At 43.5% G+C, this 144,179-nt stretch overlaps 1 protein-coding gene across 1 annotated transcript; it reads left to right on the top strand.

Moving 5' to 3' along the window:
• Window positions 1-61,928: 61,928 nt before the first annotated feature.
• On the top strand, window positions 61,929-136,320 carry LOC135508050 (sprouty-related, EVH1 domain-containing protein 1-like). The gene is made up of 6 exons (XM_064927961.1): window positions 61,929-62,604; window positions 110,854-111,067; window positions 124,178-124,346; window positions 127,829-127,872; window positions 134,938-135,102; window positions 135,229-136,320. The coding sequence occupies exons 1-6, from the start codon at window positions 62,573-62,575 to the stop codon at window positions 135,922-135,924; spliced, it is 1,320 nt and encodes a 439-aa protein (XP_064784033.1). The 5' UTR covers window positions 61,929-62,572; the 3' UTR covers window positions 135,925-136,320.
• Window positions 136,321-144,179: the final 7,859 nt, after the last annotated feature.

Below are 144,179 nucleotides of genomic sequence, written 5' to 3'. Positions count from 1 at the left end.
CGTTAATGTACCGGTACCCCTGTATATAGCCTCATTAATGTACCGGTACCCCTGTATATAGCCTCGTTAATGTACCGGTACCCCTGTATATAGCCTCGTTAATGTACCTGTACCCTCTGTATATAGCCTCGTTAATGTACCGGTACCCTCTGTATATAGCCTCGTTAATGTACCGGTACCCCTGTATATAGCCTCGTTAATGTACCGGTACCCTCTGTATATAGCCTCGTTAATGTACCGGTACCCTCTGTATATAGCCTCGTTAATGTACCGGTACCCCTGTATATAGCCTCGTTAATGTACCGGTACCCCTGTATATAGCCTCATTAATGTACCGGTACCCTCTGTATATAGCCTCATTAATGTACCGGTACCCTCTGTATATAGCCTCCTTTATTGTTGCTCTTGAATTATTTGTTATTTTTCCATTTTCTTATTTTTTCCATTTGTATTTATTTATTGTTTCCTTCAGTTTATTTAGTAAATACTTAACACATATTTTTCCTAAAACTCCATTATTGGATAAGGGATTGCAAATTAGCATTTCACTGTAAGGTGAATGAATAACTGTTGTATTCCGTGCATGTGACAAATACAATTTGATTTGATTGTGTATATATGTGTGCCATCAAGAGGCTGAATGGGAAAGACTAAACGTGACTCATGATTCAGTCTTATGTAGTAAAATTTGAAATTGTGTTTTTTACATTGGATAAAAGTAGAGACTAAGAGCTACAAAATGTTGTATCATAAACTGCAGTTGAGGAACAATGTGAAAGTAATTCTGAAAAGTTGATTTGAAAGTTGATAAACTTGTAACCCCGCTTGAAATGGTCCTTGAATGTTTTGGTACACCTACTAGAAAGCTCTTCTTTTTCTACAACCATTCAGCATCGTTCACACTCTCTTAAGCCTTAGCCCCACCCATCTCTTTAAGGATTCACATGTGAGGCCATGTGCTAAAGAGTGAGTAGTTTAGTAAACAACCAAATATGCAATACTAAAAGTAGTAAAAGTAGTAGCCTACAACAAGGAAAAACTCCAGGTAAAAATACGCTTTATCTAGTCCTTGGCCTATATCCTAATCTGACTTTGGTGCAGGTCATGTTGCTCTTCACATTATCGTCTGTCACGCCCTGACCTTAGTTATCTTTGTTTCCTTTATGATTTTGTTTAGGTCAGGGTGTGATGAGGGTGGTATGTGTGTTTGTCTTGTCTAGGGTTTTTGTAATTCTATGGGGTTTTGGTATGTCTAGGTATATGTAGGTCTATGGTGGCCTTAATTGGTTCCCAATCAGAGACAGCCGTTTATCGTTGTCTCTGATTGGGGATCCTATTTAGGTTTGCCATTATCCATTTTGGTTTTGTGGGTTATTGTCTATGTGTAGTTGCATGTCAGCACTAGTTGTTTATAGCTTCACGTTCGTTTGGTTAGTTTGTTTAAGTGTTCTTCATTTTAATAAAAGAAGAATGTATTCCAATCATTCTGCGCCTTGGTCTCCTCGTTAAGACGAACGTGACATCGTCTCTGGTTAATAATCACTATATAAAAGTAAATTAAGTTTATTTGTCACATGCATAGGATAAACAAGGTGTAAACGTTACCCTGAAATGGTTACTTACATATTTGCAAAGTAGCAATATCAAAAACAGAAAGTATCCAGGTAAAAAATATATTATAGATATTAGATGACGCTTGCCCAGACACACTTGTCTAAATTGATGGGTCATGTGAAAGAAATGATAACTCCCAGCCACATTTTGCTAAGTGCATGGGTCTTTACAAAAGGTCTAAACGGTACAGTGAAATGGTTAATTACATATAATATAGAAAGTGTCAATACAGAAAAAAGAACAAAAAGTGTCAATGCCAGTAGAGAAAGAACTAAATAATATACCGTATTTACAACATAAATAATGATATTAGAGGTCGACCGATTAATCGGAATGGCCGATTAATTAGGGCCGATTTCAAGTTTTCATAACAATCGGAAATCTGATTTTTTTTATACCTTTAAGTCAGTTAAGAACACATTCTTATTTTCAATGACGGCCTAGGAACGTGGGTTAACTGCCTCGTTCAGGGGCAGAACGACAGATTTTCACCTTGTCAGCTCTGGGATCCAATCTTGCAACCTTATAGTTAACTCATCCAATGCAATAATGACCTGCCTCTCTCTCATTGCACTCCACAAGGAGACTGCCTGTTACGTGAATGCAGTAAGCCAAGGTAAGTTGCTCGCTAGCATTAATCTTATAAAAAACAATCATAATCACTAGTTAACGACACATGGTTGATGATATTACAAGATATTATCTAGCGTGTCCTGCGTTGCATATAATCTGACTGAGCATACAAGTATCTAAGTATCTGACTGAGCGGTGGTAGGCAGAAGCAGGCGCGTAAACATTCATTCAAACAGCACTTTCGTGCATTTTGCCAGCAGCTCTTCGTTGTGCGTCAAGCATTGCCCTGTTTATGACTTGAAAGCCTATCAACTCCCGAGATGAGGCTGGTGTAACCAAAGTAAAATGGCTAGCTAGTTAGCGCGCGCTAATAGCGTTTCAAACGTCACTCGCTCTGAGCCTTGGAGTGGTTGTTCCCCTTGCTCTGCATGGCCAACGTTGCTTCGATGGTGGCTGTTGTCGTTGTGTTGCTGGTTCAAGCCCATGGAGGAGCGAGGAGAGGGAAGGAAGCTGTACTGTTACACTGGCAATACTAAAGTGCCTATAAGAACATCTAATAGTCAAAGGTTAATGAAATACAAATGGTATAGAGGGAAATAGTCCTATAAGTCCTACAATAACTACAACTTAAAACTTCTTACCTGGGAATATTGAAGACTCATGTTAAAAGGAACCACCAGCTTTCATATGTTATTATGTACTGAGCAAGGAACTGAAGCTTTCTTACATAGCACATATTGCACTTTTACTTTCTTCTCCAACACTTTGTTTTTGCATTATTTAAACCAAATTGAACATGTTTCATTATTTGCTTGAGGCTAAATTGATTTTATTAATGTATTATATTAAGTTAAACTAAGTGTTCATTCAGTATTGTTGTAATTGTCATTATTACAACAACAAAAAATATAAAAAAAATCGGCCGATTAATCGGTATCTGCTTTTCTGGTCCTCCAATAATTGGTATCGGTATCGGCGTTGAAAAATCGTAACCGGTCGACCTCTAAATGTTATCAGTGATACTGGTGATAGATGAGGTAGTTATTGTATATGCATACAATAAGGGGTAAAGTGGCAGAGCAGCAGGATAAAAAAAAATTGTAGCAGAAATGTATGGTGTGTGCGTGCGTGTGATAGGAGAGAGTTATGTGAATGACTGGGAACTCACCCCAGTGAAGAACCCGTCTGTCCTCACTACGCATGAACAAGGCGATCTATATTCGGAGAGCCTGTTTGTGTCCTGCCCTTGACTTTGGTGCAGGGCATGTGCTGTCCATGGTCTCTTCGTCGCAAAACTCCCTGTTCTTCTCAAAAATATATGTTTGTCTAGTTGTGTTCAGTCCAGGTGGTGCTTGTAGAAGCAGACCACCTTTGGGAGGAAGGACGTCAGCGCTGCACGGCAGCTCAAACCTGTTCCCGACTGAGTCCGAACGCTTCTTGACGACAACAACACAGCATCGAAACTGTAAAACAGGAAAATAGACAAAAAAACTGAGAAGACATTAGAACCTTGCACAATGTCAATTGACCTCCCAAGTTTAGATAATAAGAATAATCTCATACAATGCAATGAAAATTATATTCACCTGAAGTGCTGGTATGGCTTGATCTGTGGCGGCTGCCTGAAGTACAGAGTCAGGTGTTGTTGCCAGTCATAGCTTTCCACCAGCACCATACCATCCTCCAGTCCAACCAGCTGTGGGATGTTGAGCCTTGTTACACTGCTATCCATCACCACACCAGCAATCTCTTACAAAGAGAAACACCAGTCGGGGTCAAACTTGGTGTGGCCTGTGATCAAGGTCCAGACTGTGGTGGAGCTTTTCCATGATCCGCCAGGCACAATACCAGAGCATAAACTTGTTCTTGTTTAGGCCCCTGCATTTGTCACAATTCAGGTTCACACGTGTTTCCCCAATTCCGTAGTTGGTGAAGAAATTATGCATATAGTTGATGACGGCGCTGCTGCCTTTGCAGGATGACATGCCTTTACCAATCAAGTAGTTGACTTGTGTTATTCCTTCACATCAGACACCAAACAAGCCACACTTGTGAGGAGTTAAAAGGTAGATGGGACTTGGCTGCATAGGATCAGAAGTATAGTGCATAGAGTTCCTCTGTCCAGTGTCTGTGTTTTTTGCCCATTTGAATCTTTTATTTTTATTGGCCAGTCTGAGATATGGCTTTTTCTTTGCAACAAAGCCTAGAAGTCCACCATCCCAGAGTCGCCTCTTCACTGTTGACGTTGAGACTGGTGTTTTGCGGGTACTATTTAATAAAGCTGCCAGTTGAGGACTTGTGAGGTGTCTGTTTCTCTTGCTCAGTTGTGCACCGGGGCCTCCCACTCCTCTTTATATTCTGGTTAGAGCCAGTTTGCTCAGTTCTGAGAAGGGAGTAGTACACAGCGTTGTATGATATATTCAGTTTCTTGGCAATTTCTCGCATGGAATAGGCTTAATTTCTCAGAATAAGAATAGACTGACAAGTTTCAGAAGAAAGTTATTTGTTTCTAGCCATTTTAAGCCTATAATCGAACCCACAAATACTGATGCTCCAGATACTCAACTAGTCGAAAGAAGGCTGGTTTTATTGCTTCTTTAATCAGAACAATAGTTTTCAGCTGTGCTAACATCATTGTAAAAGGGTTTTCTAATGATCAGTTAACCTTTAAAAATGATAAACTTGGATTAGCTAACACACAGTGCCATTGGAAGACAGGAGTCATTTTTGCTGATAATGGGCCTGTACGCTGTACGCTGACATGACGTTGGCCTCTTTGGGTATAGCAAGCCCCATCCCCCTCTCCCTGCCTCCCCTTGCCTCCTTCAACTAGGTTGCTGTGGTCAGAGAGGTTCGTAAATTCCTGAGAAGACCATGCCACATGGCCACACAGTATAGAGAGAGTAGATTTTCATGGAGAACAAAGGAAATCCTTCCACCTCACAGAACTTGAGGTACGAACAAAGTTAATGTTCCGGAGAAGATATAAAAGATCGGTGAAGAATCCAGCTACGAACTCGTCCGTTTGTCACAACTTGGGGAAGCTCATGGGAGACGGTGTGGCCACATTACCATAATGCTGTTTATATAATAGCCTCAGATATGAGGTTTACATCTAATTGTTATATATGATGAATGAGTGAGTATGATACTGTTTGTATAATTGTGTGATATGATTTTGGACTATTTAATGAAGAAAAATACAATTCCCTTTTGGTTTGAACTAAATCAGAGGACCGCCCCTGAGCCCAGTTAGGGTCAGACATCCTGAGACAGCCCTTTTCGGCCCTTCCGAATAAAACCCCCACTCGGGTTTTCGTTCAGCAGACCGAGCTTACCTCAATTACGAGATGGCTAAAGGTTGCAGACCATGTTTTCCTCCATTAGAGGAGGAGACAAAGGTTGTAGACCATTGCTGAATATTTTAACCACCACGTGGTTAAACCTTAGACTATGGATACCGACAGAATAAGAACAAGTCTTTGATATGAATTACTAGTCTGCAGCTAGGAATTCGGTATCATTGAACGCGAAGAACGACAACCTCCGAAACATTCATTCTATAACGAATGTCACTCTGAACTATCCCCTCTACTATCCCCTCACAACTGAGAGAGGGAGAGAGACGGACAATTCTACAAAAGAAACAAACTTTTCACCTGCGATCAAGATGACACACTGAGCGTAAATATATATATTGATTGCAATTGTTCCCGAATGAGTGAGCGTTCATGTGTAAAGGATTAGCATTTCAATTGTTTGAATTATCACTCTGTAGTGACTTCTTAGTCGACCCTCCCTCCACCCTCGACGTTTGGAATGAGACTAACGTGAGGTAAAGTAAATAATTCTTTAATTCGAAGACTGATTGATCAGATAAAATATCTGAAAAGTTATTTTAGGAAATGATAACTTTGTAATCTGAATATTTTTCCTTGGTGCCCCGACTTCCTAGTAATTACGGTTGCATGATTAATCAGTAATCACTAATGATAGTAAAGACAAGACAACGCCTATGTAGATATTCCTTAAAAAAAAAATTTTTAACCTTTATTTTATCAGGGAGTCATACTGAGACCGCTATCTCTTTTACAGATGAGCCCTAAATGACAGAAATTACAGAAAATACACACATCAATATAAATACAAAATGCTGAAAGACAAATTCCAGATACAAATATTTTGGCATTATTATACAATAGATGCCCCTTAATCGCCAGACCAACCTGGCTAACTTGATGGGTCATGTAATCATCTGGCAAAGTTTGTGTAGACATGTAGCTAGCTAGGATGCCATGGTTGCACTTAGTTTGAAGACAGGTGTTATACATAACAGCCTTCTGTGTTCACTTTTCGACTCCCTCTGTATTTGCAATCAAACACCACAATTGTATGAATCTCCTTATCATACTCTGTATTCCACTTTCAAAAAATAGTTTATCACAACCTTTTCCCACTGAACTTTGAAAAATTCAGAGCAGCAATGTTATTGAGAACAGTAGCAACACTTTTGCAGTACTCCATGTTATCGTTCAAACAAGCTGCAGTAGAAAGGATTATCTACACATACCAAGCAGATCATGTTATAGACAGAAGATACATTGCACACCAATCCTAACTCCTCTCTCGGGATGTCCAGCCCATTCATTATTTCAGCCAATCATGGCTGGTGGGAAGGTTCCTGGCTTTTTCCGTGGCTTAACCAACTAGGCTCGTAATTTAACAATTTGATTTGTATTAACAGATGCCATACAAGTTTGCTATTAAGGCACATGAAAGTTCACAGGAATTTCTGCAATTTCTTCTTTTGTTTTATTTACAACAACAAAAATGTTCAAATGCCTTCGAATGCCTCTCCTGTGAAGCCGTGACATGCAACATACTGTATGCAGAGTTTCCTGAAATAAGTCACAAATATTTAAGTGTCTTTGAACGGGGTATATTAATAGGTGTCAGATGCTCTGGTTTGTGTCAAGAACTGCAACACTGCTGGGTTTTTCATGCTCAACAGTTTCCCGTGTGTATCAAGAATGGTCCACCACCCAAAGGACATCCAGCCACCTGACACAACTGTGGGAAGCATTGGAGTTAACATGGGCCAGCATCCCTGTGGAATGCTTTGGACACCTTGTAGAGTCCTCCCCCCGATGAATTGAGGCTGTTCTGATGATTAACCTGCCTAAATCTCTTCTGCAACAGCAGTGAACACTTCATCACTAGGTGCCCAAAAATCAAGGGAGAATCCAAGAACAAGATATAAGAGTGGATAAAAAATGGTAAACGTTGCTGGAGGTGTGGCCATGCCCACTTGCCTGAAGAGTGTACCCTGAAGAAGCCATGTTATGATTGTGGTGGGATACATCTACAGGTACTTCATCAGGTAGCCCAGCAAGAACCTTCAGCTTGCACCAATCAAACTCTCTAAAGTGTACTTCGCTCACTCCAACCAAGTTGGTCAAGTTCTCCTGAAGGAGGTTCCAGTGCTCTTGAGGAATGGATCCAAGTCCCTCAATGCTTATGCCATTCTGAACGATGGAGCAGAGAGAACAATGTTACTGCCTGACAACTGCAACTTTTAGGAGAGCAGGAGGCCCTCATCCTCCATACTGTCAGCACTGAGGGCGCAACAGTCAGCTTTGAGACAACCCCTTTCTCCAAACCTAAGGAAAAGTATGTGATCCATGGTGCCTTCACTGCCACAGGTTTAGATCTCACTGAACAGACCGATCCAATAAAATCACTGCAGCAACATCACGCTCACATAAGCAATCTTCCTCTGCAGCCCTTCAGCAATGTACACCCTATCCTGTTGCTCAAATTAGGTAATGCCACCTGATCAGCACCCACAAAGCAAATACACCTAGGCACCAGAGGAGGACCAGCAGCAGTCCATACAAGAGTTGGCTGGACCCTACAAGGCTATGAAGGCCTCCTTACCAGTTACACTCCAGTGCAACAGTACCGTCTGACTTCCCTGGTTATGCCCTCTGACACGCTGTCCACCATTGTTCCTGTACCCAAGAAAGCAAAGGTAACTGAACTAAATGACTATCTCCTCGCAGCACTCACTTTTGTCGACATGAAGTGCTTTGAGAGGCTGGTTATCACCTCTACCTGACCTGACACCCTAGACCCACCTCAATTTCCTTACCACCCCAATAGATCCACAGTCGATGCAATCGTCATCGCACTGCACACCGCCTTATCCCATCTGGACAAGAGGAATACCTATGTAAGAATGCTGTTCATTGACTATAGCTCTGTCTTCAACACCATAGTACCCTACAACCTCATCATTAAGCTCAGGGCCCTGGGTCTGAACCCCGCCATGTGCAACTGGGTCCTGGAATTCCTGATGGGCCGCCCACAGGTGATAAAGTTAGGAAACGACACCTCCACTTCGCTGATCCTCAACACAGGCCCCACGAGGGTGCATGCTCTGCCCCCTCCTGTGTTCCCTGTTCACCCATGACTGCATGACTACACACACCTCCAACCCAATCATAAAGTTTACATACGACAGAACAGTAGTGGACCTGATTACCAACAATTACGAGACAGCTTACAGGGACGAGGTGAGGGCCTTGGGAAAGTGGTGCCAGGAAAATAACCTCTCACTCAACGTCAACAAAACAAGGAGCTGATCATGGACTTTAGGAAACAGCAGAGGGAGCACACCCCTATCCACATCAATGGGACCGCAATGGAGAAGGGGAAAAGCTTCAAGTTCCTCTGCGTACACATCCCTGAAGATCTGAAATGGTCCACCCACACAGACAATGTGGTGAATAAGGTACAACAGCGCATCTTCAACCTCAGGAGGCTGAAGAAATGTGGCTTGGTCCCTAAAACCCTCAAACTTTTACAGATGCACAATTGAGAGCATCCTGCCGGGCTGTACAGCAACTGCACAACCCGCAACTGCAGGGCTCTCCAGAGAGTGGTACGATCTGCCCAACGCTTCACCGGGGGCAAACTACCTGTCCTACAGAACCCGATGTCACAGGAAGGCCAAAAAGATCAGCAAGGATATCAACCACCCGAGCCACAGTCTGTTCACCCTGCTATCACCCAGAAGGCAAGGTCAGTACAGGTGCATCAAAGCTGGGACAGAGAGACTGAAAACAGCTTTCATCTCAAGGCCATCAGACTGTTAAATAGCCATCACTAGCCGGCTTCCACCCGGTTACACAACCCTGAACCTTAGAGGCTGCTGCCCTATATACAATAGAAGTCGGAAGTTTACATACACCTTAGCCAAATACATTTAAAAACTCAGCTTTTCACAATTCCTGACATTTAATCCTAATAAAAATTCCCTGTCTTAGGTCAGTTAGGATCACCACTTTGTTTAACGAATGTGAAATGTCAGAATAATAGTAGAGAGAATGATTTATTTCAGCTTTTAGCTGGTGTAACTGAGTCAGGTTTGTAGGCCTCCTTGCTCGTACACGCTTTTTCAGTTCTGTCCACAAATGTTCTATAGGACTGTGGTCAGGGCTTTGTGTTGGCCACTCCAATACCTTGACTCTGTTGTCCTAAAGCCATTTTGACACAACTTTGGAAGTATGCTTGGGGTCATTGTCCATTTGGAAGACCCATTTGCGACCAAGCTTTAACTTCCTGATTGATGTCTTGAGATGTTGTTTCAATACATCCACATGATTTTCCATCCTCATCTATTTTGTGAAGTGCACCAGTCCTTCCTGCAGCAAAGCACACCCACAACATGATGCGGCCACCCCCTGTGCTTCATGGTTGGGATGGTGTTCTTCTGCTTGCAAGCCTCCCCATTTTTCCTCCAAATATAACGATGGTCATTATGGCCAAACAGTTCTATTTTTGTTTCATCAGACCAGAAGACATTTCTCTAAAAATTACGATCTTTGTTCCCATGTGCAGTTGCAAACCATAGTCTGGCTTTTTTTATGGCGGTTTTGGAGCAGTGGCTTCTTCCTTGCTGAGCGGGCTTTCAGGTTATGTCGATATAGGACTTGTTTTACTGTGGAGAAAGATATCTTTGTACCTGTTTCCTCCAGCATCTTCACAAGGTCCTTTGCTGTTGTTCTGGGATTGATTTGAACTTTTCGCACCAAAGTACATTCATCTCGAGGAGAAAGAATGTGTCTCCTTCCTGAGCGGTGTGACGGCTGTGTGGTGCCATGGTGTTAATACTTGCATACTATTGTTTTTATAGATGAAAGTGGTACCTTCAGGCATTTGGAAATTGCTCCCAAGGATGAACCAGACTTGTGAATGTCTACAATTTTTTATCTGATGTATTGGCTGATTTCTTTTGATTTTCCCATGATGTCAAGCAAAGAGGCACTGAGCTTGAAGGTAGGCCTTGAAATTCATCCACAGGTACACCTCCAATTGACTCAAATGATGCCAATTAGCCTATCAGAAGCTTTTAAAGCCATTACATCATTTTCGGGAATTTTTTGAGCTGTTTAAAGGCACAGTCAACTTAGTGTATGTATACTTCTGACCCACTGGAATTGTGATACAGTGAATTATAAGTGAAATAATGTGTCTGTAAACAATTGTTAGAAAAATGACTTGTGTCATGCACAAAGTAGATGCCCTAACCAACTTGCAAAAACTACGGTCTGTTATTAACAAGACATTTGTGAAGTGGTTGAAAAATGAGTTTTAATAACTCCAATCTAAGTGTATGTAAACTTCCGACTTCAACTGTACATAGACTTTGAATCACTGGCCACTGCGTTATTTTACTTTTAGATCTGTGTGTATTGCTGTAAATTGTTAGATACTACTGCACTGTTGGAGTTAGGAACACAAGCATTTCACTACAGCCGCAATAACATCTGATAAATATGTGTATGTGACCAAACAAATTTGATTTGATTTGCACCATCAAGTGGAGAAGTCAAGTTCACAGGTCCTTGATGACTGGGCAGAACTGAAGGACCTCTGTAGTTTCACTTTCACAGATGTAAAGAACTATATCCCAGATGCTACTAAGGGGGCAGCTCTGCAGAATACCACTCTTCCCAAGCCTTCTCACAGAGATGCTGAAATGACCCTCCTCACCTCAGACACTACCAGGCTACTATCTTCTCCGAAGAGATTATTGCACAACAAACTGTCCCTCAGATCAGCTTGCTCCGGAGCTGGACCACGCAATCTCTGACATTGCCAACCCCGACCCAGTAACCCCTAATCTGCTCTTGATGGGGCGGCGGAATGCATCCCTGCCTCAAGTTGCCTATACCCCTGGCTCCATGGGGTGGCGGAGATGGTGCCACAGTCAAATGCTGGCAGATAGATTTGGACTTTATTCATCCATCAGTACCAACCCACACTGCACAGGACCACCCACTTGGGAGCCATGCCCACCCACTGGGGATCCAGGCCCAACCAATCTGAATAAGTTTTTCCCCACAAAAGGGCTTTATTACAGACAGAAATACTCCTCAGATTCATCAGCTGTCCAGATGGCTGGTCTCAGACAATCCCACAGGTGAAGGAGATGGATGTGGAGGTCCTGGGCTGGCGTTGTTACACGTGGTCTGCGGTTGTGAGGCCGGTTGGACATACTGCCAAATTCTCTAAATTGACGTTTGAGGCAGAGGTAGATAAATTAACGTTAAATTCTCTGGCAACACCTCTGATGGACATTCCTGCAGTCAGCATGCCAAATGCACACTCACTCAAAATTTGAGACATTTGTGGCATTGTGTTGTGTGAAAAAACAGCGCCGACAGAGATGGCCGCCTCGCTTCGCGTTCCTAGGAAACTATGCAGTTTTTTGTTTTTTTACGTGTTATTTCTTACATTAGTACCACAGGTCATCTTAGGTTTCATTACATACAGTCGAGAAGAACTACTGTATATAAGATCAGCGTCAACTCACCATCAGTACGACCGAGAATATGTTTTTCGCGACGCGGATCCTGTGTTCTGCCTTACAAACAGGACAACGGAATGGATCGCATGCAGCGACCCAAAAAAACGACTCCGAAAAAGAGGGAAACGAGGCGGTCTTCTGGTCAGACTACGGAGACGGGCACATCGTGCCCCACTTCCTAGCATTCTTCTTGCCAATGTCCAGTCTCTTGACAACAAGGTTGATGAAACCCGAGCAAGGGTAGCATTCCAGAGGGACATCAGAGACTGTAACGTTCTGTGCTTCACGGAAACATGGCTCACTGGAGAGACGCTATCCGAAGCGGTGCAGCCAACGGGTTTCTCCACGCATCGCGCCGACAGAAACAAACACTTTTCTGGTAAGAAGAGGGGTGGGGGTGTATGCCTTATGGCCAACGAGGCATGGTGCGATGAAAGAAACATACAGGAACTCAAATCCTTCTGTTCACCTGATTTAGAATTCCTCACAATCAAATGTAGACCGCATTATCTACCAAGAGAATTCTCTTCGATTATAATCACAGCCGTATATATCCCCCCCCAAGCAGACACATCGATGGCTCTGAACAAACTTTATTTAACTCTTTGCAAACTGGAAACCATTTATCCGGAGGCTGCATTCATTGTTGCTGGGGATTTTAACAAGGCTAATCTGAAAACAAGACTCCCTAATTTTTATCAGCATATCGATTGCGCAACCAGGGGTGGAAAAACCTTGGATCACTGTTACTCTAACTTCCGCGACGCATATAAGGCCCTGCCCCGCCCCCCTTTCGGGAAAGCTGACCACGACTCCATTTTGCTGATACCTGCCTACAGACAAAAACTTAAAAAAGAAGCTCCCACGCTGAGGTCTGTCCAACGCTTGTCCGACCAAGCTGACTCCACACTCCAAGACTGCTTCCATCACGTGGACTGGGACATGTTTCGTATTGCGTCAGATAACAACATTGACGAATACGCTGATTCGGTGTGCGAGTTCATTAGAACGTTCGTTGAAGATGTCGTTCCCATAGCAACGATTAAAACATTCCCTAACCAGAAACCGTGGATTGATGGCAGCATTCGCGTGAAACTGAAAGCGCGAACCACTGCTTTCAATCAGGGCAAGGTGTCTGGTAACATGACTGAATACAAACAGTGCAGCTATTCCCTCCGTAAGGCTATCAAACAAGCTAAGCGTCAGTACAGAGACAAAGTAGAATCTCAATTCAACGGCTCAGACACAAGAGGCATGTGGCAGGGTCTACAGTCAATCACGGACTACAGGAAGAAATCCAGCCCAGTCACGGACCAGGATGTCTTGCTCCCAGGCAGACTAAATACATTTTTTGCCCGCTTTGAGGACAGTACAGTGCCACTGATACGGCCTGCAACGGAAACATGCGGTCTCTCCTTCACTGCAGCCGAGGTGAGTAAAACATTTAAACGTGTTAACCCTCGCAAGGCTGCAGGCCCAGACGGCATCCCCAGCCGCGCCCTCAGAGCATGCGCAGACCAGCTGGCTGGTGTGTTTACGGACATATTCAATCAATCCCTATACCAGTCTGCTGTTCCCACATGCTTCAAGAGGGCCACCATTGTTCCTGTTCCCAAGAAAGCTAAGGTAACTGAGCTAAACAACTACCGCCCCGTAGCACTCACTTCCGTCATCATGAAGTGCTTTGAGAGACTAGTCAAGGACCATATCACCTCCACCCTACCTGACACCCTGGACCCACTCCAATTTGCTTACCGCCCAAATAGGTCCACAGACGATGCAATCTCAACCACACTGCACACTGCCCTAACCCATCTGGACAAGAGGAATACCTATGTGAGAATGCTGTTCATCGACTACAGCTCGGCATTCAACACCATAGTACCCTCCAAGCTCGTCATCAAGCTCGAGACCCTGGGTCTCGACCCCGCCCTGTGCAACTGGGTACTGGACTTCCTGATGGGCCGCCCCCAGGTGGTGAGGGTAGGTAACAACAACTCCTCCCCGCTGATCCTCAACACTGGGGCCCCACAAGGGTGCGTTCTGAGCCCTCTCCTGTACTCCCTGTTCACCCACGACTGCGTGGCCACGCACGCCTCCAACTCAATCATCAAGTTTGTGGACGACACAACAGTGGTAGGCTTGATTACCAACGAAGAGACGGCCTACAGGGAGGAGGTGAGGGCCCTCGGAGTGTGGTGTCAGGAAAATAACCTCACACTCAACGTCAACAAAACTAAGGAGATGATTGTGGACTTCAGGAAACAGCAGAGGGAACATCCCCTATCCACATCGATGGAACAGTAGTGGAGAGAGTAGCAAGTTTTAAGTTCCTCGGCATACACATTACAGACAAACTGAATTGGTCCACTCACACAGACAGCATCGTGAAGAAGGCGCAGCAGCGCCTCTTCAACCTCAGGAGGCTGAAGAAATTCGGGTTGTCACCAAAAGCACTCACAAACTTCTACAGATGCACAATCGAGAGCATCCTGGCAGGCTGTATCACCGCCTGGTACGGCAACTGCTCCGCCCTCAACCGTAAGGCTCTCCAGAGGGTAGTGAGGTCTGCACAACGTATCACCGGGGGCAAACTACCTGCCCTCCAGGACACCTACGCCACCCTATGTTACAGGAAGGCCATAAAGATCATCAAGGACATCAACCACCCGAGCCACTGCCTGTTCACCCCGCTATCATCCAGAAGGCGAGGTCAGTACAGGTGCATCAAAGCTGGGACCGAGAGACTGAAAAACAGCTTCTATCTCAAGGCAATTAGACTGTTAAACGGCCACCACTAACATTGAGTGGCTGCTGCCAACACACTGACACTGACTCAACTCCAGCCACTTTAATAATGGGAATTGATGGGAAATTATGTAAATATATCACTAGCCACTTTAAACAATGCTACCTAATATAATGTTACTTACCCTACATTATTCATCTCATATGCATACGTATATACTGTACTCTATATCATCGACTGCATCCTTATGTAATACATGTATCACTAGCCACTTTAACTATGCCACTTTGTTTACATACTCATCTCATATGTATATACTGTACTCGATACCATCTACTGTATCTTGCCTATGCTGCTCTGTACCATCACTCATTCATATATCCTTATGTACATATTCTTTATCCCCTTACACTGTGTATAAGACAGTAGTTTAGGAATTGTTAGCTAGATTACTTGTTGGTTATTACTGCATTGTCGGAACTAGAAGCACAAGCATTTCGCTACACTCGCATTAACATCTGCTAACCATGTGTATGTGACAAATAAAATTTGATTTGATTTGGCCATTTATTATCCCCAGCGCAAGGTGCACCTGTTTAATGATCATGCTATTAAAAAATCAACTTCTTGATATGCCACACTTTTCAGGTGGTTGGATTATCTTGCAAATGAGAAATGCTCACTAAAAGGGATGTAAACACATTTTTGCACCAAACTGGAAAGAAATAAGTTTTTTGTGCATATGGACAATTTCTGGGATATTTTATTTCGGCTCATGAAAAATGGGACCAACACTTTACATGTTGCGTTATTATTTTTGTGATGCCAGATGTAAAAAAAAAAAGAATCAATTTATTTATTTATTTGCTCTCCTCTATTTAAAACATGGCATCCTCTGTAGGTGTCAAATGCTGTATCTTCATTATCATACAATCGCATGTTTGATATTTCTAGAACTGATGACAAATGTATGCTCTATTTTGCTCCTCTAATCCTGTAAAACTGTCTAATCTTGTAAAACTATATTTTTTTTAGCAGTGGATGAGTCTCGAGTGAGCCGGTAATGTTTCCCAGTGTAATCTGTAGAGGAAACAGTAGTGTCTTAATGAGAAGCCATGGCCTACTCTCGCAGAAGCCCTCATCTGTAGCACACTACCACATAGCACAGCACAGCATGCTCCTCACATGTGGTCTGTCTATATGGGATTGCAGGGGCTTCTTTGAAGTATGTAGTCGCGGCTGCTTCCTTTGTGTGTAACAACCCCGAAAAATCTAAACCCCAACCAAAACACCCATAAGAATACCTGAAAGAGAACAATATCAAGTGCCATATGTATATGCTGCTTTACGCATCTTCCTCTCTTTTTCATGCCCCCTTTTTCTCCGATATTATGCATGTCTTCTGTGAAGCATGGTGGCTTTGCATCTGGAGAGCTGTTTTAATGAAAACTGTGGGAGTACAGAAACAGTCAAAAGAGGCGTGCTAAAAAAATCTTCTAACGCTCTCAAACGAACAACCTAGGGACAAAACACGAATTCCGCCCGGTGTCTCTCCTTGTAGTGCCGTGCAGACAAGTGCGCATTTAGCGGGGCTGCTGCTCTCAGACTAAGGGTCCGGTGGGATGTGTAGATATGTGTTTATCAGAAGAGGAAGCTCGTCTTTTCATGTGGCACTCTTTCTTTTCCCTCCTCCTCCTTCCTGCTGTTGAAGGTGAGATACAGAGTTCAGAGAGCAGCATGAGCAGGCTGTATCTCAGAGTCACAGAGAAAGAGCGTGTTCTGTTCTTTGTGGAAACTGGGGTTCATGTCCCTATGTAATTGCGGCACAGCTATTGAGGAAGGCTTAGGATATCAGTTATACATGTATCTGCTCTCTTGTTGATAACTGTCCTATATAGGTCTACATGTATACTCCTCTCTGCTGTGTCATTCACAGGATTATGGAATATGCAGCCCTCTGATTTCACCTGGGTTATATTTGATTCACTTTACCAGTGTCAGAGAGCAGAACGGATGTTTCATTTACAATCTTCCGTGAAGGTTAAACGTTATGAATTGGATACCGTTTGATGATGACAACCAATGTGACTGAATTTGTCTAGATCTCATGGATTCTGATACTTTTCAAATGTCCATCATCACAGATTAGTATTCATATTCATCACTTGAGAGAAGGGCTGTCCGAAAATGTTCTCCATATAACTTAATAGTGATGAATAGTATCAGCTTTATCTACAACCCAAATAAGCATTGTATCCCCCTGGCCTGTCCAATGGCAGCCTCTAGTGGAAATTTGGCATTACTGCTTTAACCTAAAAGTTTGTTGTTCTGGAGGCACTGTCAAACGAGACAAAGATACATTTTGGGATTTGTATAAATAATCACACATTAGCTAGTAAGACAGAATTGTACTGCATTATACGTTATGATGCAATATCTGCTAGTAAGAAAATATAAATACAGTCATTAGAACACAAGAGACGAGAGGATGAAAGAAGAGGTGAGAAGAGATGATGAGAGAAGAAAAACAGCGAGAGCTGCAACAAATGCCAAATGAAAAGAGATAATGGAGAGAGAGAGACCTTATCCTTATCACAGATGCAAAGAGGGGGAAGCCCAGATGGTATAATACACCACCAGTAGAAGACAGAGGAGTTGTGTTGTCCAAGAGAGCAACAACCTCAGTTATCATCTGCTCTCTGCGGCAAACAAAGAGAACTTTAATAGAGGACTGGGGCGTGGAAACAGAAGGACATTAGAACATTATGAGTCACACATCAAAGTCAAATCAGAAAAACACAACCAATACTTAACACTTCCAGCTGCACCTTCTCTATAAATAGGCCTTCTGTTTCAGGTTCTTCCTTTTTTTTTGTCTTCCTGCTGAATGGCAACAATTGTCTGCACCCTGCCTGCGAGTTGCTACAGGCCCTCCCAAATACAGAGAAATATCAACCAGGTTCTGTTTAGCATTAGTCAATCACCAAGGATAACGTGTTAACATACAGATATGTTATGCAGACGTTTAGTGTCATTATGGGTGACGCCTACAGGTGTGTGTGTGTGTGTGAGTGTGTGCGTGTGTGTCTTATAACATGTCTTAGAACAGCGAGCTCAGCTCTCATTAACACCCATATTATCAGGGGTGGTGTGTTAAATGACGATGACACATGTTCCTTCTATCTATCCTAACAGGATGAAAAGATCAGAATGATCAAAGAAGAGAGACGGTGACAAGGAAACCTTGAGGAGACGCATGAGAGTGAAGCAATAGCTTATGACTACTGTGAAGTTCATCACCATACTACCAACCGCATGTTAGCGCCAGATAACAATCAATGGTATCCTCCTCACGCATGAGGTTATATCTGTCTCTGGCTCAATCAGAAAGCTGTGCCAATCATGTGTCAACTGTCAAAATGTACAGTATCTAGACCTTTATGATGGAAAACATGGCTTTTGGAGCAGTCTAACTTAACGTTGAGGATAATGTTGGAATTTTAAAATCTCTCTCATTCCATTGCACCATGTCTAGCCTACCTGGTTGAACTCAACCAGAGTTTAAAGACGGGAGCTCAGTGCTCTAATATAATAAGTTCCAACTGTATTATGGTCTGAATATTCTAAACAAAATGTTTCCAAACCTCAATAGAAATTGAGAAAAAGCATAATCAAAGCACCACCAGAGTTTAAAGCACATGACAACTATCCTACACAAAGAGAAGGCTTCAGTCATGCTTATGAAACAAACTGACTTTAGCCTAGCTTCTGAGGCAGATTCTGCCACTTAGGGATGCTGAAGCGTAGAATTAGCCTACATATAGAATATTATCAGATATTTGAGTGACAGGCACAACATAACACAAATATGATAGAATGGCTGAATATACATATTTTTAGAAATTCAGTAACAATCATGCTTTTCTAAGGTCAGCAAATGAGTAGGCTAATTACTATTCAATAATACATTTAGCTACAGTCCATGTTTTTTGCATCTGTGGGTGATTTCTCACGAAACTAGAACAAAACGAGACCATGTTTGGTGGGATTTTCAAGAAATGTAATCCGTAGAAGGGTCCTTTGGGAGAAGGTTTGTTGAAATAAATGACATTTATATCTTAAAACCTAATTCAGAAATAATTAATTCAAGTTGGAATATTTGTGACATTTTGGTCTTACCCAGACCTCCTTTAAGACTCCATAATGTTTCATCTGCATGGCGCTACAAAGCAAAGTTAGCGTTATATAAAGCTTTACCGCTTTAAGTTTTTTCATTTAAATAACACATTTCTTACAAACATTTATGAATATTGAACATTATTGAATATAAATATTAATATAGAAAATATTTTTAGAGGATTTGTCACATTTTTCAATATATTGTTGAACATAATATACTCTACAGGTATATCAAAGTTCCAGATTGGGATGTCTGCTACTTTCAATTTGTAAGATTTACCAACAGAGTGAATGTGAAATTGTTTTAAAATGGTTGCCCTCTGATGGTGATTTGCAGGATGTGCAAAGTAAAAGGATGGCTGTGATTGGTTAAATTGTCTATTATGGCAATTTCTCTGTATAAAATGGGCCATATGCACTTAGAGTATATTATGTTCAACAATATATAGAAACACTTGCCAAATCTAAAATTGTACATTTTCAATATTCTTGTTAATATTTTTCAATATTCATAAATGTGTTACTAAAATCAAAATACTACTCATTTTACAAAGCATCAACACCAGCTCCGACGCTCCTCGGATGTGGCAGGGCTTGCAAACTATTACAGACTACAAAGGAAGCACAGCCACGAGCTGCCCAGTGACACAAACCCACCAGACGAGTTAAATTACTTCTATGCTCGCTTCGAGGCAAGTAACACTGAAACATGCATGAGAGCACCAGCTGTTCCGGACGACTGTGTGATCATGCTCTCCGTTGCCGATGTGAGTAAGACCTTTAAACAGGACAACATTCACAAGGCCACAGGGCCAGATGGATTACAAGGACGTGTACTCCGAGCATGTGCTGACCCACTGGCAAGTGTCTTCATTGACATTTTCAACCTGTCTTTGACTGAGTCTGTAATACCAACATGTTTCAAGCAGACCACCATAGTCCCTGTGCCCAAAAACATTATGGTAACCTGCCTAAATGACTACCGTCCCGTAGCACTCACGTCTGTAGCCATGAAGTGCTTTGAAAGGCTGATCATGGCTCACATCAACACCATTATCCCAGAAACCCCAGACCCACTCCAATTAGATCCACAGATTATGCAATCTTTATTGCACTCAACACTGCCCTTTCCCACCCTGACAAAAGGAACACCTATGTGAGAATGCTACTCATTAACTACAGCTCAGCGTTTAGCACCATAGTGCCCTCATAGTTCATCACTAAGCTATGGACTCTGGGACTAAATAACTCCCTCTGCAACTGGATCCTGGACTTCCTGATGGGCCGCCCCCAGGTGGTAAGGGTAGGGAACAACACATCCGCCATGCTGATCCTCAACATGGGGGCCCTTCAGGGGTGCATGCTCAGTCCCCTCCTGTACTCCCTGTTCACTCATGACTGCGTGACCAAGCACGACTCCAACACCATCATCAAGTTTGCCAATAACACAACAGTGGGAGGCCTGATCACTGACAATGAGACAGCCTAAAGGGAGGAGGTCAGAGACCTGGTCGTGTGGTGCTTGGACAACAATCTCTCCCTCAACGTGATCAAGACAAAGAAGATGATTGTGGACTACAGAAAAAAGAGGACGGAGCACACATCCATTCTCATTGACGGGGCTGTAATGGAACAGGTTGAGAGCTTCAAGTTCCTTGGTGTCCACATCACCAACAAACTAACATGGTCCAAACACACCAAGACAGTCGTGAAGAGGACATGACAAAACCTATTTCCCCTCAGGAGACTGAAAAGATTTGGTATGGGTCCTCAGATCCTCAAAAGGTTCCACAGCTGCACCATCGAGAGCATCCTGACTAGTTGCATCACTGCCTGGTATGGCAACTGCTCGGCCTCCGACCGCAAGGCACTACAGAGGGTAGTGTGAACTGCCCAGTACATCACTGGGGCCAAGCTTCCTGCCATCCAGGACCTCTATACCAGGCATGTCAGAGGAAGGCCCTAAGAATTGATCAAAGAGTCCAGCCACTCTAGTCATAGACTGTTCTCTCTGCTATCGCATGGCAAGCGGTACCGGAATGCCAAGTCTAGGTCCAAGAGGCTTCTAAACAGCTTCTACCTCCAATCCATAAGACTCCTGAACAGCTAATCAAATGCCCCCTCCCCTTTACACCACTGCTACTCTCTGTTATCATCTTTGCATAGTCACTTTAATAACTCTTCATACATGTACATATTACCTCAACTAACCAGTGCCCCTGCACATTGATTCTGTACCGGTACCCCCCTGTAAATAGTCTCCCTATTGTTATTTTGCTGCTGCTCTTTAATTACTTGTTACTTTTATTTCTTATTCTTATCTGTATTTTTTAATAAATATTGGTGGTTAGGGGCTCGTAAGTAAGCATTTAATTGTAAGGTCTACACCTGCTCTATTAGGCGCATGTGACTAATAGCATTTGATTTCATTTGAATATGCTTGTCAACAATGGACTTTTATTTTTTATTTTACTATCAATCTAATGCTTTCTAACAACAGCTAGCAATAGAGCTGTGACTGTGATCACAATTGATCCCTGACAATTTAATTAACTGAACCTTTCCATTAATAATTGCATAATAAATATGTAACCTTTATTTAACTAGGCAAGTCAGTTAAGAACAAATTCTTATTTACAACGACGGCCTACTCCAGCAAAACCCGGAAGTCACTGGGACAATTGTGCGCTGCCCTATGGGACTACGGCCGGCTGTGATACAGCCTGGATTTGAACCAGGGACTGTAGTGATGCCTCTTACACTGAGATGCAGTGCCTTAGACCGCTGTGCCACTCGGGAGCCCATAACACAAGGCTACAACAACAATAAACTGAAGTTATAGGCTATTTATTAAATACGTTTGCCAGCTCCAAGTAGGCTACACAACTGGAACAAATTGATTTGCAATGACTCCAGTGATATCATCATCTCAACATATTTATTGTATCAAATGGTGGGCTAAGGCTACAGTAGCCTACAATGGCATAGAGATTAATCGACTAATTGATAACCAACAGATGCAAATGTATCATTCACGTCATGTCAGTTTCATTGTGGACTTTCCCCATAATAGAAGCATGTGAGGGAGTTCCAATTTCCATTTCAAATTTCCACCTGCGCAGCACTCGAGACCCAAGTACAGAGCATGCGTAAAACCCATGTAAAACCCATCACTTGATACAATTTTCCATAAGAAAGTTGACATAACAATGCAGTTTAAACCAGCGAATATATCTAATGTGCTGCAGTGTACCTAAAGTTGTTTTCCAGTGCCTTGGCGAGTTTTTATGTTGTTTGGAAATAGGCAGGGTCAGTCCTGGTCGTCCCGGTAAGCAAAATGACTTGAAAAGACGTCGAAAATATGTTTTTTTCCCAGACATTATAAAAACCAATGTCCATGGACGTGGAAATCAAGGCCGGTCACCCAAAAGGCGTTGGTGTCGGACCGTGCTTACTGCAGTATGGCCTACAGTGGCACCTGAAATGGAATTTTAGGAAGGCCCACCTATGTGGCAGGCCTACCGTTGGTAAAACACAAAAAGAAGACAGCCGGTCGGTGCTTACTGGGGTGTAGCCTACCATGGTGGCCTGCAATGGAATTTGCCCACCATTTGTAAAACAGGCTGTTGCATTGTTTCTAAAATCCTGATTCCTGTAATTTGACTATTTAAGCTCTGAATATCAGCTACCCAACTTTATCAGGAGGAGTTATCACGAGCTTATTTGCAATGTGTTTACATAGCGGGAAATGCTATAATCAGCTCGTCAAAAATGTACGGATTCAAACTTGAAACCACAGATCATGACAATTTAGCCCACGGGATAAGTCTTCTGGGCAGCAGTTATGAGTAATCTGATTGTCCATTCCATATGGTTCATTTTACTTTGACCTGTACTGTTTTTAGGATATGTTGTTTTTAACCACGTCAGATCATTTTTTATTTGACTGGGAACCATTTAGGTCAGGCTATTTGATCAGAGAAACCTCCATGATGTAAAAAGTTTCTGTCTCATTACATTGTCATACATTTTATCTCCAGTCTGTAGGCTACAGAAAAGACCACGTTTTCTCTACCATTCTATATCTGCTACATTATTTATGTTAGATGATTTTGGAGGGAATGTTAGTGGAGCTCCGCAGCAATGAGTCTCTCCAACAGCACCCTGGAAAGGCATGCTGGGAATGGATAAGATACATATTTTGCTTCCCTGCCTTTGACAGAGTGGGCACTGCTTACCACAGGGCGGCATCAGCGCTCACGTAAAGAGCCCATATGCCACTGGTTGAGAGAAATTGTCATTGTTTTGGGGGAGAATTATATGTGGTTTTATGTGTTGCTGGAGGTGCATCTTGGTCAGTTTAGTTCAGAAAATGACGCCCTCGTCAATTTGTCATCACACCACCTAATCCTACCTAATGAGCGGGCCGGCCCTGGAAATAGGTGTCTCCATAAATGACTATTTAAATATCCTACCTACAACTGGTAAAAAGTTGTCATGAGGTGCACACATGCTTCTCTGTCTCCTCTCACTCACGTGACTCAGCTGCCTTCTGCAGTGCTCTCTCAACACTACACCCCTCCGGACCTCTCCGGTCATGGCGAGAAGGCTTCAGTCCTCCCCCTTCCCACCACTCACTCAGAAACAGCCTGCCTCACTGCCTGATCGTCAGCAGCAAAAGATCACATTGAAATAGATTTTCTTAAATGCCATGGTGGCGCAAATTAGAAGTAGTTCAAAAACCCACGACAGATACATTTTCACCCAGGAAAACCACAGACATGTCAACCCTGTGTGGCACAGGAGAACATTGCTGTGGTTGAGGACAATTTTGAAGTGAGTGACAATCAGGAGCCTATTGAGAAATGAAAAATGGCTGGAATTATTGGAAACACCAGACAGTTTGATGAAAGTGCTGAGCAGTGGAGCTCATATACAGAACGGGTATGAAAAAATGTTTTTGCAAATGAGGACAAATTGTGCCCACATTTTTTTGTGTAATAGGGCCAAATACATTTAATTTACTAATCAGCTTGCTACAGCCAGACAGGCCAGGTGATAAGAGAGATATTGTGGAAATACTGAAAATACACTTTCTGTCAAAACCACTAGTTCTCAGGAGAGAATCATTTACAATGTTTGTTGCTGCATTAAAGAGATTCTCCGGTAATTGTGTATACTTTTTAGCCAGTAGTTCTGAAAGTAGTACACACGAGCCAAAATGAGGTACTACGTCACATATGTATTTTACTTTATTGCTCCCTCTCTCTCCTGTGTGTTCATCTTGCTAGCCGTCACTCAAATGGCAAGGTGCTAAAGCACATTGGCTGGAATTTAAATTGCTAAGGGGTTGGCCCATGGGGAGAAAATGGCGCAGCATGGCTAATTGAGGGAAGACAGTAATTCTGCTCATAGATTATGCATGTATGAACTACACATTGATACATCCAGCCAAAAGCTGCAGGTTTAAAAAATACTTACTGGTCGCCAAAGTTCTGGAGCATGTCTTTAAAGAAATTATCAGAGCATTGTGTTTAATGATGTTCTAAATTACAACAGAGACAGACTAGTATGTGGGCTACAGAGTGAAGCTACACAGAAGAGACTGTAAATTGAAAGTAATCTGACCTTGGCAAAAGCTATTGAAATCAGTGTGGCTATGGAACTAACTGATAAAGAAGCTGAGCAGTTGAGTTTATCAGGAAGTGTGGAAACTGAAAATCAGAGACAGAGAAATCAAGGCAAATGCTTCTGCGTCTACATGCTGGATTAAGGACATGGATTGCAGAGACTTTGGTTAAAAGGGGCATATTTAACGGCCTGCAGAAACGAAAAGAGCTCAGAGAAAATATCACTGAGAACAAGAACGAGACATTCCATCAAAAGAAAAAGACACATGTTCACGCTGTTGAGCAAGCGAATACAGAGGTGAGTGACTCAGACAAAGTCACACGGAAAATACAAGTGACGAGAGTGTGAAGTAACACAAGCGTAGACCAAAATTGATCTTTCTCCAGGGAACCGACCCAGGACTTTTATTCAGGGAAAGAAACAACAGAATGCGCCCCAGTGCTGGATAACAATAAAACCAAACCAAAACCAAACTTGTCTTTGAGCCTTTCTACACAGGTCTTCCGGTCCCTCTCTGCTACCGGACAGCTACGCTGTTTAGCGGCGTATCCATCAAAAGAAAACATAAATCCAACAGGCTAGTCCTAAATGGGGTCAGGTCTACGGCCAAATAGCGTCCGGTAGGTTCCTGTCAAGTTTGGTTCGATATCCCAGCGTTGGAGGGCACTGCATGTCAGCTAATGCTGCTCCAGATCAGGCCAAAACAAGGCTACAACAGCCACCACCTAACCTCCAAGCTAATTATATTCAGGCGTGTTTAAGGCTCTTACCCTTCCGGGCCACCCTCTCTCCTGGCCAGCAGATGTAGCCAATGTGCAGTAATATACAGGCCTTCACACACACACCCTCTCACTCCATCACACACACCCCTCCTCAGCTCCGGGCAGGGCGGCCATCATCGACAGAGCGTTGTGGGGGAACAAGGCATCTGCATTTCCGTGTTTCGACCTGGACCTGTGGACAACAGAGAAACAATACTGTTGGAGTGAGAGAAACCACCGTCACTCTATTGTTGGTCTCCTTGTTCCTGGACATCCAGACTAGAGGAGCATGGTCCGTGACCAGAGTGAAGTGTTGTCCCAGGAGGTAGTACTTTAACGTCTTCAATGCCCACTGCCTAGGTACTCTTTCTCCACTGTTGAGTTTTTGATTTCTCGGTGCAACAGCTTCCGGCTGACATATAGGATGGGATGCCCCCCCCCTTGTATTTCTGTGGACAAGACCGCTCCCACCCTTGTGTCAGACGCATCAGTCTGGACCGCCATCTCTCTCCCAAAGTCCGGCATCACCAGGACCGGTCCAGAGCACAGGGCCTCCTTCAGATTCTGGAAAGCTTCTTCCACTTTGACCTTGTTTGGCTGGGTCTTTTTGGTCAGGTCTGTGAGAGGACAAGCTACATTTGCATAGTTAGGAATTAACCTCTTTACCTGAGACTTGGCTTGAACTTTCTTCTCTTGCAGTTTGACATTGCTCCTTCCAATGGTAAACCCAGGTACACTGCTTCCTCAAGTCTTAGTCTGCATTTTTTTTGCATTCGTGTTTAGACCTACTCTGCGAAGAGCCTCCAAGACATTGTTGAGCTGCTTCGGGTAAGATTCCCAGTTATGGTTGTACACAATCATGTCATACAAATATAATGCTGTATACTCACTGTGTAGTCCCAGAACCCTGTTCATTGGCCTCTGAAAAGTAGGCGGAGCTCCATGCAGGCCAAAGGGTAGAACCGTGTAATGGTACAGCCCTGTAGGCATGGCAAAGGCCAACTTCTCCCTCGCCTCTGGAGCCAGGGCAACCTGCCAGTACCCCTTAGTAAGATCTAGGGTGCTGATATACCGGGCATTACCCAGACGGTCAATCAGCTCATCTACACGGGGCAAAGGATAAGTGTCAAATGAATAATCCCCATCGTCAGCATCTGGTCCTCCTTCTTTTTGATGGGATCCTATAAGGCCGTAATGTTACCTTATTTCTGGGTTTTGTGTGGATATGGTGGTGCATTAAGGTTGTGCGACCTTGGATGGCTAGAGAAGATGTCCCTGCTCTGGTCCGCTAGTTCCCTCATCTCTTGCAGCTGTAGTTTTGTAAGTGGGGTGCTGATGGAAACCTCCTCTTGAGCCACTTCTGTGGGGACATGGGACAGAGCAACTCCAAGCAACGCCTCTCAGGTATGCCACTTTTTGAGAAAGTTATGTGGTATATTTGCACCGGTGCTCTGGCTGACAAACTTTGTAGTTCACTGGATTCACCTTCTCCAGGATCTTGTATGGCCCATTCCAAGTGACCAGGAGCATATTCTCTGTTGTGGGCACCTGTACCAGAACTATCTCCCCATTCTGGAATTCTCTGGGTTGAGCTCCCCAATTGTAGACCCTCCTCTGCTTTTCTTGTGCTTGGGCCATATGATCTCTTACCATTGGCCACAACTTCTGCATCCGATCACCCATTTCAGCCACATGGTCAATGAAGATGTGATGTAGGCTTGGCTCAGTCTCCCAGGTCTCCTTTGCAATGTCCAGGAGGCCCCGGGGTCGTCATCCATAAAGGAGCTTGAACGGGGAGAATCCAGTAGATGCCTAGGGTACCTCTCTTATGGAAAAAAGAAAATATGGAAACAACTGGTCCCAGTTCCTTCCATCCTGGTCTACTACCTTACAGAGCAGGCTCTTTAAGGTTTTATTAAATCTTTCAACGGGCCTTTCAATCTGTCTGAGGATTGTGGGGGAAAATGACAAAATTAGTCATGCTATCCTGTGTTTTACTGCTTAAAGAATTGTAAATTGTTATATGCTAGTGTTGTTTTCGAACCTGATACAAACTTGTCTTTGTGTGACTTAGTCATAAGACTGGGCTTATAGCTAAGATCTCTTTGGGTGCAGGAAGTCAGCGGTATGGAAACTTGCAGGAAGGAGCACATTATAGTGTGAACTGTGATAAATGCAGTTATGGGGTTGAGCCCTCGTGCTATCAACCTTGGACTATCTTTATCTGTACAGACAAACCAATCTCCTTTAACACACTATGTTCCGCCCCTGTTTCCACACATCTGCTAACTGCGACCTAGACAAAAAAGTTTGTACTTTTTATATAAAAGCTGAGACCCAACTATGTTCGTTGGGCTTTTAACCCTGCACTATTTGAGTGATTGTTGATTGCTCCATTTTTGCAAATCTTGTAAAAAAGTTGCTTTCTGAGGAATGTACAGTCTCTCTCTTCGTTTTGGTTAGAATTTCCACTACAGGGTGGAACACCAAGTTCTGCAGACTCTAGTTTTGTGTAATCTTGATTATTGTCCAGTACTGTGGTCCAGTGCTGCAAGAAAAGACCTGGTTAAGCTGCATCTGGCCCAGAACAGAGACACGTTTTGCTCTTAAATTGTAATCAGAGGGCTAATATTAATACTATGTATGCCAGTCTCTCTTGGCTAAGAGTTGAGGAGAGACTGACTGCATTACTTATTTTAATAAGAAACATTAATGTGTTGAAAATCCCAAATTGTTTGCATAGTCAACTTACACACAGCTCTGACACACGCACTTATCCCACCAGACATGCGACAAGGGGTCTTTTCATAGTCTCCAAATCCAGAACAAATTCAAGAAAATGTACAGCACTGTATAGAGCCCTTATTGCATGGAACTTCCTTCCATCTCATATTGCTCAAATAAACAGCAAACCTGGTTTCAAAAAACAGATAAAGCAACACCTCGCGGCACAACGCCTCTCCCTAATTTAACTAGATAGTTTGTGTGTATGCATTGATATGTAGGCTACGGGTGCCTTTTTTAAAAGTATGTTGTTCTGTTCTTGAGCTGTTCTTGTCTAATGATGTTCTGTATTATGTCATTCTGCATTATGTTTCATGTTTTGTGTGGACCACAGGAAGAGTAGCTGCTGCTTTTGCAACAGCTAATGGGGATCCATGTATCACAGTGCCATCAGTTTTGTAACCAAAGCCCCATATACTACCCACCACTGCGACATGTATGCTCTCGTTGGCTGGCTCTCACTTCATATTCGTCGCCAAACCCACTGGCTCCAGGCCATCTATAAGTCTCTGCTAGGTAATGCCCTGCCTTATCTCAGCTCACTGGTCACCATAGCAGCACCCACCATAGTAGCACGTGCTCCAGCAGGTATATTTCACTGGTCACCCCTAAAGCCAATTTCTCATTTGGCCGACTTTCCTTCCAGTTCTCAGCTGCCAATGACTGGAACGAATTGCAAAAATAACTTTAAGCACCAGCTGTCAGAGCAGCTCACAGATCCCTATACCTGTACATAGCCTATCTGTAAATTGCCCATCCAACTACCTCATCCCCATACTGTTCTTTTTTTTTGCTCCTTTGAACCCCAGTATCTCTACATCTTCTGCACATCTATCACTCCAGTGTTTAATTGCTAAATTGTAAATATTTCGCCACTATGGCCTATTTATTGACTTACCTACCTTATCTTACCTCATTTGCACACACTGTATATAGACTTTTTCTATTGTGTTAGAATTATTTTCTATTTTTCCATGTGTAACTCTGTGTTGTTTGTGTCACACTGCTTTGCTTTATCTTGGCCAGGTCACAGTTGTAAATGAGAACTTGTTCTCAACTAGCCCACCTGTTTAAATAAAGGTGAAATAAAATAAGAAAAATCCTAATAAAATACCAAATCCGAAGTGCAGATGTGTTTTACCTTCAGGCGCCCAGGTGGGCTCCAAGGACATGTGATTGGGCTAACTGCAATATGGTGGGGACATACCATTTTGGGACCAACAACAATTAGTTAACTTTAGAATTTACTTCCTTAGCGTAATACAACAGCTGCCTCATAATCACAAAGCAAGGACATCTCAATTCACGCCCCAGGGACCATCTTTCCATCTACTTCGGTGACCTGGCTCTTCGCTTGGGTGAGATTGGGGTCCTCCAGCTGGGCCGTTCTGAACTGGCCTTTGAGGTTGAGAACGAGGGGCACCTCCCCGAGATCTTCATCTGACAGTTCCCAGTCTGGGAATGGATCAAAAGGTCCTGCTAACTCTTCCTCTGATCCTGGCTCAGTGGAGGCCCCATCAGGGTTCCCCTGGGCAGTGCAAATATTGGGTTTTGTCTACTGTTGGAGGGGTTCTTATATGGCCTGTTAGGTTTTCCTCCGAGCCACAGTTGCACCAGACCTCCTTCTTCCCCGACAGTTTAGAAAAGAGAGGACAAACACGACCCACAAGAAGGGGTCCCGGGATGTTGGGGACTAGGCCTACTTGAAGTTGACAGTTCCCTTGAGGGGTTGTAAGCTTCACCACTGCTGTGGGATATTCCTTAGTGTCCCCGTGAATGCAGGACACTGCCACGGGATTCTCTGGGGTACGATTTGGCTGTATCAATGACACCATACTGCCGGAGTCCAACAGGGCTTCCGCATCTCTTCCATCTACTTTGGTTGGGATATTGGGGGCTGTTGTCTCCTTAATTGCCCAACAGGAGGTCATTAAGTGAAGGGCCTCCCCCCAACTGGATCCGTGGAGTGTGCAGTGGGCCTGGGTTCATCTCTACTGGGGAAGTTCCAGGCCATGTGTCCCACCTCACCACACTCATAACACCTTCTTCAGTCGGGGTCTAGTCCAAACCTATGTTGTTGGGGCGGTTCCACCTCAGGGAATTTGGTAGACCTCTCGGGTGGCAGGAGTCTCTCTGGTTGTTTCCTTAGCTTACTCTCCGTCTTGTCCTTCTTACCAGACTTCAGCAGATCCATTGTGGTCTGGTGGCTCTCCACTAAGAGGACTAGTTGGTCCACGGACTGTGGATTGCACTGGCTGGCCACCTTCTTGCCATTATAGGGAAGGGGCCGTAGGAAGTGGTACATTTACCACTCTCTCCACCACGATGGGCCATGCGGGATTACTCTGCAACCAGGTCTTCACCAGCCGAATAAGGTCGTGCATCTGGGCCGTAACTGACTGGCCGGGAACAAAGGTCCATTCCTGGAACTTCAATGCCCAGGTCATTAACGTGTAGCCATACTGGGCCAGAACCGCTGCCTTAACCAGCTTGTAGTCTTTAGCCTGGTCATCTGATAGGTCATAAACTCAGCAAAAAAAGAAATGTCCTTTCACTGTCAACTGCGTTTATTTTCAGCAAACTTAACATGTGTAAATATTTGTATAAACAAAACAAGATTCAACAACTGAGACATAAACTGAACAAGTTCCACAGACATGTGACTAACAGAAAATGAATAATGTGTCCCTGAACATAGGGGGGAGGTCAAAAGTAACAGTCAGCATCTGGTGTGGCCACCAGCTGCATTAAGTACTGCAGTGAATCTCTTCCTCGTGGACTGCACCAGATTTGCCAGGTCTTGCTGTGAGATGTTACCCCACTCTTCCCCCAAGGCACCGGCAAGTTCCCGGACATTTCTTGGGGGAATGGCCCTAGCCCTCACCCTCCGATCCAACAGGTCTCAGACGTGCTCAATGGGATTAAGATCCGGGATCTTCGCTGGCCATGGTAGAACACTGACGTTCCTGTCTTGTAGGAAATCACGCACAGAACGAGCAGTATGGCTGGTGGCAATGTCATGCTGGAGGGTCATGTCAGGATGAGCCTGCAGGAAGGGTATCACGAGGGAGGAGGATGTCTTCCCTGTAATGCACAGTGTTGAGATACAAGCTCAGTCCGATGATGCAGTGACACACCGCCCCAGACCATGACGGACCCTCCACCTACAAATCGATCCCGCTACAGAGTACAGGCCTCGGTGTAAAGCTCATTATTTCGATGATAAAAGCGAATCCGACCGTCGCCCCTGGTGAGACAAATCATTGACTCGTCAGTGAAGAGCACTTTTTGCCAGTCCTGTCTGGTCCAGCGATGGTGGGTTTGTGCCCATAGGCGATGTTGTTGCCAGTGATGTCTGGTGAGGACCTGCCTTGCAACAGGCCTACAAGCCCTCAGTCCAGCCTCTCTCAGCATATTGCGGACAGTCTGAGCACTGATGGAGGGATTGTGCATTCCTGGTGTAACTCAGGCAGTTGTTGTTGCCATCCTGTGCCTGTCCCACAGGTGTCCCACAGGTGTGATGTTCGGATGTACCGATCCTCTTTAGTGTCCCAAATTTTCATAACTGTGACCTTAATTGCCTACCGTCTGTAAGCTGTTAGTGTCTTAACAATCGTTCCACAGGTGCATGTTCATTAATTGTTCATGGTTCATTGAACAAGCATGGGAAACCATGTTTAAACCCTTTACAATGAAGATCTGTGAAGTTATTTGGATTTTTATGAATTATCCGTTGGGCTTCTAATGCCAAGAAGGGTACAGGCAGCCAAGCCCAGCCCAGGTGCTCTCGAGCCGACCCTCCAGTGTTGCGGTTCTCTCAAAGGTTAAGAGGTAGGCCTCCACGTCATCCGCCTCTGTCATTTTCAAAAGGAACCTTCCCAGGTTGGGTCCACTGGCTGATGTTGCCTGTGGAGCCCAAGCAGGGAGTGTCTGTAGGTTCGGCCAGCAACCTAGCATTTTGATTCCTTTGCTCTGTAATGAACTCCCTGTGCATGTCAAGGTGGACTGTCATCAGTCAGCTGCTTGGTGAGGTTCTCCATGTTCTGGTATTACAACAAGTGACGAGAGGTGTGAAGTATGCTCTGCAGTTGTGCATTTGGTTTGCTAATTTGGTAGCTAGTTGGTAATCAAGCTTCGCTTGGTAACAGCAGAGAATCTCCTCCTGCGCCAAGAGCCTTGCTGTCACTTTCTGACCTTAGTTCTTTTGTTATGTCTTTGTTTTAGTATGGTCAGGGCGTGAGTTGGGTGGGTTGTCTATGTTCCTTTTTCTATGTTTTGGGATTTCTGTGTTTGGCCTGGTATGGTTCTCAATCCGAGGCAGCTGTCAATCATTGTCCCTGATTGAGAACCATACTTAGATAGCCTGGTTTCACTTTTGAGTTGTGGGTGATTATTTTCCATGTCAGTGTTTGTTCCACACGGAACTGTTTCGGTTTTGTTATTTTACGTTGTCGTTTATTGTTTTGTTCAGTGTTCATTATTCTTATTAAACAATATGGACACGTACTATGCTGCGCATTGGTCCTCCAGTCCTTCCTACTACTCCTCAATCGTTACACTTGCTGTCTAATATTTGTTTTGTGCGTGCAGCAAACTGTGAATAGAGCATTGCTGAGTTACTTGCATAACTGTATGAGCTGGGATGTCTATCCTGCAAATAGTTGAGGTCAGAGACTAAATAAAATGTTTAATGCGCTCATTAGCATTTAGTTAGAATTCTCTATGGGATTTACATGTACTTGTTAGCATTGCTAACCTTCGGGTTAGGCTGTGGGGTGTGAACATAGAGCCCCTTGTTTTTAGTGCCGGTATTACTGAATATTCCAGTATGGCACATGGTCAGCATGAAGGTATGACAATTTAGATATCGTCCAAGCCTAAAAGGCTCAGGAGATGCCCCGGAACTCAAACCTTAACTTTTCGAGGAGAACTGGGCTGTCAGAACAGTCTGATTGTCTGCTGTGGGGGAAGAGAGCTATCATTCCGCCTTCACTGAGGGAACGAGTCTTGCACCAGCTATGCTCAAGATATTGTGGAATGATTTGCATGAAAGAAGTCGCACAAAGCTACTTCTGGCAGCCTGAATTCGATGGAAGCATTGAAGAGAAAGCAAAAACAGTCCTCATGCCAGAAGGTTCACAACGTAACAGAACTTGCACCTCTTCATCTGTGGGATTGGCCGGAGGAGACGTGGCAACACATACGCAACACATACACATCAACTTCACAGGTCCAGAGGTTGCCATGAGGTCTACTACTGCAGAGAAGACCATTGAGAAGCTTGGGGAAGTGTTTAATTGGTTCGGAATTGTCACTCCAACTCATTAGCAACAACAGACCGCAGCTAGTGTCCCAAGAAAGGACCACCTTCCTATAGGTGAATGGCGTACAGCACATTAGGTCCACCCCATATTATCCATCTACCAAAGGGCTGGTGGAGAGTACAGACCATGACACATGCCATAAAATTGTCTTAGGGTCAAGGGACACTGCACCAACGCTTGAACAACTTCCTGCTATCCTAAAGGAACACGGCACATGCAACCACCAAAGCTTCGCCTGCATTGCCACTCACGAAGAGGGAGCTATGCACATGCTTCGCCTATCAAACCTCCGAACGCAAAGGAGACAGTGCAATGTCAACAGGACAGCAAAGTCGAACGTTGTGAGCCGAGAGCAAAGGACAGAGTTTTCAAACCTGGAGTAACTGTCTTAGCAAGGAACTACCTCAAAGGACCAAAGTGGGTTCCTACTACAGTCATTGCTCAGACTGGTTCTACACTGTCCAGACTGCAGAGGACGTAATCTGGAACAGGCACACAGATCAGTTACTGTTGAGTAAAGCAATGCCTACAGAACCACCAATCGTAGGTTGTTCAGAAGTGTTACTGGCGCTCACCTAGGAGCTCACCTACTCAGGATACTGACTCAGCCGCACCCACTCAAGTGTGTGACTAGACACATCCCTCGAGAATGTGAGGCAACTCACATTTTTACACCTGTGTCAATACCACAGCCGAGAGACGTTGTTGAGTGTCAAGTTGACCGCCGTTACCCTATGAGCGATAGGCAGACACCGAGGCGCTTGAATTTGTGAGTAAACAGACTAACCCTTTCATCTGGGGCAGAATAATCCCCATGGGTATAGTCCAGGTTTGAGAGAGTCTACTATCATTCCCAAGTTTGAGTTATGGTTGAACATAAAAAGACAGAAGATACATCTTGAGAAGTTCAACATTAAAATGTTGTTTATTTTATGTGGGTTATTGAAAAAGCTGTGAAAAGAACATGAAAAAAAGTGTGTCCCCATTATGTCCCCCACTGTTGTTTCATAATGGGGACAATTCATGTAAAAGTGGAGGAAATGTTATATATTAAGGTGGTACGTTTTGTACCTCCTCTTACCGTATTTGTATGCACAGGGCATCATGGGTAATGTTGTCTATAAGACACCCACTTTCTAGATAAATGATTGAACTGATTCCTGTCTCCCGTCTAATCATTATTGCATTTTCAAAACAACGTGATCATGAAACCCACGAGATATAACACTTTTATCTATAAAATGTCTTGCACAACTAGCTAAATTTGTTTTTTCACTTTACACATTTATTTTGGGATTCCAAGCTTGTAAATGTCAATTGCCTGATGTCACGTGAGTGTAGAAGTAGAGTCTCATTTCATGAAAGCCATTTTCATCCATGTTCCCTCTCATCGCCGCCTCTCCTCAATTACCTTTGACATTTTTCAAAAGGAGACGAGAGAGGACGGAGGAGAGGGGATGCAGGAGTTGAGAAAAACCACATTAGATTCTCCCAGAGTTTAATTTTCACAGTGGTTTGGGCCAATAGAAAACAATTTCAGTATTTTAGGTAACAACGCAGCTAGCTAGCTTACTGTTGCTAGCAATGGTTGTCATTTATGAGCCTTGGATGATTAGGTAGATTACAAAACTCTGCGTTTCCATGATAATCTTGATCTAAAACATTGTCTATCAATAGTTCTAAATTAAAAAAAGATAGCATTTTACAAGATAGAAATGTTTAAAGCCAACCTTTCATGTTATGGTTGTTTTCCTCAATGCTACTCAAAAGTTCCTGCACAAAACAGTCAAACACGATCAATTTGTCCATGCTCAGTGTATATGCCTCCATATTTGACACGCTACATCACCATCACTGCACATGCCAAACCCGAATATTTGACACACTCTCCTCATTTGCATATTTTCAGGTGTGCTGGGAGATGAAACCACATGAAACTCAGAATTATATTCAGATTTATAGGATCTCTGTGCGCTGAGATCTGAGGAGCTATGTGTGAAACGTTGTAGTGTAAGTGTTGTGGTTTGGTGGTTTCAGTGTGAGGAGTGAGTCAACGCCCTCACACCTCATCCTCTAAGGCTGGAGGGGAAGGAAACCAGACTGACTGACAGATCTACAAGACAGGAGGAAACACATGCCAGGTGTCTTTGTCTGTTGATTGTGCAATGCCTTGTGTGTTGTTTGTGATGTAGCCTACCTAACCTAATTTAATAGGCTACATCTTTGAGAAGGATTATAGTGCCTGTATAATGCCAGGTCTCCCTTGTGAAAGGTGTATTTTGACTTGGTTAAATAAAGGTTTAAATTAAAGTATTGTGTGCAAAAATAATGAATCACAATCACACTCAGGCACACCTAATGTGTGTGTGCACTGTCCACTTCAAAGTCAAGTATTGTGGGTAACACTTTACTTGACACCCACTGTCATAATATGGTCATTACACTAATGACCCATATATTTACACCTGTTGTGACATATATTGCATTATTTTATGGCTGGTTATGACACCTACAGAAGCGTGTCAAAACCCACATTTATTCAAATGAGTTTTTCCCTTCCTAGAACTTTCCTTCAGTTTTAAAGGTTGTTTCTTAAAACCTTTGTTGCTTTGTTGTTGTTATAATGAATTCTTTACAGTCTTGTTTTTTTCTCCCATCATTTTAAATAATACACTTTATTACACTCAAAAAGAATTCTAACCATCTTATGACACTATCAAGAAGCATTATGATCATCATAATCATTAGGGTAGTTGCATGTTTGACATCAATGCGCTCACAAGTACAATGATAATTGAATATGGTGCATTTAAAAAAAAAAGATGACATAAACATTCTGTTTTGTAAGCTATGGTGTAAAGCAATGTTTGGCCTTGTGTGGTAGGTTTTGTGGGTTTTGACACTCTTATGTAGGTGTCATAACCAGCCATAAAATAACTCCAGTGGTAGGTTTTGTGGGTTAGTATACTCTTATTTAGGTGTCATAACCAGCTAGAAAATAACACAATTGATGTCACAACAGGTCTTAACATATGCCATGACAGTGTTATGACCATATTCTAACAGGTTATGACAAGTTACGTGAGCTGTTATGACGTCATGATGCTGGGTGTCAAGTAAAGTGTTACCATCATCATGTATGGCATTTGAGTGGAGATGCAGAGATGGTATGCCTGCCTCTTATTTCTGGTGAGATTTTTCCTAAATTGTGTGATATGATAAAAAAAGGGTATCTTTGGCACCGTCTTTTGGCTAGACTGTGTCAGGATCATGTAGCTGCAGCAGGCTTTCTCTCTCTCTTGACGTACCTGTGATGTCTACAGGCATAGGGATGTCAGAATGTCATGTGTAACCCTAACCTCAACCCCAACAGCACGTGAGTGTGCCTGGATCGTCTGCTTGTCTGGGACATAAGCATGCTTGCTCCTGCTTGGTACCTCGCCCCTAGTCCTTCACACCCAAGGCCCAAAGCAGTGAGCAGTAACTGGAATGTACGCATGCAACGGACACACACTCATGCATGCACATGCATACCCACTCACTCTTAACACACACACACACACACACACACACACACACACACACACACACACACACACACACACACACACACACACACACACACACACAGTCAAAAGGTCTGGGGCAGACCCACAGTGCCAAGACAGAGGTACCCCCTGCACTCTGTATAGCGGTATTCAGATTGATGATTAATGCTATGATAACCATTACATACAGTACATAGGATGCATACACAGAGCATGGTCGATCCCTATACACAGTCACATGGTCAGGGAATACTCAAGGTCCTTAACATTGGATGAACAATATTAACTGGATACAAGATAAAAGGATGATAACATAATAATCTGGTCAGTGGCTTCTAATGAAAAACGCTGAAGGGTGCATTCAGATCAGGAAGTGGGTTTTAATGATCAGGGGATTAGAGTAAGGTTGCAAGAGCCAATGACGGTTTCTCTTGTCTGGCACTAACTGGGTGAATTAGCAACCTCTACTGGATATTATATGCAGTGCAAGCCACTGCACGGTGACTCATCAAGGCCATGACTAGTGCATGAATTTGGTACAGTTTACACACTCAATATTAAGCATTCAGTTTGATCATAAGCCTTTAGTATGGTCGTTGATAATATCTATACCTACTTACACAATCAAATTGTTATGGAGATCCAGAGAACCCTCTTTAGGAACAATGTCCTCAGTATATCACCCCTCTGTACAATAATTAAAAGCCATCTTCCCAAATTCTAAGGATATTTTAAAAAGCAAATGGACAAAAGGTCATAAGTAACCTACATCATTCTTATTTTATACAGTCTATGGGCAAGAATTTTGACGATTCAAAAACGTTACTGCACTTACGTTCTCTGTACACTAGGTGACAGGAGAGAACATAAAACAGCCATATACAACACGATTGTTCATATTTAACCTAGCAATAGTGCTACTGGTTGTTCATCTACACACCTACCTATTGAGTCACTGTATCAGCACACGTGATCCCCTTTCACATGCAAAGGCAATTCATCAAAAGCACATACAAACAAGCACAGGCACACCTAACATGTGTGTAAATATCCCTGCCCACACACTCACTACATTTGACTAAACAGTGAAATCTGCTATTTCCCTTCTGAAACCTGAACTTAGAGAATGAGCCCCACTAGGCTCCAGCACTGGGGGAGCTGGGGGCTGTGTTGGGTCTGAACTGGTTCTGTGTGACACCAAGCTAATGTCAGTCAGCCCAGCACTACTGTCAGCCCACATAAAGCCACTTTAAATGTGAAAGGATATGCTTTGAGTTTGCTTTCTAGCCACGGTCAGAGTCATTGCAAAAGGCCCAAGAATGGAGTTCCCCTCAGGTTACCCCTCCCTCACCCTTTCTACCCCCTTCCTCCCTCTTTTGCCATCCCAAATAATCAGACAGACCCTGCTTATTTGTCCCGTTTGAGAAAACAAATCCTGAAATCCTGATGCTGTGCAAGAGATCAAAAAGCGACACAAAAATCAATTGGCTCTGCAAGTCTCAAGACTGTCTTGCAGCAAATTGCCCCTGAAAGACGGCACTATGCGAAGGCTTTCTTTTTATAGCTCCTCTCTTCAAAAAAGAAAACTAATATTTTAGGAGGGAAGAACAGAGTTCAGAAGGTCTTTACTGAAATGCATTTGAATCATGTGGATGGAGGGACTCTTCATTCGAAGCAGAATACTGTCTGGTGCTATTTGCCACATCCAATATCCACATCCTAAAATGACCAAACAAAGTGTACATTTAGGTAGAAATTGTCCAAATACCACAGATCTAGGATCAGATTACTCAACTCCCAAACCTAACCTAACTATTACAAGAATGAATAAGAATCAGATCCTTTATTTCTATATGTGCAACCAAACATATTCACTGGAATCCAATGAGTTCTTCCAAGCAGAGCTGAACTTTTTTGGAGATAATCAAATTTGTCAGGACCCTGAAACTCCCTCTCCGCCCCTCCTCTCACCCCCCCCTCCTCCATCCGCTCTGAAGGAAACAGACAAATTACTCCTAATCAATTAAGAGGCCTATGTTTTTGTGCATGCTCGTGGGAGACAGCCACATAAACTAGTGAGGGACAACTTCCCCCAACTTTGATCCTGCTGCTGTGTTGTAAGCATGGACTGGAGGGGTCTCACGGGGTGTGTTCACGCAGCCTCCCACCAGCACACCAGAGGAACAAAGGGGAAACTCTGACATCCTCAAAAAGTCTTCAAAATAGATCTTCGGCAAGGGGACTAGCCCCACACGCCGAGTGCAGAGATGGACAAAAATTACAAGTGACAAAACACAGATGCATTGATCTTTATGGTATTTTGTATCAAAATATACTATACTGGACAAAAATATAAATGCGACATGTAAAGTGTTGGTCCGATTTTTCATGAGCTGAAATAAAAGCTTATTTGTGTCAAATGTTGTGCCCAAATGTGTTTTACATCCCTTTGTCTGCCGCCATCACCTCACCAGCATGGTAATGCACGGCTCCATGTTACAGGGATCTGTACACAATTCCTGGAAGCTGAAAATGTCCCGGTTCTCTCATGGCCTGCATACTCATCAGATATGTCACCCATTGAGCATGTTCGGGATGCTCTGGATCAACGTGTACAACAGCGTGTTCCAGTTCTGGCCAATATCCAGCAACTTCACACAGCCATTGAAGAGCAGAGGGACAACATTCCACAGGCCACAATCAACAGCCTGATCAACTACATGCGAAGGAGATGTGTCTCGCTACATGAGGCAAATGGTGGTCACACCAGATATTGACTGGTTTTCTGATCTACGCCCCTACCTTTTCTTTAAGGTATATGTGACCAACAGTATTCTGTATTCCAAGTCATGTGAAATCCAGAGATTAAGGCATAATTAATTTATTTAAATTGATTGGTTTCCTTACATGAACTATAACTCAACTAAATCTTTCAAATTGTTCCATGTTGCGTTTGTATTTATGTTCAGTGTACAAAGTTGTCATGTCTTGTTATGTCTGTTCCTGTCCTTTCTCTTCACTCTGTCTCTCTCTGCTGGTCTTTTTAGGTTACCTTCTCTGTCTCTCATTCTTCAGCTGTTCTACATCTCCCTTAACTAGCTCATTCACTCTTTCACACCTGTTCTCTCTTCCCCCTCTGATTAGGTCTCTATTTCTCTCTCTGTTCCTGCTACTTTCAGTGTCTGATTCTTGTTTGTGTTTTTCATGCCAGAAGCAAGCTGTCGTCCCGTTTGCTTCCACCTTGTCCTATCCTGTCGGAGTCTGCCTGGCAGGTGCATCCTGCATTATACTAACGTTCTTTTTGTTCCATTGACAACGTTGGAAGAGGATTTATGCCATTCCTGTTTTTCATTAAAGAACTCTGTTTTCTGTTAAAACCGCTTTTGGGTCTTCACTCAAGTACATAACAGAAGAATCAGACCAAGAATGGACCCAGCGGCTCCGGACCCTTTTCACTCCGCCGTCGAGATCCAGGGAGCGATGCTAGGCAGACACGAGGAGGAATTGTCTGCTGCTCGACATGCCGTTGAGACCCTGGCCGTCCAAGTCTCCGACCTCACAAGACAGGTTCACCAACTCCACCTCGATCCACCGCCCACTTCCAGGGTTTCCGAGTCTCCGGAGCCCAGGATCAACAACCCGCCCTGTTACTCAGGGAGCCCACTGAGTGCCGCTCATTCCTCACTCAGTGTGATGTGGTGTTCTCTCTCCAGCCCAACACTTACTCCAGGAGCGCAGCCCGCATCGCCTACGTCATTTCTCTCCTCACCGGACGGGCGCGTGAGTGGGGCACGGCAATCTGGGAGGCGAGGGCTGAGTGTATTAACCAGTTTCAGGACTTTAAGGAGGAGATGATACGGGTTTTTGACCGTTCTGTTTTTGGGGAGGAGGCTTCCAGGGCCCTGTCTTCCCTATGTCAGGGGAATCGATCCATAACGGATTATTCTATTGAGTTTCGCACTCTCGCTGCCTCTAGTGACTGGAACGAGCCGGCTTTGCTCGCTCGTTTTCTGGAGGGTCTCCTGGTCGAGGTTAAGGATGAGATCCTCTCCCGGGAGGTTCCTTCCAGTCTGGACTCCTTAATAGCTCTCGCTATTCGCATAGAGCGACGGTTTGATCTTCGTCGCCGAGCACGTGGAAAGGAGTTCGCGTTCTCCGTTGCTCCCCTCTCCACATCACTGCCACCTGCCGCATCACTGCCACCCTCCTCCGCCGGCTCGGATGCTGAGCCTTTGCAGCTGGGGGGTATCCGCATCTCGGCCAAGGAGAAGGAACGGAGAATCACCAATCGCCTCTGTCTCTACTGCGGCTCCGCTGGTCATTTTGTCACCTCATGTCCAGTAAAAGCCAGAGCTCATCAGTAAGAGGAGGGCTACTGGTGAGCGCAACTACTCAGGCCTCTCCTTCTGGATCACGCACTACCTTTCCGGTCCATCTCCGCTGGCCCGGTTCATCTGCTTCCTGCAGTGCCTTGATAGACTCTGGGGCGGAGGGCTGTTTTATGGACGAGACCTGGGCTCGGGAACATGACATTCCTCTCAGACAGTTAGGGGAGCCCACGGCCTTGTTCGCTTTAGATGGTAGTTCTCTCCCCAAGATTCAGCGTGAGACGCTGCCTTTAACCCTCACTGTCTCTGGTAATCATAGCGAAACCATTTCTTTTTTAATTTTTCGTTCACCTTTTACACCTGTTGTTTTGGGTCATCCCTGGCTAGTGCGCCATAACCCTTCTATTAATTGGTCTAGTAATACTATCCTATCCTGGAATGTTTCTTGTCATGTGACCTGTTTAATGTCTGCTATCCCTCCTGTTTCCTCTGTCTCTTCTTCACAGGAGGAGCCTGGCGATTTGACAGGGGTGCCGGAGGAGTATCACGATCTGCGCACGGTGTTCAGTCGTTCCAAGGCCACTTCTCTTCCTCCACACCGGTCGTATGACTGTAGTATTGATCTCCTTCCGGGAACTACTCCCCCGGGGTAGATTATACTCTCTGTCGGCTCCCGAACGTAAGGCTCTCGAGGATTATTTGTCGGTTTCGCTCGACGCCGGTACCATAGTCTCCTCCTCCTCTCCCGCCGGAGCGGGGTTTTTTTGTTCAGAAGAAGGACGGGTCCCTGCGCCCATGCGTGGATTATCGAGGGCTGAATGACATAACAGTTAAGAATCGTTATCCGCTTCCTCTTATGTCTTCAGCCTTCGAGATCCTGCAGGGAGCCAGGTTTTTCACCAAATTGGACCTTCGTAACGCCTACCATCTCGTGCGCATCAGGGAGGGGGACGAGTGGAAGACGGCGTTTAACACTCCGTTAGGGCACTTTGAATACCGGGTTCTTCCTTTCGGCCTCGTTAACGCTCCAGCTGTCTTTCAGGCACTAGTTAACGACGTCCTGAGAGACATGCTGAACATTTTTGTTTTCGTTTACATGGACGATATCCTGATTTTTTCACCGTCTCTCTCGATTCATGTTCAGCACGTGCGACGCGTCCTCCAGCGCCTTTTGGAGAACTGTCTTTATGTGAAGGCTGAGAAGTGCACTTTTCATGCCGCCTCTGTCCCTTTTCTCGGTTCCGTTATTTCCGCTGAGGGCATTAAGATGGATCCCGCTAAGGTCCAGGCTGTCATTGATTGGCCCGTTCCTAAGTCAAGCGTCGAGCTGCAGCGCTTTCTGGGCTTCGCTAATTTCTATCGTCGTTTCATCCGTAATTTCGGTCAGGTGGCAGCTCCCCTCACAGCCCTTACTTCTGTTAAGACGTGCTTTAAGTGGTCCGTTTCCGCCCAGGGAGCTTTTGATCTTCTTAAGAATCGTTTTACATCCGCACCTATTCTTGTTACACCTGACATCTCTAGTCAGTTTGTTGTTGAGGTTGACGCGTCAGAGGTGGGCGTGGGAGCCATTCTTTCTCAGCGCTCTCTCTCTGACGGCAAGGTCCATCCTTGCGCGTTTTTCTCTCATCGCTTATCGCCGTCAGAACGTAACTATGATGTTGGTAATCGCGAACTGCTCGCCATCCGCTTAGCCCTAGGCGAATGGCGACAGTGGTTGGAGGGGGCGACCGTTCCTTTTGTCGTTTGGACTGACCATAGGAACCTTGAGTACATCCGTTCAGCCAAACGACTTAATGCGCGTCAGGCTCGTTGGGCTCTGTTTTTCGCTCGTTTCGAGTTTGTTATTTCTTATCGTCCGGGCTCAAAAAACACCAAGCCTGATGCTTTATCTCGTCTCTTCAGTTCTTCTGAGGTCTCCACCGACCCCGAGGGGATTCTCCCTGAAGGGCGTGTTGTCGGGTTGACTGTCTGGGGAATTGAGAGGCAGGTAAAGCAAGCACTCGCTCACACTCCGTCGCCGCGAGCTTGTCCTAGGAACCTTCTGTTCGTTCCCGTTCCTACTCGTCCGGCCGTTCTTCAGTGGGCCCACTCTGCCAAGTTAGCCGGCCACCCCGGCGTTCGGGGTACGCTCGCTTCCATTCGCCAGCGTTTCTGGTGGCCCACTCGGGAACGTGACGCGCGTCGATTTGTCGCCGCTTGTTCGGTCTGCGCACAGACTAAATCTGGGAACTCTCCTCCTGCCGGCCGTCTCAGACCGCTTCCCATTCCCTCTCGACCGTGGTCTCACATCGCTTTAGATTTCATCACCGGACTGCCTTCATCAGCGGGGAAGACAGTTATTCTTACGGTTGTCGATAGATTCTCTAAGGCGGCTCATTTCATTCCTCTCGCTAAGCTCCCTTCTGCTAAGGAGACGGCTCAGATCATTATCGAGAATGTTTTCCGAATTCATGGCCTTCCGTCTGACGTCGTTTCCGACAGAGGCCCGCAGTTCACGTCTCAATTTTGGAGGGAGTTTTGCCGTTTGATTGGGGCTTCCGTCAGTCTCTCGTCCGGCTTTCATCCCCAGTCTAACGGTCAAGCCAAACGGGCCAATCAGACTGTTGGTCGCATTTTACGCAGTCTTTCTTTTCGTAACCCTGCGTCTTGGTCAGAACAGCTCCCCTGGGCAGAGTACGCCCACAACTCGCTTCCCTCGTCTGCTACCGGTCTATCTCCTTTTCAGAGTAGCCTCGGGTACCAGCCTCCGCTGTTCTCATCTCAGCTCGCCGAGTCCTGCGTCCCCTCCGCTCAGGCTTTTGTCCAGCGTTGCGAGCGCACCTGGAAGGGGGTCAGGTCGGCACTTTGCCGTAATAGGGCGCAGACTGTGAGGGCCGCTAATAGCGTAGGACCAAGAGTCCTAGATATTGTTGCGGTCAGAGAGTATGGCTCTCCACTCAGAACCTTCCCCTTAAGACAGCTTCTCGCAAGTTGGCCCCGCGGTTCATTGGTCCGTTCCGTATTTCCCAGGTCATTAATCCTGTCGCAGTGCGACTTCTTCTCCCGCGCTATCTTCGTCGCGTTCACCCGGTCTTCCATGTCTCCTGTGTTAAGCCCGTTCTTCGCGCCCCCGCTCGTCCCCCCCCCCATCCTTGTCGAGGGCGCACCCATCTACAGGGTTCGTAAGATTTTGGACATGCGCCCTCGGGGCCGTGGTCATCAGTACCTAGTGGATTGGGAGGGGTACGGTCCTGAGGAGAGGAGTTGGGTTCCCTCTCGGGACGTGCTGGACCGTTCGCTGATCGATGATTTCCTCCGTTGCCGCCAGGTTTCCTCCTCGAGTGCGCCAGGAGGCGCTCGGTGAGTGGGGGGTACTGTCATGTCTTGTTATGTCTGTTCCTGTCCTTTCTCTTCACTCTGTCTCTCTCTGCTGGTCTTTTTAGGTTACCTTCTCTGTCTCTCATTCTTCAGCTGTTCTACATCTCCCTTAACTAGCTCATTCACTCTTTCACACCTGTTCTCTCTTCCCCCTCTGATTAGGTCTCTATTTCTCTCTCTGTTCCTGCTACTTTCAGTGTCTGATTCTTGTTTGTGTTTTTCATGCCAGAAGCAAGCTGTCGTCCCGTTTGCTTCCACCTTGTCCTATCCTGTCGGAGTCTGCCTGGCAGGTGCATCCTGCATTATACTAACGTTCTTTTTGTTCCATTGACAACGTTGGAAGAGGATTTATGCCATTCCTGTTTTTCATTAAAGAACTCTGTTTTCTGTTAAAACCGCTTTTGGGTCTTCACTCAAGTACATAACACAAAGTACTTGTATTGTGTAATGTATTTTATTAAAATACATCTGCTAAATGACCTAAATGTATATGTTAAAATGAACATTGGGTATTACTTTTGGCCTTGTTATGGCTAAAGCTTAATTGTTAATTTTTATATTAACATTAGCTAGCTAGGTAAACAATGAACCATAATCACAACTGTGTGAACCATGATGTTACTAACCTGATGAATTTGCAGGTAGCTAACCAACCAGGTTCAATGTCAGCTCGCTAACATTAGGCTATAGCTAGCCAGGCAAATAGCTCTGAGATAAAAACATTAAGGTCATAGACATAACGTTAGCTAGCGAGCCAACCAGCTAACGTTAGCTAGCTAGGTAAACAATTAACCATAATCACAGCTCATGACGTTACTACCCTGCATCAATCTGTAGGTAACTAACCAACCAGGTTCAATGTAAGCTAGCTAACTTTAGGCTATAGCAGGCCAAGCTAATGGCTCTTTCTGTCAAATTACAAACATGAAACATGTAATATTTGAAACTGTAGATAGCTAGACTATGCCTTGACTGTGCCTTGACTGTGACTTTAAACAGCTTGGAAAATTCCAGAAAATTATGTCATGGCTTTAGAAGCTTCTGATGGCTACATAATTTGAGTCAATTGGAGGTGTACCTGTGGATGCATTTCAAGGCCTACCTTCAAACTCAGTGCCTCTTTGCTTGACATCATGGGAAAATCAAAAGACATCTGCCTCCACAAGTCTGGTTCATCCTTGGAAGCAATTTCCAAATGCCTGAAGTTACCATGTTCATCTGTACAAACAATAGTATGCAAGTATAAACACCATGGGACCATGCAGCCGTCATACCGCTCAGGAAGGAGACGCGTTCTGTCTCCAAGAGGTGAACGTACTTTGGTACAAAAAGTGCAAATCAATCCTTAATTTTTGGGGCTGACTCTCGGGTTTCCTTCCACGCCGCCGTGCTTGCTTCGCCAACCTCATTCTCTCGTAACCCTCTGCACACTGCTCCATCGAATCCCAGGCGGGCTCCTGCACTCTCCCTGGGTCGACCGCCCACCTGTCTATCTCCTCCCAAGTTGTGTAGTCCAGATATTGTTGCTCCTGCTGCCGCTGTTGCTTCTCCTCATACCAGCGCCTCTCATCTCTCGCCACCTCCAGTTCTTCTTTGGGGCGGCGATATTCTCCAGGCTGAGCCCAGGGTCCTTCTCCGTTTAGGATTTCCTCCCAAGTCCAGAAATCCTTATTATGTTTCTCCTGCTGTTGCTGTTGCCTGTTACCACGCCGCTTGGTCCCGTTGTGGTGGGTGATTCTGTAACGGTTTACGTCTGGTGAAGGAGAAGCGGACCAAAATGCAGTGTGGTATTTTTGAGACATGTTTAATGAGGAATGAAAAACACCCCCAAAGACTATGCTATACACCCCCAAGACAAAACACACCACAAAAAACCCATGTCACACCCTGGCCTGACCAAATAAATGCAGACAAACACAATATACTTCGACCAGGGCGTGACAGAACCCCCCCCTAAGGTGCGGACTCCCGGACGCACATCAAAACAATAGGGAAGGGTCCGGGTGGGCGTCTGTCCATGGTGGCGGCTCCGGCGCGGGACGTGGACCCCACTCTATCAATGTCTTAGTCCCTCCTCCTTGCATCCTAAGATAGTCCACCCTCGCCGCCGAACATGGCCTAGTAGTCCTCACCCAGAACCCCACTGGACCGATGGGCAGCTCGGGACTGAGGGGCAGCTCGGGACTGAGGGGCAGCTCGGGACTGAGGGGTAGCTCGGGACTGAGGGGTAGCTCGGGACTGAGAGGTAGCTCGGGACTGAGAGGTAGCTCGGGACTGAGGGGAAGCTCGGGACTGAGGGGAAGCTCGGGACTGAGGGGAAGCTCGGGACTGAGGGGAAGCTCGGGACTGAGGGGAAGCCCAGCACTGAGAGGAAGCTCAGCACTGAGAGGAAGCTCAGCACTGAGAGGAAGCTCAGGTAGGTAGTTGGATCCGGCAGATCCTGGCTGGCTGGTGGTTCTGGCAGATCCTGGCTGAATGGCGGATCTGGAAGAGTCTGGTTGACTGGCAGATCTGGAAGAGTCTGGCTGACTGGCGGATCTGGAAGAGTCTGGCTGACTGGCGGATCTGGAAGAGTCTGGCTGACTGGCGGATCTGGAAGAGTCTGGCTGACTGGCGGATCCTGGCAGACTGACGGATCTGGCTGCTCCATGCTGACTGGCGGCTCTGGCTGCTCCATGCTGACTGGCGGCTCTGGCTGCTCCATGTAGACTGACAGCTCTGGCGGCTTCTTGCAGACTGGCAGCTCTGGCGGCTCCTTGCAGACTGGCAGCTCCTTGCAGACTGGCAGCTCCTTGCAGACTGGCAGCACCTTGCAGACTGACAGCTCTGGCTGCTCCATGCAGACTAACAGCTCTGGCTGCTCCATGCAGACTGACAGCTCTGGCTGCTCCATGCAGACTGACAGCTCTGGCTGCGCTGAACAGGCAGGAGACTCCAGCAGCGCTGTAGAGGAGGAAGGCTCTGGCAGCGCTGAACAGGCGGGAGACTCCGGCAGCTCAAGAGAGGAGGAAGGCTCTGGCTGCGCTGAACAGGCGGGAGACTCTGGTAGCGCTGTAGAGGAGAAAGGTTCCGGCAGCGCTGAACAGGCGGGAGACTCCGGCAGCGCAGGAGATGAGAAAGGCTTCGGCAGCGCTGGAGAGGCGAGGCGCACTGTAGGCCTGATGCGTGGTGCTGGCACTGGTGGTACTGGGCCGAGGACACGCACAGGAAGCCTGGTGCGGGGAGCTGCCACCGGAGGACTGGTGTGTGGAGGTGGCACAGGATGGGCTAGACCGTGAAGGCATACTGGAGATCTTTAGAGCAGTGCTGGCACAGGACATGCAAGGCTAGGAAGGTGCACAGGAGGCCTTGTGCGTGAGGCTGGCACCATCTTCACCAGCCGACTAACACCCACCTCAGGACGAGTATGGAGCGCTGACCCAGGTGCCATCAAATCCCGACACGCTCCGTTGGGCGAATTCCATGCAAAAAGCACCAACACAGCAACTCTCTCATTTCTCTCTCCTCCAATTTCCCCATTAACTCCTTCACAGTCTCTGCTTCGCTCACCTCTAATACCGGCTCTGGTTCTGGTCTCCACCTTGGCTCCTCAGGATAAACAGGGAGAGTTGGCTCAGGTCTGACTCCTGACTCTGCCACACTCTCCCTGAGCCTCCCCCCAATACATTTTTGGGGCTGACTCTCGGGCTTCCTTCCGCGCCGCCGTGCTTGCTTCGCCAACCTCATTCTCTCGTAACCCTCTGCACACTGCTCCATCGAATCCCAGGCGGGCTCCTGCACTCTCCCTGGGTCAACCGCCCACCTGTCTATCTTCTCCCAAGTTGTGTAGTCCAGATATTGTTGCTCCTGCTGCCGCTGTTGCTTCTCCTCATACCAGCGCCTCTCATCTCTCTCCGCCTCCAGTTCTTCTTTGGGGCGGCAATATTCTCCAGGCTGAGCCCAGGGTCCTACTCCGTTTAGGATTTCCTCCCAAGTCCAGAAATCCTTATTATGTTTCTCCTGCTGTTGCTGTTGCCTGTTACCACGCCGCTTGGTCCCGTTGTGGTGGGTGATTCTGTAATGGTTTACGTCTGGTGAAGGAGAAGCGGACCAAAATACAGCGTGGTATTTTTGAGACATGTTTAATGAGGAATGAAAAAACGAACTATACAAAAACAACAAACGGAACGTGAAAACCTATACAGCCTATCTGTTGAACTCAAACACAGAGACAGGAACAATCACCCACGAAATACGCAAAGAATATGGCTGCCTAAATATGGTTCCCAATCAGAGACAACGATAATCACCTGACTCTGATTGAGAACCACCTCAGGCAGCCATAGACTATGCTATACACCTCCAAGACAAAACACACCACAAAAAAACCATGTCACACCCTGGCCTGACCAAATAAATGCAGACAAACACAATATACTTCGACCAGGGCGTGACAATCGTTATGTTTGGAGGAAAAAATGGGGAGGCTTGCAAGCCGAAGAACACCATCCCAACCGTGAAGCACGGGGGTGGCAGCATCATGTAGTGGGGGTGCTTTGCTGCAGGAGGCCGGTGCACTTCACAAAATAGATGGCATCATGAGGAATGACAATTATGTGGATATGTTGAAGCAACCTCTCAAGACATCAGTCAGGAATTTAAAGGTTGGTCTCAAATGGGTCTTCCAAATGGACAATGACCCCAAACATACTTCCAAAGTTGTGGCAAAATAGCTTAAGGACAACAAAGGCAGGGTATTGGATTGGCCATCACAAAGCCCTGACCTCAATCCAATAGGAAATTTGTGGACAGAACTGAAAAAGCGTGAGCGAACAAGGAGGCCTACAAACCTGATTCAGTTACACCAGCTCTGTCAGGAGGAATGGGCCAAAATTCCCCCAACTTATTGTGGGAAGGTTGTGGAAGGCTACCCAAAATGTTTGACCTAAGTTTAAATTGTTTAAGGCAATGCAACCAAATACTAATTGAGTGTATGTAAACTTCTGACCCAGTGGGAATGTGATGAAAGAAATAACATCTGAAATAAATCATTCTCTCTCTACTATTATTCTGACATTTCACATTCTTAAAATAAAGTGGTGATCCTGACCTAAGACAGGGCATTTTTTACAAGGATTCAATGTCAGGAATTGTGAAAAACTGGAGTTTAAATGTACTTGGCTAAGGTGTATGTAAACTTCCGACTTCAACTGTACATTGATATTTAGTTAGTTTAGCAGATGGTCTTATTACACCATAGTGCTATCAAACTTCTGATACCAATGCAGGGTGAAAAGGGGTTCCACAAAATGTGAACCACTAAATAAATAAAAATGTTATAGAAAAGTATTTAGAAAATAAAAAATACAGTACAAAAATACTCAGACGTAATTAAAATACGTATTTCAAATATGTCTGCCCGAGTGGAGATGGTAAATTATTTGCTCTCTGCCCGAGTGGAGATGGTAAATTATACTCTACCATGGGTATGGTTAAAGTACAACAGGGACTAAAACACACATCCAGGATTTAAATAGATTTTACCATATGGTTGTCATGCTGGAATATGTTTACTAGGGTTCTACAGCTAAGGGTTCTAAACTCAGCAAAAAAAGAAATGTCCTCCCACTGTCAACTGCGTTTATTTTCAGCAAACTTAAAATGTGTAAATACAGTGGGGCAAAAAAGTATTTAGTCAGTCACCAATTGTGCAAGTTCTCCCACTTAAAAAGATAAGAGAGGCCTGTAATTTTCATCATAGGTACACTTCAACTATGACAGACAAAATGAGAAAGAAAATCCAGTAAATCACATTGTAGGATTTTTTTATGAATTTATTTGCAAATTATGGTGGAAAATAAGTATTTGGTCAATAACAAAAGTTTATCTCAATACTTTGTTATATACCCTTTGTTGGCAAATGTTTTCTGTAAGTCTTCACAAGGTTTTCACACACTGTTGCTGGTATTTTGGCCCATTCCTCCATGCAGATCTCCTCTAGAGCAGTGATGTTTTGGGGCTGTTGCTGGGCAACACGGTCTTTCAACTCCCTCCAAAGATTTTCTATGTGGTTGAGATCAGAAAAACAGCCCCAAAGCATGATGTTTCCACCCCCATGCTTCACAGTAGGTATGGTGTTCTTTGGATGCAACTCAGCATTCTTTGTCCTCCAAACATGACGAGTTGAGTTTTTACCAAAAAGTTATATTTTGGATTCATCTGACCATATGACATTCTCCCAATCTTCTTCTGGATCATCCAAATGCTCTCTAGCAAACTTCAGACGGGCCTGGACATGTACTGGCTTAAGCAGGGGAACACGTCTGGCACTTCAGGATTTGAGTCCCTGGCAGCGTAGTGTGTTACTGGTAGTAGGCTTTGTTACTTTGGTCCCAGCTCTCTGCAGGTCATTCACTAGGTCCTCCGTGTGGTTCTGGGATTTTTTCTTACCGTTCTGGTGATCATTTTGACCCCACGGGGTGAGATCTTGTTTGGAGCCCCAGATCGAGGGAGATTATCAGTGGTCTTGTACGTCTTCCATTTCCTAATAATTGCTCCCACAGTTGATTTATTCAAACCAAGCTGCTTACCTATTGCAGATTCAGTCTTCCCAGCCTGGTGCAGGTCTACAATTTTGTTTCTGGTGTCATTTGACAGCTCTTTGGTCTTGGCCATAGTGGAGTTTGGAGTGTAACTGTTTGAGGTTGTGGACAGGTGTCTTTTATACTGATAACAAGTTCAAACAGGTGCCATTAACACAGGTAACGAGTGGAGGACAGAGGAGCCAGTGATGAACCTATATGAAAATGTATGTACATTTTATGTACCTATGATGAAAATTACAGGCCTCTCTCATCTTTTTAAGGTTGAGAACTTGCACAATTGGTGGCTGACTAAATACTTTTTTGCCCCAATGTATTTGTATGAACATAACAATATTCAACAACTGAGACATAAACTGAACAAGTTCCACAGACATGTGACTAACAGAAATGGAATAATGTGTCCCTGAACAAAGGGGGGGTCAAAATAATTAAAAGTAACAGTCAGTATCTGGTGTGGCCACCAGCTGCATTAAGTACTGATGTGCATCTCCTCTTCATGGACGGCACCAGATTTGCCAGTTCTTGCTGTGAGATGTTACCCCACTCTTCCACCAAGACAACTGCAAGTTCCCTGACATTTCTGGGGGTGGAATGGCCCTAGACCTCACCCTCCGATCCAACAGGTCACAGACGTGCTCAATGGGATTGAGATCCGGGCTCTTCTCTGGCCATGGAAGAACACTGACATTCCTGCCTTGAGTAGGATGCCTTCCGTATAACACACAGTGTTGAGATTGCATGCAACGGTTTTGTCTTTGCATGCAAAACAAAATGGTGACTCATCAGTGAAGAGCACTTTTTGCCAGTCCTGTCTGGTCCAGCGACGGTGGATTTGTGCCCATAGGTGACGTTGTTGCCGGTGATGTCTGGTGAGGACCTGCCTTACAACAGGCCTACAAGCCCTCAGTCCAGCTTCACTTAGCCTATTGCGGACAGTCTGAACACTGATGGAGGGATTGTGTGCTCCTGGTGTAACTCGGGCAGTTGTTGTTGCCATCCTGTATTGGTCCCGCAGGTGTGATGTTCGGATGTACCGATCCTGTGCAGGTGTTGTTACACGTGGTCTGCCCATGCGAGGACAATCAGCTGTCCGCCCTGTCTCCCTGTAGCGTTGTCTTAGGCTTCTCACAGTACGAACTTCCCAAATTATTGCCCTGGCCACATCTGCTGTCTTCATGCCTTCTGCAAACCAAAAGGTTTCTAGCTGGAACCAAAAAGGGTTCTCATATGGGGACAGCTGAAGAGCCCTTTTTGTGACATGGTAAGGGTGGACCCAGGTACAGAGAAGAGACCAGACGGGGATTCAGTGGCTAAGGATTAATATAATACTTTACTGAGAAACGGTAGCCTCATGATAACAGTACACTTGAAAAAACAAACACTAAGTCTCGAAAACTTATTCAGGAAACAAACGCACATGGTAAACAATTCAAGCTTCTGCAAAGGACCACAGCAAATACATCTATTTTAACAGGGACACAATCATGAAATCATAAGTCACACCCACCAGATTCCAATAAAAGTCTCTCGGGCGGAGTCTGCCGACCCTGGTGGAAAGCAGTAACCAGTACCTACGTATTCCACCCACTCTCGGCAAAGTCAGTCACTGGTCTGGTCCCTCGGAGGAGGTTGAACAGTCGGCTGGCCGGTTCTCGTTCCCCAACTGGGTGGTCGAAGACTCGCCGCAGCGGCTACTATCGATCTGCAAAATGGTGGCTGCTGTTGCCATACCGCCGTTTGCCCACACCAGGGCATTGCCCGAGAGTAGAGATGATGTAGGTGATCATGGCCTGATTGGTGTGGAACGAGTAGGACTGTAGATCGAACACCGGAGAACACAAAGTGATTAACCCATTGCATCCTCCCGGGTGGCCATCATACCACTCCCTGGAGGAACAACAACGATGTCTGTAGCACTGGGCGATGAGACCTGGGCATTGGCTCCTCCTGGGTATGGGGTGTGCCGTGGTTGGAGGGACTCGGCAAGTGCCCGAAAGGTCCCGGAGATTTGGGAGAGCTGTCCTTGCTGCCGTCCTAACAGTGCTCCTTAGTGGGCTACCACATTCCGGATCTGGGTGATCTCTGCTGGGTCCATGTTGTGGCAGAAGCTTGCTGTGATGTGATAAGGTTGGACCCAGATGCAGAGAAGAGACCAGACAAGGAGTCAGTGGTTAAGGATAGACGTAATACTTTACTGAGAAACGTTAGCCACAGGATCACAGAACACGTGAAAAAACAACAAAAACTAACTCAGGAACCGACAACACGGTAAACAATTCAAGCTTCTGCAAAGGACCACAGAAAATACACTTTTTTAACAGGGACACAATCATGAAATCATAAGACACACCTGAGTCCAATAAAAGTCTTTAGGGTGAAGTCTGCCACCCTCTGGTGCCAGGAGGAACCATGACACATTTAGGTTCTAGATAGTACCTTTTATTCTAAGAATGTATATTCTGTTACACTTAGTGTGTGCGTGCACGCACACAGACACACATACCCAACCATCGGGTCTAGAAAGTAGAGGTTGAGGGTAAGTGTAGTGGGGATTGAGGTTGAAGGACCAGGGAGAGGGATCTGGCAGTTTCAGTTTCTTCACTTTGTTGGTTGGAATTTGCAGCACCATGGAACGATTTAATAACAATGCGTGAAGCAATAAAAATTACACAGCTTCTGCTCCAAAGGAAAAATTCATTGCTCTCAGGTTGCACTCCAGATACATTTGTTCATCTGAGCAAACACACGCACAGGCAGGCACGCAGGCACATTCGATCAGACACACCCAGTTTCTTTCTCTCTCTCTCTCACACACACACACACACACACACACACACACACACACACACACACACACACACACACACACACACACACACACACACACACACACACACACACACACACACACACACACACACACACACAGGTGCATGTAGAGCCCTTGGCTGCCGGCTGACCCTGGCCTAAGGACTATAAGATCTGATAGAAGTGAGTGCAACCGTGTGTGTGTGTGTGTGTGTGTGTGTGGGTGTGGGTGGGTGTACCTCAACCTGGAGCTCTGTTCAGTGTAGAGAAAGAGAGAGGGCCTGGGCCACATTCCAGCCTAGCCTCACTGGGTGAGAGACGGGCCAGCAGCATTCCACCGCCTTCCTGTCAGGCCAGGTGCATTCTGCTCTGTGAGGAGGGGGCCAGAACACACACATGCAAACACACATGCATGTATGCACAAGCACAAGCACACACACACACATGCACACACACACACACACACACACACACACACACAGAACATCCCCCAAACAAACACACGCACAGAGACCACCCCACAAACACACATGTTCACATTCATGCTCAATCACACTTAAAACATGCACATACATGCTTATTCCCACCCCATGTGCAAACATCTATTGGTGAACATACACATACGTTCACCAATATATACACATACAAAAACAAATAGTACATCCTTTTTTTTTTCAAACTAAAATATTACTGCACTTGGTCGGTATAACATTAGCCATGAACATTCAACTCTGTATCATACAGTATACACAGCATACACACAATATCATGTAAAACACATTTAAGAACATCCACATACATACATACATACATACATACATACATACATACATACATACATACATACATACATACATACATACATACATACATACATACATACATTAATACATACATACATACATACATACATACATACATACATACATACATACATACATACATACATACATACATACATACATACATTAATACATACATACATACATACATACATACATACATACATACATACATACATACATACATACATACATACATACATACATACATACATACATACATTAATACATACATACATACATACATACATACATACATACATACATACATACATACATACATACATACATACATACATACATACATACATACATACATAGTTGCCCACATACAGTCTGACTCATTCCCATGAGTCATACACATATGGTATGTAGGCAAGGGAGAGACAAACTGCCATTGTCTGTGCAGCGCTCCTTTGAGAGCTGCGTGAAAAAGTATATATTTAATTCATGTATGGTTCAGTCATTTCGAATGCATGGATTTTTCTGTTCATAGGAGGCACAGCTATTTAGAGCAGGGTTTGAATACACTGTGAATGTACAGCCAGCTTCACGTTCTCATGGTGCTGCTGCTGTTGCTCTGTGAGTCACACACGGACAGTGCGAATGGGGGTGGAGTGTATGTGTGTGTGTGTGTGTGTGTGTGTGTGTGTGTGTGTGTGTGTGTGTGTGTGTGTGTGTGTGTGTGTGTGTGTGTGTGTGTGTGTGTGTGTGTGTGTGTGTGTGTGTGTGTGTGTGTGTGTGTGTGGTCCCATCATCCGGGTCCTTTTTTCATTTGCTCTCTCATCATCAGGTTTGCTCCCTCCATCTCTGAGCTCTGCAGGAATCATATGGCAAAGGCCTGATATGTACTTCCTCTCCTCTCCTCCATATTTTCACAAATCCCACCTTCTTTTCTCACTGGACAAACTCAGTCGCACTCTGAAGAGCCCAATGACACTATCCTCTTCTCAAGGGTGAGGAGGACAGGTAGAAAGGGTGAAGGGGAGAGAGGGGGGATGGAGGGAGGGTGTAGGAAGAGACCATGTTTTATTGCTCCTCTCATGCAAAGACAGTTGTATCTGCAGTCTCGGTCGAATGTAAAAAAACGCAACGACCCCGGAACAAAAGCGCCATTCAGCGTTAGCGAGCTGCTTCCCCTCCAGACTACTCGACCATCACACACACACACACAGAGAAAAAAAAGCTGCTGGTTACATGCTATTTGACAGGCACGGGACTCCATGCTTAAAAAGCCCTGAATCACACCCATTATTCCCTAGCATAGTGGACTATACCTTTCCCTTCGTGGTTCCGCTTGCTTCCCCCTATTCCTGCATCTCCCCACACCTTCCCCTCTTCTTCCACCCCTCCCCTCCTTCCATCCCTCCATCCCTGTTCACATCTGCTGGTAGAGCGGGCCAACACCCACCTCATCCCCAACCCTCACCTCTCACCCCTGCCTACTACCCATCCATTTCCATACGGCTACTTTTAATCCCTGAAGTGCCGCCCCCAGCCAGCATCAAGCCTTTCTGAATGGATGTTGAAGAGAGCAGCCAGGAGGATTCCTTCCTTCGCTCTTCCCGTGCCACCCCTTTGGCTGCCTCGGCACTTGGTACGTTCCGAGCGAAAGGACTAGAAGAAGTTGTGTGAGAGCACATTGTGTGTAATCTTGCATCGCAGGGGTCACTTCCTGAGTCGTGTGTCCGCTCTCCTAGCCCGCCGCCGATTTTCCTGTGTCTCTCCATCCACCCCCACCATCCCCACCCCACCCACCCCTGGGGGCTAAGCAGCCCCGAGAGGCTTTTCTAGACAGGCCCCTGTTCTTCCTCTTTTGTGTAGGAAAAGCTCTGACATCTGAAAACAATCAAATAATCTGGGCACAATGCGCCTCTTTATGGAGGGGGTACTGGTGGTTCCCAGATGAAGCGGGAAGGATTAAGGGGAGGATGGGGGAGGAAGGGGGGGTCACACAGCTGAAGTCGGGAGGGAGTGGGGACCATATTGTCACTGGTTGTGTGGGTGGGTGTCTGGGTGAGTGTTGGGGGATGCTCAACGGGAGAAAAAATATTCAAATATTCTTGCAAAGAGTAAGATGGGGAGTCATGTGTGACTCAGAGCTTTCCATCAGTGATTCCTCCTCCGGGTTTGAGGGAGACTGGAAAAGTCTCCGGGCCAGGTTAGGCAATGGGGGACTGAAATTTAAAACAGTTTTCACAGAAACACACCACATTCATAACTCATTTCAGATTCATCTCTGCAGTGTTTGTCAATTCATTTGTCATATTGGCTGTCTGACTGCTTGAAAACCACATACACAGTGAGAGTTGTGAGCCGACAATGGGTCAATCCACTGAGTACATTATAGGAGTGTATACACTGAATATTCACATAGATAATCAATAAGGGGGGTTTATCAATACAATTAGGGTAACCTTTAAACCTCTATGTGCCTCTCTGTCTGTCTGTCTGTCTGTCTGTCTGTCTGTCTGTCTGTCTGTCTGTCTGTCTGTCTGTCTGTCCTTCTCGTTCTCTGCTCTTTGAAACATCCCCATGAGAATAGTAAACAGTCATCTGTAACTTCCTTTCCAACGTGTTCATTAATCCCTTTTATCCTGTGGGGTCAGATGATTACAGGGAAGCCAATTCAACTGACGCTGCCCAAATACACCACCGCCCCCCCACCCCCACACCAACACCCCCACCCCCAAGCAACAAAGGCCTGTCTACCTCACCCAAAACACAGTTCCCTGCTTTAACAGGATCAGGTTTAAATAACACTAACATACAACCACAGAAACTAGTCTGAAATGACTAGAAAAGGCCCATTGTAAGTTAAAAAACGAAAACAAACAGTCCAAGTATCAATTTTAAGCTCACAGTGCAGTATGTTATTGAACTAAACAGGAGCTATTTCAATCTGGTCAAGCACATCCCTCAACTCTCTAAGCATGACACACTTTACCCATCCATTTAGCCAGATTCTCTAACTGGCCAATTTCCTAGATAAGTACACTCTCCTTAGGTGGGTCAACAACAGGTCCAACACATGGACTCATAGTCACATGTCACTACCTCAAAAGTACTTCAATATTACCATGCAGTGTTGTCTATGTCTACTCTAAACCAGTTTTAGTCACGTTCTGGTGAAAAAGTCCCACAGGCAGTCATAGGTCTACATACATATGCAGTAGTCAAATATGCCTGAAGGCCCCTAACACTTCCTCTCCTTGGAGCAGCTACACCTTTTCCGCTCGACACCCAGCAATTAGTGTGCCTGACAGCCACGAGCTTCCGAGGCTGGACCCGCACTAATCATAGGTATGCATTGTTGTGTTCAGCTGGCAGCCCTTTAAACAGTACCTCTTGTTCAACGCCCCACCTCTGTTGAGTTGGGTCCCAGCCTGTAGACTAGGCTAGTACATTGTCTGGTTAGATGGCAAATTGAAGTCAACAGGAACATAAAGGGAACCCAACCCATTGTGGTTTAAACCAAATAAACAAGAGAGAGAGGGTCACAATGTATATATAAAAAACGGCACAGGATCCTCAGATTAGTGTCTTTAAGATGTGTCGTTTATCATCTACTCTTAACGGGCTCCAGGAGGTCTCCACAGACTGAACGTCTGATGATGTACACACATCCAGTTCTCGCCATTATGTTCATACAAAGAGAGACCTTTGTGACCAGAGATTGTCTGTCTACTCTGCTGCTTATTATAGCGATCACCTGCGATCACCTGAGTTTGAGGTCGTCATCTAATTGTGGTCATACATGAGAGAAACTGGTGCTGCTACTACTTTGAATAGAACACAGCTTTGGACATGTTTCACCTTGAGCATCTTCCTCCAGTAGCCACGTTGTGTCCCTAGACTGTGTTTCAATGTGTGTCATAACTCACTTTCCTTGGAATGTTGAATTTTGGTGGGCATTTTTGCAGTGTGAGTGAATTATTTGTCTAACAGAGATCTACTGCATCTATAAAAAATGTGTTGCTACATCTATGAAATGCGTTGCCATGAGTTGTTACTCACTTAACCCCATCAGCCCTGAGACACCAGAAAAAAATGGGCTTTTAATTTATCTGATTTTCATTTATCTGCAAGTCCAGACCTTATATTTAGCCTCACAATGAAGTGGTTTGCCATTTTCTTTTCAGAACAACCAGGGCTACAAGTAGAACACAAAACAATTTGACATAAACAGTTTTATTCATGAGTTTATTGACAAATGTCAGTATGAAAAAAGGTCTGCCAAAGCAAAAGCAGGATAAAAATGTATTTATATGAATGCTGTACAGAAATTGTTTGCTCACTGGGAATTGGCAACTGTGTGGAGTTTGACATCAACTACGTGAGCTTATTACAGTATTATAGACACTATGTCCTGGGATTTCCTATGATCTATGTAGAAGAACACCTTACCTTCTAATTACTTGTGTGTAGCTTGTGAGTGGGAGAGTCTTAGCTTTCAAAAGTTTGTAGCTCAAACCATTCAGACTCTACAGACGTTTTTGGAAAAAAGACCCGCCCCCAGGGCACCTACGGGATCCACCCTTGTCTCACAAACACCACTCTAGGTCAACCCATGTTAAACATACAGACTAATGGTATCTACTGATGCAGAAGAAATAGACAAATCCAACGGTACAACCCAGAAGTCTGTAGCTCAAACACACAATGTTTAGAAAGGCATTTCACTGTGCTTGTGCATGTGATATTAAAACTTGAAACTTGTTTAAAAGGGGTTAGAATCCTAAAATGCACCGTTATGGTGGGACTCATTGGGTTAAGACTTGAGTAGCTAACCCTGTTATAGGTCTAATCTTCAGGTACTGTAAGTAGGTCACCATTGAACATCTTATTGATTCATTATGTTATATATCTCCTTCAACAGTTGACCCTTATTGCTCGTTGTGAGGGAAGTAGCGCACTAAGGCTTCTCTCTGTGAGCTAAACATCCTGTTGCCCTTTTGCTCAGTACACTGTGTCGAGTGAACAACACAGGAAATGCAATATAGGCAATTCATATTTGTGAGATGAGAAAACAAACTGACTTCCTGAACTCTGAACACTCCAAAGGATAGAGGCATGCTAGTGGGAAAATTCAAAGATGGTCATTGTTTTTCTTCTCCAATGACACTTTATTTGGGCATGTGGACGTAAGCCTAAGCATGAGGATGCTTGATTCTATTTAAGAACGGAGGGGTGAAAAGTGCACTACTGTAGCCGACTTTTTAAAATGAGTTCATTTTATGAATCCATTGCCACCAACATCTGTTTGATAACGTCAACATGCGTATGAGATTGTACATAATTTAGCCATCGAGACTGCACTATATTGTTGGAAAATGAACCTGAACAAAAAACTCAACCTTTGTTCTAAGAATATCAGCAGCTACCCACCAAATCAGACCATTGTGTCACACTGATAAGCTCCACCCCCCACTGTCATGACAGATAGGAAATATTTTCAAACACCTGAGAGCAGTTCAATATGGGTTAACTATGCATCTCATTAGATAGAGCAATGTACTGTATCTACTGATTGGGGCTGTTTTATACAGCTGCTACATAGGCCGTAGCACAAGCTGTATGGGAGCCAGTGAAATACAAAGATACTTCTCACACAACATACTGTCACTATGACAACCGGGTAGAATCATTTAGCCTGATCTCTTGCCATTCCACACAGCACAGAAATCCAATAGCATAAAGACTTATATAACCACCCCATTGGTTGCATATGACAAATCTTCAACTAGTCTAGTGAATAAGATGAATTCATACCATATGGATTTGCAGTTAACTTGTCAATTGGTATTGCATTTGTTTTCTAGCTGTCTTTATCTCACAAAATACATGAATGAAATCCAACAGGGAGAGCTCAGAGATATTTCCCAATTTCCAATGGTTGTCCGCGGAATGCCAATGTAATAGCACATTATGCTACATTCACACTATCTTCTGGAGAAACACGTAGCTAGAACAATACAATATTTATAATAAAGTTAAAGATCTGTAAACATGCTGAGTGGAGTAGGTTTTTTCAAAGGCCTGCATTTGCTGGTTAATGGAATTTCATTCAAGAATCTATTATTTTCTAAAGCCATGGCTGTGAAGGGCTTAAATACCTGGCTAACGTTATTACCTGTCTTCAAATATAATTTAGATTAAAAAATCATATTATTGTGTATTATTATCACCTTTTTACACCCAAGAAAAAAAGGTAACAGTTTTGAGAAAATTATATTCTGGTCCCAGTAAATATACTCAGGATAATTTTCCTGGCCTGGCCATGAGGTCACTGCAGATACAATGTTATTTGGAATTTCAACATGATACAATAATTGTATACAATTCAAAGTCAAACAAATGACAAGAATCACCATTCACATATCAGGCCTCAGACCTACATTTAGGATCAAGCCTACAGCCAATAAATGAGAAGCAGATTGAAGAATACAACTATAGCCTTCCTTCTCTGCTATTTGAAATCATGAAGGGAATCTGATGTAATTCCACGTGCTGCACCATGTATTCGGCTCATACTGTATGTCCAAACTATCTCCTCCATTTTAAAGCACTAGTCATCCAGAATTGAAAGTGCTTGTTTTGTGTGATATTAAATGCTTGAAATGCAACGCAAGTTAACATAATCTACACTTGATATTGGCGGTGCTATCACACAGTCACACACACAATCCTTCCTACATATTATTTTCTATTTTGCGTGCTATCACACAGACGCTTCCCTTTTCTGTGTATCAATGCGTGATTGAAAGGAAACTTCGTTCGGGAAGTGCAGGGACTACTTTAGGTCAACTTTGGATATAAATAATCAATGTATATGCCAAATGACACAGGCATATTTGAACATGAAAAGGAATGAAATATGTTTCGAGTAGATGTAAGCAATTGTATTGATAGTTGAGACCCCTTTGACATATATGTGTTTGCGGCCACGCGGAAGGATTTCATTCTCGAGCTGGGTCGACGCTTCCGCCCAGTTTTCCGATGTTCATTGCCTGAGTTGAAAATGGAATTCGATTAAAGCAGATGTCCAACAACTTCTTCGAGAAAATTTCACTCACCGTTTTTGCCTAATGTACTTCAATTTCATCATTGAAATTAGTTTGTAGGCCTGTCTTTTTCCCCCAGTTGTGGAGGTTATAATTCAACGTACACCGACACATTGACGGATCAACGCTGCAGCGCTTTTCAAGTGTTGTCCTGGACCTGAAGTTGGCGAGGGAACGCTCGATAGCTAAACACGAATAACGTGCCAAATGTCGGGTTTATTTTGTAAAAAAATTAGCATCTGAACACATTGGATTTCGTGTTGGCGAAGAGGATGACGAAGCTGTGTATTTTATTCTGGTTGGATTTTACTTCCAGGGAAGATAAAATGAATCATCGGTTGTCATTCCTCCTGGCAATTTAGTTACAGCTAGCTAGGCTACTTGGTTTTCCGAAATAAAGCTCACTTATGCATGCACCACTGTAAGACCATTTACTTTTATCCAATATCTGGGTGTTTTATGCAAAAGAAAATGGTGATATTTGCGGTTTATTTCCCCGCCGTCACTGCGTCCTCGATGCTATTGCCAGGATTTGGATCCCCTTGAGGAAAGATGAGCGAAGATTCGACAAATCCAAACAACGAGTGAGTACATTTTACCCCACATTCTAGAATGCAACGATGTCCTTCATGTTTAATCTTCACTGCAATGATTTGCAGGATTCTAAATGACTACTCTGTTCCACTAGGATCATTGCTTCTACACATTGGTTCTACTCACGTTCATATTTAAATTAGATTACTATTGAAGTAATACAAAAGACAAACATCCTTTTTAGTGTGTTGTGATAATATAAAATAAACCAATGTGTTTTGGGACTGGATTTAATAGAAATAGAGGCCTCTTATTATATTATGGCAACGAGAGATGCTATAGGTAATTTTGACAACTGTACAGAAAATGGTATACAGTTCACTTTAACAATAGCCTCATAATTAATGCAATATATGGTAGTTGTTTCATCAATATTGTCTTTGAAGAATACCTTTATGATTTGACTGCAATTGGATAATATCTGTTGCTATTTCAGACTGTAATAAATTACACGATGTAGTCACACATAGTCACTGTGTCTCGATGATTTGTTTGTACATAGGATTTAAGACCCCATGCTTATCCGCTTTAAAATGATCTTGTCATATGATTCAATATTATATACGATAGTGTTTTCTTGGCATTTGATAACAGGTTAACGCTAACTCCTCTACATGAACTAAGAGAGTATCATAAAATAGTAATGTGGTTTAAAAAAATATTCCCTCAATATTATAATTATTCAATGTTAATGTGGCTGTAAACTGGTTGCTGCAATGTCAGAATCCAGAAGTAGAAGACGCCATATTTTTTTTCTCAATCACACTCATTTGCATATTACAATCTCATTCATATATATATATTTTTTAATGGACGTAATGCGTTCCAAATGCACTGGCCTGAACCCGGAAAGCAGTATTTATGTGATTGTGAACTTGAAATAGGATCGTTTGTGTACATTTCAATTATTTATCGCTGTAAATCCGTGTTGTTTTAATGGACTGATCGCTTGCGTGCGCTTGTTGACAGTCAGTGAGAAATATCTGGTCGGGAGGTGGTGCGGTCATGTGACCACTTCCATTCATAAAGTACCTGGGTGCCCATTCACAGTACGATGTGCAGTACAGTGTCCTGCAACGCATTGGCGATTACGCAAACATTTTATCTGCATTTGGAATCAGCTTAATCCAGATGGCCATTAATTTAAAAACAAATAGATAATGCAAGGATGCTTCGCTCTTATGGCAGTCTTCCAATGCTCTCAAAAGAATGGCGTCCATATTTCTTATTCTAGACGGTTGAAATGCGTTCATACGCTGACATTTCTACAGTTTTGTGCCCCAAGACGGCGATGTTCTCCAATCTATCTGCCTAGCACACCTCGGGTTGATTGATATATTGCAGGGAGGCTTTGTCCTTGAACTTGGCATGTGTTTCATATTCAATATATTACATAAGCATGGACCATGATGTATGTGATGTATGTGGTTCTGTGTGTTTGTTCTTCCTAGTGACAGCAGCAGCACAGCACATAAGCACATAAGATGGCCAACATATGATCCAATTTATTTGGTAATTATTAATTGAAGGTAAAGGAAGATGGTAGGAACGGATCAGTAAGACCCGCCTGATCCCTGTTTATGTTCATGTTGGCTGGAATTAGCCATCAGTCGAGCCCAACAATGGACTAAAGGACAGGGATCGGGGAGGGTACCGAGTCAGTTGTACAACTGAATGTATTCAACTGATATGTGTCTTCTGCATTTAACCCAACCCCTCTGAATCAGAGAGGTGTGGAGGGCGGCCTTAATCAACATCCATGTCTTTGGCGCCCGGTGAACAGTGGATTAACTGCCTTGCTCAGGGGCAGAACGGCAATTTTTTTTTTACCTTGTCAGCTCAGGGATTCGATCCAGCAACCTTTTGGTTACTGACCCAATGCTCCTACCCGCCAGGAGCCTAATGTTATTCCTTATTGTCCATGGACCTTCCATGTTCTGTGTAGAGGCGAATTGGCTCTGGTAGTCAAAACGGCCAAATACTCCATCAAACCGAGTATCGATTTTCAATTGCGGTACTACTTTCATATATCCAAAATAAAAAAACACGAATGCTAAATCTACACTTAACTGTAAACTGTTTTACCTGCTTTTAACACAGTTGCAGCCGACAGTATTTTTCAGTGGCAACACGTTTGCGGCGCCTGTCTTTAGTTTACTCACAGGTGTTCACAGACACAGATAGCTAATTAGCACAGGTACACCTCTGTTTTATGTCTGTTTTCCGTGTGGGAACCCTAACCCTATATATTGTTTCCCATTGAAGTCATCTGTAATGGATCTGATCAGTGTATTCACACATCTTCCCACAAACTGACAGTCCAATTTTGTTATTTGTCCGCATTTTCATATATTTTACAGTTTGTTTTCTAGTAGTGGTGTTTTGTTTGAATTGAGAGGATGGGGAGAATTTTGGATGCAATCGCACCGTGAAAAGGAATTGCACAACACGACCCTGTGTTTTTGTATCAGGATGGGTGGGTGGATTTTAGGTTATAAGCATGTATACATTACTGTTTCTCCTCACAGTAGCATTATAGTAAACCATGTCAATGTGTCGGACAGGGATCATCAACTGCATTCAGCCTCGGGACGATACATTGATTTTTTCTTAAAGGATGGTCAGGGGGCCGGAACATAATTTTCAAATAATTTGTATACTGCAAATTGACAGCAAGAAGCCCAAACAGATATAACATTTGACTGAAACATAGTAATTTCAAACATTGTTTACATTTGTATACTATCACATATCTCTATTACGTGTGGGAATACTTTGAAATAATAGATTTACCAAATGTAAATCACTTGGAGCTGATTTGCTGACCCTTCTCTGTTAGCATCATGGGTCACGTGTGATGAATATGCCTTTATTTCGCATAGCAAATGTATAAAGTTCCACAGCTTTTTCCTTCATCAAAATAGCACAAAGCTGTCTGACGAAAAGCATGTGGTTGAATAGGAAGATGTGCGCTACTCACTGACACCTGCAAAGACTCACTCGTACAGGTTATTAATCCCTAAAAGTCTAAACCTTTGGGGTTTAAGATGGTTATACCATTGATCATTGTAGTTATTTGATTTAGATTTTCAGGACCCTTGTAGGTATAAATAATATATTTAACAATGTGTGGATATAATATTGAGTTTGGCCTTTAATACTGTTGCCCATAGAAACGCATTGAATAACTCATAATAATTCAGAAATGGCAGAACAGAGTGTAAAAAAAATGTTAAGTAATAAGGTTTTGAAGTGTCTGTCGTATATCTAGAAGATATAAGAACACTCAGAATATATATATATATATATATATATATATATAATGCAACAATTTCAACCATGTTGCCGAGTTACAGTTCATAAAAGGAAATAAATAAATTTAAAATAAATTCATTAGGCCCTAATCTATGGATTTCACGTGACTGTCCACCCACTGGGGACCTAGACCCATCCAATCAGAATGAGTTTTTCCCCACAAAATTGCTTTATTACAGAGAAATACTCCTCAGCGCCAACCCTCCCCTCTCAGACGATCCCGCAGGTGAAAAAGCTGGACATGGGGGGTCCTTGACTGGCTTGGTCTGTGTTTGTGAGGCCGGTTGGACATACTGCCAAATTCTCTAAAACGACGTTGGACGCTTATGGTAGACAAATTTAATTCTCTGGCAACCGCTCTGGTGGACATTCCAGCAGTCATCATGACAATTGCACGCACCCTCAACTTGTTGTGGCCTTTTATTGATCCCAGCACAAGGTGCGCCTGTGTAATGATCATGCTGTTTAATTAGCTTCTTGATATGTCACATCTGTCAGGTGGATGGATTATCTTGACAAAGGAGAAATGCTCACTAACAGGGAGGTAAACACATTTGTGAGAAATAAGCTTTTTGTGCCTATAGAACATTTCAGCTCATGAAACATGGGACCAACACTTTACATGTTACGTTTATATTTTTGTTCAGTTTATATATGTTTTAGATACATTTAACCCCCTTTTTTTTGGGTACAAAACTACTTCCATACTTCTAAATTCTTTTTTTCTTTTTTAAGTTAAATGGTACTGGACTACTTTCAGTACCGTGGGTTTGTGGGGGTCGTAGAGCAACATGGAAAACGCCATTGTGTTCGCGAGAGTCTCGTCTTTTACACCAAACTGTTCAGATGCTTTTTGTGAGAAGACTGATTTTCGGGAAGTCTCCTTGGTCTGACAAACAGAGCTATAACTGGGGTGCGTCAATCGACTCTTAAGGATTAACAGCTTTTTTTTTCCCTGAGTGAAATACATACCACCGTGTTAAATATCCGGTCTGCATGTTGCACTGAAAAGAGGAAGGACTAGTTATAACGTGTGTTTGAAGAAGGTAGCATAGTTATCCAAAAACATAACATTTAATCAAACAGGACATGAATCAGGGTGTGTCTAGCTGTCTTGGACTTGATTATATTTCTTTGATTTGATTAGGATCCCATTGCTTTTATCAGTTGCACAGCCTTGTCAGTACATACACACAAAAAGTAGGTCACGTGTATGCCGTTGTGTCTCCTATAGATGTACACAATAGCATTCATTCATATCCTTATGAGGGAGTATCTAGGTCTGTGTACTACTGTGCTGAACATTCATTCACTAAGTTATTTTCCTTTTTTTAACAATTGTAACTCAACAAATGGGCCTACAGGCTATACACCTACAAACTGTAAATTTACTGTTAGCCAAAATATTTTACTAAGTTTAGCTAATTGTTTTATGTCTGGTATTGGTAAAGTCATTGAATGATTAGGGTTAGTCTAATATTTTGATTGTTTAGTGTAGTTGTTCGCCAGTCAAGTGATTCCTCAGTCTTTTTTCTATCAGGGTGATTTATTTGACAGCTCAGCGTTTGTCTGTCAATGTGGGTTGTTGTGATCTTATCACCTGGGGGTCTGTTCTGCCCCTCACTCTATTCCTCTTTCAGGCTTTCCAAAACACATTCAACCCAAACAACCACTGATTTGAATGTGAGCATCTTGTCTTGACAACAGCGCATAGCTACTCCAACTATTTGCCAAATAGTTGATGGTTGGAATTGCTCTGTGAAATAATGCTTATCTTTTTAGGCAAGTATTTAAGTTGCCGATACCATGTGTATTGCGATTCTCACAATTCTATATGTATTGCGATTCGATACAATAGCATTAAAATCGCAGTATGTTGCAAACACATTTATCACTAAAGAGCATGAGAACGAGTTCAGATCAGCTAGGGAAATACAAGTCCTGAAAATGTTTTCTCACTATTTAAAAAGAGCATGGATAATTAAGCTGTAGGATGAAAAAAAAACAAACAGAAGTTTTGGCGCAGCCGACTAGTCTAGTGCCAGCTAACGCCACCTACAGTAGCAAAAACAGTATACTGTCGTCACAAAATAATATTGCGATATGTAGCTACATTTTTGGCATAGCCTACGTAACACCACCTTTAGTTCTATAGCCATGGTGTATGAGCCTAATATCCATGGGTGTGTAGTGGTCAGGCTCAGTAGAGCTTCTCAGTTGTTTGTAGTTTTGCTTCTGTAATCTTTTTAGGAAGTAGACTTTTTCAATGCTTTTGGCCACTGCCCTGTATTGACCGAATTGGAACTTGTCTCTGTAAACAATGTCGAAAGGAAGTTTTGGTCTTACGTAAAGACTTGACTTTGGATTCAGTCAGAGCTAATTGTTCTTTTGTAACTATGTCAGCTGGCTGTCCAGTAGATTGTCAAACGATCACTGATACTAGGCTAGGGCTGCACAACATGTTGCGATTTATAGATCGGAACACTTGGGTAAACTGATGGAGTCATAAATAAAACGATCATTCTAATTTTATTTTATGGTTAGAATACAGTGGACACTTGGAATGTAGTTTTGTTTGGCGTGACAATGAATGGAAAAGTAAGGGAGGAGATGTTTGTGACAGAGTATGAATCAAAGTGTTGGTCAGTGTTTCCCATAGGACCCAATTTAGGTTAAAATAAATTATTTAAATGCATTTTACATAGTACATTCATATTTTTCTCTCTGATTAAGAACAAGATGTTTCACAAACAGTGCTGATATACTTCCACTGGTACTGGCCTGTATTAAAGTAAAGGTTTGCTACCAATATTTGCCCTAGCTCAGTGGATTTAGATAGCTAGCTATTAGCATTAGGAGCTAACAAGCTAACACTCTTTTTAGGCACATTTAGAGCTTAAGAGCGACTAACTTGCATTTTTGCAGAGAGCAAGTTAAAAACGAATCATATAATATAGAAAACGTGGATTTGTATTAACAAGCAAAGTGGAAAGCTGCGTCGTTCTGTTGACTGCATGCTGTTTGGTCCATGCATGCGGTCATCCCCCTCTTCAAAGGGGGAGACACTCTAGATCCAAACTGTTAGACTTCTATCCATCCTGCCCTGCCTTTCTAAAGTCTTCGAAAGCCAGGTAAACAGATCATCGACCATCTCGAATCCCACCATACCTTCTCCACTATGCAATCTGGTTTCCGAGCTGGTCATGGGTGCATCGCAGCCACACTCAAGATCCTAAACGATATCATAACTACTATTGATAAAAAACAGTACTGTGCAGCCGTCTTCATCGACCTGGCCAAGGCTTTCGACTCTGTCAATCACCGTATTCTTATCGGCAGACTCAACAGCCTTGGTTTCTCTAATGACTGCCTCGCCTGGTTCAGTAACTACTTCTCAGATTTCAGTGTGTCAAATCAGAGGGCCTATTGTCTGGACCTCTGGTTGTCTCTATGGGGGTGCCACAAGGTTAAATTCTTGGGCCACCCCTTTGTATATATCAATAATGTCGCTCTTGCTGCGGGTGATTCTTTGATCCACCTCTATGCAGGCGACGCCATTCTGTATACATCTGGCCTTTCTTTGGACACTGCTAACAAACCTCCAAACAAGCTTCAACTCCATACAACACTCCTTCCGTGGCCTACAACTACTCTTAAACGCTAGTAAAACTAAGTGCATGCTCTTCAACCGATCGCTGCCTACACCCGCCCGCCTAGCATCACTACTCTGGACGGTTCTGACTAACAATATGTGGACAACTATAAATACCTAGGTGTCTGGCTGTAAACTCTCCTTCCAGACACACACTAAGCATCTCCAATCCATAGTTAAATCTAGAATCAGCTTCCTATTTCGCAACAAAGCATCCTTCACTCATGCTGCCAAACATACCCCCGTAAAACTGACTATTCTGCCGATCCTTGACTTCGATGTCATTTAGAAAATAGCCTCCACTCTACTCAGCAAATTGGATGCAGTGCCATCCGTTTTGTCACCAAAGCCACATATACTACCCACCATTGCGACCTGTATGCTCTCGTTGGTTGGTCCTCCCTACATATTCGTCGCCAAACCCACTGGCTCCAGATCATCTATAATTCTTTGCTAGGTAAAGCTCCGCCTTATCTAAGCTCACTGGTCACCATAGCAACACCCACCCGTAGCACGCGCTCCAGCAGGTATATTTCACTGGTCATCCTCAAAGGCAACACCTGCTTTGGCCGCCTTTCCTTCCAGTTCTCTGCTGCCAATGACTGGAACGAATTGCACTAATCACTGAAGTTGGAGACCTATATCTCACTCACTAACTTCAAGCGTCTGCTATCAGAGCAGCTTACCGATCGCTGCAGCTGTACACAGCCCATCTGTAAATATCCCATCCAACCAACTGCATATCTTATTCCCATATTTCTTTTCTGCTCTTTTGCTCACCAGTATTCATACCCATATTTATACTTACACATCCTCATCTGCACATCTATCACTCCAGTGTTAATTGCTAAAATGGAATTACTTTGCCACTATGGCCTATTTATTGCCGTACCTCCTTACTTCATTTGCACACACTATACAGATTTTCTATTGTGTTATTAACTGTATGTTTGTTTATCCCATGCGTAACTGTGTTTTGTCGCACTGCTTTGCTTTATCTTGACCAGGTCGCAGTTGTAAATGAGAACATGTTCTCCAATTTTTTATTTTATTTTGCTTTTATTTATTTCACCTTTATTTAACCAGGTAGGCAAGTTGAGAACAAGTTCTCATTTACAATTGCGACCTGGCCAAGATGAAGCAAAGCAGTTTGACACATACAACGACAGTTACACATGGAGTAAAACAAACATACAGTCAATAATACAGTATAAACAAGTATATATACGATGTGAGCAAATGAGGTGAGATAAGGGAGGTAAAGGCAAAAAAAGGCCATGGTGGCAAAGTAAATACAATATAGCAAGTAAAACACTGGAATGGTAGATTTGCAATGGAAGAATGAAATAAAAATAACGGGGTGCATAGGAGCAAAATAGATAAATAAATTAAATACAGTAGGGAAAGAGGTAGTTGTTTGGGCTAAATTATAGGTGTGCTATGTACAGGTGCAGTAATATGTGAGCTGCTCTGACAGTTGGTGCTTAAAACCTCTTGAAACTCGCCATCCCGGATCCGGGATCGTGAATAAAGCCTCAGGCTCATTAGCATAACGCAACGTTAACGATTTCTGAAAATCGCAAATAAAATGAAAATAATGCGCCTACTCTCAAGCTTAGCCTTTTCTTAACAACACTTGTCATCTCAGATTTTCAAAATATGCTTTTGAACCATAGCAATTCACTAATTTGTGTAAGAGTATGCTAAGCTAGCTTAGCATTTTGAGTAGCATTTAGCACGCAACATTTTCAGAAAAACCAGATAACCAAATAAATAAAATCATTTACCTTTGAAGAGCTTCGGATGTTTTCAATGAGGAGACTCTCAGTTACATAGCAAATGTCCAGTTTTTCCTGAAAGCATCTTTGTGTAGGAGAAATCGCTCCGTTTTGTACATCACATTTGGCTACCGAAACGAACCGAAAATTCAGTCACCAACAACGTCAAGCTTTTTCCGTATTAACTCCATAATATCGACCGAAACATGGCAAACGTTGTTTGGAATCAATCCTCAAGGTGTTTTTTCACATATCTCTTCATTAATATATCGTTCGTGGAAGCATGCTTTCTTCTCTGAATTCCATGGAAAAATACTTGCAGCTGAGTTTTGCGCACCAATTTCGGCGCAGGACACCGGGCGGACACCTGGTAAATGTGGTCTCCTATGGTCAATCTTCCAATGATATGCCTACAAATACGTCACAATGCTGCAGACACCTTGGGGAAACGACAGAAAGGGCAGACTCATTCCTCTCGCATTCACAGCCATATAAGGAGACAATGGAAAACGGAGCCTCAAAAATCCTGCTCATTTCCTGGATGCCGTCTCATCTTGGTTTTGCCTGTAGCTCACGTTCTAGGGCACGCACAGAGAATATCTTTGCAGTTCTGGACACGTCAGTGTTTTCTTTCCAAAGCTACCAATTATATGCATAGTCGAGCATCTTTTTGTGACAAAATATTGCGCTTAAAACGGGCACGTCTTTTTATCCAAAAATGATATAGCGCCCCTAGAGTTTCAAGTGGTTAAAGCTAGTGAGGGAGATAAGTGTTTCCAGTTTCAGAGATTTTTGTAGTTTGTTGTAGTCATTGGCAGCAGAGAACTGGAAGGAGAGGCGGCCAAAGAAAGAATTGGTTTTGGGGGTGACCAGAGAGATATACCTGCTGGAGCGTGTGCTACAGGTGGGAGATGCTATGGTGACCAGCGAGCTGAGATAAGGGGGGACTTTACCTAGCAGGGTCTTGTAGATGACATGGAGCCAGTGGGTTTGGCGACGAGTATGAAGCGAGGGCCAGCCAACGAGAGCGTACAGGTCGCAATGGTGGGTAGTATATGGGCTTTGGTGACAAAATGGATTGCACTGTAATAGACTGCATCCAATTTGTTGAGTAGGTTATTGGAGGCTATTTTTTAAATGACATCGCCAAAGTCGAGGATTGGTAGGATGGTCAGTTTTACAAGGGTATGTTTGGCAGCATGAGTGAAGGATGCTTTGTTGCGAAATAGGAAGCCAATTCTAGATTTAACTTTGGATTGGAGATGTTTGATATGGGTCTTATAGGAGAGTTTACAGTCTAACCAGACACCTAAGTATTTATAGTTGTCCACATATTCTAAGTCCGAGCCGTCCAGAGTAGTGATGTTGGACAAGCGGGCAGGTGCAGGTAGCGATCGGTTGAAGAGCATGCATTTAGTTTTACTTGTATTTAAGAGCAATTGGAGGCCATGGAAGGAGAGTTGTATGGCATTGAAGCTTGCCTGGAGGGTTGTTAACAGTGTCCAAAGAAGGGCCAGAAATATTACAGAATGGTGTCATCTGCGTAGAGGTGGATAAGAGACTCACCAGCAGCAAGAGCGACCTCATTGATGTATACAGAGAAGAGAGTTGGTCCAAGAATTGAACCCTGTGGCACCCCCATAGAGACTGCCAGAGGCCCGGACAACAGGCCCTCCGATTTGGCTGAGGTGCACCCATGACCAGCTCTGAAACCAGATTGCATAGCAGAGAAGGTATGGTGAGATTCGAAATGGTCGGTAATCTGTTTGTTGACTTGGCTTTCGAAGACCTTAGAAAGGCATGGTAGGATAGATATAGGTCTGTAGCAGTTTGGGTCAAGAGTGTCCCCCCCTTTGAAGAGGGGGATGACCGCAGCTGCTTTCCAATCTTTGGGAATCTCAGACGACAGGAAAGAGAGGTTGAACAGGCTAGTAATAGTGGTGGCAACAATTTCGGCAGATAATTTTAGAAAGAAAGGGTCCAGATTGTCTAGCCCGGCTGATTTGTAGGGGTCCAGATTTTGCAGCTCTTTCAGAACATCAGCTGAACGGATTTGGGAGAAGGAGAAATGGGGAAGGCTTGGGCGAGTTGCTGTGGGGGGTGCAGTGCTGTTGACCGGGGTAGGAGTAGCCAGGTGGAAAGCATGGCCAGCCGTAGAAAAATGCTTATTGAAATTCTCAATTATGGTGGATTTATCAATGGTGACAGTGTTTCCTATCTTCAGTGCAGTGGGCAGCTGGGAGGAGGTGTTCTTATTCTCCATGGACTTTACAGTGTCCCAGAACTTTTTTGAGTTAGTGTTGCAGGAAGCAAATTTCTGCTTGAAAAAGCTAGCCTTGGCTTTTCTAATTGCCTGTGTATAATGGTTTCTAGCTTCCCTGAACAGCTGCATATCACGGGGGCTGTTCGATGCTAATGCAGAACGCCATAGGATGTTTTTGTGTTGGTTAAGGGCAGTCAGGTCTGGGGTGAACCAAGGGATATATCTGTTCCTGGTTCTACATTTCTTGAATGGGGCATGTTTATTTAAGATGGTTAGGAAGGCATTTAAAAAAATATCCAGGCATCCTCTACTGACGGGATGAGATCAATATCCTTCCAGGATACCCCGGCCAGGTCGATTAGAAAGGCCTGCTCGCTGAAGTGCTTCAGGAAGCGTTTGACATTGATGAGTGGAGGTCGTTTGACCGCTGACCCATTACGGATGCAGGCAATGAGGCAGTGATCGCTGAGATCTTGGTTGAAGACAGCAGAGGTGTATTTAGAGGGAAAGTTGGTTAGGATGATATCTATGAGGGTGTGTTTAAGGCTTTGGGGAGGTACCTTGTAGGTTCATTGATAATTTGTGAGATTGGAGGCATCAAGCTTAGATTGTAGGATGGCTGGGGTGTTAAGCATGTTCCAGTTTAGGTCGCCTAGCAGCACGAGTTCTGAAGATAGATGGGGGGCAATCAGTTCACATATGGTGTCCAGAGCACAGCTGGGGGCAGAGGGTGGTCTATAGCAGGCGGCAACGGTGAGAGACTTGTTTTTAGAGTTTGATTTTTAAAAGTAGAAGTTCAAATGGTTTGGGTACAGACCTGGATAGTAGGACAGAACCCTGCAGGGTTATCTTTGCAGTAGATTGCAACACTGCCCCCTTTGGCAGTTCTATCTTGTCTGAAAAGGTTGTAGTTTGGGATTAAAATTTCAGAATTTTTGGTGGTCTTCCTAAACCAGGATTCAGACACAGCTAGAACATCTGGGTTGGCAGAGTGTGCTAAAGCAGTGAATAGAACAAACTTAGGGAGGAGGCTTCTAATGTTAACATGCATCAGACCAAGGCTATTACGGTTACAGAAGTCGTCAAAAGAGAGCGCCCTGGGAATAGGAGTGGAGCTAGGCACTGCAGGGCCTGGATTCACCTCTACATCGCCAGAGGAACAGAGGAGGAGTAGAATAAGGGTACAGCTAAAAGCAATAAGAATTGGTCGTCTAGAACGTCTGGAACAGAGAGTAAAAGGAGGTTTCTGGGGGCGATAAAATAGCATCAAGGTATAATATACAGACAAAGGTATGGTAGGATGTGAATACAGTTGAGGTAAACCTAGGTATTGAGTGATGAAGAGAGAGATATTGTCTCTAGAAACATCATTGAAACCAGGAGATGTCATTGCATGTGTGGGTGGTGGAGCTAATAGGTATAGTGAGCAGGACTAGAGGCTCTACAGTGAAATAAGCCAATAAACACTAACCAGAACAGCAATGGACAAGGCATATTGACATTAAGGAGAGGCATGCTTAGTCGAGTGATCAAAAGGGTCCAGTGAGTACAGAGGTTGGTTGGGGGTCACTGCGATTTAGACAGCTAGCCAGGCCATCGGTAGCAAGCTGGCATAGGATGGAGGTCTGTTATTAGCCACCTCTTGCGTTCCATCAGTAGATTAGTGGGGTTCCGTGTGGTAGAGGGGATTAATCCAAATCACACAAAAACAACAAAAACAATAGATATAGTTATAGAGGCCCAAGAAGAAAAATAATAATAATAATACATAAAAAATAATAATACATAAATAAATTGTCCAATTGTCTATTCAGATAGCAGCTAACGGCTAGTGGGCCGCAGATGGGCGTTCAGGTAACGTCGCTCAGGTAACGGACAAATCGAAGACTTACTGAGAGAGAAACTCTGTCAACTCAAGGAATAAATCAATAGTAAAAAACAAACAAAACAGGCTTTACAGACGGCCTAGTGGCGCTTTGAAACTGTCACTGCCTCTTGCGATATGGATATTGCGCATGTCAATATTGCAATTTAGATAAATGTATTAACCGTGCAGTCGTAAAACTAGCTCACACTTACAGTTGAAGTCGGAAGTATACATTTAGGTTGGAGTCATTAAAACTAATTTTTCAACCACTCCACAAATTTCTTGTTCATTTCTTCGGGCTAGAGGGCAGTATTTGGAAGTTTGGATGAATGAGGTGCCCAAAGTAAACTGCCTGTTACTCAGGCTCAGAAGCTAGGATATGCATGTAATTAGTATTGGATAGAAAACACTCTGTTAAAATGATGTCTGTGAGTATAACAGAACTGATATGGCAGGTGAAAACCTGAGGACAATCCATCCAGAATAGTTTTTTTGTCTTCCCCAGCTTTGATTACAATGGCTAGGAATGGGAATATAAAATGAAGACTTCCCGGATTTCAGTTCTAGTGGAAGCCCTTGGATGTCAACAGTCTTTAGAAAGAGTTTCAGGTTTGTTTTTTGAAAAATGAGCTAGAATTTGTAGTTTTTCTAAGTGGCTCCCATTTTGGCTGTAGTGTTTGTTGCGTGCACTTCGTTGTTTATCTCCGGTAATGGTCTCCGGTATTCTCCGTCTTATATTTTATAGTTTATTTACATAGTAGGGTACCTGAGGATTGATAAGGAACATTGTTTGATATGTTTGGAAGAAGTTTGTTGGAACAGGATTCATTTGTATGCATTTTGAATGAGGGAAACCGGTGGATTACTGAGTTAAGTGCGCCATTGAAACATACTTTTTTGGGATCTAAAGAAGGACTTTATCCTACAAAAGTACCATTTGTTATATAGCTGGGACCCTTGTGATTGCAACCAGATGAAGATCTTCAAAGGTAAGTGATTGATTTTATCGCTTTTTCTGACTTTCGTTTCGCCTCTGCTTGGTTGAAAAATGTATAATGCTTTTGTTTGCCGGGCGCTGTCCTCGGATAATCGCATGGTGTGCTTTCGCCGTAAAGCCTTTTTGAAATCTGACAATGCGGCTGAGTTAACAAGAAGTTAGGCTTTTAAATGATGTATGACACTTGTATTTTCATGAATTTGTAATATTACGATTTCTGTAATTTGAATTTGGCGCAGTGCAATTTCACCGGATGTTGTCGAGATGGAACATTAGCTTCCTAATGATCCGTAAGAAGTTAACAAACTATAGTTTTGCCTAGTAGATTAGGACATCTACTGTGTGCATGACACAAGTAATTGTTCCAACAATTGTTTACAGACAGATTATTTCACTTACAATTCACTGTATCACAATTCCAGTGGGTCAGACGTTTACATACACTAAGTTGACTGTGCCTTTTTTAAACAGCTTGGAAAATTCCAGAAAATTATGTCAAGGCATTAGATGCTTCTGATAGGTTAATTAATATAATTTGAGTCAATTGGGGGTGTACCTGTGGATGTATTTCAAGGCCTACCTTCAAACTCAGTGCCAATTTGCTTGACATTATGGAGAAATCTAAAGAAATCAGCCTAGACGAAGAAGCCACTGCTCCAAAACCGCCATTTAAAAAAAGACTACGATTTGTAACTATACATGGGGACAAAAATCATACTTTTTGGAGAAATATTCTCTGGTATGATGAAACAAAAATAGAGCTGTTGGCAATAATGACCATCATTTTGTTTGGAGCTAAAAGGGGGAGGCTTGCAAGCCAAAGAACAACATCCCAACCGTGAAGCACGTGGGTGGCACATCATGTTGTGGGGGTGCTTTGCTGCAGGTGGGACTGGAGCACTTCACAAAATAGATGGCATTACGAAGAAGGTAATTATTATGTGGATATATTGAAGCAACATCTCAAGACATCAGTTAGGAATTAAAGCTTGGTCGCAAATGGATCTTCCAAGTGGAAAATGACCCCAACCATACTTCCAAAGTTGTGTCAAAATGGCTTAAGGACAAAGTCAGGTATTGGAGTGGCCATCACAAAGCCCTGACCTCAATCCTATAGAAAATTCGTGGGCAGAACTGAAAAAGCTTGTGCGAGCAAGGAGGCCTACAAACCTGACTCGGTTACACCAGCTCTGTCAGGAGGAATGTGCCAAAATTCACCCAACTTGTTGTGGAAGGATACCCAAAACCTTTGACCCAAGTTAAACAATGCTACCAAATACTAATTAAGTGTATGTTAATGGCTGACCCACTGGGAACGTGATGAAAGAAATTAAAGCTGAAATAAATCATTCTTTCTACATTTATTCTGACATTTCACATTCTTAAAATAGAGTGGTTATCCTAGCTGACCAAAGACAGGGAATTTTTACTAGGATTAAATGTCAGGAATTGTGAATAACTGAGTTTAAATGTATTTGGCTAAGGTGTATGTAAACTTCCGACTTAAACTGTCTCGATCTCTTTTGTCAAATGTCGAACATTTTTGTCAGTCTTTCCTGCCACAATATCATCCTTCGTTCTTTACCAATTCTTAACATATGGTAATTAGTTATGGAGGATGAGCAGTTTCATAATCTGTGAAATGAACCCATGTACAGGCTATTTATGGTTTAGTTTGTTTGTTCTTTTAGAGGGTGTTGAATTGTTTGCATGATTAATGACAATCCTCTAACTCTCTGGCAAATGGGATGGTTTGTTACTGACCATGTGTTACTGCGTAACTGAGCAGGCCCTGTACAGCATAAATGTTGTCTGGTTTGGCTGTTCTCTTCCCATGGCCAGAGTTATAATGCAGTATATTTTAAACCTGAGCCACTTCCCTCTTGTAATTCTCATTTCCTCTTAAAAGTATTTTAGCAGCAGACCTATTACTAAACTTGTAAATGTCTCCCAGTGTATTTGGAGGATTTTTCTTTTCTTAAAGCACAGTATTCCTTCAAATTAAAATTGTGCAGTGAAATATTTTTTTTTGCCTATTTAGTTACAACATTGTAGACAAATTATAGGTAACACATATGAAATGTCCATTTTGCCTTTGAAAATGCTACTGATTAGGCTGTGTCGTAGACTAAAAAATCCTCCATTTTTTTTTGTTTGTTGCTAGGCCTAGATTGGGAATATTCAACTAGCGGTCTGCTGGCCAGATCTGGGCTGTTATTAATTTAGACTGGCCCTTAAATCAATTCTGAACATTAATAAAATATCTGCAAAAAATCCCGCCAAAATCTTATGTTCAGTGCCAAAATGACACTTTCCTGGAATTTGGCATTGGATGATTTGACTTATCATTGTGTTAATATTGAGGCGCTTAGTTTTCAGATTTTTAAGAAGCTTTTAATAGTTAAAATGGTGAATGAGGGTTGCACCTTTTTCCTTTTCAATTAGCAAATTTGTTGTTTGCGCCTAGTCTTTTGTTGGTTGAGTGCCCTCCACTTTCGTAATTACTTGTAGCAATATTTAAGTGCTTTATTGGTGTGTGAGTGTGTGCATTGCTGTTTTTATACAGTTATTCTAAAGAATAATCGCATGTGGAAAATGTCCCCCCCTGCCGTTAACCTGCCCCTGCCGTTAACTTTTTTTTTTGTTCTTTTTTTGTTGTTGTCCATCTGGCCCGTAAGAATATAGTTGAATATCCCTGGCCTACATTGTTACGTCTTTTTTCAAGGAGCCCGTCTCTCTTTAATTTGCCCTGGCCATATCTCATTGCTTATAAGAATTGATTTGAGCTGTATAATGTCTGGATTGTACATATTGTTTTCAGATGTACTGCTGCATGCAGGAGCATGAAGGCTAAGCCTTGTTGGATGGTGCTGCAGCTGGGTTACGACGGTTCTTTCCTGCGAGGCCACAGACCTAAATCCCTGTCTTTGAGTTACCAATCTCTTTGAAACAGGAAGGGGTTGGGGCCTGTGTGTGGGTTTGTGTAGGCCTGTGTTCCCGTGTTTGTGCTCAACTATGTGTGTTTGTGTCTATAAAAGATATGTAGGTATAGGCTAGATGAGGGGATTTAAGCAAACACATCATCTTATAAAATGAATCTTTTATGAACCAAACTCTTAACAGGGTATGTAGTCTATTAAAGGAAACGTTGACCCAAAATCCAGAAACTCCCAAGTGATTCCATACATTGAAACTAGTTCAGTGGAGTTTGCCCTCTCACCCTCTCTCTCTCTGTAGCGCTGTCATGAAACAGCTGCAAAAACGGGTCACGTGACTGGTGACGTTGCTGGATGCCGTCCTCGCTCTGCTCCATTGCCAGTGAATCCATGATTCAGAAATCTGCAAAGTGTGGACATTTGGTTTTTATTGAAAGCATATGGCCGAATTAGCTATTTTGAGCAAAGTAGGATCCGTTTTGAGTCAGGAAATGTGTACTCTTCCACCTAAAACATTTGCGATTACAGCAGCGAAGATGGTTAACAACTGCGCGTGTGGGGGAATCCCTGCCACATAGAAACTGCACGTTATGCCGTTATTCATAGATGCTAGGTTTAACTTTACACATTATTTTACAGTAAACAACAACCTACAAATATGTCTGGTGACAAATTCAAGAGTCATGATAAAACAATGTGAGGGGAGCCCATTGTGTCATCAAACATATTTATTTGAGCCAGAGTATTGAAACAAAGATTTGTGGAAAATGAAGCTTTGGATGGCCCACCGCAGCAGTAGCTAATAAAGGCCTTCAGGGGTCCAAAATGGACCTGGGGCTTTTCAACCTGTACCCAATATGCATAAATACCTTTTGTTTTAATATAAAGACCCGTTCTGAACAGATCCGAGGACAACTAGACCCAATCCGAGTGAGGGAAACAGCAGAAAATTATATATTTTTAATCTGCTTTATTAACCGTAGCTGATAAAGGGAAAGGTAGAGAGAAGTCCCGGATAACGTCTGAGGTATTCTGGTAGCTGGATAACACCCCCAACCCATCACCAGGATCAACACAGACTAGATTGGTGGTGCAGTTGTGGCAATTGCACTCCAATGCCACGAAGTAGGAATGTTTTTGCTGCAGATAATTTGAGTACGTGACTACAGTTCTTACAGAAATGGAAGAATGTAATGATGAGCAGTTAGTTTTACAAAAATCTGTAATACAAAAATGAATTGAAGATGCACCACTCTTCTAGCTGGGCCAAATGGACACTTATCTAACAAGTAAGTTGCTAAACTTTACTTTATTTGCTTATCATAAACCTCTATGAACTAGCTATTTTAGTTGGTGTAAGCTTTCACATCAGCCCAAAACACTATATAGCCTATGTTTTATATATCACAATGTTTTGGGGATATTCTATTCTGCAATGTTAGGTGAAAACATGTCTCTCAACTATGGCTGTGGTGGTCATAAAATGTTGTCAGCCGGTTAGTGTCATGCAAAAGACGGTCTCACGGTAATTGACCGTTAGTTCATATAAACACATTTAGTAAAATATCTCAAGGCCTACTGATGCTGTATGCGTCATCTGTATGCACTCTATTAGCGAATTGAATCTGCGTGTCCATTTTTCAATGATGCCAGGAGGCTACTTTGGTTTTATAGCAGAGCATGCGCTTAATATAAGCAGCTGAAAAATAAATATAAGAACACTTATTTGACTCCACCCATCAACCACTGTTTGAGGAGCATTCTCTCGCTGAGTGACAGGTGATATTATGCCCAACCTATGTATGCCGTGGGCTCTCCAACCCTGTTCCTGCAGCTGCCTAGTGCTTAATTTGCGAAACCAAGTGAAATCTGTCCGGGAACATCGATAGTAAAAGGTTTTTGCAATGAAACATATTTTACTAAACTGTTACTGGAGCTGACAGCCCCTCTGCCAGCTCCAGAAAGGAATAAAGGATGTGCCACTCAATTTAATTATGAAAATGTAAAACCTTCCCTATTGCTAGGCTTTTCAAAATCTTCCTGCACAACCAACTTCATCGCCGAGGGCTGCTGTACATTTTCTCACAGACTCGTGGATAGACATTTTAGAGCATAGCATAAGGTAACCAGTCCATACTCAAGGCAAGTATTGAGAAACTGTGAAATCTAGTGCCTATTTTCCTTGGTTTCCTGTATAAAGTGCAGCCAGGGACTGAACATCAGCTTGCAAGCTCCATATAAGGGCATATCGTGATTTCTACATGGCAGAGTCTCCCCTATGAGAGTGCACATGCACATGCACATATGTTACCCATCTCTGCTGCTGTGCTAGTGGGATACAGACAAAACTTGTGATTATTTTATATCATTATTATGTGGAATAGACCCTGCCTTTCCTGATTTACAAAGGAAAAAATCTGCCATGTCGCGGACACCAACGTCTTGCTCCCGGACAAGAGAAACACATTTTTCTCACAGTGCCACCGACGTAAGACAGTTACGCGTGTTAACCCTTGCAAGGTTGCCGGCCCAGACGGCATCCCTAGCCGTGTCCTCAGAGCATGTGCAGATCAGCTGAACATTCAATCTCTCCCAATCCCAGTCTGTTGTCCCAACTTGCTTCAAGATGTCCACCGTTGTTCCTGTACCCAAGAAAGCTAAGGTAACTGAACTAATTACTATTGCCCTGCAGCACTCCATGCTCATTATACAGCTCGGGGCCCTGGGTCTGAACCCTGCCCTGTGCAACTTGGTCCTGGACTTCCTGACGAGCCGCCCCCAGGTGGTGAAGGTAGGAAACAACACATCCACTAAACTGATCCTCAACACGGGCCCCACAAGGGTGCATGTTCTGCCCCCTCCAGTACTCCCCGTTCATCCTAGACTCCAACTCAATCATCAAGTTTGCAGACGACAGCAGTTTTAGGCCTGATTACCAACAATGGCAAGACAACCTACAGGAAGGTGGTGAGGGCCCTGGCGGAGTGGTGCCAGGAAAATAATATCTCAATGTCAACAAAACGAAGGAGCTGATCGTGGACTTCAGGAGACGGCAGAGGGATCACGCCCCCATCCACATTGACGTGGCTGCAGTGGAGATGGTGAAAAGCTTTAAGTTCCTCGGCATACATATCACTAACAATCTGAAATGGTCCACCCACACAGACAGTGTGGTGAAGAACGCGCAGCAGCGCCTCTTCAACATCAGGAGGCGGAAAAAATGTGGTTTGTCCCCGGAAACCCTCACAACCTTTTACAGCTGCACCATTGAGAGCATCCTGGTATGGCAACTGCACCGACCGCAACCGCAGTGCTCTCCAGAGGGTGGTGCGGTCTGCCCAACGCATCACTGCCTGCCCTCCAGGACACTTACAGCACCCGATGTCACAGGAAGGACAAAAAGATAATCAAGGACATCAACCACCCGAGCCACTGCCTCTTCACCCCACTATCAGACAGAAGGCGAGGTCAGTACAGGTGCATCAAAACTGGGACTGAGAAGCTGTTTTTCAGTTTCTATCTCAAGGCCATCAGATTGTTAAATAGCCATCACTAGCCAGCCTCCACCCAGTACCCTGCCCTGAACTTAGTCACTGTCACTAGTCGGTTACTCAACCCTGCACTTTAGAGGTTGCTGCCCTATGTACATAGACATAGAATCACTGGTCACTTTAATAATATTACATACCGTTTTACTCATTTCATATGTACAGTGTATTCAGACCCTATGACTCTTTCCACATTTTGTTACTTTACAGCCTTATTCTAAAATGTACTACATTTTTTCCCCCTCATCAATCTACCCATAAATGACAAAGCAAAAACAGTTTTTTAGAATATATATATATATCTCTATCTATATAAAAAAAGAGGAAATATCACATTTACATAAGTATTCAGACCCTTTACTCAGTACTTTGTTGAAGCACCTTTAGCAGCAACTACAACCTTGAGTCTTCTTGGGTGTGACACTACAACCATGGCACACCGGTATTTGGGGAATGTCAGAGCAAAAACCAAGCCATGATGTGGAAGGAATTGTCTGTAAGGCTCCGTGACAGGATTGTGTCGTGGCACAGATCTGGGTAAGGGTACCAAAACGTTTCTGCAGCATTGAAGGTCCCCAAGAACACAGTAGCCTTCATCATTCTAAAATGGAGGAACTTTGGAACCACAGACTCTTTCTAGAGCTGGTCGCATGGCCAAACCTAGCAATCGTCGGTGATGGGCCTTGGTCAGGGAGGTGACCTGACAGAGCTCCAGAGTTCCTCTGTGAAGAGGAGTGAACCTTCCAGAAGGACAACCATCTTTGCAGCACTCCACCAATCAGGCCTTTATGGTAGAGTGGCCAGAAGTAAGCCACTCCTCAGTAAAAGGCACATGACATCCCGCTTGGAGTTTACCAAAAGGCACCTAAAGGACTCTTAGACCATGAGAAACAAGATTCTCTGTTCTTATGAAGCCAAGATGTGACTCAGTCAGGCCAAAGAGTTCAATCTGCAGGAAACCTGGCACCATCCCCACAGTGAAGCATGCTGGTGGCAGCATCATGCTGTGGGGATGTTTTTCAATGGCAGGAACTGGGAGACTAGTCAGTATTGAGGGAAAGATGAACGGAGAAAAGTACAGTGAGATCCTTGATGAAAACATGCTCCAGAGCGCTCAGGACCTCGGACTGGGGCGAAGGTTCACCTTCCAACAGGACATCAGCCCTAAGCACACAGCCAAAACAATGCAGGCGTGGCTTCAAGAAGAGTCTCTGAATGTCCTTGAGTGGCCCAGCCAGAGCCTGGATTTTGAACCTGATCGAACATCTCTGTAGAGACCTGAAAATCGCTGTGCAGAAATGCTCCTCATCCAACCTGACAGAGCTTGACAGGATCTGCAGAGAAGTATGGGAGAAACTTCCCAAATACAGTGTGCCACGCTTGTTGTGTCATACCCTAGAAGGCTCAAGGCTGTAATCCCTGCCCATGTGTTTCAACAAAGTACTGAGTAAGGGGTCTGAATACTTATGTACATTTCTATAAGCCTATTTTTTTTCTTTGTCCATTATGTGGTATTGTGTGTAGATTGAGGATAAAAAAAGCAAGTTAATCAATTTTAGAACAAGGCTGTAACGTAACAAAATGTGGAAAAAGTCCAAGGGTCTGAATACTTTTTGAATGCACTAAAGCATGCATGCATACATACATACTCATTCACTCACTCACATACTGCGACATTGTTCATCCTAATATTTATATATATTTCTTAATTCCATTCTTTTACTTTTAGATTTGTGTGTATTGTTGTGAATTGCTCAATATTATTGCACTAGGAACACAAGTATTTCTCTACACACACAATAACATCTAAATATGTGTATGTGACCATTAAAATTGTATTTGGATTTTAGACCAGTAGTACTTACGACAAAAGAAAGATAATTCGGCCATACATTTTCAATAAAACAGAATTTGTCTACAATTTTACATCAGCAGATGTCACAAAATGCTATACCTAAACCAAGCCCAAACCCCAGACGGCAAGCAATGCAGATGTAGAAGCACGGTGGCTAGGAAAAACTCCCTAGATAGGCAGGAATCTAGGAAGAAACCTAGAGGGGAACCAGGCTCTGAGGGGTGGCCAGTCATCTTCTGGCTGTGCTGGGTGGAGATTATAAGTGTACATGGCATTTTAAGGCTAGATTGAACATCTTGAAGAACAAACATTAATGGATGACCAGCAGGGTCAAATAATAATCAGTGGTTGTAGATGGTGCAACAGGTCAGTACCTCAGGAGTAAATGTCAGTTGGCTTTTCAGTGGCGACGCATTCAGAGGTCGATACAGCAGGTGCGAGGGAGAGAGATTCGAAAACAGCAGGTTCGGGACAAGGTAGCACGTCTGAACAGGTCAGGGTTCTCTAGTCACAGGCAGAACAGTTGAAACCGGAGCAGCAGCACGACCAGGTGGACTGGGCCAGGAGGAGTCAACAGGCCAGCTAGTCCTGAGGCATGATCTGGGATGGGAGGGAGAAAGGGAATTAGAGGAAGCATACTCAAGTTTACACAGGACACCAGATATGACGGGAGAATTAAACCATATGTAACGGACTGACCCTAGCTCCCCGGCACATAGATTGCAGCATAGATACTGGAGACAGACCGAGGTGGGTCGGGGGACACTGTGGCCCCGTCTGACAATACTTCCGGACAGGGCCTACCAGGCAGGATATAACCCCACCCACTTTGCCGAAGCACAGCCCTCACACCACTGGAGGGGTATCAACCAACCACCAACTTACTACCCTTAGACAAAGCTGAGTATAGCCCACGAAGATCTCCTTCACTGCAAGAGCCCGAGGGGGCGCAAAACCGGACAGGAAGATCACGTCTGTGACTCAACCCACTCAAGTGTTGCACCCCTCCTAGGGACGGCATGGAAGAGCATTAGTAAGCCAGTGACTTAGCCCCCGTCAGAGACAGAGAATCACAGTGGAGAGCCGTCCAGGGAGAGACAGCAAGGGCAGTTCGTCCCTCCAGTGCCTTTCACCCTCGCACCCCTGAGCCAGACTACACTCTATTGTTGGACCTACTGCAGATGAGTCTTCAGTAAAGACTTAAGGTTGAGACAGAGTCTGCCTCTCTCACATGGATAGGCATATCATTTCATCAAAATTGAGATCTATAGGAGAAAGCCCTGCCTCCCAGCTGTTTGCTTAGAAATTCTAGGGACAAGGAGGCCTGTGTCTTGTGAGCGTAGTGTGTACGGCAGGACCTAATCGGAGAGATGGGTAGGAGCAATCCCATGTAATGCTTTGTAGTTTAGTGGTAAAACCTTGAAATCAGACCTAGCCTTAACAGGAAGCCAATGTAGAGAGGCTAGCAGTGGAGTAATATGATCACATTTTTTGGTTCTAGTCAGGATTCTAGCAGCCTTGTTTAGGACTAACTGAAGTTGATTTAGTGCTTTTATCCAGGTTGCCAGAGAGTAGAGTATTGCAGTAGTCTAATCTAGAAGTGACAAAAGCATGGATTAGCTTTTCTGCATCCATTTATTTTACAAAAATATTCAGATTATGCAATGTTACAAAAATGGAAAAAAGCTGTCCTTGAAATATTCTTGATACTGTATGTTGGTCAAAAAAGATCAGGGTCCAGAGTAACGCAGAGGTCATTCGTAGTTTTATTTGAGACGACTGTACAACCAAGATTAGTTGTCAGATCCAACACCAGATCCAACACTCTTTGTTTCTTGGGACTTAGAACTAGCATCTCTGTTTTGTCTGAGTTTAAAAAACTTGCCGAACTCCAATTCCGTTAAACATTTAGATCCACAATATTTATTCCACGGGACAAAACTAGATCCAGGGTATGACTGTGGCAATGAATAGGTCCGGAGACATTTTGGACAAAACCCACTGAGTCAATGATGGCTCCGAAAGCCTTTTGGAGTGGGTCTGTGGACTTTTCCAAGTGAATATTAAAGTCACTAAAAATGTGAATATTATCTGCCATGACTACAAGGTCCTCAAAAAGAATGGAGGACCAAGGCACTCTTCATATATTTCATCAAAATGCCTTTATTTGTATTAGAGGTCGACCGATTTAATCGGAATGGCCGATTTTTAATTAGGGTCGATTTCAAGTTTTCATAACAATCGGAAATCGGTATTTTTGGGCGCCGATTTTGTTTTTGATTTTTATATATATATATTTGTAAAAAAAATGTGCACCTTTTTATTTAATCTTTATTTAACTAGGCAAGTCAGTTAAGAACACATTCTTATTTTCAATGACGGCCTAGAAACAGTGTTTTAACTGCCTTGTTCAGAGGCAGAATGACAGATTTTCACCTTGTCAGCTCCAGGGATCCAATCTTGCAACCTTAACTAGTCCAACGCAATAACAACCTGCCTCTTTCGCGTTGCACTCCACAAGGAGACTGCCTGTTATGCGAATGCAGTAAGTCAAGGTAAGTTGCTAGCTAGCATTAAACATATTTTATAAAAAACAATTAATCATAATCACTAGTTAACTACACATGGTTGATGATATTACTAGATCTATCTAGCGTGTCCTGCGTTGCATATAATCTGACTGAGCATACAAGTATCTGACTGAGCGGTGGTAGGCAGAAGCAGGCGCGTAAACATTCATTCAAACAGTACTTTCGTGCGTTTTGCCAGCAGCTCTTCGTTGTGCGTCAAGCATTGCTCTGTTTATGACTTCAAGCCTATCAACTCCCGAGATCAGGCTGGTGTAACCAAAGTAAAATGGCTAGCTAGATAGCGCACGCTAATTGTCGTTGTGTTGCTGGTTCGAGCCCGGGGAGGAGCGAGGAGAGGGACGGAAGATATACTGTTACACTGGCAATATTAAAGTGCCTATAAGAACTATCCAATAGTCAAAGGTTAATGAAATACAAATGGTATAGAGGGAAATAGTCCTATAATTCCTATAATAACTGCAACCTAAAACTTCTTACCTGGGAATATTGAAGACTCATGTTAAAAGGAACCACCAGCTTTCATATGTTCTGAGCAAGGAACTGAAACGTTAGCTTTCTTACATGGCACATATTATACATGGAACATATTGCACTTTTACTTTCTTCTCCAAATTGAACATGTTTCAATATTTACTTGAGGCTAAATTTATTTTATTGATGTATTATATTAAGTTAAAATAAGTGTTCATTCAGTATTGTTGTAATTGTCATTATTACAAATTTAAAAAAATTGTCCGATTAATCGGTATCGGCTTTTATGGTCCTCCAATAATCGGTATTGGTGTTGAAAAATCATTATCGGTCGACCTCTAAGTTGTATTGCATGTTTAATGGAAACAAAGATTTAAAAATCTGGCGCGATTCGGCTGCATGGCCTTCGTCAAGGAGTACAAAGATGTGATAATACAATGTCCTCTTTTGAAGAGGGAGTGGTTACATAATTGATTGGACAATACCTAGTCAGCAATACTATACACATTGAAAAGTGAAATACTGTAGATATGTTATAAAAATGCAACTCGAGGCTAGAAGAATCAGAATCCATAGAAAGGAAGTTCTAACCTTGAATATTTACTCCTGAGATACTGACCTGTTGCACCCTCTACAACCACTGAGATTATTATTATTTGATCCTGCTGGTCATCTATGAACATTTGAACATCTTGGCCATGTTCTGTTATAAACTCCACCCGGCACAGCCAGAAGAGAACTGGCCACCCCTCATAGCCTGGTTCCTCTCTTGGTTTCTTCCTAGGTTCTGGCCTTTCCAGGGAGTTTTTCCTAGCAACTGTGCTTCCACATCTGCATTGCTCGCTGTTTGGGGTTTTAGGCTGGGTTTCTGTACAGCACTTTGGGATATCAGCTGATGTAAGAAGGGCTTTATAAATTATATTTGAATATGACTGGGCAAAGTGCTAAGAATAGGGGCGCCATCTATTTTATTTTACACTAGAACACAGCAAACGTGGACCAAAACTGTCTAAACATAGCTGAGGGCAATAGAGAAAAAAGTCCACTAGATGACAGCAAATGGACCTCTCGCGACCCTACAGGAAAGGTGAGAAATCCATAATATTCATTCAAACCAGGGTATTTAGTGGCCTGTAGTTTGTAAATCTCAAAACTTTCCCTTTGGTTTAGCTGTTTAAGCTGGTCCCCTTTTCTAATTGAGGCCGGAACATGATCAATACCCATAGCTTGTAGGGAGGCAGGGTTGCCTTGTTGTAAGGACAATTCCAATAGGAATTCAGGTAACTTGGTGAGGAACGCTGTATATGGCCCAGGAGGCCTGTAAACAGTAGCTATAAAAAGTGATTGAGGAGGCTGCATAGATTTCATGACTAGAAGCTCAAATTGTAAATACAAATTTGCTGTCATAAATGTTAGCAACACCTCTGCCTTTGCAGGATGCGCGGGGGATATGGCCACTCGTGTAACCAGGAGGAGAGGCCTCATTTAACATGGTAAATTCATCAGTCTTGGGCTATGTTTGTCAGGCCAATCACATCAAGATTATGATCAGTGGTTAGTTCATTGACTATGACTGCCTTGGAAGTGAGGGATCTAACATTAAGTAGCCCTCTTTTATGATGAGATATCACAATCTCTTTCAATAATGACAGGAATGGACGAGGTCTTTATTCCAGTGAGATTGCTAAGGCGAACACCGCCATGTTTTGTTTTGCTCAACCCAGACACAGTCTCAATGGGGATAGCTGAGCTGACCACGCTGACTGTGCTAGTGGCAGACTCAACTAAGCTGGCAGGCTGGCTAACAGCCTTCTGCCTGGCCTGCACCCTATCGTTGTGGAGCTAGAGGAGTTAGACAGGGCTCTATGTTCATAGATAAGATGAGAGCACCCCTCCAGCTAGGATGGAGTCTGTTACTCCTCAGCAGGCCAGGCTTGGTCCTGTTTGTGGGTGAGTCCCAGAAAGAGGGCCAATTATCTACAACTTCTATATTTTGGGAGGGGCAGAAAACAGTTTTCAACCAGTGGTTGAGTTGTGAGACTGCTGTAAGAGCTCATCACTCCCCCTAACTGGGAGGGGGACAGAGACAATTACTCAATGCCGACATCTTTCTAGCTGATTTACATGCTGAAGCTATGTTGCGCTTGGTGAATTCTGACTGTTTCATCCTAACATTGTTGGTGCCAACGTGGATAACAATATCCCTATACTCCCTATACTCTCTACACTCACCAGTTTTAGCCTGAGCCAGCACCATCTTCAGATTAGCCTTAACGTCGGTAGCCCTGCCCCCTGGTAGTGTATGATAGCTGGATGATTCTTTTTCAGTCCAATATTGTGGGTTATGGAGTCACCAATGAATAGGATTTTCAATTTGTCCAAGCTAATGGTGGGAGGCTTCGGCTGGTCAGACCCCGTAACGGGAGGAGGAGAGACCCGAGAAGGCTCGGCCTCTGACTCCGACTTGTTGCTTAATGGAGAGAACCGGTTGAAAGTTTCTGTCGGCTGATTGAGCGACACAGGTTGAGCATGCTGACAGCATTTCTTTCCCGAAGACTTGAGGAAAATTGTCCGGCTGCGGGGACTGTGCGGGGGGGATTTAAACTACTACCTGTACTTACAGATGCTGTGTCATCCTTTCCTGCACTTACATTACCCTTGCCTAACAATTGCATCTGAAGCTGTGCTTGCAACATGGCTATCCTCAGCATAAGGCGATAGTTCTCCTGTATATTATGAGTACAGTGACTGCAATTGGATGGCATCGTGTTAATGTTACTACCTAGCTTTTTTGGCTGGTGGAGGTTCTGTAGAACCATGTCCAGATAAAGCGTCTGGGATGAAAAAGTTGAATGAATAATTTTGAGCGATGAAAAAACTAAGACATTGGTAAATGTATTAAAAGTAAAATTAGAAAAGTTTGGCATTTAGCCAAGTAGCAACAAACCGCACAACAGCACAGAGACAAGTCTGGAAGTTGAGGGTGGCGCGACTGGCTGGAACAGTCTTGATTACAGGGATAGTTTACAACCTAGATAGTTACATTTCTGTGATTTTACATCCATGGTGGATGGTTGATGGCTTCTTTACAGCATGGTGGATTCCTTGTAATGAGGGCTTCTTCTCAGCCTTGTCCTGGTACTCTTTCCCAACCGTCCCCAGTCTTGGGTTTCAGACTAACTATGACGATTAGAAGCAGGGTCTCCAGAGACTACTTTCACATCAGAGCCGCCCCGGAGACGCCGCAGCAGTCCAAATTTGCGGTTCCTCTTTTTTTGTAATGGTGAGTGCAAGGTTTTAATTTTCCAAATGCTTGCGGTTCGAATGAAGATCATCTCAATATGTGGGGCTTTGATTGATGTTTGACAAATAGTTTTGGGGCTTTTGATACACATGTGGGATTATTTTAGATTTATTACACTACCCTGGCGCTGCGGTACCCAGAACGTTGTTGGGGTTACAGTCCCAATCCTGCAATGAAAGGTTGGTTGGCGTCGGCGCAAGGCATAAAATCAATGTTACAAAAAACGTTGCCTGTGGAGCTTAACATGACGCTCTAGTTTATTTTTTAATTCTTTAGCTGTTTTTCTGTGATTAGGCGTAAACAAAGGGTGGCCTTCAACCACTCTCTTTCCTTGTTACTCTTCTATCCTATTTATACTCACCTTGATGGGTTGATTTGCTCTTGTGCGGAAGGCACATTGCATTTTTCTGTCCTCTGCTAAGCAGTGTTGTAGTGACTGAGATGAGTCACCACTAGCACCAGGCTGAGGTAGCTAGCAACCATGTTGAGAGAATTTCATGATCCTCTTTTTTAGGATAGCTAGGCTCATTGCTAACTAACCTGATACTTGCTATACATAGATGTGTGTAGGCCTATTTGATATTAACGCTAAATAGAACCCTTAGTTTAGAAGGTCATGGTGGAATTCAGTCATTTGTCCAACATCCAAAGGGCTGTGTTGGTCTTTTGTTTTGGGTCTGAATGCCTGTTGTGTAGCCTATTTGTAAACAAAATGTAAATAGTAGGCTAGATTTGTCTTTTGGAAGCATACAGATGTGTGATATATATTTGTCCTTTAACGGTTGCTTGGCTTGTGTGGAAGAAGGTAGACGATTCAGCCACAGAAAAAGAATGAGTCACTGTGATAAGTCGCTCTGGATAAGAGCGTCTGCTAAATGACTTAAATGTAAATAAGCAAAAAAATAAAAAAAATCTAGATTTTTTTTTCTTCTTCTCCTGCTAGCGGTTTGTTTCCCACTCTGCAGAAGGATAATCTATAGAATCCGATTGGGGTAAGAAGCTTGTTTATTTAGCAAATTATTATTTTTATTTTACCCAAAGTGGACTGCTGGAGCTTGACAGCCTTCCTCCGGTTTGGGCACAAGGGAGGTAGAAAAGGGGCAATTTGGGGAGGGTCATCTCTCCCCTTTTCTGATGCTAATGAAAAGAGGAATGGTTTTCCGCCTTTAGCTTGCAGAGTGTGTCTCTCCTGCAGCATGCTCCACTGCCTGGACATTGTGAGAGTACAAAACTTCAGGCCCGGGATCCAATAACGTGAAATTTCAGCAGAGAAGCGGCCATTGTGTAGAGAGAGGCAGCCGGGGAGGGTGATGGATAGGGGTGGGAGGGGATGGTGACTTGGCGAGCACCCAGGGCTCAGGCCACATCGTCCCTCTCCTCCTCCCCCACTCTTCCTCCACTCTCCCTCTCCTGTCTTTCACCCCCTCCTCTCCCCTCAGGGGCTGGGAAGCCAGAGGGCTGAGGCAAAAGCAAAGCATGATGGCATGCTGGAGCTCTGTGAGCCACGGGCCGGGGCCACAGACAAACGGACACTTTGTCAGGCCAGGAAATGGCTGTCCCAGGATCCCCCTTCTCCACCACACACTGAAGCAGCCAGGCCCTCTGGACACAGGCCTGGCCAGCACGTGCTTGCTCTCAAGTACAGCCCTAGCCTACAGAAGTTCATAATGTAGGCCTTCCTGAGTGGCCCACCACCAAAAACAATGGAGAAAATGCATACCATGACTTTTTAACATGGAAATATCTATTGAAATGGCTGTTCTATGATACAGCCTGCAGTAGCAGCCAATGTGTGGTGTTCAATGTGGGCCTATGTTCCATGAGATTTCTGAAAACATGCAGGTCTTGACATTAACCTGTTTAGCCACTTGTCCTTCAGACAAGGTGACTGGAAATGTTGTCTGATGCAAGAAACCAAAATCAACAATTCCCCTGTATGTTATGAGTGCTTGCAAATTTCACCAATCACTTCACTATTTCCACATACAGCAGGCAAATCAAAGCAAAATTATTGCATAAAACCGCCCCATCACCGCAGTACAAAAAGAGGGTTCGCAATTTCTACAAATCAATGCACATTTACCACTGTGGTTAAATCAAGCCACACAAAAAAGAATCCCTCTTCAGTGCATTTTCCCCACAAATTTGACAATCATTGCATATTCCCATGCAAAATGTCAGATTTGCTGGAGAAAGATCAAGCATTTTTGGCCACAAATATCACAAAAAAATCCCTGTGGAATCCTGAAGGGACTGATTATAACAAAGAATCAGACAACTGTATGTTACCCGCAGCCTATTGGCCTCTTACTTTATTCAAGCCCGTCTCAAAATGCAACACTGCCTTTTTAAAACAAAAAAAGCAATTTTCCTGACTCGCTTTTCAAAGATGGCTAGAATAAAACAAGTTTTGTGCTCTTGTAGGAGGCAATCATTCCCTCGTTGCTGACCAGAAATTATAGGGCTAATGACTCATTAACTAGCAAAGAATATAAAGAATTGAGCACACGCGGCTGCATGTGGCTTTTGCGCTGAGATCTCACCACTGCTCAATTGTTTGCCCATGCAAAAAAAAGTAACGTTTTCAGTGTATACTTAAATAACTTAAACCAAATATTTAGAAAAAATAATATAGAAATATAATGGAACAATATACTTTTCCATAACATTAATGGTCGCGACTGGGAGACCAATGAGGTGGCTCACAATTGGCACAGCATCGTCTGGGTTAGAGGAGGGTTTGTCCGTCTGGGATGATCTTGTCCCATCGCACTCTAGCGACTCCTTGTGGTGGGCCGGGCACATGCACTCTGACTTCGGGCGCCAGTTATGCGGTGTTTCCTCCGACACGTTAGTGGAGGACGCATGGCTCTTGACCTTTGCAACTCCCGTACGGGCTAGGGAGAGGCAGACTGGTAGTTACAATCTGGGTATCACAAAATTGGGGAGAGAAGTGGGTAAAAAAAACTAGACAGTCAGGGAGAATCTAACATTCAAAAAATGTCATACCATTGATTTTACATTGGAGTCACTCAGATTGCATAAGAACACAAAATAAGCCATGCAGGAAACTGTTTTTAAATCTGCAAATATGCTCTCAGCACCATGGCAAAATGTGTAGAATTGCAGGAAATTAGCTTTAAAATGTTCTCTTAGACTGATGGCAAAATGCGAAGAATTGCAGAAAATAATCTTTAAAGCGAATGGTCTCTGGCTTCTAGTACCGCATCATTAGCTGCCACCACTGCTAAAACAAATACTAGTGCAAACACTCCTGACTGCTTGTGCCTGTCAATGCAATAGAATAGATGGAACATTGGCTGAGAGACTCAAGAAATGTAACCACTCAAATTCATAAATTGACCTATGGATGTAAGGCCTTACTGACTGTACATGAGATCTACATATTTTGAAGTTATGCATTTTTTTCTTGACAAATACATAGTTTCCGAACCTTGGAGTAAAATAACCTTATTTTGGGTTTCAAATCTCACATCCAACAAGATTGTGTTGAGAGAGGTGTTTGAGCGAACGTTCTCAATGACCTGACTCCACAGACCTGTTTGGCTAGCCTATATTGAGGAAGATGATATAATCCTGAAATGCACATGTATGCCCTCACATGAGAAGAGGAGACCCATGTCCTAGTTTGGTGATGAACTTGAGGGGTTTTAAATCCGGAAGAGAGCTGAAGACTCTCTCCCCACCCACACCCTCTTTCTACCCCGGGCTCACTCACTCCCTCTGTTTTGTTCTTCTCCTTTTTGTCGGAAATGAAGTCAGTCATCCAGCAGAACATTTGGAATGGGGGGCTCCTCTCTCTTTCTCTCTCTCCCTCTCTCTCTCCTTGCAGGCCTGAGCCAGCTGATCTGCTTCCGCTCTCATTGTATGTCCAGTGGACTGTGTGCACCCAGTGAGGAGCACGGCGCCCAACCTTTGTCTCCACAGACCGTCCCGCTCTGGACAGGAGGGTTGTGTGTGTGCGTGTGTGTGTGAGGACAGTGGAGCAGTTGGTGTCTAGGCTTAGCACGCGCTTTTTAGCAGATTTTGGGTTTCTCTTTTTAAGGAGGGGTGTAGGAGTTGTTGCATGAGAGGAGAAATATGAATTAAATTGGAATGAAATGAAGTGAATCAATTTGTAGATCTTTTAATGTCTGGACAGTGCAAGGCCTATTTTTCCAGACAAATGCTGCTCATTGTCATGTTGCTTTAGGGCCGTTCCATTTGATTTCAATCACTTTTTGACCACACCCCTTTGGGTTTGAACAAAACATTCTATACATATATGCCCACAATAGAAGTGATCAGAGTAACATTTTGGACCTGAATGCCCAAACATTTAGAGGGGGGAGGTGCTCTAAGTTTGCCCATTTTTATATAGCCCACGCTACCATAACTGCAGGCCCACGGATCGGTCAGTCTCAACTTAATGTTGTAAAATTGTAGAATACAGAAGGTGCAATTTTGAAATGTGGTTGTGTATCAGCAGTTGTTCTCTCATGTCAGTCACTGACATTCAATCAATTAGCCCATGCTAGCAAAAAAAGTGAGTCTAGCGGCCAGCTATTTAAACGTATAGTAATCATGGTCGAGGGGGCCCCCATTGATTTTGTTAGCCAGTCTGACTCAAATCTCATTAAAAACTGCAAATATTTCTCTCTACCCTATGGCAAAATGTGTTCAATTGCAGGAAATGAGCTATAAAAACTGCAAAATGTTCTCTACGACCCATGACGAAATTTGTAGAATTGCAGGAAATTAATTGAAAAACTTTCTCTCAGCTATCAAGAGGGGGTCCGCTAAAATGTTTTGCTCACAAGGTATGAGGGGGGGGGGGGGGCAACACATTTTTGCCTAGGGCCCCATAGAACGCTAGAGCCGGCTCTGACTGCATGTGTGGGTATGGATGTGGGTACGCAGACCCACGAGCCACTGTGGCCCCTCATGATCATTTCAGATTTTGTGGCCCCCGTCCCATCAAAGTTGCCCATCCCTGCTGTAAAAGATAAACAGTTGAGTTTGATATCATCGACAAAGTGTTGTAAAACTATTTAAAAATACAATTCAAAATAAAGGGATTCAAATTATAATTTTTTAAACCTTTAACATCAATTATCAAGAAAAGTGTTAAAAATAGATGTTTTTCATTTTCGCATATGTTGTAGCTTAGAGCCTGTTTAACATCATCTGAGGTGTTTGCATTGTGCCGGCCATCAGTTGAGACACAGCATGCTCTTAAATACAGGGTGGGTGTCGTGTTTTGGCTGATAAATACTATTTGAACTGTCAACTTTCAAATGGTAGCACAAAGGTGGTTGGAGGTCCACACATCAGAGAATGTTGACTTGGATGAGAATATCAACTGTTTTAAATTATACTTTCAATCTTCCATAGGAAGCCTATTGAAGTCATAAAAAAATATATAATAGAATAGGCATTCCCCTTTTTAAGTTGACGGTAGGTGGGCTGGCGCCCATCTTTGTGGTAGTAATTGGAAGTAAACATTTCAATTCAATGTACATTTCAATGATGTACCAGTTATATTGCAGTGGTCTGAAGTAGAGTTGGGCGGTATCCTAGATTTCAAATTGTAATACAGTCCTTCTCACATCCTGGGATTTACAGTATTACTGGCTTAGTACTACGCAAGGGGCACCAATAAAAAAAGATAAGGCCATTGGCTGTCTATTACCAGAATGCTAACAAAAGTAATAGCACATTTGCATGGGCGCTGGTACCTAAATATGCTAAAGAGCGCAAACGAAAATAATCAAATTGCAAAGACAGGCAAACCAGCTCATAAAGCTATACATGTACAGGTAGGAGCTACCGAATGCGAATGTCATTTTTAGTGCGTTTGGACATTTTACAAGCAAATGTGAACGAGAGACATTGTGCAAATGAAAAGTTTTGACGCATGCTAGTCTGAAGGACCAACAGTACAGGCTCTGAAGCAGCATGTGTACACGCTGTGTCTGTGTGGCGTCTGGAGTTGCTAGGGCAATGGGCCGGTCTGCTCTGCTTGGGGAAGAGGGGGAGGAGCAGAAGGGAGAAAAATGCAAGGAAATCGAGCATTGGCAGCTGTACAGATAACTCATCCGAAGGGCTTGGCCTTCTCAACCACGGCAGAAAGCGAACAATATACACTGCTCAAAAAAATAAAGAGAACACTAAAATAACACATCCTAGATCTGAATGAATGAAATATTCTTATTAAATATTTTTTTCTTTACATAGCTGAATTTGCTGACAACAAAATCACACAAATTATCAATGGAAATCTAATTTATCAACCCATGGAGGTCTGGATTTGGAGTCACACTCAAAATTAAAGTGGAAAACCACACTACAGGCTGATCCAACTTTGATGTAATGTCCTTAAAAAAGTAAAAATGAGGCTCAGTAGTGTGTGTGGCCTGTATGACCTCCCTACAACGCCTGGGCATGCTCCTGATGAGGTGGTGGATGGTCTCCTGAGGGATCTCCTCCCAGACCTGGACTAAAGCATCCACCAACTCCTGGACAGTCTGTGGTGCAACGTGGTGTTGGTAGATGGAGCGAGACAAGATGTCCCAGATGTGCTCAATTGGATTCAGGTCTGGGGAACGGGCGGGCCAGTCCATAGCATCAATGCCTTCCTCTTTCAGGAACTACTGACACACTCCAGTCACATGAGGTCTAGCATTGTCTTGCATTAGGAGGAACCCAGGGCCAATCGCATCAGCATATGGTCTCACAAGGGGTCTGAAGATCTCATCTCGGTACCTAATGGCAGTCAGGCTACCTCTTGGCGAGCACACGGAGGGCTGTGCGGCCCCCCCAAAGAAATGCCACCCCACACCATGACTGACCCACCGCCAAACTGGTCATGCTGGAGGATGTTGCAGGCAGCAGATCGTTCTCCACGGCGTCTCCAGACTATCACGTCTGTCACATGTGCTCAGTGTGAACCTGCTGCTTTCATCTGTGAAGAGCACAGGGCGCCAGTGGCGAATTTGCCAATCTTGGTGTTCTCTGGCAAATGCCAAACGTCCTGCACGGTGTTGGGCTGTAAGCACAACCCCCACCTGTGGACGTAGGGCCCTCATACCACCCTCATGAAGTCTGTTTCTGACCGTTTGAGCAGACACATGCACATTTGTAGCCTGCTGGAGGTCATTTTGCAGGGCTCTGGCAGTGCTCCTCCTTGCACAATGGCGGAGGTAGCGGTCCTGCTGCTGGGTTGTAGCCCTCCTACGGACTCCTCCACGTCTCCTGATGTACTGGCCTGTCTCCTGGTAGCGCCTCCATGCTCTGAACACTACGCTGACAGACACAGCAAACCTTCTTACCACATCTCGCATTGATGTGCCATCCTGGATGAGCTGCACTACCTGAGCCACTTGTGTGGGTTGTAGACTCCTTCTCATGCTACCACTAGAGTGAAAGCACCGCCAGCATTCAAAAGTGACCAAAACATCAACCAGGAAGCATAGGAACTGAGAAGTGGTCTGTGGTCACCACCTGTAGAACCACTCCTTTGTTAGCGGTGTCTTGCTAATTGCCTATAATTTCCAACTGATGTCTATTCCATTTGCACAACAGCATGTGAACAGACAGAAGTGTGATTGACTTGGAGTTACATTGTGTTGTTTAAGTGTTCCCTTTGTTTTTTTGAGCAGTGTATGATGCCCTGTCACTTTGTTAACCTTTTCATGCATGAGTTCCAAATATCTCTAACGGTGTCCCCAGCACTCGCTGTTCCAAAATATGATTGTTACTCAACAGGAAAGTTAACCTGCGCTGCCCTCAAACCAAGATACGCTTCCTGCTAATGATCTATAGGCTACCTGCTAATGATCTATGGGCTATGTTTCAACTTGTCAATTTCAAATTATTCTCAAACAAGTTATTTTCTAACAACAGTTTGAACTGAGGTGTGTTCCGCCTCATTAATTCAAATAGAAGTAGCCCATTTCACTGTTGTGGACAATTTTATGTTTGAGGCTTTTCTGAGCCGGACAAACTTCTCTTCAATGAGAGCCCAAGTGTTTCCCCAGATCAAGTATGTAGGTATTTCAGTCTTGTACAAACTTTTTACGCAGGGCACATTTTCTGGCCTGCGCTCGCATTGCCTTCATTGTTGTTTTCCTTACAAATAATAACTCTGGACATATTTGCCAGCTAGGTGTGGCGCCATGTTTGTTGAAGTTATACAATGTATTCTGGGTGTCACGTAAATGTCTGTCAGACCAAAGATGTTTTACAAATTGAGGTTATGCTTTCTATCAGCCGAGAGTTAGCTTAATATGATCACCTGTGTTACATCAATCTTTCCTCAATTAGCGCTAGGTCTAATGTAGCCTACATTTTACGGTTTGGATGACTGTGTTGTGCTGTCGCCACTTCTGTGACTGAACATTGTTTCGAAAAATAAACTGGTCACATTCAGGACATAGTGTTGTAAAGACTGTTTGTGCAAAATGTTTACGTGTAAAAACAGGGTGACAATCTCAAACGCTGACTGTTGCGTCAATCGAAACTGAAAGTTCTGAATAAGCATTCTAATCACATCGGTTTGAGCGTACGCTGCAGGGACCATTGTAGAATAACCACACCAATTTGTTGGTACATGTCAAAGGGTTAATACAGGCACTTGCTCAGATGCAGTGCATTTGGAAATTATGCAAACCCTTTGACATTTTCCACATTTTCTTACATTAAAACTAGAGGTCGACCGATTAATCGGCATGGCCGATGTTATGAAAACTAATTAAAATCTGCATTTTTGGTCACCGATTACATTGCATTCCACAAGGAGACTATTACGCGAAGTGCAGTAAGGAGCTAAACTAGCTAGCTAAACTTATCTTATAAAAAAACAAATCTCAACATAATCACTAGTTAACTACACATGGCTGATGTTATTACTAGTTTGTCCTGTGTTGCCTATAATCAATGCGGTGCCTGTTAATTTATATCATTGAATCACAGCCTACTTCGTCAAACAGGTGATGATTTAACAAGCACATTTGCGAAAAAAGCACTGTCGTTGCACCAATGTACCTAACCATAAACGCCAATGCCTTTCTTAAAATCAATACACAAGTATATTGTTTTTAAACCTGCATATTTAGTTAAAAGAAATTCACGCGGGGCCACCCGGTTGGCGCAGTGGTTAAGGGCGCTGTACTGCAGCGCCAGCTGTGCCACCAGATACTCTGGGTTCGCGCCCAGGCTCTGTTGTAACCGCCCGCGACCGGGAGGTCCATGGGGCGACGCACAATTTGGCCTTGCGTCGTCCGGGTTAGGGAGCGGTTGTCTCATCGTGCACCAGCGACTCCTGTGGCGGGCCGGGCGCAGTGCGCTAACCAAGGTTGCCAGGTGCACGGTCTTTCCTCCGACACATTGGTGTGACTGGCTTCCGGGTTGGATGCGCGCTGTATTAAGAAGCAGTGCGGCTTGGTTGGGTTGTGTATCGGAGGACGCATGACCTTCAACCTTCGTCTCTCCCGAGCCGATACGGGAGTTGTAGCGATGAGACAAGATAGTAGCTGCTAAAGCAATTGGATACCACAAAATTGGGGAGAAAAACGGGGTAAAATTTTTTAAAAAGAAATTCATGTTAGCAGGCAATATTAACTAGGGAAATTGCGTCACTGCTCTTGTGTTCTGTGCAAGCAGAGTCGGGGTAAATGCAGCAGTTTGGGCCGCCTGGCTTGTTGCGAACTGTGTGAAGACCATTTTTTTCCTAACAAAGAGTAATTAATTTGCCAGAATTGTACATAATTATGACATAACATTGAAGGTTTTGCAATGTAACAGTAATATTTAGACTTAGGGATGCCACCCGTTCGATAAATTACGGAACGGTTCCGTATTTCACTGAAAGAATAAACATTTTGTTTTCGAAATGATAGTTCCCGGATTTGACCATATTAATGATCTAAGGCTCGTATTTCTCTTGAGTTTATTATAATTAAGTATATGATTTGATAGAGCAGTCGAACTGGGCAGTGGTAAGCAGCAGCAGGCTCGTAAGCATTCATTCAAACAGCACTTTCCTGCGTTTGCCAGCAGCTCTTCGCAATGCTCAGCGCTGTTTATGACTTCAAGCCTATCAACAACCAGATTAAGCTGGCCAGCCTATAGTCAAAGGTAAATGAAATACAAATGGTATAGACAGAAATAGTCCTATAATTCCTATAATAACTACAACCTAAAACTTCTTAACTGGGAATATTGAAGACTCGTGTTAAAAGGAACCACCAGCTTTCATATGTTCTCATGTTCTGAGCAAGGAACTTAAACGTTAGCTTTATTACATGGCACATAATGCACTTTTACTTCTCCAACACTGTGTTTTTGCATTATTTAAACCAAATTGAATATGTTTCATTATTTATTTGAGACTAAGTAGATTTTATGTATGTATTAAATCAAGTTAAAATAAAAGTTCATTCAGTATTGTTGTAATTCTCATTATTATAAAAATCGGCCATTAATCGGTATCGTTTTGTCTTTGGTCCTCCAGTAATCGGTATTGGCGTTGAAAAATCATAATCGGTCATCCTCTAATTACAACCTTTATTCTAAAATGGATCAAATACATGTTTCCCATCAATCTGCACACAATACCCCATAATGACAAAGCAAAAACAGGTTTTTAGAAAAATGTGGCACATTTTCAGGTCTCTCCAGAGGTGTTCGATCAGGTTCAAGTCTGGGCTCTGGCTGGGCCACTCAAGGACATTCAGAGAAGCCACTCCGGGATTGTCTTGGTAGGGTTGTTGTCCTGTCGAAAGGTGAACCGTTGCCCCAGTCCAAGATCCTGAGTGCTATGGAGCAGATTTTTTTAAATCAAGGATCTCTCTGTACGTTGCACTGTTAATCTTTCCCTCAAACCTGACTAGTTTCCCAGTCCCTGCCGCTGAAAAACCACCCCACAGCATGATGCTGCCACCAGCATAATTCACAGTAGGGATGGTGCCAGGTTTCCACCAGACGTGACGCTTGGCATTTAGGCCAAATGGTTAAGTCTTAGTTTCATCAGACCAGAGAGTCTTGTTTCTCATAGTCTGAGAGTCCTTTAGGTGCCTTTTGGCAAACTCCATACGGGCTGTCATGCCTTTTACTGAGGAGTGGCTTCCGTCTGGCCACACTACCATAAAGGCCTGTTTTGGTGGAGTGTTGCTGAGATGGTTGTCCCTCTGGAAGGTTCTCCCATCTCCACAGAGGAACTCTGGAGCTCTGTCAGTGACCATCGGGTTCGTGGTCACCTCCCTGACCAAGGCCCTTTTCTCCCTATTGCTGAGTTTGGTCTGGCGGCCAGCTCTAGGATGCTTCTTGGTGGTTCCAAACTTCTTCCATTTAATAATGATGGAGGCCAATGGTGTTCTTGGACCTTCAATGCTGCAGAAATGTTTTTATACCCTTTCCCAGATCTGTTCCTCGACACAATCCTGTCTCGGAGCTCTATTTTCTTTATTATAAGTATAATGAGTATAATGAAAAAATTACTGCAAAAACGGCGTTCCATAGTATGTATGTCGTGAAGCTAATAGCAGTGACACGATTACTGTGTAACTCCGGTAGGGAAACATCTGAAAAGTAGCGCACTTGGTAGTGTGTACTGGTACTCGACCAGTCGGCGAAAGCCAACATCACCCACAACAGAACGGTTGTCAAGGGCAATGAATTCCATTTATATTGGCTTTAATGGATTTCGCCTTTCACTTGTCTCGCTGAAACTTTCTTACTCTTTCAAATGACTGATCGACTTGTTGACTGCTCGATCCACACAGCAGACATTGTGGGCTAAGTTAGGAATGCTGTGTATGATTGGTTCATGTTGAATTGAACAGTATAAAACAAAAATATCAATTTCTGCATTGTGGAAAACTGATGTCAAAGCTGACGTGCATACCTATATAACATAGGTACATGACGTAATGACGCAACGTAAAATTTTACGTTGCGTCATTACGTCATGTACCTACGTTATATAGGTATGCACGTCAGCTTTGACATCAGTTTTCCACATTGCCGTTATAAACTAGACATCGGGCCGATGTTGGCATTTTTCTTTTAGCTAATATCAGCCGATTCCGATATGTTCACCGATATATCTTGCATCCCTAATTGATGCCCAACTGAGCATTCTACTCAATGCATTGTCAATGAGCGCTGAAGAGTTCATTAAAAGTGCGTTACATTTGTTTGGAAATACAATGCCAGTGTGTAAATGATCTCAAATGAGTGCAGGAAATGCAGAAATTGATATTTTTGTTTTATACTGTTCAATTCAACATGAACCAATCATAATGGAGATGGACCCATTGAAATCACTTTGTTTCCACCCTAGGGTCACGCACTACTCAAAGCAAATTTGTTCCAAAACATAAAATACTGTTATACCGTCACAAATGTGAAAAATACAGTGCTATATTGTGTCCATATCGTCTAGCCCTACTCAATATCCTCAAATGTTTTGGCATTCAGGTCCAAACAGTAACTTTCTGACTACTTCTACCAAGGGAAAATATGTACGGCAAGTTTTGTTCAAATCAAAAGGGCTGCGGTCAAAAAGTGATTGAAATTAAATGGAACGGCACTTTAGTAAGCTGTTGAAGGGCAGAGCGAGTGTACGTGTTGCACTTGATTGTGATACCTCCAGAAATATGGACGTTCTTCAGTTTATGAAACCGTCTGCATTATTCAGTGATATTGAGTCACCAGGTTTCCGGCATTACTCGAATGGTCCTTTGTGACCAGCAAAAAATGTGACTGACCAATTTAGTTTTTTACATTGGATAAAAGCAAAGACTCAGAGCTACAAAATGGTATATCATAGACTGCAGTTGAGGAACAATGGGAAAGTCATTCTGCTTTCATAGTTGATAAACTTGTAACCCCACTTTTGAGAAAATGGTACACCTACTGGAGAGCTCTTTGTCTACACCCTTTCAGCATCATTCACACCCTCTTAAGCCTTAGTCCCACCCATCTCTTTAAGGGTTCACATGTGAGGCCATGTGCTAAACAGAGTGAAAAGTGTAGTAAACAACCAAAGATTAAGACTAAAAATAGTAGCCTACAAAACGAAACTCCAGGTAGGAATAAACTATCTAGTACTTGGCCTATATCCTAATCTAACTTTGGTGCTGGTCATGTTGTTGTTCACATTAGTCTCTGGTATATAAAAAAACACATCAAAGTATTTGTCACATGCACAGGTTACAGAAAGTGTCAACTGTACAGTTGAATGGTTAATTGCATAGTAGCAATATCAAAAAGTGTCCAGATAAACATGTTTTATAGATATTAGATGACGCTGACCCAGACACACTTGTCTAAATTGATGGGTCATGTGAAGGAAATGATGTGTAACCCCCAGTTCAGGGAAATGGGTCACTACAGAAGGTTTAAATGGTACAGTGAAATGATTACTAGCAATATCAAGAATAGAAAGTGTCAATATAAAAATTGTAAAAACAGTGTCAATGGCAGTAGAGAAAGAACAAAATAATATACAGTATGTACAATATCAATAATGATATCAGTAAAACTTGTGAGACAAGTTAAGTTATATGCATACATGAAGAGGTCAAGTGGATGAGCAGCAGGATATTACAAATATTATCAGCAACGTATGACTTGTGTGTTAGGAGAGATTCGTGTTAATTTGCAAAGAGGCACTGAAGATAGTCCGGATGACTGGGAACTTGCCTCCAGTGATGAACCCGTCTGTCCTCACTACGCATGAACAAGGGAATCTATATTCGGAGAGCCTGTTTCTGTTCTGCCCTTGACTTTGGTGCAGGGTATGTGATGTCCATGGCCTCTTTGTCGCACAACTCCCGATCTTCTCAAAATATACGTTTGTCTAGTTGTGTCCAGTCCAGGTGGTGCTTGTCCAGGCAGATCATCTATGCTATACGCAGCAGCTGAAACCTGGTACTGACTGAGTCCGAACGCTCCTTGGCAACGACAGGAAATAGACAAAAAAATAGAAGACATTACAACCTTGCATAACATCAATTGACCTCCCAAGTTTATATAACAAGAATAACCTTATACGATGGAATGATAATTATATTCACCTGAAGTGCTGGTACTGCTTGATCTGTGGCAGCAGCCTGAAGGTGTTGTTGCCAGCCATAGCTTTCCACCAGCACAGTACCATCCTCCAGTCCAACCAGCTGTGGGATGTTGACCCCTGTCACAGTGCTGTCCTTCACTACACCAGCAGTCTCTTCACAGATTCCTGAAGGAAGACAGCCTGACTACACAAATAATTTGAGATCTAGAAAAGTATTGCCAATCGTGTTGGAGGTAAAATAATAAACAATATTTGTTTATGCTTTATGCAAGTGTTGTCATCGATCCCTTGTAGACACTACACCGCTGATTTTGTCCCATGAGATAGCAGCAGCTTTCCACCAAAGTGTTTGTTTCCTGGGTGGTGTCCTGGTAATGCAATAGTATTATCTTCTGCGTAGTTGTTGAAGTTCACACCTCTCTGCAAGTTCCCGTGCTTCAGGTGCAACCTGTGCTTGCTTGGGCCAGCTCTATTGATGGGAGGCATTAGACCATTCTCCTTGCATGAATGATTGAGGAGAGTCGGGCGTGTTCTATTGATGCCGAAAGACAAATTCCAGGTGCAAATATATTAGCATTGTTATACAATAAATGGCCGTAATCACCGCCACACACTCCTGGCTAATTTGATGGGTTATGTCATCTGGCGAAGTGGAGTCTTTTGTTTAGACATGTAGCTAGCTAGTGAGCAAGCTAAAAAATGAACCATAATCCCAACCCATAGAGTACTAGCAATACAAACCGATTGTCATAGCTAGCTAAAACTACCCAACTAGGTTCAATGTTAGTTAGCTAGCTAACATTAGGCTATAACTAGCAATGTGATTCCTGAGATACGAATAATATTGCTTCACAGATCACACATGTAACATTAGCTAGTGAGCCAGCCAGCTAATATTAGCTAGCAATCTAACAGTACGCTTTAAATTGGAGTCTTTTTGTTTAGACAGCTACCTAGCTATTTAGCTAAATAATGAACTATAATCCCAATCCATGAAGTACTAGCAATACAAACCAATTTTTATAGCTTTCTGGCAAAATTAGAAACTTTTATATCTGAAAATGTAGCTACACTCTTACCTGTATACATGGATGAACGCTTTACAGCAGACTGCAACCCTTTTCATTAAATATCACATACTTTGTCATTTCCGTTTTGTTTGTACAGCTTTCTTGTACAAGTCACTCTGGTTCACACTGACCGTGTGCAATGCCATCTGATCTTTCTCCCTCTTTGTCACGGATGCCATGGTTGCCTTTAGTTTGAAGATGTAATCCAGATAAACACTTTTGGAGTTCTCCATATCATCATTCAAGAAAGCTGCAGTAGAAAGGATTATCTACATGAACAGAGCAGATCATGTTATAAACAGGTGCTACAAGGCAGACCAATCTGAACTCATCTCTCGGCATGTCCAGTCCATTCATTAGCAGGAAGGTTTCTGTTTTACTAGAATCGTAACGTATTCGTATTTACAGATGGTATACATGTTTGTTATTAAGGCACATGAAAGTTCAGATGTTCCAGAAGGCATTTCTGCCCAAAAAAACGCATTTTGGTCAACAGCAAAAAAAAGTTCACGTTCAAATGGCTCTCCTGTGAAGTAGTAACCTGCGACGTCATATCACATTTTATTTGTCTCATGCGCCGAATACAACAGTGAACTTTACAGTGAAATGCTTACTTACAAGCCCTTATGCAGTTTTAAGAAAAATATTAACAAAAAAATAAATAAAAGTAACAAATAATTCAAGAGCAGCAGTGAAATAACAATAGCGAGACTATATACAGGGGATACCGGTACAGTCAATGTCTAGGGGCACCGGTTAGTCGAGGTACTATGTAGGTGAAGTTATTAAAGTGACTGTATAGATACTAACAGAGTAGCAACAGCATAAAGGGGAGGACTACTTGTTTCAATATTTGTATAACAGAATTGCCTGCACGTTTTGTTATATTTTGTCTTGGCTACTTTGAAGCAAGGTAAGACATGCATCATAATATGTAGTAAAACATTCAGGTTTAAATAAATTATGTATATGTTTTCAAAATGCATACTGCCTCCAGCTCATTGCAAAGTGGTGTGCGACACGCTGAAGCCTGCCTAGTTGTCTCTGCACTTGAATGGCGAATGGGAAGTTTCAATTACCAGTTTAAAAATTAAAAATAGTACCGCTTAATCGTGGCCATATTTTTTTAAATGTTTTTTTATTATTATTATTTTTTACACGTGCAATTGCCTTTTAGAATGGTTTTACTCAATGATTGGGCTTATTGAAGCACATTTTACTCCAGCAGTAACAACCATTGTTTTGAGCTGTATCAGCAGCTCTCGTGCTACATTGACATATTTCAGTCAATGAACAGGCTAAAGTGCCATATCGCATATTTTTTGTTCTTCTCCCAGACAATTGGCTGGGGGCAATTGTATTACCAGCTAATGGAAACACTGGTATACAAATATTACTGTATTGTAAAGAAGCAAATATTGATTCATATCTCACGTCACATACACTACCCCCGTAGGTAGTGTACGACTCTACCCCTAGATTTGAAACCCCTCCGAGCAGTGGAATGTAAAGAGAATTGTCTCATCAAGCCAAATGCTCGCACAGGACAAATCTTAGCTCTCATCTCTCCTGTTCGTTTCAAGCCCTACTGTTTGTATGAATCCATCTTCCTAGGAAGGAAGTTTACTTTTGATTAGCATGACCAGGAGTGTGTTACGACATTATGTGCACAAGGGATGTAATGCAGTAGGCCTTCTCCCACCTCTCATCCCTCCTTCCACCGGGACCAGAATTGACTGTGTGGCTTTAAGGCTGCTAAAACCAACTTTCCTATTTTGTTAGTTAATTTATTTTGGAGTTATTAACGTTGGTCATTGATCCTGGGAGGAACTTTGGTCAACTATCACCAGGGCTGGCTAGCATTTGTATGCAGGTCTACCTAAGTTTGGATGCAAGGAAAAAATATGTTTAAGCTCGATTACTAAAATGGATTAATTGATAACTAATAACCTTGGCATAAAGGTTTGCCAAGAGTTGTGGCTGCAGAGCAAAGGGCACCTGTTTTGAGTTGTTGCTGCAGTGGAGAGACTTTACACTGGTATGAGTGGAGAAAACGGAACTCGGACAGGAACAGTCTTTTGACGGAGACCATTAGCCTATTTGACACTACTTGAATAGGCAGTCTCTTTGTAAACGTTTTGTACATGTTCAGACATCGTGTCATTTGGCATTTCCTCTCTCATTCTGGGCTCACTGACTACTACAATTGATCACAATTAACAGAAGGGGGAAATACATGTTTGCAACCAAACCCAGTGGCGCTGGCTATGGAGGATCAAACCTGCCATAATTATAAATAAATAAATGCACACATAAATAGATAAATACATGGATGAGTAAATGCACACCAATAGATCAATAATTATTTAAAGAATGTAATCTCACTAATTCATTTTATTAATTGATATTATTTATTTCCTTATTTCTTCTTCCAATATGATAATAAGGGGGTGTCAAGAAAACAGACTACATGACCAAAAGTGTGTGGGCACTTGCTCGTCGGCCAGCTCATTTCAAAATCAAGGGCATTAACGTGGAGTTGGTCCCCCCTTAGTTGCTAACAGCCTTCACTCTTCTGGGAAGGCTTTCCACTAGATGTTGGAACATTGCTGCAGGGATTTGCTTTCATTCAGCCAGAATCTGAAGTCCTCGGGCAACTTCCTTCAAATTGTTAAGAACTAACGCGTTCACTTTTGTCTGTTGTAGCAGCTAGCTGACTCAATTTTTTTATTTTATGCATGCCTCCACACTGAAAAGCAGTTCATCTGGAGAGGCAATGTTTTCAGCGTTGTTAGCCAGCACCGCCAAGTCTCTGGCTACCGCTCGTCTGATTGCAGCCATACTACATGCCAGAAGAACTGGGCTACTGTAGCTATCTACTGGTTGGTCTCTCAAGTATGTGTAGTTTTAATTTGTGGACCATCAGAGCCAGGCAAAAGCAATCTAGCAACACGCTGTGACAACCAATGGTGTGTTAGATACCACCCACGACATTTGACACCCTGTCATTATCATACAGAAATGAAAAGTGTAAATAATTGGATAATAGGTCAATAATTAAATACATACAGGTATGTAGAGAAATGCATTTAATTTGGGTCAGTTTTCGTATTTTGTTGCTCTGTGTCAAATTTTTCATTATTTGTTTATTTTTAATTATGGCAGGTTTGGTCCTCCATACTGGCATCATCATTCGGTGAGGGTGCGCCGTGCCACAGAGAAAGACGTCTCGCGGTCAAACTCCCTCCTTTCTCTCTTCCTCCCAGCCTTTAATAGGTTACTAGTAGGATCTGTAAAGTGCTACCCTCAGCACACTTTGACCTTTGTCATTTCCGGTGGCCCAGTGGAATGTTCTTATCTAATCAGAGAGCCATCAGACTGCAGCCATAGAGCACAGGGAGAGGGCTGGATACATTTACTACACCACAGTAACTACCTGCCTGGCCTGCTGTAGGGGAAAGGTGAGGCCACAGCATGAGCGTGGTACTGTAGCCTGCCCACGTGGTCACTCACCCACTGTTTGACCTGAGAGGCGGGACACATCATATGCACTGACTGACACCCCCCCCAACACACGCACACCACACACACAAGACCGACTTTCTGCCTCTGTCATATGTAGGGGCCTTTTTAATGTGGTGCTAGTTAGTTATAACCATAGTGCGTTTTAGTTTATGGTAACCTGGGATCGAGTTTTCAGTTGGTATCTTTATAGACTAACAGATTTGCATTTTATGCTTCTCTCCAATACCTATTGATTGTGGTTGGGTTTCCTTGGCTATTACCATTCGTTCAACTCTAACCAGTAGGATAAGTCCTGTCAAAATCATCTGTCAGTGAAGCCCATGGGATATGGAGGTTGTAAATGGTTATTCAAGCGTTTAATATCCTGTTGTTTTTGGGGTGTGTTGGGTTCCCAGGCCCTCCTGCCATTGTCTTTTATCAATCAAATGTATTTGTAAAGCCCTGTCGCAAAGTGCTAAACAGAAACCCAACCTAAAACCCCAAACAGCAAGCAATGCAGATGTAGAAGCACAGTGGCTAGGAAAAACTCCCTAGAAAGGCATGAACCCAGGATGAAACATAGAGGTGGAACCAGGTTCTGAGGGGTGGCCAGTCCTCTTCTGGCTGTGCCAGGTCGAGATTATAACAATAGATGGCCAAGATGTTCAAACGTTTGTTTTTATGACCCGTCTGCTCAAATGATTTTGTCTTTCTCTGACACCTCAAACTCTGTCTTCCTGTCTCTGGTTCTCTCTCTTTCTCTCCCTCTCTCACTTACTGACAGTTGCGAGAGTGTCACATCACGGTCGGTTATAAACTGTGTGTGTTCAAGCAGTGGTCATGGAATGTGTTGCAGTCATTATGTCTAACCATGTTCTGTCTGTGTGCAATGGCACCCCTATATTCATGAGGCAACATGGTTGTGTTCAACTTCTCTCTATATGTGGAGGTTGATGCCATGGTCTTGTTGCGGTCCCACCCTAACTATGTCTCTCTCTCTGTCTGCAGTGACAGTTATGCGCGTGTGAGAGCAGTGGTCATGACTCGGGATGACTCCAGTGGTGGGTGGCTGCCTCTGGGAGGCGGGGGCCTCAGCTGCGTTACCGTCTACAAAGTCAGCCAGACAGCGGAGAGCAACAGCAGCACCACAGACCCAAACACCACCACCACCAACCCCACAGCAGACTTCCTCATCAAGGGGGAGAGGCTGAAAGACAAATCGGTAAAGGTCCAACTGGCTTTCTAAACACACCAAGCACAATTCTCCCCATTTAAGATGTATGACATGTAGCCTACGATTCTTATAAAACTATACCAACCTTCCACTCAAGGGGTTACACACTCTTTATACACACCTCACACTCCTCACCTTGCAACCCTTGCTCATTCTGAGGACCACACCCACGCCTAACACTCGCCGCTCACAATGGAGTGCAAGTATGTTCGCTATGTACTATGCACGACTCAGCCTGTGACGCAACAACCACTGAGGGGGTCGTGGGATGAGATCAACACGCGCGCACACACACAGGAAGTGATTGTTTGTCTTTCTTCCACTGCAAGGCAGGTATCTGTAAATAGGAGCAGGGCTGACTGAGGGTGTGATACATGCTGACATCATCAGAGAGAAGAGAAGGACAGACTGCTCAGGAGAAGAGAATGGGGGATGTAGGAAATTAAACGTTAAACTATATCAGAGGGAAAAGGAAGGAAGGAAGGAAGGAAGGGAATGAAGGAAAGAAATTAATGAATGGATAGTCATGCTCTGAGCACTGCTTCAATTCATGAATACATACATACGTACGTACGTACGTATGTATGTCCCGCACACATACGTACGTACGTACATACATACGTATGTCCCGCACGCACGCACACATACATATATGCATACATACATACATACATATGCTCTTGCCCCAAAACTCTGATGCCATTTTTTTTTCCCTTGACAAGAATTAAGAGATGACTGTATTAATTCATTTTTGCGGATACGTGGCTCCTCCCTGCCATGTCACTTCAAGTGTAACTGTCTATTCTGAGCCTGGGCCACTGTGCAACATGGAGCGTGAATATGGTGATGTCACCAATCCCAGTGGCTTGTTAAAGCGGGAGGTCCAACCCGCCGTTTCACTAGAGACAATCCTTCCACCTCAGACTGACACTCATAGTTCCCACCCCGTGTGTGTTTACGCGGTGGGACAGGGCGTGCTCTCGGAGTGTTGTACAGTCAGACCTACAGCACGTCTTCAGTTCAGATGTTTGGGTGGCTCATGTAGTAAAACATGGCTTCCCCGGCTACCACAACAAACACCCCACCATATGTAGGCTGTTTGGGGCATGCCACCCAGTGCCAGGGTGTCAGCTGGCATTACCCACTGTGCCACCAGCAGATTGAGGACACCCAGAGAGAGGGGCACAGAGAAATGCATCGAGGGAAGGAAGTGGGTGAAACATGGGAAGAGTTGGAGCCAGAGAACAAGAGAAAGAAGGGAGCAGTGAAAGAGATGGTGAGGAAGGAAAACGAGAGAAGGATGAGAGCGAAATGGCCAGTCAAATTGTAAGAGTTAGTGGAACAAAACATTTGACAGAAAGAGAGAGGGAGTGGGAAAGAGGGAGAATAGGTGGTGACTGCGATGTTGGGGGGGGGGGGGGGGGGTCTGGCTATCAGTGCAGTGATGCGGCACAGAGTGTACTGATGAGTCAGCTGGCTCCTGATATAGCCACCAATGGGCCTTCTCTCTCTCTGTTCTCTCTCTGTGGTCTCTCTCTCTTTGTGTGTGTGTTAAAGAACACAGCTTTAATTGGCTGCTGAATTATCAGGTCTCAGATTATAACAGCGCTCTCTTTTTAACTACCCACATGTACATACTACCTCAATCAGCCTGACTAACCGGTGTCTGTATATAGCCTTGCTACTCTTATTTTCAAATGTCTTCTTTCTGTTTTATTTCTTTACTTACCTACACACACACACTTTTTTTCCTCCGCACTATTGGTTAGAGCCTGTAAGTAAGTATTGAACTGTAAGGTCTACTACACCTGTTGTAGTCGGCGGACGTGACAAATGAACTTTGATTTGATGTGCGACAAGAAGCGGTCACCTTCCCTCACTGTAATTGGGCAACTTTGGCGGCATACTGTAAATAAGAGGACCATGTGTTTTGAAAGATGGTTTTGATGTCATACGAGCAAAGCCAAACACCTGTGAGTCCAAATGGGCTCTTCACATTTCCAAATCATAAAATCCATGTCATATATATATATTTATATCGTGTCAACGTTTATGATCACTATGTCTGTACAGTTACAAGATGACGTGTTGTCAAACCCTGGGTGGTTCTGAACAGAGTTGAGCCTATGTTTGTTTTTATTGTGAAGAATATTTGGCGCGGCACACGCACCTGAATACACTCATGACCCCTTTCTATATACGCACCAACATTACGGTCTGTTTCTCTGAACTGCCTTGTGCAAGCCTAGCACTGTCAGATCCTACTTTAGAACTTAGCTAGTCATGTTGGCAATAGAAAAAGCTTTGTAATCATGCCCACCTGACCCAGATTGAGATTTTTACTTGACCATTTTTGGATTGCGTAAACTACAAAAGTAATTTGGTGATGCAGGGGTGTGTTTTTAAATGAAACATTTACAAGTGTGCTTGCTCTGCTTCCTCAGCGGCACAGCTAGGAGAGCTCAGAACAGTACCTTATAGTTGAAGACTTCTTGTGAGTCATAAGTGCAGTGAAATTGCTTAGGAACTGTGCACATTTTGGAGAGGTGTGTGCCACTTGGAGACTCCAGTTAGCCCTCTTACTCAAACCTTTGTAAATGTTATATTGCACCTACCCCACATTTTCCATGAATAGTCTTATCATGTTATCCAGAGTATTTTCAGATGTTGTTATCAACAAATGTTGCAAGAAGTACAATAAATAATCAAATCAACAGAGTAATGTTTTGATTCAAGTGAAATGTTGCGTACTCATCTTTTGGTGTAATAATGTTCCCATTATCTCCAGATTGTTCCCTTTCAATTGCTACAATGGTTATGCATATGCTTTTCATATTTCTTCTGTAAGAAATGTTTCAATTCCCACGAATGTAAAGGGTTTTAAGCTTTTTGACTCTTAATACAACAATTCTTTCTCCACTGCTAGATTTAACCTAACTTCCTATTTCTGTTTCTACTATTTGTGTAGCCTGCCTAATAGGCTACTTTTGTTTTGGAGTGTTTTAAGAAAGATTAAAAAGATGAGTGGTCTGTAATTTTCATCATAGGTACACTTCAACTATGACATACAAAATGAAAAGAAAATCCAGAAAATCACATTGTAGGATTTTTTTAATGAATTATTTGCAAATTATGGTGGAAAATAAGTATTTGGTCACCTACAAACAAGCAAGATTTCTGGCTCTCACAGACCTGTAACTTCTTTAAGGGGCTCCTCTGTGCTCCACTCGTTACCTGTATTAATGGCACCTGTTTTAACTTGTTATCAGTATAAAAGACACCTGTCCACAACCTCAAACAGTCACACTCCAAACTCCACTATGGCCAAGACCAAAGAGCTGTCAAAGGACACCAGAAACAAAATTGTAGACCTGCACCAGGCTGGGAAGACTGAATCTGCAATAGGTAAGCAGCTTGGTTTGAAGAAATCAACTATGGGAGCAATTATTAGGAAATGGAAGACATACAAGACGGTGAGCAAAAATCCCAGAACCACACGTGGGGACCTAGTGAATGACCTGCAGAGAGCTGGGACCAAAGTAACAACGCCTACCAGCAGTAACACACTACGCCGCCAGGGACTCAAATCCTGCAGTGCCAGACGCGTCCCCCTGCTTTAGCCAGTACATGTCCAGGCCCGTCTGAAGTTTTCTAGAGAGCATTTGGATGATCCATAAGAAGATTGGGAGAATATCATATGGTCAGATGAAACCAAAATAGAACTTTTTGGTAAAAACTCAACTCATCGTGTTTGGAGGACAAAGAATGCTGAGTTGCATCCAAAGAACACCATACCTACTGTGAATCATGGGGGTGGAAACATCATGCTTTGGGGCTGTTTTTCTGCAAAGGAACCAGGACGACTGATCCGTGTGAAGGAAAGAATGAATGGGGCCATGTATCGTGAGATTTTGAGTTTAAACCTCCCATCAGCAAGGACATTGAAGATGAAACGAGGCTGGGTCTTTCAGCATGACAATGATCCCAAACACACCGCCCGGGCAACGAAGGAGTGGCTTCGTAAGAAGCATTTTAAGGTCCTGGAGTGGCCTAGCCAGTCTCCAGATCTCAACCCCATATAAAATCTTTGGAAGGAGTTGAAAGTCCGTGTTGCCCAGCAACAGCCCCAAAACATCACTGCTCTAGAGGAGATCTGTATGGATGAATACCAGCAACAGTGTGTGAAAAACTTGTGAAGACTTACAGAAAACGTTTGACCTCTGTCATTGCCAACAAAGGGTATATAACAAAGTATTGAGAAACTTTTGTTTTTGACCAAATACTTACTTTCCACCAGAATTTGCAAATCAATTCATAAAAAATCCTACAATGTGATTTGTCTGGATTTTTTTTTCTCATTTCGTCTGTCATAGTTGAAGTGTACCTATGATGAAAATTACAGGCCTCATCTTTTTAAGTGGGAGAACTTGCACAATTTGGTGGCTGACAAAATAATTTTTGCCCCACTACACTACCGTCCAAAAGTTTGGAGTCACTTAGAAATGTCCTTGTTTTTGAAAGAAAAGCACATTTTCTTGGTCCATTTTAAAATGGCATAAAATTGATCAGAAATACAGTGTAGACATTGTTAATGTTGTAAATGACTATTGTAGCTGGAAACAGCAGATTTTTTAAATAAAAAAAATAAAAAATTGTGGAATATCTACGAAGGTGTACAGAGGCCCATTATCAGCAACCATCACTCACTTTAACTGATAAATTAGTACAAATAATAGATCATACGATCTAAGAGGACTCAGCCCCAGGTACTCTGTGCATCGGAAGTTGTTTTTGGAATTCGTTTTTAGCTAGCATTGCTGCTTGGTAGATTACCAAAGGGATATCTGAATGGATGGATGTGGTATCTATCCATCTCTGTGTGGTGTGTGTCTGCTGTTTGGTGTCTGCTCTCACACAGAGAAACAGTCCTGTCCTTTTGATAACATCCCAGAGTGGAATCAGTCCCCCTCCTCCTGTCACAAAAGCCAGAGTGCAACTCTAAACTCCCCAAATCTGTTTAGACGATCTTAATTCCATGAATCCTCTCGCTCCTTACTTATCTCTCACTGTCTTTCCTAATCTGCTCTCTCTCTCTCGCTTCCTGTCTCCTATTATTTTTTTCTCTCTCACGTCACCTCTCTTCCTCTCACTCTACCTCCCCTGTGTAGAATGCGTTGTCGTCATTCCTCCTAGTGGAGATACTTCCTCCTCCCGGGCCCACCGCTCACCTTACCGGCTCCGCTCAGTCTCACCTCCCACAATCAGCCCCAGAGGCAGACACCTCTTGCCCCCTCTTCTCTCTCTCTCCCTCTATCCCTCAGCTGGCTCTGTGAACACAAGGGCTTAACCCTTACCCCTGTCTTTCTTACTCCTCTCTTTCTCTGGGAGCGACACACACACACCTTGTCTGTTACACATCTGCTCGGCCTGTTGGGAATGTGTTCATGCACTAATGTCATACTCCCTCACTCACAAACTCACCAAATATGTTTCCTTGCCTACTCATGTGACCACAGTCGCACATCCACACGCCCTCACATACAGCTGCCACGTATGCACTCTTATCAAACATCAACAAAGGTGCACAGGTTGACAGTGATTTAGATAGCGACTGTCATGGTGCAATTAGGGCTCGACTTTCTTTGAATGTTGACTTGTTTTAGGGGTTTCTTTAGTATTGTTCTTGCGTTGGTAAGAATATTTCACTTATTTGTTTTATTGATTCATCTCATTTACTAAATACCATCAACACAGATGACCATGTTATAGACTGCCCCCAAATAAGGGATTCAAACAGAATGCACAAGTTACCAAGTGTCGTCCCTCGATTCCCTCCCTGATCCAACCCCAGGTGCACACGCCCCGTCTCACTCACTTGGCCCTCTTCGTTGTGCACGCTCACACACAACCTCAGACCAATGGCCACCTCTCAATGCATTTAATCTGCCTTGGGTAGTGGTCACAAACCTTTTCTGTGTCAAGGTCACTTTCCCAGCAAGCCGAGATCTACCACTCAGATTATTTATTTGAACAATAGTTTAACAAAAAATGTAACATTAACCTAATATAACCAGTTCTGTAGGAATAAGGTTTGTGCAGCAGGCCTAATATATTATCACAGCATATTGGCTATATGCCTGGCCTGCCAATATTGATATTCTCAAACCATATTAGATATAACTCGAGCTTTGACAACAAAATAGATCAGTTGGTGTAGCACTTGCGAGGCACTGTGGAGCATAAATGTAAATAATTAGCGTTCTTATTTTACTGTACTGATGGTACCTGCATCTGATGCCACACGGTGCTTTCAAGACAACTGGGAACTTGGGGGGGACTGGGTCAAATCATGACGTCAGTGATCTTCAGGTCAAAGTTGGAGCTCTATATGTGGACTGAGTTTCCTACGTGGAATTCCAAGTTGGATGATTGTTCAAAACTATTTTTTTTTGCAGTCTGATCTCGTTTTCTTACGAGTTCCCAGTTGTCTTGAATGCAGCGTAGTCTGAAGTCGGAGATTTCAGAGTTTCCAGTTGTTTTGAACACTGCATTTGTCTCAATGCAGGGAGCAACAGAAGTTCCGTCTGTCACGACGGGCCCTGCCCTCTACTTCCTTTCCTCCAGGGAGACTGATCAGAGAGAGGAGACATCGTCTTTCACCTGATGGCGAATCTCGAGTCGCACCGCATCTGCCTCATGCACAAATTCATGTTGTTCCTATGACCAGATAAAGTGAAATATTCCTCGATATTAAAATAGACACAACAAGCTGCTAATAATAATAACGCAGAGCTATCTACACTTGGCTACTCGTTTTATGTTTTGTAATAGTGTTAAATTAAAACTTAAAGTAACTTGTAAAAACAGCAGCTCTTCTGTATTCTTTGTCAGTCTCTCTGTGATCATGGTTTTAAAATGAATTCAATCTTACATAGGCTAGTATCAAACTTTGCTTGGCCAGGTTGTGGAAGCTCTGTATGCATGGAGATTTGAGCTATCCGATTTGGCCAGTGAAACGTCTGCCTTCTTGAAGGCCAACATAGTCACAGCTCCAAATACAAGCAGTAGTCTTCCCACGGTCTAGCCAGTCAGAGATACAGTTGCCCTTTTGTACAACAAGCCATTTGCCTCATGGGCCTGCCATCATTCACTTTGAACTGGACTGTGTGTTTACAGGCAGTTGCAACAGTGCGACTTTAGATCACTTGAAACCATTTGCCAAAAGCCACAAAATACTTCTGAATGTATTTCTGCAAATATGTAAACACCACCAGAGTCCTCTTACATTTGGGAACTTCACAGTCCTATTGATCAAGCAAGCATGAAACGGTAGGCTCTCTCTCCCTCAGTTATGCAAATAAACAACAAGATCAACAACTAATGCTAAGCAAGCTAAAATCTAACGAAGGAACATTATATTAAACCCTCAAACCTTTTCAGCTAGTTGGCTGTCACAATTGCATTGATAAACGATGGGGAATTGTAGCCGCCTCATTCTTCTACAGCTTGCCTGCCAATGCATGCTTGTCCCAACCAAGCGAACTGGCTAAAGTTGGCTAGCTTGCTAGCTAGCTACTTCCAGACACAAATGAGAGCACACCTCACTGACAATTTTACTCTCCGTAACAGAGCTGGTTAGGATGTTTACATGTTATCTAGAGCATTCTTGACTAACTATAGACACATTTTTTTATATGTTTACTGACACTGGTCATATTCAGCAAGTGTTGCGCGTTTGTAAATTCATCAATTGTTTTCCGCTCTGACACACTCAGACGAGAGTGCTCTGAAATTGGGGTAAAGAGCCAGAGTGAATTAGCCAAAGCAAGAGATGCTAAATGAATAACAGTTGTTCAAGTTCTTGCTAGCTAACCAAATGACACCTGCATCTCTAGTTGCATATAGGCACTGAAAACTCCTCCAACTACTCCTCCAATGGCATGACATCCTCCAAGCAGCTAGCTAACTAACGTTAAGCTCCGTGTTTTTAACTTGCTACATAAATGGATACGCTAGTCTATTAGCCACGTTATGACTGACTTGTGATCATTGCCCTTGCTAGTTTGATTGTATTGACATTCCCAGACTTAGTTATATTCTTCCGTTATTGTCCAGAATATTGAGTCACTAAAAACAGTGCATCACATCCCGAATGCAGACAGCAAACAAGGCCAGCTGTGATTTACAACCTGATAGCAATATTTATGGGACAATCATGAATTGAACCTAGATCCATCTATTCTGCCAACAATGCCTTAATGTTCGTCATGGAACTTTGAGTCAAATAGATCCCATTTTTAAAACCTTATACAGTTGGTGTTGTAGCGTAAACTGGGAATTGAATGTTTTTTTTACTGATATTATGATTGTCTGTTTGTTTCATATCTGCAAAGTAGTTTAAACTCTGTCAGTTCCACTTTAAACTTTAGGTCACTGGTTACTTGGTGTGCAAAACGTGAAATGTTTTTTGCATTGGGAAGTTATAGTTGTACATTTCAATTGGGAAATGCTTAATGTTTGTTTTTGTATTCTTATGATTGGGAACTACTGGCTTATTATGTCTGAGTTTATGGACTGCTTATCCTTTAACATCATGCTGTGTGTTACTGCGGTCTTTCCATCGGCCCTATGCAGTGGTGCCTGGAGAAGTGGGAATACTCACATTTTTCCAAAAGGTTTCCCTAACCGCCCGCCCAGGAAAGGCACCCTGTGTGAAAAATCCTATGTTTCCTATGTTTTATAAAATTAGTTTTCCTATAGATGTTTCAGATTTTTACTCTCAAAAAAAGACAAATTTGAAGTCTACAACATACATCTGATTGGGTGGGCCTCTGTCCATGTCTATGCATCTGATGCAAACAGCACATGATGACACTTTGCACATCACAAATAGCCTACTATCCAACACTTTGGACTAAACTTTTTCAGTATCTGGTTTACATACCCATTATTGCCTTAGTTAGCATTTACTGGTAGATAAGTTGAAACGTCTTTCTTATCCTACCGGCTACCGATGCTATTCTTCTGTGAACCGCTCCATGCCAAAACCAGTTGAAACTGCACACTTTTGCTGCTAGCAGATGATATTCTGCTGAATCTAGCCCGTTTGTGCGGTGCTCGTGAATATATTTCGCATGCTTTGGGATTGTGTAGGCTACTTTTGTGTAAGATTTCTCTATTGTACTACATCATTAATAAGTTGTATTCCTCCACTACACTACTTTGATACGCATCAGTAGGAATTAAGAAGTTAAAATACACAATACCCACTGAAGGAAAGTGAGTGTAGGGCCTATACGTGTGTATATAGCCTCCACTACATCACTGGCCCTTTGTGTTTTACAAAAAGTGCATTCTACATGAGTGTGCTGGTATTAGGGTTAATGTCCTTTCAGAATCACCAACCTGTCACACACTGAAGGTTATAGGTTCACCACTGTACTAACCTGTCACACACTGAAGGTCATAGGTACGCCACTGTACTAACCTGTCACACAGAAGGTCATAGGTACGCCACTGTACTAACCTGTCTCACACAGAAGGTCATAGGTACGCCACTGTACTAACCTGTCACACAGAAGGTCATAGGTACGCCACTGTACTAACCTGTCACGTGAAGGTCATAGGTACGCCACTGTACTAACCTGTCACACTGAAGGTCATAGGTACGCCACTGTACTAACCTGTCACACACAGAAGGTCATAGGTACGCCACTGTACTAACCTGTCACACTGAAGGTCATAGGTACGCCACTGTACTAACCTGTCACACTGAAGGTCATAGGTACGCCACTGTACTAACCTGTCACACTGAAGGTCATAGGTACGCCACTGTACTAACCTGTCACACTGAAGGTCATAGGTACGCCACTGTACTAACCTGTCACACAGAAGGTCATAGGTACGCCACTGAACTAACCTGTCACACGCTGAAGGCCAATAGGTTCGCCACTGTACTAACCTGTCACACACTGAAGACTTATAGGTTCACCACTGTGCTAACCTGTCACACACTGAAGGCCTATAGTTTCACCACTGTGCTAACCTGTCACACACTGAAGACATATAGTTTCACCACTGTGCTAACCTGTCACACACTGAAGGCCTATAGGTTCACCACTGTACTAACCTGTCACACACTGAAGGCCTATAGGTTCACCACTGTGCCTAACCTGTCACACACTGAAGGTCTATAGGTTCACCACTGTGCTAACCTGTCACACACTGAAGGCCTATAGGTTCACCACTGTACTAACCTGTCACACACTGAAGGCCTATAGGTTCACCACTGTGCCTAACCTGTCACACACTGAAGGCCTATAGGTTCACCACTGTACTAACCTGTCACACACTGAAGGCCTATAGGTTCACCACTGTACTAACCTGTCACACACTGAAGGCCTATAGGTTCACCACTGTGCTAACCTGTCACACACTGAAGGCCTATAGGTTCACCACTGTGCTAACCTGTCACACACTGAAGGCCTATAGGTTCACCACTGTGCTAACCTGTCACACACTGAAGGCCTATAGTTTCACCACTGTGCTAACCTGTCACACACTGAAGACCTATAGTTTCACCACTGTGCTAACCTGTCACACACTGAAGGCCTATAGGTTCACCACTGTACTAACCTGTCACACACTGAAGGCCTATAGGTTCACCACTGTGCCTAACCTGTCACACACTGAAGGCCTATAGGTTCACCACTGTGCCTAACCTGTCACACACTGAAGGCCTATAGGTTCACCACTGTGCCTAACCTGTCACACACTGAAGGCCTATAGGTTCACCACTGTACTAACCTGTCACACACTGAAGGCCTATAGGTTCACCACTGTGCCTAACCTGTCACACACTGAAGGCCTATAGGTTCACCACTGTACTAACCTGTCACACACTGAAGGCCTATAGGTTCACCACTGTGCTAACCTGTCACACACTGAAGGCCTATAGGTTCACCACTGTACTAACCTGTCACACACTGAAGGCCTATAGGTTCACCACTGTACTAACCTGTCACACACTGAAGGCCTATAGGTTCACCACTGTACTAACCTGTCACACACTGAAGGCCTATAGGTTCACCACTGTACTAACCTGTCACACACTGAAGGCCTATAGGTTCACCACTGTGCTAACCTGTCACACACTGAAGGCCTATAGGTTCACCACTGTGCTAACCTGTCACACACTGAAGGCCTATAGGTTCACCACTGTGCTAACCTGTCACACACTGAAGGCCTATAGGTTCACCACTGTGCCTAACCTGTCACACACTGAAGGCCTATAGGTTCACCACTGTGCCTAACCTGTCACACACTGAAGGCCTATAGGTTCACCACTGTACTAACCTGTCACACACTGAAGGCCTATAGGTTCACCACTGTGCTAACCTGTCACACACTGAAGGCCTATAGGTTCACCACTGTACTAACATGTTTACAATAGATATAAAGGCTGTTAACAATACTTTAAAGAAAGGAGTGTATATATTTGGCCTCGCAAAGTGATTTTATGTGCTTTCTGAATGGAAGCTGACCATTTTGATTTTTACTCCTCTGGTCTCTGGAAGAAATTACGAGTCCTCACTGTCCTACACAGAGACCAGACCGAGACCTGTCTCAAGTACTACAACACTGGTTATTGTCCTGCTGGAAGGTGAATTTGTCTCCCAGTGTCTGTTGGAAAGCAGACTGAACCAGGTCTTCCAGGATTTTGCCTCTGCTTAGCTCTATTCTGAATTTAAAAAACATTTAAAAAAAAAAAAAAAAATAACTCCCTAGGCTTCCGGATGACAAGTATACGCATACCATGCTGCAGCCACCACCATGCTTGAAAATATGAGGCGTGGTACTCAGTGATGTGTTGGATTTGCCCCCCCAAAAAAACATTTTATATTCAAGACATAAAGTAAATTTCTTTGACATATTTTTGTACTTCAGTGACTTATTGTAAACAGGATGTATGTTTTATACTGTACAGGCTTCTTTTCACTCTGTCATTTATTGTGGAGTAACTACAATGTTGTTGATCCATACTCAGTTGTCTCCTATCACAGCCATTCAACTCTTAACTGTTTTAAAATCACCATTTGCCTCATGGTGAAATCCCTGAGCGGTTTCCTTCCTCTCTGGCAACTAAGTTAGGAAGGATGCCTACATCTTTGTCGTGACTGGGTGTATTGATACACCATCCGAAGTGTAATTAGTAACTTCACCATGCTAAAAGGAATATTCAATGTGTGCTTTTTATTTTTTTACCCATCTACCAATAGGCAACGCCCTTTGAGGCATTGGAAAACCTCCCTGATCTTTGTGGTTGGATCTGTGTTTGAAATTCAATGCTCGACTGAGGGACCTTACAATGATCTGTATTGTGTGGGATACAGAGATGAGGTAGTCATCCCCGTTATGTGTTTTACACATTTATGAGGAGGGGGGGGGATGTCTAAAATGATTGTTGGACTTGTTTATATTTTTCCAAAGTTTCATAACCAGTGTCGGGACAGGACTGGGGCTTTTCTTTCGCCACTTGTTTGGTTTTTCGGTGTTGTATTTAAATGAGACAATTATACGTCTTAGGGTGAGGAGTAAGATGGAGGTTAATGTCTGTTCCTCAAAGGCTCCCTCGGACAGGGATAAATAACGAGGTTTCCACTTAGTGATTTTACACTCCTCTCAAGATGGATTTCTACATAAAGAGAGACTGCAAGATTCTGGCAATTCAAGACATTTTTCTACTAACCTCGAGTCAGGTGAACTTGTGGATACTGTTTTCTTTGCCCATGTGTGCAGTGTGATGGTAGAGGTTGTTTTGCAAGCCAATGCTAATTAGCGATAGCGCAATGACGAAGTCCACAGGTACCTGTGCAGTAGTATAAAACCTTAGAATCTCGCAGTATCCCTTTAACCATGAATGGCTTTGCTTATTGGGTATGTACATTATTTTGGGGTTTTCTGCTTCTGGAGAGAGCTCGACTAGATTGTGATCTGTGTGCTTCTGTATCGTAAAATTTTTTGCATTAAAGTTGTGGGACCAACGTTTTACTATCTGGGAACTTCAAGTCACTAACAGATTTTCGTCTGTGTGGTCAGGTTGTTCTGGAGTGTATTCTAAAGAAGGACCTGGTCTACAACAAGGTCAACCCCATATTCCACCATTGGAGGATCAACGACAAGAAGTTTGGCCTGACCTTCCAGAGTCCTGCCGATGCCAGGGCCTTTGATAGAGGGATCCGCAGGGCCATCGAGGACATCAACCAAGGTGGGTTAGGAAGAATCCCCGAGCTTTTGTCCACCTCAGTTCACTCCTTTCCTCTGACATTATGCATGTGTCTGTTTGTATGAATTAGTGTGTGTGTGTGAACGTGTAAATTTCTGCGTGTGATTCTATGTTTGTTTATATCTGGCGTGTAATGGTTGACCTGTTCTCCAGGTGGTTGATGCATAGCATTGATTAGCTGTGACAACTTCCCCTGCTCCCTGCTCACTCACCCATGATTGGCCCTCCTATCTTATCTTTGCCAGTTGTGGAGGAGATAAGGGCACCACTTCCTGTACAGACTGGCAGCCTAGACAGTTGAGTTAGAGGATAGGAGCAGTCTCAAAATTGCAGCAGTCTGAGTTTGGGCTTTAAGATAGGTGGAGTTTGGGCTTTAAGATAGGTGGAGTTTGGGCTTTAAGATAGGTGGAGTTTGGAATAGCGGAGTCCCCACTTCCAGAAGTTAGGTTGAAAATATCCCTAAAAAACGGTAACCACTTTCTACCGACTCCGCTGAGAGTGAGGCTTGCATTGTTAGAGATGGGTTGAGGATAGGCTAGGTTACCATGGTTGTTGATGTGCTGAACCTGGGATAGGCTAGATTAACATGGTTGTTAATGGGCAGGAGCTGGACTAGGCTAACCTGGTTGTTGCTAGGCCAACCTGGTTACAGATGGGCTGAGGCTTGTGTAGGCCGGGCTAAGTGTTTGGAGATGGGCAGAGGTTAATACAGCAGCTCGGGGCTCTGATAAGAGTTTCCAGTAGAGGTAGTGCCAGAGGTAGCAACGGCATCCAATTAGCAGGAGAGGCGCCAGCTCAGCAATCTGCCATCCAGCCTCCTGGCCTGTGTTACTCAAGACTCAAACCTGGCTTGGGCGCTATGGATACCTCCTCCACCTCCTGGCCCTGTAGACCTGGGGGGGAAACTGATGGGGTCTAACAACATGAAAAAGTGTCGCTAGCCTATACCAAAATGTGTATGTAACTCTAGCTCAAAATGTCTTAGGTACTGATAAACCAGTAGAAGTAACAGTCAATACTAGTGTATTAGCAGAAATATCATTGCTGTAAATTAACACACATGCCTATGGCTTTGGTCTTGTCAGGAATGGCTGTATAATAAGAGTGCTGCCTGGCTCCCAGTGCCTGTTCTACTCTGCTCCTCTCCTCCCTGTATCCTCTGTTGTGTTCTGTCTTCCTCTGTATTCCTCCAGTGTTGTGTAATGCCTCTCCTCCACACAGGCAGGTTCCTCTGTATTCCCGTTGCATCGCTCTGTTGCCGGACTGCAGTGTGTGTGTGTGTGTTTGAGTGTGTGTGTCTCAACCTTGCAGTCCTCTGTTGCCATGGCAACGGTGGGTACATGGTTCAGGCAGCTCCATGGCCCAGCACTGGCAGAGTCGTGCTGCAGAAAGTCTCTAACTCAATGTGCTACAGACAGACGTTTGGCCAAGCCATCCATGTAAATAAGAATTTGTTCTTAATAGACGTGCCTGGAAAAATAAAGGTTAGGGGAAAAATAACATTAACAATGGACAGAGACTGACACAAAGATACACGCACACTGTTGAATGCTTCCGCAGTTTGATTCTGCTACGTTTCCACCCGACAGTCTCCTTCTCTAAACTAGAGACGGAGAGACACGGATGCCTGGTTTCTCCTGCTGCTTGCCTGGCTTCTCCTGCTGCTTGCCTGGTTTGTTTTAAATGAGATCTTGGTGATCCTAATTAAGTGAACTGGGAGTCTTAAAAGAGCCTCTTGATGCCGTAGGTACAAACAGTTTCCTCTTCGTCCGTCCCAGTGGAAAGGAGCTAATCTCTGTTTTCTACACTACTGCCAACATTTAACTTTGGACAAATTTTCTTTCCCCCAACATTTCAATCAAAGCTTGTTTTTAGACATGTTGTTGTTAAGATTTGGGTTCAAGTTCAACAGTACTATTACTTACACTGAATGAATATATAAACGTATAAAGTGTTTCATGAGCTAAAATAAAAGATCCCAGAAATGTTCCATACACACAAAAAGCTTATTTCCCTCAATGTTGTGCACATATTTGTTTACATCCCTGTTATTGACCATTTTATCTTTTGCCAAGATAATTCATCCACCTGAAAGGTGTGGCATATCAAGAAGCTGATTAAACAGCATGATCATTACACAGGTGCACCTTTTGCTGGCGACAAAAAAGGCCACTCTAAAATGTGCAGTTTTTCACAACACAATGCCACAAATGTCTCAAGTTTCGAGTGACCGTGCAATTGACATGCTGACGGCAGGTATGTCCACCAGAGCTGTTGCCTGAGAATTTCATGTTCATTTCTCTACCGTAAGCCGCCTCCAACATCACTTTAGAGAATTTGGCAGTACGTCCAACTGGCCTCACAACTGCAGACCACGTATAACCACGCCAGCCCAGGACCTCCACATTCTGCTTCTTCACCTGCGGGATCTTGTGAGACCAGCCAACTTGACAGCTGATGGGGCTTGACAACTGTGGGGCTGGCACAAGCAAGTCATTTCTGTACAAACTGTCAAATTGTCTCAGGGAAGCTCATCTGCATGCTCAGTGTCCTCACCAGGGTTTTGACCTGACTGCAGTTAGGTGTCGTAACTGACTTCAGTGGACAAATTCTCACCTTCGATGGCCACTGGCACGCTGTAGAAGTGTGCTCTTCACGGATGAATCCCGGTATCATCTGTACCGGGCAGATGGCAGACCACGTGTATGGCGTTGTGTGGGCGAGCGGTTTTCTGATGTCAACGTTGTGAAACAAGTGCCCATGGTGGCGGTGGGGTTATGGTATGGGCAGGCATAAAACAATTGCATCTTCTCGATGGCAATTTGAATGCACATAGCAACTGTGACGAGATCCTGAGGCCCATTGTTGTGCCATTCATCCGCTGCCATCACGTCATGTTTAAGACGGCCCCATGTCTCAAGAATCTGTACACAATTCCTGGAAGCTGAAAATGGACATTCCGATTAATCGGTCGACCTCTAATCTGTATTCCCAGTCGTGAAATCCATAGATTATGAATGAATTTATTTCAATTGAAATTGTTACATGTTGCGATTTTATATTTTTGTTTAATGTAGTATTCTTATCATAAGTCTACTTTCTTCAAAATCGTCATGGCTTTTTATCCCCCACCCGAGTTGTACTTATACAAGAAGAGAGCAGATTTCATTAGGCCATGTGCCTTACTAACACAGAGTAGCTTTCATTTCCCCATTTAGCTGTGATGGTCAATGTAAGTCTGGGCCTACCATACTTCCCTCAATGGCTTCCCTCTTCCCATCTATCACCAGTGGCATGCTTGTGGGAATGTGTGACGTCTGGGGACATTTTAGGGACTTTTGGTATAAAGGGACGTGGTGACGTGGGGATGTACAGTATGTTATGTGAACTGTCTGTTGTGTCTGTGTAGCTACATGCTGGAATTCTTATTGAATTTCTGACTTTAATCCATCTTCTCTTTTCAGGCTGTCCTGCGTTTGGTGACTCAGACTCCCTGGATGGATTACAGGTGAGTCCAGGGACAAGGGTCCTCGTATATTCTCCATGGCTTTATTTGGTAGCACTACGGATTTCTGTCGGACTGACCTGACTTCCCACCAGTCTAGTGTAATTCAGTTCTGTTGCCTGGGCTTGATTCAAGGACGCAGAGCCGAGGTAAATCTGAGCAGTGGCTCAACACGACACTCTATCCCAGTACTGCTTCAGGCCCTTTGTCTTTTCCTCTGACAGTTGTCTTTAGGATATGGGTATGTTGTAACAGCCAGGGTCTTGCCTTCCCTTTGTCTTTTCCTCTGACAGTTGTCTTTAGGATATGGGTATGTTGTAACAGCCAGGGTCTTGCCTTCCCTTTGTCTTTTCCTCTGACAGTTGTCTTTAGGATATGGGTATGTTGTAACAGCCAGGGTCTTGCCTTCCCTTTGTCTTTTCCTCTGACAGTTGTCTTTAGGATATGGGTATGTTGTAACAGCCAGGGTCTTGCCTTCCCTTTCATTGCTGGGGAGTTGTGGAGTGTGCCCACGGCTTAGGTGTGCATATCTGTCACCCGGTCAAAAGTCAACATGGTACATTTCTCCAGTTTGTCTTTGTGGGTTATCTGAAACCACTCGTATTTCCTCATCTCTTGGTAGATTGAGCTGTGCTCAGGTGTAGTGTGTTGGTAAGTTGATAAAGGAGTTGGCTCTCTTTGTCCTCCTTAGTATGACCTTTTACAAGCTACTGGTACTGTTCGGCAGTGTAGATGGCAAAGTTTTCTCAATCTCATCAACAGTGAGTGAAGGTAAAGGCCTGCACACCCAAGCTGATTTTGCTTTAGATATGGAGCGCGCTGTAAAAACACCACTGCTCCTTGCTCAAGTTTTTGCTTATGAAACACCACAAGTAGACAAACCTATCAGATATGTGACACGAAAGGCCAATGTGTTGTATTTGTGGAAGTATACATGGCAAACTGAACCTCTTTACAAAAGGCATTGTTTCAGATGACCTGCTAAGCTAATGATTTAGTATCCCCTGCTGCTCTTTAATTCCCAGTATCTGGGGGTTTTGTGTCCACCAGTGACCTGGCGGCTGGGCTGCAATCACCTTTGACCCCACAGTATCTGACCTGATTCACAGCGTGGAGTAGAGAAGGTCAGAGGGCGTGAGAGGAACGAGAGGATCTGTTCCTGTGGAGAGCAGCTTCCTCTTTAAGAAATCAGCTGTACAGGAAGTCCAATGACAGCTGTTGCCAGGCAGCAAAGGAGCCGGCGGGCGGCCGGTGGGTGGGTGGGTGGGTGGGTGGGAGGAGCAGGGGGGTTCAGTAAGTGAGCAACCAAGGGTGTCGCCATGGTAATTTGGCATCAGAGTGTTGCGGTCTGAGACCTGGGAGAGGGCTACACGGGCGAGAAACTGTGAGGCTAGTCACACTCTCACACCAAGCCACGCAGCCAAAGAGATGGAGCTAACTAACACTTGACTCAAATGCCACCAGACGCTAGGCAAGCTTCCATTGACCCAGGTGTATTTGACAAAAGCAATGTCAAAAAAATAATTGTAATGTTTTTGCAGTATGTGTAATGGAAACGGCAGATACAGGAGAAACGTTCTAAAGATCTACAACATATTTATCCTTGCCGAATCATTTTGAAGGTACGCACGTGATGTCACCGCATAACTATAAAGCTCCACTCCAACATTTAATTCTGGCTACTGCTTGCAAAAACATTTTTTAGTATAACAATCATGTTTCTTTGCTGGACAAGGATTGTCCTGACTTTGAAGAATGCCTGAATTGCTTCTCCTTGCTTTTCTGGTTGGCTGGAAAGTTTCACCATCCAATTATTTCAGCTCTACAGGTGTGCAGGTTTCACCATGACATCGACTGTGGCGACACATTGGCACATGAGAATTATTAGAACATGTCAAATATTAGTATTTTATGCTGGCTTTCGCGGGCTACCTGAGACGTGAAACGGATAGGTGGAAGGGCAAGCAAGTTTGTTGCCAATTTATTAATGCGCAATTGACCTAAATAGCTAATGGAAGCACTTCAACCACTGCATTTTTATTTGGCACTAGTTTTGTCATTATTTTCTTTCCTACTGTTTTTATTTTTTTGTAGGTGTGACGTCATTACGTCCAGCTGTTTTCATCGACACGAGATGGTTGAATGGAAACCCACCCTAGCAGGCAATTGTCACATCTATTTTCTACGCAAACCTTTTAAAAGTTAAAAATAAATCACTGGACAAGTTACTGGAAACATATCTACTGTGTGACGTTAGCCTGCACCTCTTCATAACGGAACACGTTTTAGCCATCACTATGTGCTGTGCCCCATCCCAGAATTTAACTCGGACGGCGAGAACTGTGTGTGCGCAGACTAAGAAGGCCATAGAAATAAGTTGGGTTTTGTCCAGTTGAATTTCTTTGTCGAAACTCTGACATGAATTGATTTAGCTGAAAGTGACCATGTGCTGGAGCCCAGCCAAGATCCTTGAGACGAGTCACCTTGACACGGGAGGTAGGGCACGTTGACACGGGAGGTAGGGCACGTTGACACGGGAGGTAGGGCACGTTGACACGGGAGGTAGGGCACGTTGACACGGGAGGTAGGGCACGTTGACACGGGAGGTAGGGCACGTTGGAGGCTTGTTTGGCCTTTTATTGGATTTAGCCTAGTCACTCTCTGTATGAGCTTGACGGGACTTGTGTAACATGTTTGCCATGTAGAGCGTTTTAGGATGTCTGGTTTTCCCCTGATACTCTGAACATATGCAGACATCAATGGCCATCCAGGTCTCTTGGTATCTGGAACCTCTTAACCCCCAGTCCAGATGTGTGTGTGTGTGTGTGCGTGTGTGTAATGCTCGGCTCTGTATCTTGTGTGTGCCTGTGTGTGGTGTAGGGCCCTCATCAGCCCACATCCTGCCCTCCCTCACCCTGACACCTCACACCCACTGCCAGTCTCGCTCTCTCACACACACACACATGCACAGTCGACACTGTCAAAGGCTGACATACTGCAAAAATCCCCCCCCACACACACACTCTCATAGACATTCACACACTTCATTGACAAGATGCTGCTGTCCTTGACTTAGCCTTTGCAGAACCTTGTTTAGATGCAACATTTGACAGATTTATGAAGAAGAAGAAAAACACATCTACTGCATGACCTCAGCTGAGCGGGATGGATGAGCCTTTCCTTATCTCAAATGGATGTAGAAGATAGGACTTGTGGGAGATGTAGTTTGTGGTTGCAGAGATTTTGATGCAGCCAAGTATTTGAGAGGAGGTGGGGTGATATAGTTCAAGAGACATTAAAGAAGCAAACCCCAGTGGTGGGTGGTCAAACGGTGCATGTTTTAGTCCAAGTAAGGTAGTTTGGTTGAGGTAGAAAGCTTACTGAAGAGAAGCCCCCCGTAGAATCAGTGTAGAGCAGGGCTGAGCAGCGTTTACGAGGATTCATACTAGGAATGAGTCATCGTCTGTGACACTGAAGAACTCGTCATACACAATCCCACTCTCTCCCCCTCTGCTTCTCTCTCTAACACACATCTGAATGCTTTTTGCTTGGGAAGTTTCACAATGAAATACTGTGAACCGAGGAGCCAGATATTTCAGAGGTCGTCATGCAGATGCCTGGACCTGTGACTCCTTATGAGTCGCTGATTCAACACACCTGTGCCTTATGGGGTTTCCAGCGTGTGGAGCAGCCAAGCCCCTTCCCCCGTGTGGGTGCCTGGGAGGGTGGGAGCGCTTGAAGCTCTGATGTTGGTCCTGCGCCAGGTTGCTCCCCGCCATCTCCCCCCTCGACATCTCTGGGGTCAGATCAGAACCAGATTGGCCCCCACGCATGCCTTTGAATGGTGGGGCTCAGCCCAGTGCTTTAAAAGGAAGCCCAAATCTGGTTCCCATTTCACTCCCCTAAAACACACACACACACACACACACACAGCTGTCATCTGTCTTTTTAAGTTATGGGCTGCATTTCTCCAGCTGGAGCTGGTTTATGACATTCTCTCGGCAGACTCGTTGGCCGTGCTCTCTCTCTCTCACATACATGCATACATACATACATGCATACATACATACATACATGCATACATGCATACATACATACATGCATACATGCATACATACATACATACATGCATACATACATACATACATACATGCATACATACATACATGCATACATACATACATACATACATACATACATGCATACATACATGCATACATACATACATACATACATACATACATGCATACATGCATACATACATACATACATACATACATACATACATACATGCATACATACATATGCTCTCGTACACACACTTTTTTTATCCTGTTCTGTTCTTTCTCTTCTTTCTACTCCTCTTCTTGGTCTGTCCTTCCTGCTCAGACGTCTAACACACTGAGTGTGTGTGACACAGTATTTTAGCATTCAGAGAAGCAGAGAGGAAACAAGACGCACACACTTTGTTGAGAGTGAGAGGCATCTCTTAGCAACCACAGGACAGTAATTACTGTAACAGCAGCTGGGCGCAAACCAGATTTCCGCTGTGCGTTAAAACACTGGCGTGGGCTACTTTACACAGTGCACTGACTAACCAGCAGCCTCCTCCACACGCAGGGAGGGAGAGAGAGGGAGGGAGGGAGGGAGAGATGGACAAGTCTGGATGGAGCCAGGGAGTGTATGCTTATGTGTGTGAGAATATGTATCTTTGTGTAACTGCGTGTAAGGTTGCATATATATATATATATATATTATTGTGCGTGTGAGAATTTGTGTGCCTGTGTCTGCATGTGTGTACTGGCATGTGCACAGATGGGACACCATGCTTGTGTGAGTGCTGAAAAGTGCTGGCCATAAGGCCTCTCTCTGTCATGGCTGCTTATCCATCTCCTCTCCTCCATGCCTTTCTGCCTCTCCTGCTGGGATTGGGCTCATACTCCATTGTCACCTAACAGGTGTCTGTCTGAACATGTATGAATGTATTTGGTGTGTGTATGTTACATAGTTATTAACAGTATTTGTCATTTTCAGTTGACTAGGAGCTGTCTGTGGATGATGCCGTTAATACCTTCTGAGACAAAAAGGACACATTTAGCCTTAAAGAGGAGGGAATGTTTTACGTTTTAATTTAGCAGACGCACTTATCCACAGTGACTTACAGTAGTGAGTGCATATATTTTGGTACTGGTCCCCCTGTGGAGGTTGAACCCACAACCCTGGCGTTGCAAGCGCCGTGCTCTACCTACTGAGCCACACGGGACTGCGGAACTGGCTACAGGGTTAAAAGTGGCTATGTGTTTATCAGGCCCATGTTTGTAGATCTCACAGCAATAAAAATGCCTGTGGGAACACATGGGCGGCTGATAGGAACTCTGAGTTCTCAACAGACGGTGCTTGAGTCATCTCAGGCAGAAGCACAGGGAGAAATGTGGGCTCTGGCTGCCACCTGGTGGACAAATGTTGGAATTCATATAGTTATCAGTGGCACCTGTAGCAAATGTGAGTCAGTGTTACACTTCTTATTTAGAAGTATAATAAAGACGCCTTGTATAAGTTGGAATTAGATGTGTTGAATATAAACTCAGCAAAAAAAGAAACGTCCTCTCACTGTCAACTGTGTTTATTTTCAGCAAACTTAACGTGTAATTATTTGTATGAACATAAGATTCAACAACTGAGACATAAACTGAACATGTTCCACAGACATGTGACTAGCAGAAATGGAATCGTGTCCCTGAACAAAGGGGGGGTCGAAATCAAAAGTAAAAGTCAGTATCTGGTGTGGCCACCAGCTGCATTAAGTATTGCAGTGCATCCCCTCCTTATGGGCTGCACCAGATTTGCCAGTTCTTGCTGTGAGATGTTACCCCATTCTTCCACCAAGGCATCTCTGGGGGGGAATGGCTCTAGTCCTCACCCTCTGATCCAACAGGTCCCAGATGTGCTCAATGGGATTGAGATCCGGGCTCTTCTCTGGCCATGTCAGAACACTGACATTCCTGTTTCGGAGGAAATCACGCACAGAACGAGCAGTATGTCTGGTGGCATTGTCATGCTGGAGGGCCATGTCAGGATAAGCCTGCAGGAAGGGAACCACATAGTGTTGAGATTGGCTGTAAAGACAACAAGCTCAGTCCGATGATGCTGTGACACACCGCCCCAGACCATGACGGACCCTCCACCTCCAAATTGATCTCGCTCCAGAGTACAGGCCTAGGTGTAACGCTCATTCCTCCGATAATAAACGCGAATCCGACCATCACCCCTGGTGAGACAAAACTGCGACTCCTCATCGGTGAAGAGCACTTTTTGCCAGTCCTGTCTGGTCCAGCGTTGGTGGGTTTGTGCCCATAGGCAACATTGTTGCCGGTGATGTCTGCTGAGGACCTGCCTTACAACAGGCCTACAAGCCCTCAGTCCAGTCTCTCTCAGCCTATTGTGAACAGTCTGAGCACTGATGGAGGGATTGTGTGTTCCTGGTGTACCTCGGCAGTTGTTGTTGCCATCCTGTACCTGTCCCGCAAGTGTGATGTTCGAATGTACCGATCCTGTGCAGGTGTTGTTATACGTGGTCTGCCACTGCGAGGACAATCCGTCCGTCTGTTCGTCAATCCGTCTGTCTGTCCATCCTGTCTCCCTGTAGCAATTTCTTGCCCTGGCCACATTTGCAGTCCTCGTGCCTCCTTGCAGCATACCTGAGGCACATTCACGCTGATGAGCAGGGACCCTGGGCATTTTTCTTTTGTTTTTCAGAGTCAGTAGAATGGCCTCTTTTAGTGTCCCATGTTTTCATATCTGTGACCTTAATTGCCTACCGTCTGTAAGCTGTTAGTGTCTTAACGACCGCTCCATAGGTGCATGTTCATTCATTGTTTATGGTTCATTGAATAAGCATGGGAAACAGTGTTTAAACCCTTTACAATGAAGATCTGTGAAGTTATTTGGATTTTTACGAATTATCTTTGAAAGACAGGGTCCTGAAAAGGGGACGTTTCTTTTTTTGCTGAGTTTCGAAGTTGATAATTGTGGCCGACGTCTGACTGGTTGTGTGTGGTTGTGTTGCAGCCCCTGTGTGAGGAGCCACCCTCCATCTGTACACCCATGAAGGAGCCCTTCTCCCCCCTGAGTGTCCACAGTGTGGTGTCCACAGAGCCCTGCCGAGGCTGCTATGTCCGCGCTCAGCCTTTTGACGAGTTCCCCTCCAGCAACCGGCGCTACCTGCCTCCTCAGGTCAGTATCAAACGTCTCTAGACTTACTCTATATTATTGTATATCATTCGCCCTTTATCACTGATGGAGATTAAACCTAGTTAAGTATACTATTTCTGAAAATACTATAATAACTGTCTCCACTAGGTCTCCTTCAAGTCGACGCGCCACGTGAGCTTTCACATGGACGAGGAGGAGATCGTTAGGATCAACCCTCGTAAGGACGTTCTGATCCGCGGTTACGAGGACTACCGCCACCCCTTCATGTGGAAGCATGATGTGGAGCGAGAGGACTCTGACTTCCCCGCCTCCTTCCACAAACTGGACACCAAGAAGTGTGAGTACCTCTTCCCCGAGGGGCCGGGCATGGAGTCCCACTCGGGCCCTGGGAGTATGGGTATGGACACAGGGCGAGGGCTGGGTAAAGACTCCTCCATCAAGACCCAGCCCTCGCCGCTGCTCAAGTCCAAAAAAGGGCGGCGGCGGCGGGAGGATGGTGAGCGTTCACGCTGTATCTACTGTCGGGAAATGTTCAATCATGAGGACAACCGGCGGGGCCAGTGCCAGGACGCTCCAGACCCCATCAAGCAGTGCATCTATAAAGTCAGCTGCATGCTGTGTGCTGAGAGCATGCTGTACCACTGCATGTCCGACTCTGAGGGAGACTTCTCGGACCCGTGCTCGTGTGACACGGCCGATGAGCAGTTCTGCCTGCGCTGGCTGGCCCTGACGGCACTGTCCTTCATCGCTCCCTGTATGTGCTGCTACCTGCCGCTGAGAGCCTGCCACCACTGTGGGGAGGCCTGCCGATGCTGCGGGGGCAAGCACAAGGCCGCCGGGTGACCTGACTGAACTCTGACTCCCCCTCACCCGGGACGACCTACCCACAACACAGCTAGCTAACACAGGAAAGCGGAAGCTTGTTTTTCCATTCACCTCTCAAAGGGGGGTGACATGTTGTTATAGACCCCTGGCTCTGGATGTCTTTTGGAGATGTTTGTGTCCTCCGACGCAGAGAGCAACGGAAGACCGACCTCGTGCTTTACGGGGCTCTGAGTGTGAAGTTAAGTTCAGGAGCTGAACGCGAGGAGAAGGCATTGTGATTAACAGACATGGTGATATTACTAAACACACACTCACACTCGTACATAATACACACAGGCAGGCCACCATGTCAGACTCTCTCTAGAAGTAATGTGTAACTTTATGAAGGAATAACAAATGACGACAAAAAGAAAACAATTGTGCGGAAAAGAAAACATACTTAGTGTTCCAGTATGCTGAAAGGGATATTTTCTTGCATTTTTGTGAAATTGCATTTGGGTAACAGTGGCCTTTCCTTTGACTCGAACATTGGCCGACAGTGTAATTATTAGACAGAGAAAGTGCACCAGAAATGTTTTATCCTCCCCCCATAAAGGTAAACTTCACACAATTCTAATGGTACGTTAACCATAAGACCATTCTTACAGAGTCATTAACAGTTCAGAGATGTTGCTGTGGTGGATGTGTACGCGTTTCCTTATTTTATACTATTCATCGAATGTTGAACAAAAAAAGAGCGTAACACCTTTATCTTTTGACGGGTACAGTATGACATAGCTTTTGACGTTCACCATAGATAATGTTAGAATTATTTCCTTGTTTTGGTAAGGCGATTTGGACCACTTATTTGCATTCCAACATAAAGGGATCGATTCCATGAGCAGAAGGGAAAACATGGGAATTTATTTTGCCCCCCCCCCCAAAAAAAATGTTTTTCCCAAGTCAAGAGTTAATGTTAACACTCCTTGAATCACCTTACACGAATGAGACCAATACTTCACAATTCCATGTACTTTACCAGATTTTCAATTTTGACTCAATCAAATGTTTGCTTCATGGTGAAACTGGTGTTTGTCTTCTTTTTCTTGCTCATTTTATGTTTGGAATTTATAAAGCTGAAATTTTACTCAACCAGCAAGTTTTTACATGTAATTTTGGTGACTAAAATTAGGCTAGTTTTGGGGAAAACTAAATGTTTTTGAATTAGTCGGCAACAAGAAATCACCAATTTTAAAACAAAGATTTTGTGTGAGGAAAAACCCACCTTGAAAGCACTGGTCTCCAAGCTTTGGTTACAGCACCATCTCCAAGTTTCAAAAGTACTGTATGTCTGTCCCCTTGTGGTTGAAGCATTTGTAAGAATGAGTCTAATGTACTGCTGTTATTAGGTCATTTTGCAGCTTGTTCACGGTAAATCCTAGAATACATCATGTAACATTTGCCCAGTCGTGAATGAATGGATGCATCGTTTTAAAGGTCACAGAAAGAAAGCACATTTGGCTATAGGTTATTAAAGCATATGAGTATGATTGGTGCATAAGCACAGGGATCGTAGAAACTGCTCTGTTTTTAACTAGTTGTAACAAAACAGACTTTGTTGAAGCCTGATTGGTAGATATGAAGGTCCTTGTTCAAATCCGTATTTCACACAGAAGAACAATAGCCACGATAACAACCAATGAATGACTAGACAGACCCCCAGTTGTATTAATTTGATACTGCGTCTCAAAAAGACAGTATGATATTGCTAATTCCACACAACAGCATCCACTGTTGATTTTAGACTGTCTGCCTGTGCACCTGAATAATGTTTGAGAACAAAGAGTCTTCTTTGATCATTTAGATCAAACTGATTAGAAAATCGCCCGTCCCAATTTGAAAACCTTGTCCGCCCTGTACCTTGGCCAGTAGATATGAACCCCATCCCTCGGCCCGCCACTCCACGAGAAAAGGAAGTGGCAACTCGGTCTTGTCTCCAGACTGGACGGGGGCAGTCAACTTCTTCCAAATCCCACCCTTATGCCCCATGCTGGGCACTCTTTACTTTCTATGCAAACTCCTGACCATGGGAAACCTATAGACCTGTCTCCACACCGAGTCAGTGACAGGACACTTTAATAATGTTATAGAGATGTTACCCAGGTACCAAAATCCAAATGCCTGTAAATATGGAACACTGTATTTAAATACCTGATAATAATCCCGTTTAGTTTTTAGAAATGAAGATGGAGCTGTATTTATCACTGCTGTCAGCATATAACGGTAGCTTCAATTGACAGCATTATGTACATAGGTCACCTTTTTAGTATTATTTCACATTGAAAAGTAGAGGGCGTTGAGGATTGAAATGACTATTAGAGTTTCTTTCTAGTTTTGTACCGAGGAAGGAAGGCTAGAGTTCTAACAATGTCAAAGTAGTGGCAGTCCACTTATTTTTAAAAAGTTTATATATAAAGCTGCTAGATACAATCACTAAGTTTATTGTGTTGGGAGGGAGAGAAAGATCTGCTCTGAAAGACTGTTAAAACAATATCTAGTTCTCTGACAGCATATAACCATGACCACGAGTGTGTGTTCTTGTGTGTTAGGCGTGTGCGTGTGTTCACCCGTTTTGGTTTTTGTCCATTTCCTTTCTGTTCTCATCCCATATTGTCATTTGGATTGCCCTGCATATTGCAAGCTGAACCAAGGTTTGATCAACCTGATTTAAAAACTTGCTGGCTGAGAAGCTAAATGTAGGATGTACATTTTTTTACAAGTATAGCTGAGAGATACTGAAATAGCCTGTTTCATTCTGCATTAACCAGCACAGTGCAACTCGCTATCATGTACTGTATTATATATGCAACGTCTGTCTGCTTTAATATATATCTTTTTTTACCTGTCAGTTAACTTTGCAAATGTAAGACTTCAGTTTCTAACCACTGCTGCTCGTCTTATTTTTCTTTCCTTCAATCTTAACGTTTGGATATCTTTGGAATGCATACAAAATGTACATTCTCGACTGTGTCTCGGTTCAAATTAAATGCCTATATAAACATGTTTCTTCAGTGTGTTGCTTAGAAAGGTTACTTTTCACAGCAGTTGAGTGGTCACTTTTACATTCTCCGATGCTTTGGTGCACTGATATATGTAGACTTTTTTTCCCCTTCTTACGGCGCTTGATGATGTAACATTTTGTGATTAGTTGTAAATAGTGGGAAACATTTTTTTTTTTTTAATTGCAGTAACAATGGTACTCTAGTTGTTCTGTAAACACTGCCTGTTTATTTTCTTTCTCGTGCAACTTTTCGTTCATTTTCTTAGTGCCATTGGCTTCACACCCTGACAACCGGGGGGGGTGCCTCACGTCCATCATAGTTTCCATCTAAAACTTAACAGCTCTTGTCCTTGTTATATTGGTTTATATATGTCTAGCTATTTCTATCATGGTTTGAAAATTCCAAGTATATGATGTAAAATGTATAGTTCAATAACTCATGTCATAGTTGTATTTTCTTCATACAGATGTAGCTTGTTACTTTTCATAAATATATCATGTAAATATGCATACATGTGTTTGTAACTGTTTTTGTTACATCATACACTTGTAATTTGACATATCAAATAACATTATCATAATAAAATGGTGAGTTTTAATCTTGTTGTTGTCTTGTGGGATTCTTTTCAAGACTTCTATCATTATCTTGCCACCTCAGGTAATATAATTATATTTCTATGGGGGAGATAACACCTTGCATATCTACATCCAAATTCTATGTAACATTGCAGGAGTATTTCTCACGTATTATCTCTAGCTAGGGGTATCTACATTTACATTTAAGTCATTTAGCAGACGCTCTTATCCAGAGCTAATGTATCTAGTGCTAATGTTATTTTTCATTGAGAAAATATCAAGACGCTCATCAGCAGGATGAGTTTATGACAGCACCTTCCATTTGAGCTTCTCCGGGACCAAGTGAAATTCATCCCAGAATGTTTTCCCCATGTGAATGTCACATATACTATAATAGTATTCTGTCGAATCACTTGACATATAATTATGGTTAGACTATATAGAAGATTAATAACATTATCCATAGGTCATGGCTGTACACAAATGACACATTTCATTCACATACTTGAATGGTAAGAATAACATGTCAGAATGTCATGTAACTCTTTTCAAAGTGTTTTTTGATGATTTTATTATGCTTTTCAGTCCACGGAAGATATGAAGATGAAACCCAGGAGGCTCCTGAGGGGAAGACGGCTCATAATAATGGCCTGAACAGTGCAAATAGAATGGCATCATTCCATTCCGATCCAGCCGTTACCACTAGCCTGTCCTCCCAGTTAAGGTGCCACCAACCTCCTGTGCCGGGAGGTTATTAGCGGGAACCATACTTAGACATCACATCATTATAGATTTTCCATTATGGCGTCTGTGAGGACATGAGACGGCCTCAATGGCGTTGCTCCATTTTAAAGTAGACAATTTTCTAAAATGTTCTACTACTAAATTTCCTCTAACTATGACAACATACTCGTCAACAACCTATTTTTCCTGGCTATGACGATAATGGGAAGAGAAGCCCTGGAAAATAATAACCATTACAATTTACTTTTCATTTTAGTCTAAGAAAATGTGAGCCGAGAATTTCACGAGATTAATGGACATTTAATTTGACAAGAAGCTTCTTTTCGTCTTTTTTTTCCAATCATACGAATGAATGCATGCAGAATATTGCATGCAATCCTCTCATTGGAAGAATTGACATAGTTCAGTTGCAAGGTCTGATTGAACTAGAGTGAAAGATAAAGGCCTCTACTGGCCAAAAGGTGGTTTTAGCATGGGCGGCGCCATTGAGGGCTTCCACCATCCTTCCACCTTTTTAAAGTAGTCAACTGGGTGGGGATTCCTATGGGTTGTAGCCTCAAGGGCGCTGCCCATGCTGTCACTGACACTATAATGGCACAGACAAAAAGATGAGTCCTCTATCTATCTCTATGGATTGATCTGCCTGGCTCTCCCAGGCTGTCACTTCAGTCACTTGACAATCTGAACTGATGCTAAACCAGGCCGCTTCACTTGTAAGCCTAAATAACCTCAACTAGAAATAATAATAATAATACTCTCTTTCTTACTTTCATGTATAGGCTATTTTTGCTTTGATTACATCAGAAGCTCTATTTTCCCATATGCGCTGTGTTGCTGCTCTCGCACTGCAGTCTGCATATGCGAGTTGCAGTTGCTTTTTTTCCTATGTGAAAAGCTTATGCTATTTGGTGCACATTGTGAGTAAAGTAATACTTCTGGCATTTTTTGGGAAGATCAAATTCTCCCCTTTTCAAAGAAACCACTTATTTACCCCCATTTGATGGTTATGATCGAGAGAAAATCAGAGCTGTAAATTGTTCAACTTGTGGCCAAGGCTTTATAACGTGTATGGTTAATTATGTCTGGCATTGGTTACAATCTGCCACAATATCAATGTTGCCAGCTAATGTATACGAGAGGACAGTAGGCCTAGTTGGACAAAGCTATCTGAATGTGCACATGATGGAAGTTACAGGTAGCCTAAATATTATTATCTTAAATGCACTGACTATTATGTCACTAAAATATCTGGGATTAAAACTTGACAAAAACTGTCCAGAGCATTAGTGGACTGATAATTAACTAACTAAGGATGAAATGACTTAAATGTGACTAAGACTAAATTATATTTTAAAACTAGGATGAAAACTAAATCTAAAATAATGGCCAAAATTAAAAATGGTAGTGTTGTTTGAACAGGTATAAAGCCAAGGTTGGTGATTTACCGCCACCTGCAGTTCTGGAATGTTTGCTCACCAGTACAATTAATCTGCTAATCCTTCTTGATAACCCGGATGGAATCATGTGATTCTTCCTTAAGGAGAGAAATGTACACCATTGTAACCCGGAGAGGGTCATGCTTTCTCAATTTCAGGGCATGGGGAGAGTAGTAATTTTTTATTTAAATTTAGTCCAGGGGAGGGTCATGTAATTTGTAATCGATTAAGTGTCATGTTCATCAGGGTTTAAGAATGAGTTGCTTATTATAGTATTTCATCTTTTCCCGATGATACCCCTCGTCCCTGATTCTCTGCTGGGCTCAAAGTATAATGCACCTAGTGTGGTCTCAATCAAATGATCCTGTAGGCTATAGACCTAATCTATATGAAGAGCATGCTCAGAGAAGCACATGGCAAAGTTATATTTCTAAGAAAATGTTCTTCCAGAGTTTTTGCGCTGGTGGGATGGTGAATTTAAACCAGGCAAAACTGCATTACACACCGCAATGGATATGAGTTCCCAATCATGAGCCCCGGCCTGCCCTGCTGATGTAAATATACCCTTTTGTACTGCCTAACCAATGACTGTGCTGTATACGGTGGCACTTCACGAGGCAAGTCGATTTGTTCAGAAATGCTATATCTGTGTGCGTGGACTGGGCCTACTGATGTCTTGTTTAGTTTAAGAAGGAGAGCATGAAGATGGTATTTTATTCCGGATACCCATTAGTTCTTCCTGGGGTCCTAAACTTCCTACTGCTATAATTCATTTTAAGAAAAACAATATGTTTCGTTGCCCATAATAAAGCTATTTGTCAGAATTATTGACCTCACAATAAGCCATACTCGAGTAATCAGCCATACTCGAGTAATCTACATAATTTGCATTACTATGACACAGCAACCATGGAGATGGACAGCGCATGGGTGCTGAAAGTAGGCTAATTCCAGAAGGCCAAATTAATTTAAACAGACGTCATTTTAATTTGACTTTAGGCTACTAACAACAAGAGTGATGTGTGTTGGAGCCTATTTCTTTGTATTCAGGAAATAAGTGATAGGCCTATCTGTTTGACAGACAGAACTATAGTCTACTGTCCGCCTTTATTTCAGCCTTTAATATCCTTGCACTTAACCTGTGGAATGATCTACTTTAAAATTGGAGGAATTGGTGCCTCTAGTACATTTTAGATGGTTGTTAGGGAAACTTTTTACTGAGTAATGTGTCTGTTTTTTATGATTGTGCTTTGCTTTTCGAGTATTGTCGTGTATAATAACGTGTATTTTATTGTGTCGTTAAATGTGTTTATTGTATTTCAATTTATCCAACGGGTGGGTCTAATCCTGGACGCTGATTTGTTAAAACCGCATTCCAGTCGATGTCTATTCCACAATTTACCACCGGCGAACACTATGACATTGAAATGCCTATTGACTCTGTTCCATCTCACAGCGCAATCCACTGTCTCTTCAACCCAGCCAGACAATTTATAAACTTGATTTCCACTGTAAAAAGCATCTAGACATCTCCCATTTATTTTAGACTAGGAATGTGTTTTCAATAGTGGAGATTTGTATAAACCTTGCTGTCTCTGACATCTGCAAAATTGTTTCAGTATTCAAATTCGATCTCCAGCTGATCCATAGTAATGAATGTGTAGGGGTTGGAAGTCTGGATGAGACAGACAGCCAGGCAGCTTTTCTCAGCCAGTCAAAATCATGAATCAGCATGATTTTTCTGAATATTTACAAAGAAATGTCAATAGATAACAGGTCAAACGAAACGAAGTGCAGCTAGTTTGGAGTCCTTCCAGCTCCAGTGTGACGTGATTGTGTTAGCTGTGTTGTTGGCTAGCGCTTCTGGACAACAGTGTTCTGACAAGAGAGCACATTTTCTATGCCAAGTTAATTTGTGCATCATTAGCTCAATGTTAAGGATGTAACCAAATAAATGTCACTAGAAAACAGCTTAAACAAATACAAACGCAAATACTTTGTTGTTATTATGGCTGCACTGTTTGACGTGACTGTAAATTAGCCGTAGTTGGCTAGCTAGTGAGCAAGGAATAAGCACAGTGCCAGATGGGTCGCGTCAATAGATACAGAACAAAAATACTTAACGACTGGATCGAGTCTCTGGCAACCGAATAATAGAACGACCGACCAGCTAGCTTGGAAAGCAACCCTAGATTTGTGCCAGGACCATATATTGTGGAAGAATGAAATACGAATACATTAATCAAAATAATGTTTTAATGAAAATATGTAAAACAGTATTTGAATAAGTTGATAACCTATTATATAAAAGTTATAATGGCCTCAAAGCCGGTGCTTTGAGGATATATTGGCATGGTTTGCTGACCCTCGACTTCATCTTGGGCCTAACAACACTCGTGCTAATATATCCTCCCAAACTAAAGTGTATTGTGGTGCTATACAGGGCTCATCTGGAGAGAAAAAAAGACAGCAATAAC

The sequence above is a fragment of the Oncorhynchus masou genome, chromosome 21, assembly GCF_036934945.1.
Source record: "Oncorhynchus masou masou isolate Uvic2021 chromosome 21, UVic_Omas_1.1, whole genome shotgun sequence".
Lineage (NCBI taxonomy): Eukaryota > Metazoa > Chordata > Actinopteri > Salmoniformes > Salmonidae > Oncorhynchus > Oncorhynchus masou.
This window is presented reverse-complemented; position numbering and strand designations above follow the sequence as displayed.

Bases quoted from the DNA above. Each gene is read 5' to 3' on its own strand.
- LOC135508050 (XM_064927961.1), top strand. From the start codon at position 62,573: ATGAGCGAAGATTCGACAAATCCAAACAACGA. The intron at 124,347-127,828 runs GTGGGTTAGGAA...TTCTCTTTTCAG, and splicing joins CATCGAGGACATCAACCAAG to GCTGTCCTGCGTTTGGTGAC. The intron at 127,873-134,937 runs GTGAGTCCAGGG...GTTGTGTTGCAG, and splicing joins ACTCCCTGGATGGATTACAG to CCCCTGTGTGAGGAGCCACC.